General features: G+C 45.0%; 2 protein-coding genes and 2 long non-coding RNA genes across 24 annotated transcripts; 2 read left to right on the top strand and 2 right to left on the bottom strand.

The window, feature by feature from the left end:
* Nucleotides 1-6,274: 6,274 nt before the first annotated feature.
* Nucleotides 6,275-97,376, bottom strand: SEPTIN11 (septin 11). 19 transcript variants are annotated; one of them, XR_014812752.1, is made up of 12 exons: nucleotides 97,201-97,376; nucleotides 48,138-48,252; nucleotides 37,496-37,691; nucleotides 30,101-30,287; nucleotides 25,270-25,431; nucleotides 21,926-22,022; nucleotides 20,737-20,905; nucleotides 16,772-16,904; nucleotides 15,274-15,461; nucleotides 9,393-11,721; nucleotides 6,857-7,358; nucleotides 6,275-6,696 (listed from the first exon to the last, which is right to left on the bottom strand). XR_014812752.1 is itself a non-coding variant. In XM_005666781.4 (11 exons), exons 1-10 carry the CDS (start codon nucleotides 97,225-97,227, stop codon nucleotides 9,437-9,439), a joined length of 1,299 nt encoding a protein of 432 aa, XP_005666838.1. In that variant the 5' UTR covers nucleotides 97,228-97,376; the 3' UTR covers nucleotides 6,275-7,358; nucleotides 9,393-9,436. The 19 variants fall into 19 exon arrangements, 7 of the variants coding, with proteins under 7 accessions (XP_005666838.1, XP_005666839.1, XP_005666842.1 ...); XR_002346719.2 differs by having other exon boundaries at nucleotides 9,393-9,461; XR_014812756.1 differs by having other exon boundaries at nucleotides 6,547-6,696; nucleotides 9,393-12,740.
* Nucleotides 83,715-90,917, top strand: LOC146400885 (uncharacterized). Its single transcript, XR_014812777.1, has 3 exons — nucleotides 83,715-85,342; nucleotides 87,062-89,033; nucleotides 89,099-90,917. It is a non-coding gene; the product is annotated as an uncharacterized LOC146400885 (long non-coding RNA).
* Nucleotides 97,377-97,494: 118 nt separating the features above from the next.
* Nucleotides 97,495-102,458, top strand: LOC146400884 (uncharacterized). Of its 2 annotated transcripts, none has more exons than XM_084972619.1 (2): nucleotides 97,495-100,916; nucleotides 101,936-102,458. In XM_084972619.1, exon 1 carries the CDS (start codon nucleotides 97,499-97,501, stop codon nucleotides 97,913-97,915), a length of 417 nt encoding a protein of 138 aa, XP_084828745.1. In that variant the 5' UTR covers nucleotides 97,495-97,498; the 3' UTR covers nucleotides 97,916-100,916; nucleotides 101,936-102,458. The 2 variants fall into 2 exon arrangements, with proteins under 2 accessions (XP_084828745.1, XP_084828746.1); XM_084972620.1 differs by lacking the exon at nucleotides 101,936-102,458 and having other exon boundaries at nucleotides 97,495-97,841; nucleotides 97,926-99,965.
* On the bottom strand, nucleotides 99,316-103,443 carry LOC146400883 (uncharacterized). Of its 2 annotated transcripts, none has more exons than XR_014812768.1 (2): nucleotides 101,921-103,443; nucleotides 99,316-101,096 (listed from the first exon to the last, which is right to left on the bottom strand). It is a non-coding gene; the product is annotated as an uncharacterized LOC146400883 (long non-coding RNA). The 2 variants fall into 2 exon arrangements; XR_014812770.1 differs by having other exon boundaries at nucleotides 99,316-101,090.
* Between the last annotated feature and the right edge of the window lie 21,322 nt (nucleotides 103,444-124,765).

Raw genomic sequence — 124,765 nt, 5'->3', positions numbered from 1 at the left:
AAAGAATGAATTTGAGGTAAAGAGCACATGAGGCTTTGCAGCTACATGTTAAAAAAAAAAAAAAAAATTCCATTTACCCTAATGTTCATCTGGTTCTGTTAATTCTCCTGCATTGTGGGACCTCCAGTAAGTGACACTGAGCTCTGCTTCCCCTACCCCCACTTAACAAATGAACTTTTTTGTCATATAGAAAGCTAGGGATGAAATTGAATCTAGAGTCGGAGTATTTCATTTGTGGTGAAGTTGCTACAGATTGTATAGAAGTTAGAAATGATATTTTAAGGAGTTCCCATCGTGGCTCATTGGAAACCAACTCAACTAGTATCCTTGATGAAGCGGTTCAATCCCTGGCCTCACTCAGTGAGTTAGGGATCTGGCTGTGGCTGTGGCTGTGGTGTAGGCTGGCAGCTGCAGCTCCAATTCAGCCCCTAGCCTGGGAGCTTCCATATGCTATGGATGTGACCCTAAAAAGACAGTAAAAATAGTAACATTTTAACTTCTTGATCCTGAGGCTAAGCTAAAATTGATGGTAAATAAGTTTGAAAAAAAGTTTTGTTTTCATGGGAAACTGAATTGGAATGGTTGCACTGCTAGGTCCCATGCCTTGAAACATAAACTAGTTCAGTTAAATGCCAGAACCTTGGAGATTAGAACCTCCTGAGCAGGCTTTCAGTTATATCTCTCTGCCACTGTCCCCAAGACCTGAGTTACCATGAGCTCTTGGAGAACTTTGGTTCTCTAGGGCCTGAACTCATGGGACTGAAGCAGAAAAAAGCAAAACATTCTCAATAGCATGAATCTTTTCATGAGTATTCTTACTGTTATAGTAGATCCTATGTTACCTGAAATGATTCTTTCTCATTGGTCTGCCCCAAGATACATGTCTTAAAGCTTCTCATCACATCACAACTATGCTCTTCCAACTTGGAAACTTGAACTGAGAGATCGCAATCGCCTGGTGCCTCTTGGTGGTTAGAAGACCTATCATTCCATGAAGGCTCAGCAAAGGCAAAGGATAAACTTGATGGGATAAGTTAGTTATTCTCTAATCCTCCACTCAACAGAAATGTAAGTGCATGTTCTAGCTTTCCACGATCATACCAAGACTGGCCAAATATTTCATTCTCTTTGAAGAACTATGAAGCTGGTTACCTGTGAGAACCGAGTATCTTTCTACAGACAGTGGCAGCGGTGGGGGGCGGGGAGGCAGGTGTTGCTGGAAAGAAGCATGCTCTCAAATGCCAATTAAAAAGACTGACCTAAATGATGTGCCAGAAATGTTCCTGACATCTGCCTTTGGCTCTGAGGGAAGCTAGAGCATAGCTCCTCACTCAGCTAAACTGATGAGAATCTGAGCCTACATTTCTGCTGGGTTAAGACAAGGATGTCTGTTCCCTAAGAATATTTCTTTTCTCCTGTATTGTTAGAACCAACACATAATGTGTATCCTCTCTATTCTCTTTACATACCTGGATTTTCAAGATTGCTAATTCATTCATTCTGGAGTTCCTGAAACAAGAAAATTGGTTGTCCTTGAGCTTTAGTGCCCAAAGCTTCACAATAGTCTTTCGCTTACAGTGTGATTAAGCCACTGATGCTCAGCTGACATAATGGGGAGTCCTGTTATCTTCATCCTTAAGGTAGTTTGTACATTTTCAACTGGAAAGGGAAGAGAATGAGCCACATGTCCCCACAACCATCCTGGGAGATAGCAGGTTGAGGATTAGAGAATCGTCCAATGCCACATAGGTAAGAATTTTTAGCAAGGTTCAACTTTTAAATATAAAAGATAAAGCTTTGAGAGATCATTAAGTTTTGTCTAACATGTAATTGTTACTCCTAAAGCCTCCAAAATTCGTCTAATTTGTCTTAACCTCTTAACAGAATGTCTCCTGTGCTCATGAATAGGTTTTGAGCTTTGGCCACTAGATGGCGCTTTTAGGAAAATATCTTTTTAAGTTTCTGGGAGAAATTAGGCTTACTGTGTGGGGATGAGCAGCTGAGCACTCACCTCTTGTTGCTAAGCAGTAAATGTGCCAGCATCGTTTGCAGACTCAAGTTCCTACCACTTAAGGCACAGGCGGCCTGCGCCTGTGGACTGAGGGAGAATTAGCAGGATCTGCCATGGTTTGGGACAGATGTGTGGCGAGGTATGTCTCATTCCAAAACAAGTGTCACAGATGAAAAATCCTAATATTTGTGAGTTGTGCAAAATAACCTAGAATTATAATTGAGAAACCTGAAAACAGCCAAGTCCCAAAAGCTTGTGCTTTCATTTTAAGTCGGATTTGACTGATCATTAGGACAGTAGTATGAAGTACAGGCTGGCCTCAAGGAGTTAAAAGGAAAGCTTTCCCTCACCATATCGATGATTTTACAGACCCTCCTCTATTTATGACAGGGTTACATCCCAAAAAACTCAGAAAATATCCTTGAGTTGAAAATGCATTTAATGCACCTCATCTGCTAAACATTGTCAGGCGGCCTATGTTAAACGTGCTCAGGGCATTTACATTAGTTGGACAAAATCATCTAACAGCCTCTTCTATAGTAAAGTGTCAGATATCTTCTAGAATTTATTCAAGTGAAAAACAGAACGGTTCTAAGTGTATCAGCTGTTTACCCTCATGACTGCAGGGCTGACTGGGAGCTGCAGCTCGCTGCCATTGCCCAGCAAAACCAGAGTATCCATACTGCATACTGCTAGCTCAAGAAAGGAGCCAAATTCAGAATTACAGTTTCTACTGAATGTGTGTCACTTTCACATTATAATAAAGTCAAAAAACCCCAAGTCAAACTATCTTACATCAGAGACGATCTGTAGTGACGCTGATGATGGAAGACGTATGTGTAATAGACATAACTCTCCCTGGGCCACCTCTTACTGAAAAGTCGTCATTTGAGGGAAGCAATTACATCTTAGTGATTCGAGAATGGCACACAACTTTGGTTTTTTAAGTTTTCAGGAGCTTCTGAGTTAAGGCTGAACCTCTCCTTTTCTCAACTCGTAAAAAGTACAACCTTGGCAGCAGGTCAGATACCAAAACTGTTGGCCTTATTGAGGGATACAACCAAGCAGGTCAGTGGGAAAGCATAGGCTCAATGAACTGGTTTCTCATTTCTCAGAAGCAGCTGATTTTGTCAGGCAAGAGGACACTCCAAAAGGGTGACCTTAAGAAAGAAATCACTGAAAAGCAATGGGGGCTGGGGGTGGGCTTTGCTCTCCACAATTCAGTAACTCAGCGGGGCTTCCCTTTTCTTTTACTCCACAAATGTGCTGTGCACGAGGCACACAGAGAGATGAGTGCAACTCGTAGTGACTGACTGCATGCCCAGCACCTGCGCCTGGTGCACTATAGAGAAAAAAAAAAAAAAGTATTCGGAGACAGGGCGGGGTGGGGAAGATGGATGGGTTTAAAGAGCAGACAGAGCGAGAACTGCAACTCTTCAGAGGTTTAAAAGCACTGTGCCCAGAAGACAAGGTGAAGCAAGCAGTTCTTTGTAGAACGTTCTCTTGCATCCCCCTTACACATTTTTTGCTGGGACAGGGAACAACCTTGTAATAATAACCTCTGCCTCCTCTGATCCGGGTGCCAGGATTTTGAAAGGAAGTTTCCATGGTGGACTGAAACGCCATTTAACTCCCAACACTACAAATAACTGATTTGAGGAAGATGTGAAATCTGCCCCCTGTACCTCTCACAATGTTCCACTAACGACCAAAAAATCTCATTGATATACAGCTACCTGTCAGGATAGGAAGGTTGGAGAGGGAGGTGAGTGGATACCGAGGCTCACAATTCAACATGTTCAATCTCAACTCCACCCTGAGGGTGCCAGCTGCTCGCTAGAGACTGATCTGAAAGCCAGACGGTATCAGCCACAAGAACTAAATACCATGGTCTTCAGGATTCAAGGACAAGGATGCTCAAAGGGAGCCGCACTGCCAACACTGTCCGTCTCCAGAGCGGAATAAGGACAGTCATCTGCAAAGCAAAAGGTCTTGCATAGAAATGTCATTTAAATACAGCAAAAATTATGTATTTAGTTGTTCAGGTATGCACAACTGTTTACCCAAAAGTTGGGCCAATGATAGGCAGAAAAATAACCAAAATAAGGAAGAATATATGGCCAAGCATATAGGGAAGATGACAATTTTACGTAGCCCAGCTCAGCACATACTAAATCTTTCTTTTTCACATGTGCTCTGCCAGTCTTTGGACACCATCCAGAATACACTTTGAACAGTAAGGCAGAGGCTGTACCTGAAGTCAACTAAGATTTTTTTTTTTTTAAGATTGTATAAAAAATAAAAAGCCTGCTATTAATGGAAATTGCTTTAGATGGCTCTGCTCTCCCTGTTTTTCAACAATCTAGCTTGGGATAAGCAAATAGTTGCTACTGGTGATAGTCAGCCCTGGGATGCTTCCGTACCTCTTAGTGGGTCAGTCAGGAGAACCTGAGAACCTACCGGCTTTATCAACAGGAAGAAAAGGAACCTCCTGAAGTAAAATGCCAAATCAGCAGAGGACAGCAGCGTACTGGACCAGCGGTGTCCGCGGTCCACTTTCCCTGGAGAACTACATGAATGGCCAGCACCCTCACCCGCTCCCATCAGGACGATTATTGTTTTTGTTTTTTCCATTTCTTGGGCCGCTACCACGGCATATGGAGGTTCCCAGACTAGGGGTTGAATCGGAGCTGTAGCCGCCGGCCTACACCACAGCCACAGCAACGTGGGATCCGGGCCGAGTCTGCAACCTACACCACAGCTCACAGCAACGCCGGATCGTTAACCCACTGAGCGAGGCCAGGGATCAAACCCGCAACCTCATGGTTCCTAGTCGGATTCGTTAACCACTGAGCCACGATGGGAACTCCAGGACGATTATTGTTACACCTCCTCCAACCTGAGGACCAAAAAGGGAATAGCAGCAATGAACTACACATTTCTCTACTTAAAAAAAACCTAACATGATCTTTAAATATGCCTTAAAAAATCTTTACAATCTGATGCAGAATTTGTTTTTAAAATGAGTGCTAGGATAAAGGCGATATTAAAAATAAGGAGTTCAAGAATAAACCCAATTACTCTACTTAGTAATTACAGTGGTTTTCACACAATAGGATGTTTCACTTACAAAACTGACAGCATGTCCAGCCTTAGCATCAGTTAAGGACTTGATGTCCATCCATCCACCCCCTAAACCATTGACCACATCCCTAGCTGATTTCTCTCCTTGGAAACCATAGAGTACCAGGGAAGGGAAGGCTCTGACATTTCCATCACTTAATGGCTCAGATGAACCTGACTTTACTGCACTTAACAAGGTGTCTTTCAAAGCCTCTTGCCAGCATGCTCATTCAGTTGCTCTAAATAACCTCTTTCCAAGAATTAAATGATTCAAGAGGCAGGGACTGTTGCTTCATTATTTCACCTTTCAACAGCAGTATACGTTACCATTCTTTTTTTTTTTTTCTTTTTGTCTTTTCTAAGGCTGCTCCTCGGCATATGGAGGTTCCCAGGCTGGGGTCTACTCTGAGCTGTAGCCGCCAGCCTACGCCAGAGGCACAGCAACGCCAGATCTGAGCCTTGTCTGCGACCCACACCACAGCTCACAGCAACGCTGGATCCTCAACCCACTGAGCGAGGCCAGGGATCGACCCCACAAACGCATGGTTCCTAGTCGGATTCGTTAACCACTGCACCCCAACGGGAACTCCAATGTTACCATTCTTAAATAGAAGGGATTAACCAACTGCAACTCAGGCCACCAATATCTCCCTACTCTGGGGCTGAAAAAATGATGGAAGGAAGCAAAGACTACCGACAAGTAATGAAATTAAAAGGTAACTTAGAATGTATGTTCATGCTCTAAAATAGACATGAGTTTGAAAATTGCTTGTTGACTATGAAAACTGCCCCTAAATGGTGACTGCTAATAAAATTATGGAGTCATGAGTCTAGCCCATACCAAATGAGTCAGCATTAGAAGCCACAAACTCAACTGGCAGAAGTGTGTGTGTGTGTGTGTTTGTGTTTGCATGTGGGTGCATTTTAAGTGATCTCCAGCAGATCTTTTTTTGTAGACACAGCGGAGAGAGCCACGTGGTGACTGGCAAATGTGGGTCAGAACCATCATTAATGCTGCTGCTGTCTGGCACAGGATATGGACTTGGGGGTTTGTTTCCCACGGCCCAGGACGCAGGAACCCTGGACATAAGGTAAAGAGGAGCTTCTCAATAAATAAAAAGGCAGGGATGGTCCAGAAACTTATTTTCAATTACCTTTAAGTATAAATTGAGTCCCAGAGGCAGAAAGTCGCCTACCCAACACGGGCACATTTTAAACATGATTGAGTCACTTGTAGGTCAAAATCCTCTGACAGCACAGGGATTTTTGTGTTGTTGCTGTATCTGAGATGCGGACAGCATCGTAAACAGAATTCTATAGCTTGAACTTCACTTAAATTTCCCCTTGAGCTTACAACTGGCATAATTTTGATACCAAAACCAAGTTGGAATAACCAATACATAAAAGAGAACTAAGTAGAAAAAAATTTTTTTTTCAAAATAGAATCCCAAGCTCAGAAAACTTATATGAGGGGTGCAGGTAACAACGAGTCAAATTAAACAACGGTGCCTGAATTTACAGGCAGGAGGCCCACTTCTCTCTCTCAAGAGGCAGACGGTCAGCTGAAAAATAGAAACATTGTATCAATAGAACACTCCAAATTTTAAAATTGCAGTCATCTTTGTTCATGCAGTATCAAATTAAAAAAAAAAAAATCCCAAACTTCGAGATAACCCATAAAACTAACAAAAGGAAGGAAAATTGTTGCCTAGATCTTATGACCTGATTGACGATTGAGGGTCCTGGTGGGGCTGTTGAGAATGTTGCTCATGGGACCGAGAGGCCTGGAGTTAACATGAGATCAAGTTTGTGGACCCTCAGATTAGGGTCCGCGCTGGCTTCAGTCCATGAGGTCTTGGGTCAGCAGCTTCAAGAACATGACAGCCACGCGAGAGGATCCCCACACATGGCTACCTGGGGTTTTGGCCCAAGTTCTCTGTTTCACTCAATCTCCTTTTAAGTGGTATTACTGGTATTACTGGTTTGGGTGGTGATAAGTCTCTTTAGTATTAGCCACCACTATAGGCAGTGGTCTGTAAACAGACATGGACAAACAGCAGTGCCGTATGTGACCCAGACTTTAAAAGAACGGGCGGGAGGCGATGGTGGAAAGGAGGTAACTCTTCCCCAACACGTGTCAACAGACAGCTCCTGCTCTTCTAATGCTCTATGTCCATTAGGAGAGAGTAGGGCTTGTCAACAGGACGCTTACAGAAAGAAGAAGCTACAGAAGAGAAAAAAGAAAGGTTCAGGTTCAAATTTTGATTCTTAAAAGGCTTAAAAAAGATTAAAAAAAAAAAAAAAAAAGGAGCGTCTCTACAACAAACTGTGAAGGAACCGCAGTGTGTCAGTAAAGAGGTGACTCTCAGGAGCCCAGCTCGGGGTGGGGGTGGGGGGCAGTGGCGGTGGCACGGGTACCAGAGGCCGGGGAAGAGGATGCCCCAGCTGGGCCGGGGCCGTGGGGCGCTCATCAGGGTAGGAGGGGAAGGGAACGGGGTGGGGAGGAGGGAGGGTGGCAGAGATGGGATGTGCGGTGCAGACACGACGTGGCAAGCGTTCGGGCGGAACTGGTGCTGCCCAGGTGGTAACGTGTGAAGTCCAGACAAAGGCAGGAAAGCACGAGACTCTTTCATCCCTCTTTCTTTTATCCAACAGAGGAAGCATGTGTACATTTGCATATCAAACGGTGACTAAAAAGAACTCACAAAAGGGCACACAGTGTTTGGGTAAAAATATATTTCCCCCCGGGGGTAACGTCTTGGCACTAGTGCTAAATGCATAGATGGCCTGGCCGCCATGCTCCTGCCTTAACAGACACCACATCACCGGGGACGTCCGTAAGGGATTACTGTCACACTTCCAAACAGGATACGCTTCACATCGATACAATTATTTTAGTTTTTTAAAAAAAAGACACGTGTCTAACATGCAGTTTACATAGATGACAATTCGGCATTAACACTGAAGGTAGATTATACAACAGTTTAAAAAACACATTGGTTATTTTCAAACAGCAAAATGACAATGAGCTACAACTACAGTTTAAGGCATATCAGCATAGTTTCAAATGAACAGAGAGACAAAGTTCTAATGCTGTTCACAGCTTCATCTTCGATTTATTTTAAAAACTCCCTTCATACTGCCATATGCTCTAGACTTTGTATGCCACCACTTCCCCTAAAGAGTCACCATCTAGGTTTCCTGTCCCCAGAACCAAGACTTCTGGAAGCTGAGACTCGACCACCTCAGACACTTGCAAATGGCAAAGCAAAGGGACCTGAACGGATGGCTTTGGGAGGACCACACAGAGACAGTATGACGTGGGCTGGTGACAGCTGAAAAACCCGACTCAACAGTTTGCGTGTGAAACACGTATGGACATGTCCGGAGGGAGGAAACTGAGTCTGCCTGTTGGAGATGCACAAGACAGCAAGAGTGAGTGTTATTGCTGGGGGACCACAAAGCAGAGACGGAAGGAAGGTAACAGAAACCTGCGCCCAGCAGTGTGATAAATGTTCTCCTGGCTGAGGTGGCCTTTCTGGAGGAAACCTTGACCAATGAATACAGGGCCTAAGCTGGGAAAACACAGTCTCTGAGCTGCCAATAAATTTTCAAAAATGCGTCTCCACCACATTCTCACTGCGCTTACACCTGTCACGGGTAGCTAAGGTCCCGAAGCAGCGAAAAGATGGTCTTTATGTGTTTCAACAAAAGATGTGGAGAGAGGCCAGCAAGAGCTATCTGGCAAAAAAAAAAAAAAAAAAAAAAAAAAAAAAAAAAAAAAGAAAGAAAGAAAAGAAGAAGAAAAAGGTGATCCTCAGCAGTACTTAGCACAAAGGAAAGACCATTAAACCAAGGTCACCTAAAGATTTCGCAGTCATAAAGGCAGCCTAGCATAAAAGAAAAAATTTCCTCTTCATTTTTTTTTTTTTTTCCAGTGAAAGGGAGTAGTTTCTTATTCTAGCTTTACCAAGAACCCACTGTGACAGCCAATGAACCCACATCGCTGGGCAGAACACAGACTGGGGTTAGTCATTTCTGATTCCCAGTCTGGAATCAAGGAAGTAAAAGCTATCTGTTTCTTGTGAAAAAGATACAAATGTGGGCCATTTGAAATGCATGTGGGGTTTTGGTGGGGTTTTTTGTTTTTGTAAACGAAGGCTACGCAAACCACTATCTCCCTACCCACCTTTCCCAATGGTTTCCCTAATTTAAAAAAAGTCAAAAATACCTCAAAGGTTTCTTACTTCTTACTTACATGCCAAGGCGGAAAGCATATCCAATTAGATTGGAGGGTATCATTTATTCCGTGCAGAGCCAAGGACTGCTGTGAAAAAAGGCATAGGTACAGAAAGAAAAGAGGCAGCAATAACAAACCAAACAGGCGGAGGAGCAGGGGCAGAAAGAAGTTCAGAAGCAACTCTTTTTTTTTTTTAAGCTTCTATATGTTTCCTTTGACGTTTTATTCCCTGACTCTCCAGATGATTTATTTTTCTGCGAAAAATTGAATGGGGGGAAAAAAATCAATCCAATCAATCAACAATCTTGGAATCAAAAAGTCAGCTGGATGCCTCCTGCGGCTAGGCTCACTTGAAAAGGGCTTTTGTGATGCATGGAAAATGACAACTGCATTTTTAGAATTTAGAAGTTATTTTCTGTTACAAGGCACAAAATGCTCACACAAGCAGTGGTTGGCGCAAGCATACAACACAAGCGTTCAAGCTTCTGTCTGGTGCAGAGCATCCGAGCAAATTCAGCCCATGGTTAGAATCAGCATGCTATCTCATATCTGGCTGCTTCATTGCTAGCTTCAGACTAAAATCATTTAAAAAAAACAAAAACAAAAACAGAAGCAAAAACAAAAGCAATGCTCCAGTAGCTCCTAAGCCCGTCTGTACACCACTATTGTCGCTTCTGGCTTAGTTTCCATCGAAGCTTAGTCTGGGCTTCCACGGAACTGATCTCTTACTTGGCCTAATTAGGCCAAAATCAGTTCATGGAAGACCATGCTTTCTTTCCCCTAAGTGTGGTCAAGGATGAAGAGAAGGGGGAAAAGACTCTCTATGGGAATCAACCAGAGACTCATTCATTTAAAAAAAAAAAAAAAAAAAAAAGTGTGTGTGTGTGTGTGCAGTGTATTCTATCCTATTTACTTGATGTCTGATTAGTGAAAGCCAAAAGGAAAATGCAGAGGTGATGCATTGGATTCATGAGAAATGTTAATTCTTTCGAGTAAGAAACGGGAGGCTACGAAGAGAGGAAGCTCGGGGGGGAAACATCCAGAGGATGGAAGACCAGCCTGACGGAAGGCAGAGCCTGGAGAGGAGAGCAGGTGCGCCTCCCACAGCAGCGCCGAGCGGTCCAGGTCCTGCCTACGGCTCCGTCTCCACCCTCGCCCACAGGCCACGGGTGGAGCACCAGGGGGAGCACGTCTCGGCGAGGAAAAAGGTGAGGGAATTCCTGCAAGACAACTGCGCGTGCAAGAGCAGCGGTCCTATGTCTTCGTCCCTTTGCTGGCAGACATCCAAAGCAAACCGTGCAGGGAAAGGGGACCGGAAGGTCCAGGGCTGCGCTCTTGACTCACGGGCGTGTGTCATGCCCTCCCCGGTTCTACCTCAGCATGACAAGGTCCCCTCTCACTTTCTATGTGAAGTCTCTCTGGACATGTTCTTCCCATACTTATTGAAAAATGTTATTAGAAGCACCAATATCCGGGAATCAGTCATTAGCACCCCCGCCCCGCCCCGCCCCGCCTCAGCCTGTGGCTTTGGGCGCGTTTGCAGAAGACTGGGTACATTGCAAGGAGTGAGCGGGTTGTGGAAAGCCCTCCGAGCCTTGGTAGAGGATGCTTCTCCTAAGCAAGGGAATAACAATCCGGCCTTGCAGATGGCACTCTGGGAGAGGGTCAAAGTGGCCCTGATAAAAGCCAACGGAGTCATCGTTTTCTTTTTACAACCCAACTTGGCCAGGAATTGGGGGGGGGGTTCAGACCCATTTTGAAAGCCATAAGTGGAGACCGTCTGAACAGACCCACAAGCCAATAATGTTATTACAGTAATTAAAAAAAAAAAAATCCAAGGCAAGCTTATTCCCCATTCTGCCTACAGACAAAGCTGCCTTGGTCTGGGCCAGGTGTGGCGAAGAGACAGAGGGGGCCGAGGGCCTTTGCCATCATGGGGATGAATCATCAAGAAAAGCAAGCTGCTGTCATGGCTATTCGGCTGCTGAGGCGGCAACAGGTTTTCCTCCTTCCCGCTTTCCAAAGCAACATACAAGGAACAGAACAGGCATGCTTCCTGCCGCCACTTGGGACAGGCATAACAGGCAAATCATTTGCTTTCCAGAAACAAAGTCCCGCTGCACACAGCTTTTCCTGTTATTCTCTTGTTCTACCATTTTCCACCACCCAAAAACAGTCAGCAACATGAGTTAATAGTTATATGGTGTCTGGGGAAAGGGGGAAAAAAAAAAAAAACTAAGAATAAAACCAAACTAAAAGGACACAGATGGCAGAGATACGATATTACTGCAAAAGCAGGTGAATGCGGACCATCCTTTGGCTTGCCAGGCTTTATGTGAAGCTTGCACTGCAAGTTAAAAAACAAAACAAAAAAGTTAGAAATAATAATAAACTAAAAAGAAAGAAAATTAGGAGCGCCAGCACCAGCATTTGGTGATGGTGAATGCTCATGCAATGATTATGGAACTGACAGAAATTAAAACCAAAAATTTGAGTAAGCTATTCTACACGACAAGCAAAAGCAAAATCTCAATACCGAATTAGAGAACACACAGTTAGTTTCCATTTGCATGTAATTCAGAATTCACGAGTTGACTTCTTGAAACCACTATATGTTCTGGCAGAACGATGTGCTGTTGGGAGTTTCATTCAAAAGACACAAAACCATTATCTATCAGATTTGGGCATCACATCGGTACTGAATAGGAGCTGCGTCTTCCACTTCTGAGCTGCTGGAGTCAGAGAATAAATATGCCAGAAATGTCTTTGAACAATTAACTGGGCAACTGGGATACAGTGGATGGAGGACATGCTATTGATCTACTTGGGAGGGGGAGAAAAAGAAAGGCCAATCATTACAGGGTCACGGCTGCCGCAGGGCCAGGAGACTGCCCCCCGCTCAGGTACCAAGCGGCACCAGATCCCCAGGTCCACAGGTCTCAATTGAGGCAAGTCCAAAACATGCAACTTCATTCCTTAGCAAGAATAAAACTATTTTGTAACAAAGAGCAAAGATGAGTAGATGAATGGGTACACTGTAGTTATCAGATGGCAGGTCCAGTTTTAAAATGATAGGTTTTAAAACTTCCCTTTGGAATGGATGCATCTTAGCCAGCAAAGTGCCTGCTGGCAGCTGTGCAAAGCTCTCAGAGCAGGTGAAGGCCGTCTACGGAGCAACTTACCCTCGGGCAGTCCCACCACTGAGGTGTAGCCGCAAACAAGGAAAGTGACTTGGTGGCCAGAGATGGCAGGAGGTGGGGGTCCAGCTAATGGCAGGGCCAGGGTTAGTTCTACCTTGTCTGTAATCTTAGGAAAGCTTATGTGTTCTCATGCCACTACAGGTCAGGGAGAAGTGCAAAGCCTTACCTACGTTAAAGAGGGAGCGTGTCATTAGCATAGAGAAAACAGAATTGGAAACTGTTAGAAAAACGGAGGTAAGCTCTGAGGTGGAAAAATAGACAGCAGGTGAATACACAAGCATCCCTCTCTTCATTTTCTCCCTTGCCCTTGAACAGAGCCAGCTCCTAAGCGGCGTGTATGGCAACTCCAGCATCTCCTCCAGCTACTCGAGGAGAAAAGAGCTTCCTGTTTACTTTCAAAGTGCTGTGCTGGTTACCCTGGTTACTGTCTGTCTGTGGTCCCCTCTGACCAAAACTCTCCACTGGCAGCAAGAGAAGGGATTTTTTTTTTTTCCTCTTTTTTTTTTTTTCCTTTTTTTTCCTTTTAGACCTCATGCCTCCAGTTGGCACTTGCTTTCGCTATGTGAACGGGCAAGGATGGAAAAGGTTAGGAACCCAGAAGAAGCCACCAAAAAATACATGCTGTCGTCAGGCACGAGATCTGGTGACGCCTGTGTCCCCAATTAAGTCTAGTCCATTAATGACAAAGGAGAATGTATATAAATAAGGCGAAAATAGAATTCACACATACGTCACATGAACTTGAAAAGCATTAGGCGTGGCTAAGGCCCGAGGTGGGGGGGGAGAAAATCATCTAAAATGGTCAAAAGGACAAGAAAAACCTCCCTACGTGGGGAAGTTGGTTATTACATGGACTTTTTAAAATGGAGGCACAATGCTGGTCAGCTCTTGGAATTTTTATTGCTTAAAGGCACATCCAGTATACACGAGAATATCCTTAGAACAGTGCTGGTCTTTTATAAACATTTTTAGTTCTAAAACATGTACCTTTGCACACTTTTGTGCTTCAGGGTGAGAATAACCTGACTTTGGGTTTCCTAAACCGTGAGTCAGCAGTTTTTTCTGTCTCATTCATGCCTATAGATGTACACACACACACACACACACACACACCCTACACCCCTATTTTTATCTTGGGTTAGTTTGGATCAACAAGGGTCTGAGGCCAAATGGCTTTCGTTCTGTCTTCACTGGAAAAATCACTCATCTCTGATCATGCCTGGGGAACGCTCTGCCCACCTGCGGAGCTACAGTGTGCTTTCTTGAGCTGGATTATTCTCTAGGTAGTTACTCTTAGACTTAATCCAGCATGACTAAATGTTTAGCCCCTGGAGTCCTTTGGTCACTTGGTCTGTGCCGACCCCAGTCAAATCCCAGCCCACCGACACCGACTTTCAATGGCTTAGCAAATGGGCTTGCTCCCCTGCTCACTCCTCATATTTTCTGCTGCCTCAGAGCCTGGAGAGTCCAAGTCCGTAAGGCAGAATTTCAGACTCTCTCTGTGTCGCTGACATTTTGGCTTCGACAACAGGCAATGCTGCAAGATTCCTGGGGGCCAGTCTGCATGTTCACGAGATGAAGTCACCCCCACTGTGACGCTCACTCCCCTGCGATAGGACTTGATCGCCCTGACTGCCGTGAAGGCTCCATCCTGCCTGCTATGTGTGTGTAAGAATGTAATTCTTTGCCTACTCGAGTCCCAACATTTTGATTGTTTCCTTAGTTGTCAGCCTCGCTCCTAGAACCTCAGCATCTAAGGAAGAGCAGGAATCCTGAAACACACTCTGCATTGCCTTCTTGCTGCCCTGAGAGGCCACACGCGAAACGAAGGAGGGTGGCACCCACGGGCTGACCACGAGGTCCTGCTAAGGTTTTCCTCCAAGGTCTCTACCTGACCACTGAGCTTACTGTCAAACCCACAGTCTTGTCATAATGCGGCACCCTCTCGTCTTTAAGGGCGTCTGGGTAAAGCTTCAGATCACAGGAGAATTTCAAGGAAGGCCCAGGTCTCCCACTGGATTCTGCCTGCTGCTATTCGAGGATCATAGGAAGCGACAACTCAAGAGCAGACTCTGACCCCTGGGCACCTTAAATCAAGGCCATCTTTGAAAATGCTTTTGTGTGGCTATAGCTGGGTCTGGAGAGTTGGTGAAGGTGTCTTAACTGGATGCACATGTTGATCCCAATGTCACAATAAAATAATTTATCGTGTCACTGAATTTAGAGGAAACCTAGTGGCCACTAGCAGTTCTTGCAAATCTGGCATTCGGGGGACGACACTTTCAATGACTGGCGTCTCAGGCCTTACAACAGAGAATAGAAAAATAATTCTAGCAGTCCTAATCTTAGGATGCTCTTTATCAGGAGCCCATGAGGATTGTCTGCAGAAAGTAGAGAAGAGAAATAAATACACTGTCTTCTCGCGAGTCCTAGGATTGGTGCAGAAGATGCTACTGGAGACGATAGGTCACCCTGGTCCTGATGGCTAGACCGTGTGGGCAAGTTTTATAAATTACTGTTTGTGTACCCTTTAGAAATACTTTAAAAACTCTATCGTCTTCCCTGCACGGAAGAGAAAAATACTTGCTCTCATCTTTCTGGTAACAGACCAGTTTCCAGTCTGTAAAGGGGAAAAGTAGAGACATGCAAGAGGGAGAAACTATTAGAGGGCCCCCTGTGCGGGGGTGGCACCTGCTTACTTTTTCTTGTCCTTGTCTTTCTTGGTCTGCTGGGCCCCAGACTGCTGGGCCTGGGACTGGAGCAACTGAGCTGCCGCCTTCTTCTTCTGGAAACTGTTCACCTCCTCCTCCAGCTCCTTCTTCTTGTCCTCCACCTTCTTCTTCTCTTCTTGGTGTGTCCGCTTGAGGAGGTCGAACTTCTCGTGGAGCTGGAGAGAAGAGGAAGGGACAAGCTTGGCGAAGAGAACCGGACGCTTACTGGTTCTGTTCAGAAACAGAACACGCGTGTGCCCCTGCCGGGCCCCCAGGATGGGAGCGAGGGGCTGGATGGCGCCCAGCCAGGGGATGTGGGGCACCCCGGGAGCCCTACCCTCCTGACACTTGGATCCCTTGGAACTAAGGCGGATCCTTGTGCACTTGGCTCTGCTAATAAAATCCATATTCCTTATAACAAGTATAAAGAAGAAAATAAAAATCACCCATGCTCCTAATAAGAAGCTCACCCTAGGGATAAGTGTAGTTCTTGACTTCTGGTCCTTTTTCGAAACATACATTATACATTTACTTGGAGACAGCCACACCACAGACATCTGCACACAGGCTATTCAAGTAAGAAGAGGATGGGAAGAAAGTTCTGGCCTTTGACAAACTGAACTTAGAAAAGCATCACAATGTGGAAACAAAAACAGGAAGCAAGAAGGGAGGGAGGGAGAAAAAAATTCTTACTAGATAATTCTAAACTTTTACCCAGAGCCCTCTTGATATTTGAAGCCAATAGCGAAGAAGGCTCAACTTCCCTTTCTCTGCAGCAAAACTACATTGAGGGCTTAGCTATTTAAATCACCTCTAAGTTTCAGTAGACTTTACAAAGATAAATTAACAGGGGACGAGGAGGAAACTATTTAGACAAGTGCATTTGGAATGTATGAAGCTCTCGGTCAGGCACTGGAGATGCTCCTTATCTACCATCCAAGGCAAACCTCTCTTTCGGGCTCACTCTCTCGAGGGAGGAGTGTCACAGCAGAAAGGTGGGATACTCTAGGAAGCAGTTACCCTGGTGGGGGTGTGGAGGATGAGGGGGAGTCCGCAGGATGCTGGATACGGAGCAAGCACCCCAGTGGGAAGCCCGCATCCCCCATCAGCACACGGGTGAAAGGCCCCCCGCTGCTTAGCTCACTGAATCGGCAGACAGGCTAAGACAACACACAACAGTCCCACGAGCCCAAATCTTGCGTTTCATCACTTGTAACCTGAGGAAATATGGAGCTTCAGGGGACAGGGTCTGGAGACCTAAGATCTAGCTTTAGTCTTGGCTTTGCTCCTAACAAGGCAGCTGACTGAAGAACACACGTAACCTTTATGACACTCAGTGTTACCATCTGTGAGATGGGGACAAGACTGGCTGTCCTTTCTCTTGCCCAGGTTTGTGGGCCGCTCGTGGGATAGACTGTATGCAGCAAGTGCTTAGCACAGCCCGGGGCCTCTGGGTCTTCCCTTCATCGGAGGACACGTGGCTCACCTCTTTCTCTGCCTCTTTCAGTTCAGCTTCTTTTTCCTTCACTCTCATGACAAACATCTGTCTCATTTCTTCTTCTTTCTTCTGAAGTTCTCCCAGAAATTCATTCCTTTTTGCTTCGTAGGTCTCCTGAAGGCTATTCAAAGCCACAAACCAAGAACAGTGTCGTGAAATTGCACAGTAAGAAATTCCAGTTCAGACCGTGTCTACCCAGCCACTTCCTCAAACTAGGTAAGGCTGCCACTTACCAGGTTCAATCAAGGACACATAAAGTGGTGCCATCTTCTTTTCAATTACGTGGCGATCAGAAGGACAAGCACATCAGGAGCCAGAGATGAGGCAGCCAGCTGGGTGTAGCACTAATGGGTCAAGCTGCACCCACCCCATATTCACAGAGGGGAAGCTTGGGCTGGCCGGTATCTCCCAGATCAGACTAGCACTGGAACTGGTTGGTTTTGGATTCAGAGCAACTTACAGACTGACTGTGGGAAGGGCACAGCCTTGCAGCCTCAGTGTTCCCTACAGAAGATGTGGATACGGTACCTTCCAGGGATGTGCTTAGAGGAGGTAAGGGTGGGCGGAGTGAGTCAAGCATGAGACGAAGCCTCAGGGCTCAATAAATGGTCCTTGCCCTCCAGCCCCTGATTTAGAAGAGAGACTCAGTGAGCCCCCTGAGGGGACAGCAGTATAGCTAAAGACACTATAGACAACGGCTACTCTGTAAATGATATTATCAGTTGTAAACAGAGCTGGGTGGCGTTGTATTTTTCAACCTCGGCCTCCTCCTGACTGCCTACAGAACTTAGAGCCCAATTTTTTTTTTTTTTTTTTTTTTTGTCTTTTCTAGGGCTGCACCCGCAGCATATGGAGGCTCCCAGGCTAGGGGTCCAATTGGAGCCATAGCTGCCACCCACAGCATCGCAGGATCCGAACCACATCTGCAACCTACACCACAGGTCACAGCAACGCTGGATCCTTAACCCACTGAGCGAGGCCAGGGATCGAACCTGCAACCCCATGGTTCCTAGTCAGATTCGTTAACCACTGAGACATGATGGGACCTTCAGGGCCCAATATTTTAAAGCAAATGCCATGACTCAGTTTTACCTCCAAGTCAGAGAAAATATGTTACAGAAAAGGCACCTTTGGTAACACAACTTAGAGACAAAGACACCCACACCCACATTCATACAGAGAAACATTTGCCAGAAAGTACAGTTTCTCTCTCTCTCCCCGCTTGCAATTTCCCTGGAACAAGCATTGTTACAGTTAACACAAGTCTGCAGGGTTGTCCACCTTTGCCCAGGGACCAAATTCATCCGAAGGGCTGCTTCCAACAAGGACAGCCCCTGTGGGCGACCCTAAGCTTGGGGCTCCCCAGCATCCACACTTGTCCACGTAGAAGGAGACAGAGGAGATCCAGGTGGTGGGGAAGTGTGTGCGTGCGGATATATGCTCATAAAGAGCTACACACTTACAAAATGTGCTCGTTAGCATTGTCCATGCTTCTATAGTCAACACTTCCATTGGCTGCTGAAAAATAAGGTTTCCTGAACCAGGAGTGTTACCCATCAGTAGGCAACCCTGAGTTTGGAGTTTCTGGAGATACATTTGGCTTTCACACTATCTTATGAGACCACACCAACTTTGGCTGACATTAATGTTGGCTAATATATATATATATATATAGTACATTTATACATTATATTTATACATAACATTAATTTATAATTAATTTAAACACATGACATATTAATATTAAATATACCACATGTTTATAAATATATACTAAATATTAACTATACTAATTATATAATATACATAAATATGTTTATATGTTTAAATATACATTAATATACATATTTATTAATATAAATATATTTTGTCTTTTTAGGGCCACACCCAAGGCATATAAGGAGGTTCCCCAGGCTAGAGGTCACATTGGAGCTGTAGCCACTGGCCTACACCACAGCTCACAGCAACGCCAGATCCTTAACCCACTGAGCGAGGCCAGGGATCGAACCCACATCCTCATGGACATTAGTCAGATTTGTTTCCGCTGAGCCACTATGGGAGCTCCCTAAGGTTGGTTAATATTAATTGTGATATTTGGACATGAAATATAAGCTACAGCGCCATAGAGACAGAGAAATGCATTGACAACAAAACTATAAAGTAATCCATGAATTTGATTTTGCTTGATAACATCTATAATAAACACTTTATCACTATTATTTGGGTCAGAACTGCCAAAGGCAGAGGATGACTTGGCCTTGCTATGAAATCTGAGGGGGGGGTGTGACCCAGTTTTTGTTGATTTTAAGATAATGAACACACTCCCCCCTTCTTTCTAACCAGAGGGGGACACTCCTGGGTCAAGAAACATAGTCTGCCAACCACTGCTTGTCTTAAACATTCTGAAAAGTCCTTCAACTTAAAAAGATGGTAACAAGGAGTTCCCATTGTGGCTAAGTGGTGACAAATGCAACTAGTATCCATGAGGACTCAGGTCCTTCCCTGACACTCCTCCCAGGTCACCCTGAATTCACAGGGGCGAAAAGATGTCTATGAGCCTCCAGGAGTGATGACTTCAAAGGTGAAGCTCTGGGAAGTCCCTCAAGTCAAGTGTGGCCTTTGCCTTTCCCTAACTGTGCCATCCTGCAAGCAGGTTCCCTCTTGCACCCTCAGGGCCAGGATCTCCCCTGGGGAGGGGCCAGGCCCTTTGCAAAGCAGTGGCTTCCAAGGAAAGGAAAGCCAAGTTCACTGCACCTTGCTATCTGCCAAGGCATGGGGTTTAAAGCCAACTTGCATTTTCCAAATAAGCCCGCCTGCCCAGGAGGGCCGCTGGAGGTGAGCAAGTGGGGTTCTCAGAGGAGAAGCACTACTTTTCTATGTCTGCTCCGAATATACGGGATAAAGAGTAAAGAACCTGTAGCTCCAATGCGAAGGGAGAGGCAGCAGAGGCGCCCAGCTGCAGCTGCAGCAGGAAATCTTGGCCCTCCAGGCTTCCCGGGATCCCAGGCAGCCTGGTGGGTGGAAATGGTGGGGGGTAGCAAAGGGGCCTGATCACAGACTCCAAATTCCAGAGGTGAAAAGAGCACAGCTGTGTCGAACAGTTGGTAGCATTGATGGAGGTCAATGACCTCTGCACTTTCACTTCTGCCCTGCCCTCTAGTCCAGGGGCCAGCAAATTACAGCCTGAGGGCGAAATCTGGCCCCACCTGTTTTTGCAAATCAGGATAGAGCCACGCCCATTCACACCTTGGGGTCTCGGGCTGCCTTCACACCACTGGGTGTGACAAAGACAGCTGGGACACAGATTGCAGGGGTCCACAATGCCTGGAACACCTCCTCTGTGGCATGTTCTGGAACAAGTCCTCTCACTAGATCTAACTGTCCCCCAATCTCCTCCAGTTCCTGGTTTTACAGATGAAGAATCGGAGGCCCAAGAACAGTTCTCCTGGGTTCCCTTACCCTGCAGCTCTCTGCCAGACCGCCCCTTTCCAATAAAGTTTTTCACTTCGTCCAAAAAATAAAGAACCCGAGGCTCAGACAGGTAAAGAGTTGGGTAGCGGCAGGGCGGAGCCTTGAACCCAGCCTGCTGCCCCCTGGCCCAGTGCCTGGGTCTGAATGAGGGGGGGGGCATGTGGGCTCCATTCTCCTGGGGTTCCTTTCGTTCCATCTCTATGTGTGTGTGTGTGGGGGGGAACCTCTATGAAAAGATGAAGACAGAGGCACCCTCTGCCCTGCCTCAGAAAGCACACTTCATGTGGCTGTGGACGGCCAGTCACAGCTCCCAATTTGCATCACTTAGTCCCACACCCGTTACAGAGATGACGCAAGCGGTTGTCGGTCGCCCCCACCCGTCCCCTCTGGCACCCATATCTCAGTCCAGCAAGGGGTTCTGTGATGCACCAGCCCACCCCTGCCCCGCTGCCTGGGGGCCCGGCAGCTGGGTGCCCTCCTACCTGAAGGGTTTGCTGTCAGGATCAGTGTCCTTGAACCCCATCTCTTCGAGCTTGCAGCGCCGATACAGTTCATAATGGCGGGTGTGAGTCTGTTCTCGCAAATCTTCCATGTTCACACGGATCAGCATCTCCCGGAGTTTCACAAAATCGCAATGGTTTTCATTCTCAACTGCAAAGGACGGGGACGAAAGCGGGGAGGGCGCTCAGCAGCCGTGTCACTGAAATCGGAAGTGACGATTCCAAGGTGTTGGGACCATCAACCTCCTGAAATCTGAGGTCTCCGAGCCGCCTGTAGGTCCCTTACCGGACCCTCCCGACGCCCTTACAAGACAGGGCTTCTGACGGCAGTGACGGTGACTGCCGAGGGGGACGGCAACTGCCCTGTGCCCGCTGGGGACAGGGCCCCCTGGAGGAGCTTTAAAAGTACCACCTCGACTTCGTAAGCAATTCTGCCAGGCAGGCCCTGGGACCTGCTTGGCGGACACAGAGGGTGGCTCTGATGAGGGAGGGAGCAGAGCCCACATTCAGACACTGTCTCCAAAGCCAGCTTGATTTCTACTCCTCTGTGCTGTCGAGGCCCGTATAAGGCAGGTTTTATATAACTCCTTTAATTTTATCAATAAGACTATGAAGAAAGTTTTCTTACTGTAGAGAATTTGGGAAGATCCATGAAAAGGGTCACTGTCTTTCTTTTTTGAGGGGCCACACCTGTGGCATATGGAGGTTCCCAGGCTATGGGTCCAATGGGAGCTACAGGTGCCCCGCCCACACGGCAGGCACAGATCAGGCAACGCTGGATCCTTAACCCACTGAGCGAGGCCAGGGATCCAACCCGCAACCTCATGGTTCCCAGTAGGATTCGTTTCTGCTGTGTCATGACGGGAACTTCCTACAGCTTTCTTACACTTTGCTAATGAAGCTGGTTCACACTCCAAGGGCAGATCTCTCTTCTCTCAGGGATTTATCCTAACCTGCCCACTCACCCCGGCAGTCCCCAGAGGCTGCCCCGTTGGCACTCGGGCTCTGGGTCCCCCTCTCTCCAGGCCTTACCTGTCGGGTCACCATCTCTCTCTCACCTTCACAGCTGCCGCCCCCTTCTGCCTGCCCATGTGGAGGATCAGCCCAAACCCGGTGGGGACGTCACCCTGGGGTTCCGGGAGAGGGAGCCCTTTCCGAGACGCGCACATACCCTGCACAACGCCCCAGGGGTACTGCCTGGCCTTTGCCATCTTGTTGCCAATCTTCACCTCTTCGGTGCTGCCCACCACGGCGAACGGGAGGTGGACCTGCCAAGCAAGCAGCGCAGAGAGTGGTCAGCCACCCCGCACTGTGAAGATGGCTTTCTCTGGCCTCCAGGCTCACCCTGCCCGCAGAAATCTGCTGGGTGCAGGGGGCGTGCGGGGGCAGAGGATCGAGGGAACTTGACGGCTCAGTGAGGGTGGGCTTCGTGAACCGGCCCCTTCCACCACCAGGTAGGAATGTCTGATAAGCCAGGCTCAAGGGAAAACTAGGAGTCTGTGGTGACTATACACTAAGCGTGGGACATCCATTGTCCCCGAGTAGCCACTAACATATATGACTATTGAGTGTATGGGGTCAAGAAAATTTTTATTTTATTTACGTTTAATTAATTTAATTTGAATTGATTTATTTAATTATATTTATCAATTATGCCCACACCCCAGCATATGGAAGTTCTCAGGGCAAGGATTTAATCCAAGCTGCAGCTGTGACCTATGCCACAGCTGCAGCAACTCCAGATCCTTTAACTCACTGTCCCGGGCCAGGGATCAAACCCAGGCCTCCACAGCAACCCAGCATGGCAGTTAGATTCTTAACCCACTGTGCCACAGCTGGAACGCCTGTATTTGAATTTTAATGGGAAGCAGTACAAAATATTTTTCTATTAAATATAACTTTATTGCTTTGGCAGGACTGCATTTTGCTTCAAACTCCAGTCTTCTAAAAAATGAACCGTCAGTTCTAAAAAATGAACCATCAGTTCTATCAACATAGATGCAAACAGGCATTCCTGTTGTGGTGCAGCAGAATGAATCTGACTAGTAACCATGAGGTGCTGGGTCTGATACCTGCCCTCACTCAGTGGGTCAGGGATCTGGCATTGCTGTGAACTATGGTGTAGGTTGCAGATATGGCTCGGATTCCATGTTGCTGTGGCTGTGGTGTAGGTTGCAGACGTGGCTTGGATCCCATGTTGCTGTGGCTCTGGTGTAGGCCGGCGGCTACAGCTCTGATTAGACCCCTAGCCTGGGAACCTCCATATGCCATGGGTGTGGCCCTAAAAAGACAAAAAATAAAATAAATTATATTTTAAAAAAAGAAAAAAACATGAATGCAAACATAAAGGGAAATTATTGCTTTGGTACTTATTTCATATTGAAAAACTGTTAAGTATATTAGGAGTAAACTGGGTATGCACCCAAGTTTGGGGTGTGCTGTAATTGTACAATATATTTTGGATTTCAAAGCCCAACTGCAAAAAAATCTCACTAATTTTCATATCACATGTTGAAATGATAACATTTTTGATATGTTGCATTAAATAAGTTCTTAGAACTAGTGTCATGTTTCTTTTCACTTTTTTAAACGTGGCTACTGGAAAATTTTAAATTACTTGTGGCTCATATATCTGTTGAACAGCATTGCTTTTGAAAGTTGAATCATCACACAAAACTCAAATGAGAAATACACCATAGCCCAAGTTATTGGCTCAGGCCTTGCACCAGACGTATCTTGAGCCGAGATAGGTTCAAGACACCTAGCTGTGCCACAATGGTTTAGCTGGTAGCTACGGCTACATTCTGGGGAAAAAACATTCATTCTCTCTTTTTCCTGTTAGCGTGGAAGAATCACATTTGAAACGGCTGCTCTGAGAATTATTACTCGGGGCTCCCTGGTCCAGAGTTCTTGCACCACAGATAAAATGAAAAACATGAGAATGTTTTAAAGCTGAATCCCCTCCTGCAGAGAGCTTGGCCTAACCCTCCAGCGCAGGCTGCCTACAGGCTATTTTGTCTGATGCTCAAGATATTTATATTTGCTCGTTCCTCTCATACTGGTGGAATGAAAGAAAGCATTTTTTTTCCCCAAGTCTGGAAGCAACAGGACCCTTCCAGCCAACATCGTGATGTGACGCCCAAGGAAACTGCTTTCTTCACCCCAACGGAGAGACAAAAGCAGCTGCCAATGACATCTGCTTTCCACACGTCACATGGGCTTTCATCACCAAGAGCTGTCTGCAAGGAAGAGCCTCCAAGAAGACTTCTTGATAAAGAGCAAGATTAATTTGGGAATGTCACTTCCATGAACCTGATAATGAGAGAGAAAGAGCAGAGGTTCATGGGCATTTTCTTTCCAAGAAATTTAACACAAATTTAGCTTCACGGCCAGGCAAGTGATTTAAAAAGATGGGAAGGGATATAGAGAAAAATTGGATGGGACTCATTCTTGCTACTTCCTGGATCCCACACTGACCCCAAATCGCAATTGTGCAGCAGAACAGAACAGCGCCGTCACAGCCTGAGCTCCTGACAACGTGGTCACCTTCTCTGCTCCCCAATGTGTGGCCATCAGGATAAAGGGTTAGAGGTCAGCTAGAGCCAAGCTGCCCAGGTGCACATCCTGCCCCGCCACCCGAAGCTGTGCTCCCCTAGGTCTCCTCCCACGCGAGGTGGGAAGGATACTAGCATCCCCGTGGGGCTGCTCTGAGCATTGAATGTGGAGCCATGAATGGTGCCTGATGCATAGCAAACCCCTGTAGGTGTCAAAACGTCAGGCACTACTGTCATTGTGAAGCTCTTGGTACCTGGAACCGGAGAATTTTAGGACTGGAATCCTGTGTATGAATTCCCTCCCCAGAATCTCTTCTAAGTGACTTGAAACAGAACCTGTTATTGGTCGGCCATTTGTGGTGGTGGCACCGAGCTAAGCAATGACTTCACACTGGGCCCAAACCCCTCAATTCTCTTCTTTTTTTTTTTTGGTCTTTTTGCCTTTTCTAGGGGCGCTCCCTCAGCATATGGAGGTTCCCAGGCTAGGGGTCGAATTGGAGCTGTAGCCGCTGGCCTATACCACAACCACAGCAACGCAGGATCCTAGCTGCATCTGCGACCTACACCACAGCTCACGGCAACACCGGCTCCTTAACCCACTGAGCAAGGCCGGGGATCGAACCCAAAACCTCATGGTTCCTAGTTGGATCCATTAACCACTGCGCCACGACAGGAACTCCCCCCCACAGCTCTTTTGCGTGAAGGCTTTGGTTCTGCTTTTGAATGAGTCTGGCCACTCTCCCTTGTGACAACTTTCCTTTCTTACACCTAACCCTCCCACCTGACGGATGGAAAACTGAGGAGCAGGGTGGTGAAATGACTTGACTCAGCAGTGGCGGAGCTGGGACCACACTGAGGACATCCAACTCCCCATCCAGTGTTCTAGCCACTGCCAAGGCTGCCACTCAGGAAAAGCTTTCAGGAAAATCACTGGTTGGCCTTTTCTTACTTGAGGACTTACACTCATCGTTGCATTAATCTCTGCCACTGTTTCTTCATCGGTGGGGAACTGATATATCTGGACGCCATTGCTGACCAGTTCACTCATGATCTTACTCTTGAACTTGTGCAGTTCGTTCTTGGCGATGGTGTCGGCTTTTGCAATGATTGGAATGATGTTCACCTATAAACCAAACACACCCCCCATTTTTATACAATTCCCACATAAGAAAAACAGACAAATGAATACAATAAACAAACAGATACTGTAAAACTTCACGTGGAAAATAGAGATGATAATTAAAAACTGGACATCCAACCTAGCTGTGAAGTTAAGAAGCAATGGGATAATCTTTTAGTTCCATCTCTGAACACCTTTACTTCCTCCCATCTGGTGCTGAAAGAAATCATCCTCGTAATTTCCTCTTCTGTGCCACCTCATCCTTCTCTACAGTGTGAAAGGAAGTGTTACTCTATGACAAACAGCGATAACAAAGCAGCCTATTCTTTGAGTAACCAACCACTCCTTTTAGACGCCTCCCAGCTACTTTAGGAGCTTGATTTTTGCATGTTCCTAACAGCCTAATACCAAAATTGTCATCGGTCAGAACAGCAGAATAATCAGCTCTACACAGGATAGAACCCTTTCTTTCTTCTGAGGACCTGAAGACGGCCAGGAGCAGAGAAGCTTTTTTTTTTTTTGTCTCTTCTAGGGCCACTCCTGCAGCATATAGAGGTTCCCAGGATAGGGGCCTAATCAGAACTGTAGCCACCAGCCTACACCACAGCTCACGGCAACGCCGGATCCCTAACCTACCGAGCAAGGCCAGGGATCGAACCTGCAATCTCATGGTTCCTAGTCGGATTCGTTAACCACTGAGCCACAACAGGAACTCCTAAGTTTTTTCTTTTTACAGCGGCACCTGTGGCATATAGAAATTCCTGGGCTGGGGGTCAAATGAAGCTGCAGCTGAAGCCTATGCCACAGCCATATAAACACCGGCTCTGAGCCTCATCTGTGGCCTATGTTGCTGCTCTAGGCAATGCAGGATCCTTAACCCAATAATCGAGGCCAGGGATCGAACCAGCATCCCCAGAGAGATAACTCTGGATTATTAACCCACTGAGCCACAAGGGGAACTCTGAGACCTAAGTATTAACCACAACAAAAATGGGTCCACCTACTTTTAAATTTTTCAAAATTACACCAACAAATTCTCTTGAAAATTGGCTTCTAAGACACTGCTTCTTCATGCCAGAATGAGATCTGGGGCCAAAAACAAGGTCCACTTTCAGAGTATCATTTACAAAGAAAGACCAGGAGAAAACTTGGAGCTTGACAATGGCAGAATCATTTTTTTGTCTGTTTTTTGGCTGGGCCCAAGGCATGCAGAAGTTCCCAGGCCAGGAATCAAACCCAATTCAGAGCAGTGACAATGCCGGGGCCTTAAGTGCTATCCACCAGGGAACTCCAAGAATCATTTTTTAAGATTAACTTTCTTCTATTTGCTGGTTGGTACAGAGGTTTCAATAAGATGCTACTGACATCTGACATCTGACACTGGACTAAGCTCTTCACTCAGCTCAGGTGAGGAGGGAATAGGCTCGGTGAGCAAGTGTCCTAGCCAAAGAAGAGGGCATCTTTGGGGGTAGAGGGGGTTCTGGATCATGTCTGCATTTCTTTGCTTCTCCTTTTATTCCAAGAGCCAGATGAAAAATCCCTGATAAACCAGAATCAGATGACAGGCTGATGGTAAAACCTCTTCTTTCCTATTCCTCAACCCACTCCCAACCTTATCACACGTGGGCTGCCTCCAGAAAACTGCAGATGGAGGCAGACCTCACCGATAGTGAGGGAATGTTTGGATCAGGACCTGGGGAATAAACACCTCCCTGCTGTTCTTACTGGCTAACGTTTGCACACATTTAATATGTAGTTAATGTCAACATAGACAAAGTGACAGAGGTGCAGAGTTTCATGGCCAATTTGACCAGAGTAGACAGATGAACCAAGCAATTGAGATTTAAGATCTCTTCCGCCTCAGTGGCAGGTGCCTGGAAATCTTTTCTGAAATTATACATTGGCCTTAACTCTTCACTTTACTTGTATCAATAAACCTTTGCAAATACTGTTTTCAGATACTCCCTAGCATTCCAGCTCTACAATGTCTGTTCTTTGAAAGCAGTTTAACCTTCTACTTTCTTTTCTTTTTTTTTTTTTGGTCTTTTCAGGGCTGCACCCACAGCATATGGAAATTCCCAGGCTAGGGGTTCAATGGGAGCTGCAGCTGCAGGCCTACACCACAGCCACAGCAACGCAGGATCCGAGCTGCATCCGTGACCTACACCACAGCTCATGGCAACACCGGATCCTTAACCCACTGAGTAAGGCCAGGGATTGAACCTGTGTCCTCATGGATATTAGTGGGGTTCGTTACCACTGAGGCACGATGGCAACTCCCCAGTCTAACCTTCCTTGTAGTGACCGTTTTGTTTTTATTAGATGTATTTGTTGTGCCTATTTTCTTCCCCCTTTTTTTTAAATCAACTCTATGAGGCATAATCCTATTGTTGAATATTATTGTTGGTCCAGAAGCCCGGCCTCGGTGAGGAAGCCACCTCCCTCTGCTGCGTCCCAGCCCTTCTTTCAAGGAGTAGGGCTCCCTGCCCAGATCCCTCCACCATCTGTGGCTTCACTGCAGCGAGTCACATGAAACGAGGGTTTCTCTCGATTCTCCCAGGGGTGCCCTAGCTGTGCAGTCTTTCTGGCTGGTGGATAGGATTCTGTAAAGCAGTGCATCTGCACAGGCTGAGGGCACTGGGAGCCTGGCTTGGCAGGGCCCCAAGGGCCCTTTGTGGGCTGGCCCAGGCACAGGCTTTGGGGACAGGCTGATCTTCTCAGCGTTCTCTCACTAATATGGCTCTCTGGAGAGAAAGCAGCTTTTAAACAGTGTTGTTTGGACAGAAAGTAATACTCAACAAAGCTCTCTAAAGATAAGACTTTTTGTCTTCTTTTTCTTTTTATGGCTGCATCCACCACATATGGAAGTTCCTGGGCAGGGATTGAATCCAAACCGCAGCTGTGGCCATGCCAGATCTTTTAACCCACTCACTGGGCCAAGGATTGAATTCACTCCTCCACAGAGACCAGAGTCGCTGCAGTTGGATTTTTAACCCACTATGCCATGGTGGGAACTCCTAAAGATGTTAAGACTTTTTATTGAACTCAAAAGGAGGTTAGACTCGGAGTTCCCGTTGTGGCACAGTGGTTAACGAATCCGACTAGGAACCATGAGGTTGCGGGTTCAATCCCTGGCCTCACTCAATGGGTTAAGGATCCAGCGTTGCCGTGAGCTGTGGTGTAAATCACAGATGCGGCTTGGATCCTGTGTTGCTATGGCTGTGGCGTAGGCCCGTGGCTACAGCTCTGATTCAAGCCCTAGCCTGGGAACCTCCATATGCCCAGGGAGTGGCCCTAGAAAAGACAAAAAAAAAAAAAAAAAAAAAAAGAGGTTAGATTCTAAGAGGAAATTCCATAGCTAAATTTTGTGTTTTTTCTTATTGCCACTGGCTGCTTCTTTATTTCAGAATGTAGTTTTCCATTTATTTCAAAATGGAAAATCAAATTAATCATAAAGCAAATCATCAAATGTTTTAAAACTCATCCGCCCCTTGCTTCAAATGTTGTGAAAGAGGTTATAAAGGTGCAAAGATCAGCGGTCGAATGCAATCTAAGACTCTACTTCTTTTAAACACATGGTGCAGTTTTGTTTTAGAATCTAAGCAGTTATCACATAGATAAAAAATGGACACCTTTTCATTCTAAATCTCACATTAAAGCCAAACCTATGAAAACATTTCAAAGAGAGATTTAAAGAAAGCTTTTAGTGGAGTTCCCATTGTTGCACAGCGGAAATGAATCTGACTGGCATCCATGAGGATGCAGGTTCGATTCCTGGCCTGGCTCAGTGGGTTAAGGATCTGGTATTGCCATGAGCTGTGGTGTAGGTTGCAGATGCGGCTCAGATCTGGCATTGCTGTGGCTGTGGTGTAGGCCAGCAGCTACAGCTCTGATTCCACCCCTATCCTGGTAATCTCCATATGTTGCGAGTGTGGCCCTAAAAAGACAAAAAAAAAAAAAAAGAGAGAGCAAGCAAGCTTTTAAGAAAATAAACAAATTATGAATTATAGTTCAATCTCCCTAAATTTAACCCTTCCCATGACCATTTAGGTGTTTCCGCCATATAACTCCCGATATAACCCCATATAATGCCCTCAGCAGAGCACACACTAGTGCTAATTGAGGAACTAAAAATACTTTGTGATGAGCTACGTGGTTTTGTTGGTTTGTCCCGATATCCAGTACAGTTTTAAACCATTTTTCTCGCACTGTTAAACCTTATGGTTCTGTAAACCAGGGGGTTAGGAAGAGGGGAGGGCCAAAGAGTCAGGACAGAGACGACCTTTAGGGCAGTGCAGCTACCCTGTATGACAGCACAGCGATGAATATGTGTCAGTGTGTCTGAGCCCGCAGAGGGCACGAGAGAGCCCTCATGCAAACCATGGACTTGGGTGACGATGATGTGTCCGTGTAGGTTCTTTAACTGCAACACCAGCACCATGTGGCAGGGACGTTGGTTGGCAATGGGGGAAGCTACGTGGTGGGGGGGGTACAGGGGCACACGGAAAACCTCCATACCTGCCTCCTGACTTGGCTACAAACCTAAAACTCCTCTAAAAAAAACCCCTTAAAACAAAGCACCAAATTATACCGAAAGCAGAGGGTACATCGGGGCCTTGGGATAAAGGTGGCCTTACAGGGAGTGGACAGTACCCAGAGCGGCAGTGTGTACCTTGCTGTCCAGCTTCTTCATGGTGACCAGGTCCAGGGACTTCAGCGAGTGCCCGGTTGGGGCGATAAAGTAGAGACAGGCGTGGATCCTGGTGTCGTGGTAGTTGAAGAGGGAACGTTTGATCTTCAATTCCTCTTGCAAGTAGGCTTCAAACTGGGCATCGATATATTCCACTATGGGCTTGTAGCTAGAATGCAGAAGGTTTTTAAAAACAGTTTTCAAATCAGCATGCTGCTGGTCAAACCCCTGTGGGCAATCCTCCAGGAAAGTTTTCAGAGGCTCCCTCTTTGCTAGGAGCTAAAGCCCCAGTTCCTTTCCTTGGCAGCCCAGACCCTGGGCCATCTGGCCCCTGAACCTCACCCCAGGCCCCTCTCTCCACTGCCTCCCTGGCTCACCCTTGCTGCCCCAACATCAAGCTTGCGCCTGCCTCTGTGCCCTTTGCTCACACCGGCCCCTACCCAGAACAGTCTTCTTCCTATCATTCCCCTGGATAACCTCTGTCCTCTAAAACAGACGTTATAAGTATGGGGGACACACTGTCACTTCCTCCATGGCCCCCAGGACAGTGTTGCTAAGAGACTGTGGCATTCGTTCCTGCTGGGCCACAACTGAGCCTCACGATCAGGCCCAAGAAAGCGGTTTTTGATAGGCTCTACCAACTAATGGGCACCGCTGTGCAAAATGAAACTGCTGGAGTTCCCGTGGTGGCTCAGCAGTAATGAACCCAACTAGCAACCACGAGGATGTGGGTTCGATCCCTGGCCTCGCTCAGTGGGTTAGGATCCAGCAGGGCCGTAAGCTGTGGTGTAGGTCGAAGACATATCCCGGATCCCGTGTTGCTGTGGCTGTGGTGTCGCCAGCAGCTGCATCTCCAATTTGACCCCTTGCTTGGGACCTTCCATTTGCTGCCGGTGCGGCCCTAAAAATAAGGAGAAAAATAAAAAAGGAAAGAAACTGGTCTTCAGTTTCAGGATGTGGCCTCACCTCCTGCTGGCAGCCCCTGTGCTCCTGAGCCCTGTCCCTGCACCGCCACGCACATGCCATGACCTCACCTAGAAACTGAAGTCCCTGGACCATTAGCATCAAGATTCCTTACAACTTTCAAATTTTATAATTTGAAGGTAAACTCTGTAACCCTCTCTTCTCACCAAGTCAGAATTCAAATCTGTTTTGGATAATGACCCATGATTCTATTAAGTGACCACAAACACAACTGTTAATGACATACTAGGACTCTATACCCAATAAACCAGAGGTTCTCCGGGGGTTAAGTAGTACATTAGGTCACTGCGGAAAAGCCTCCAAGGCGACTGGGCAGAAGTCAGCGGCAGCAGCAATGAGATAAGGGACATTCAGAATAAAATGGGTTAATTCTTCCCCCAAACTTAACTACCTTGCTGAGGAATGATTTAAGCTTCAAGAAAAATAAAAACCTTTCAACACTCAACTCTCAGATCCATAAATTAAACTGAAATCCCTGAAAGGGACCTATAAATCTTTTATAATGAGGATGACAGCAGATGTCTTAAAAGAAAAAATAAATAAATAAATAAATAAAAACAAAACAAAAATTTATGACCAAAAGTGAAAGAAGAATGTTTTCATATATTTTCCCTTGGTGATTTATCACAATCCATTGATTCAGTTTAAGCAGACAAAATCTCTAGAAGTTCAAAGAAAACGTAGAACGTGCCTCAATAAAATTCTAAACATTACAACAGAAATCCCACTTTGACTTCAAAAAGAATGAGCAAGTAATAAGATTTTCCTACATTTTAAAATTAGAAAATGTAGGCAGGTATTACATAACAATAGTAATAATTATTATTATGTGAGAATAGTTAAATAAAATGGTGGTTAGAAGCATAGACTCAAGCCAGAACGCCTAAGCCCAAACTCCAATTCCAAAATTTACTAGCTGTGTGACTTTGGACAAGTTACTAAACCTCTCTGTGTCTCAATTTCCTCATAGGTAACATCAAGGACAAAAATAGTACCTATATCAGAGAGCTCATGTGAGAAGCAAGTGAGCTAATATATATAAAGAACTGCCATATAAGCATGAGGTATAACTATTTCACAGTATTATGATAAATAGCAAGAGAAAAACAAGCCTGACTTTTGAAAAGATTGGGGGGGGAGGAACTTCACAGTGACCTGCTTCCATGGTAACTGTTGTGCAATGAGCTCACAGCCTGCAGGGCAGGGGACCAGGCCACTCTGGCGCCACCCATGCCCTGTGAGTGCAGGGCCTGACTTTCCAGGCTCCGACCCTGAGGCTTGTGTCAGGGGGAGTCAGGGTCCCCCCCCTACACACACACACACACACACCCTCTTAGCCCCAAGGAGAGGAACAGCAGCTGACAAGCGGTTGCTCCCTCCTGTCTCCCCAGCATTTCAGCACCTCCCCCAACGGAGGTCCAAGTACTTTCTTCTTTCTGTGAATTTTCTTTTTGCCTTTGGTTTGGATTCCAACCCTCCAAGATTTCAGGATGCATATCATCTGTCCTTTCCTGGTGAGGAAAGCTTCCTGTCCTGCAGTCAGAATAGCCAGACATCTTTTGTTCTCTTACACCTCGGGCTTCCTTCTGCCTTCCCCTGTTAAGGAGTTCTGGCCCCTTTCTTTTTGTTGTTTTGGCCACGCCCACAAAACAAGGAAGTTCCCTGGCTAGGGATAGAACCCACACCGCAGCGGGGACAACGCCAGATCCTTAACCTGCTGAGCCACCAGGGAACTTCTGACCAATCTTTTCAATCGCTTTCTTTTCCCTGTATGTCGTTTCCTTGGAAAAATCACATTTATTCCTACACTGCACTTAAACAGATCTTCCACCCAAGTTTCAGACCAATTCACCCAAATGCTTACCAGATACTAGCATTTGCTCTTCTAACTAAATGTGTGCAAAATCAAACTCTGCCTCTTGTCCCCAAACCTACACTCACCCACACTCCTCAGCTCCGCAAATGGCGCCTCCATCTATACCACTGGCCGGTTCAGAACCCTGGGGTCCACCCGGAGACCCCCTCGCTGCCTCCCACACTTCGAGCAAGAAATCTCATCCACTTTACCCCCTGTGTCACTATAAACAAATCGATGTCTTACAGGAGAACTATTTACCAAAATCATTATTCCCTGTGTTCAAGATTTAATCATGTTGATGAAATAGTTTCTTCGTGATGAATGAGGAGTCAGCCCAGTGGCTCTGTCCTTCCCTTCACATCCTTTAAACACAACTCTCTGCCTTCTCTCCTACTCCTGTCTGCTTGTCAGCTACATTCAAAGTCATAAAGATAAGGGATCGTCATTCCCATTTTGCCCTTTGCTGGTTTCCATTCTTACAGCAAGGATACCTATCTCTATTCTGTTTGCCCAATTCCAACTTCTCTGGATTGTAGCCCCATCAAGCAGAGGAAGGGGGTGGGGGTGGGGTGCCAATCAGATCTAGTCCTTACATTTTCACACAATCTCCTTTTAAGGCATGAGGATATTCCTTTTACCCACCACTTTTTCTTGCCCCCATGAATCTCCCACCATAAAAACTACAAAAAATTGGGAGTTCCCATTGTGGCTCAGTGGTGACAACCTTGATTAGTATCCATGAGGATGAGGGTTCAATCCCTGGCCCCACTCAGTGGGTTAAGGATCTGGCCTTGCCATGAGCTGCGGTGTAAGTTGCAGATGCGGCTTGGATCTGGCATTGCCATGGCTGTGGTGTAGACCGGCAGCTGCAGCACTGATCTGACCCCTAGCCTGGGAACTGCCATACGCTGCAAATGCAGCCCTAAAAAGCAAAAAAAAAAAAAAAAAAAAAAAAAAAAAAAATAGAAAAAAAAAGAATGTGTGTATATACATATACATATATGGATGACTGGGCCACTTTTCTGTACAGCAGAAATAGAACATTGTAAATCAACTATAGCAAAAAATTAAAAAATAAAATAAAAATTGAAAAAAAATAAAGAGCAAACAGTCCACTCCATTACCATTTTACAACTCTGATGAAGACTTGGTGAGTCTGAGGATTCTCTCAGTGGATTTCAATCATCCATGCTTTTCAGGGCTGATTATCTTTATATTTTGTAATAATGCCACTGATGCCCTGTCTCCCAAATGTGGGGCACATGAATTCTCTTTCAAGCACTGGGGCAAAACTTGGTTCCTCTTTTGGCCCAGATCTCTTTCCTTCCTCACAGAAGAGTACAGACATCAAAACAAGGAGGCCCTTAGACCACAAAGAGTTAATGGTGCTCTTAAGCAAAACAGGAGACCTCACCAGATCGCTCTTCCTGCCTCCATCTAGCTAGCCTGGTCCCAGGCAGATAATGATGCAGGAATGCTGACATGTCTGAAGCCTACATAAACAAACTGGGACATTCTTGAAGTCTTGCATCGATGGCAGAAAAGCTTGCCTAATCCCCAAAGTAGTAAAAATAATCATGGGTTTAGAGAAACAGCATCCTTCCCTTATGTTTACATATTGATACAAAAATGCAGATCTCCCTTCCAATTTTTGATGGAAGCAGACCCTGTCTGAGTAATGACTTTTTTTAGCAGTGGTCATGTGGGTTAATAGTCAACCGTGTCACCAGTCCTTCTGGGGCACAGGGTACGAAATGCCACTTACAGAAGTTATGCAACAGCTGTCAAGAAATTTCAGGAGAAAAAAAAAAATTTGGTATCTAGGTTAGGTTAATATCACACTTCCTCTCTTCTAAGTTTCCTTGGAAACTATTATTTGCCCTGAATGAGTCAGATAATTTCTTAAAGAAGCCTCCAGCTGCATATATGTGGCTCCACACCGCACTGGCCACCTGCTGTTCCGGGCTGGCGAGTGAAAACCTACCAGACTGCAGGAAAGTCCCCGTTTAGGGGAGAAGTAAAATTGCTGCGGCAGTGCTGAGGCCACGACTCTGTGCTGGGACAGCTCGTGGGATCTCAGCAGCAAAATGCCAGAGGGCAGTTCTCACTCCTGCAGGAAGGCAGCCTGGGAAGGTCAGGCCGCTGTCTTCCCATCAGGGAGTGCACGACCCCAGGGAGAAACAGGCGCAGGTCAGAGATGCAGACCTGACTGTGCAAGGACCGGGAGCCCTGGCTCCCTCCCTGGCTCCCACAATGCACTGGGGCTCTTCTGCTTGTCACCGGGCTCTGTCTTCATCTGTTTCACTGGGCATTAGAAACAGCCTTCAGGCAGGCATCGGGGTCATAAATTAAGATCAACTGCTCAGCTGCAGGGGCTGAGCTTAGCTGTCCCCCGCTCCAACACAATGTACAGACAGTCCATTTTGACAGATGCAAAATAAAATCCTTCTTACTCTGGCTAACAATTGCTCCTGTTACTACAGGCCAATGTGTATGGAAGAGCACTGAAATTGTTCTATAGATAAAATACAGTTCAGTGCTTAGCTAGAGCATGACTTAAATATTTCTCTGTCATTACTGTGTACCCATATATTTATATCAAAAACAGTTAAAATTTTATCTAGCTAATACACAGCTCTGGATAAAAATACTTCAAATTCCTCTTTACAAAACACACACATACACATGTTTTGAGGAAAATGAAAACAAACAAACAAACCTGTACTAATGAAATTTCTGAGCCCTAAGCAAACATAATGTAACTCAATGATCTGATGTCTTAGTCCCCTTAAGTGGTCACTGAACAAAAATGTCTCTGGAAGCCTCCTTCTGGAATTATCTTTGAGCAAGGGACAATTTCATTGTAACTCTCTCAAACTTCTTTTAAGAATGAATGGAGATACTTAAAATATATTTAAAATAACCATGAGATAGGATGGGTGATCTTGAGATTAACATATGGGTGTGTACCAGGAAGTTTTAAGGATTAGCAGCTTTCCTCAAATAAGGGCATACAGCAACTTCAGAGGAAAAAAGTCAAACTTGCTTGACTTTATACACTGAGTACGTATGTTTTTATACAAATAAAGCCTCACCATATTATCTTATCATAAGATCATCTGTGAGTTTATGTAAGGCAGCTTTAGTGAATGACTACACAAGACTGACTCACAGCTAATGGCTTCTCTCCTCAAACTACTAGACCAGAATTCTGAAAAGATATTTTCTTTCTTAAGCAGGTTAAAGATGTCTTTCTGCCACAGCGACACAGAAGTTTGTTGTACGCATTATCTAATTCGCTTACCAAGCCCTCTCTGGATAGAGAGTGACCTGAATTCCTCAGTAGGCTGCACTCAAACCACCATCATTATTCAGACTCAATGTGGCCATTCTGCGCCCAGCGGGCCACCCAGCTCCAAGCAGCCTACAGGAAGATGGAGACAATCCACAAAGGCCTCACAGTGCTGGCACCACGGCATCAATATTAAGATCCTGCGCTGGCTGGAAATGAATGACGATTTCTTCCAAAAATCTTTATCTTTCATAAAAATGCTTTCTTCGCTCTGGGATTTTAGAAGCCGATACCACTGTTGCCAAAGGCACCAAAACACAGCCAAACTCTCTATTATTACCACACCCTTCCTCCAGGCTTCCTGAGACCTCACCTAAGAAGAGAAGAGACCTAAGAACTAGTGTAATTCCCTTAGGGGCGAGAGGGCCCGCAGCTGGTCATGGGCAGAACCCAGACCGCAACCCAGTCTCCTCAATCCCAGGCTGTGGCTTCTTGGGCAAAATCATGTCCACTTGGAGACTTCATTCAGCTCTGTAGGAATCTGGGGATTAATTCAAATATCCCGATCCGCCGCAGAGACGAGGAGAGCACGGCAAATGCTCATTCCAAACTCCTTTTACTTTTTCATGCCCCCCCCCCCCTTTTAACCCCAGCATTAATAACAACAAAACCCAGAAACCACACTTCCTGGACTCCCTTGCAGCCAGTGTTCTGGATGTGGTCTGCTTTCTGTCAAACAGATGCAGGGAGTGACCCACACAAGGCAGAGACCACAACACAGGGAAAGGGCTTCTTCTTGCAAGCAAGGGTGAAAGCATCTGGTTCATAGTGGGGGGGCAGATTGGTGGAGATTCTAGAGACCTGCCCCAGCATCACAGGCACGGAACTATATAAGTTAGCTGGTGGCAGGAGTTTCGGTAACCATAGGTAATTTCTCTAGATTGCTTTTCCAGGAGGGGAAGCCCTCAAACCTAGCTCTGTAACTCCTGGAAAAATGTCATAAGCTAGCTTATTCCTTCAAACAAATCGCTTTTCTGCTTACAGTAGCTGGAATCAGTCACATGAGCTGATTCTGACCTGAAGAACACTCTAAGAAAATTTCTCAGAGGACAAGAATGTCTTATCTTTTAGGGGACAGGAGACTAAGCCCCATAACTTGCGAACCCTTAGTCTTTGCCTTTACCCAGGATGGGTCCTGTTACCTTCTCATCCATTTATATCCCCTCGAAACCCCTAGATGTACCTGTCATCCTTATTTATCTGGTCTCCGAAGCCCACGGTGTCCACGATGGTTAACTTCAGCCGCACGTTGCTTTCCTGAAGCTCATAACTTCTGGCTTTTAACCGGACACCCGGTTCATTGTGAGTAGCTGGGTCACTTTCAAATTTGGTGTTGAATAAAGTGTCCATTAGCGTGGATTTGCCAATGCCCGTCTCGCCTGCATGACCACAAGAAGAAATCAGAGAATGTGTCGATGCCTCTGAGACATGAGTTCACGTCATTGGCAGTTTTTCACAATCACGCCTGTAACATTTCTTTGCAAAGTCAGGATCCTCAGAAATCCCATTACAAAAGGATGTTCTTTCCATGTGAGATCGCTAGAATAACTCCCTAGAAATGCCTTAGTGAATTTCAAAAACCACTGAGCAGAAAAGATCTTGAGCTTACAGATCAAGATGATCTTCTTTACCCCAGAAGAGACATGCAGAACCTATCAGCTTGCCTGTGGTCAGTCTGTGGTCAACACAAAGACATAAAGCGTAGCTCTTCCTTGTTGGCGTGTAAAACTGTATCACTTTAAAAAAAAAGTCTATATTGCCGAGTTCCTAGGAAAGTTACAAAGACAGATGCAATTTCTAATGAATTATCTGATACCATCTAATGTTGCGAAAAAGAATTCCATTTTTCAAAACAACACTCTTGACAAAGAACAGTGATAGTAACAAACCCAGCTGCAGGTGCTGAGCTTTTCCTCTGTGCCAGGTCCAGAGCAGAGCTTCTCATGCACGGTCTCAATGAAACCCCGGTTCTGGGAGCTCCTGGTGCGGCTCAGAGGGCTAAGAACCCGACTAGAAGTATCCGTGGGGCCACAGGTTCAACCCTTGGTTTCACTCAGTGGGTTAAGGATCTGGCATTGCCACGAGCTGCAGCATAGTTTGCAGAGGAGGCTTGGATCTGGTGTTACTGCAGCTGTGGCATAGGCCAACAGCTGCAGCTTCAATTCAACCCCTGGCCCAGGAACTTTCATATGCTGCAGGTGCAGCCCTAAGAAGAAAGAAACCAATCAACCAAGTACTAACTCTCATGAAGTAAGTACTACTGTATCCTTACTTTTACAGATGGGTCATTAAGGCTTAGACAAAGTGTAAGTAACCTGCCTAACGTCACACTGTTCAGCGGCAGAGCCGGGGTTCTAACCCAAGACTGTGTGGTCCTAACACGTACACCGAACCAACACAACATCCTGACTGTACTGTTACAGAGAAAACCGACCACCTAATGTTTTTCGTGATCGTCATGAAAATCTTTCATATTATCTCCTTTCATAAATATCTCCATATCATTTCATTTTTGCTTCCTTATTCAGCAGGTGTCAAGCATTTGTTAGATTTCCCAGTTTCAGGCTGGGAAATGTTTGTGACAATGAAACTGGATGATGTTCAATGACCTGCCACAATGGCCTCATAAATCGCACTGGTCATTCAAGTCAGTAAGTGCTCACTGAGCCCCTAACACACGCAAAGCAGAGTGGCCCGTACCTAGCACCCCTCTACTGATCACATGGTAAGACCCAACTGTGGAGCCATGGAGAGCTCGAACCTGGCCTTCGAAATAAGACCCAGAAAAAATTTATCTTAATTCCAATTCTTAGGTTGAGTCAAAAACAGCTGGCCATAATAAGAATGAACCCACCCTTGTCGGTGGTAGAGATGGTGGTGGTTGTGTGTGATGGAACAAAGAGGGGGGCAAGAAGCAGAAAACATCAGCCACAGAAAAGCCTTTTCTTAAAAATCTGGAAATTTTCCCAATTAGGTTTTTAGCTCAATGTAAACATGTTGGTATACCGCAGTCCTTTCCGCAAACCCCAATCCCGCGATGTTCCAAAGTATAGGACCTCTGTTCTGAAGAAGTGCCGCCAATGACTTTTAGGATGGTGACAGTTCTCTGGGGGAATAAAGAGCCATGGGATTTGTAGCCTGAGGGCAACTTTCCCACTGTAATGACAAAATCCACTTCTTAATGAGAAGTTCTGTATTACTTCTTGCTGTCCAACACAGTACGAAAATGAAGAAGAACGGAATGCTTCTGCATTTGAGCTTTCTCTAATTAGAAGCCTTATGTGGTTTGCCACTGACTAGCATGATTCACTTACAGGATAAAAGTTGTTCAAGTACATTTGCCTCACTCTTTTCTCACTGGACTCCATATATCTCTGACCAAAGAATTTTCTCCTTCATCGGTCTTCATTCAGCCAGTGTTTTGTCCAGTTCTGTGCCAAGTTCCTGAAGGAGAGCAATGAACTGGCCTGATAAGGTGTTCTCCCAAAGCCTAGCATCTGACCTGGAACATGACTCAATACCAACCAGACTGATTTACTATTACGGGAACGCTGTTCTAGACTTCTGCCATAACCACATGCCTCTTATGAGCAAGACACGGATTATACCCTGGACCTTGCAGCTGGCCACAGGTAACTGGACCAAGGCGAGCTCCCTGTGCAAAGGCACCCATGGGAGACCAACTATGACGCTGTGAGAATGTTCCGTACTGGACAGTGACCTGCCTATCCAAGTGAACTTCTCACTTTGGGAGTTTGAATTTACACACACCACGATGGCATGAAGAAAAGATACACTGAGAGAAGTGATAAGCAGATGCCACAAGGTAGCAAAGGCTGTAAATAAATAAATGATGTGTGGTTGATAGCCCATCAGCTGGGAATATAGGAGAGACAGAGCAGATAGATACAGTGGACATTCCTATCTTAAATTTATTCATTAATACTTGAGTATTCACTATGTGACAAGCATAGGTGCTAGGGATAAAATGGTGAATAAAAACAGCAACAGACACATCTTAAACTTCTGTGATATCCTGAGTATCATTCCAAATATCCATCAAGTCTGGAGTTTCCTATCTTCGTTACCCCCCCCCCCACCTTTGTTTGTCTTTTCTAGGGCCGCATCCGCGGCATGTGGAGGTTCCCAGGCTAGGGGTCTAATTGGAGCTGTTGCTGCCAACCTACGCCACTGGCACAGCAACGCCAGATCCAAGCCATGTCTGCCACCTACACCACAGCTCTAGGCAATGCAGGATCCTTAACCCACTGAGCAAGGCCAGGGATTGAACCCGAAACCTCATGGTTCCTAGTCAGATTCGTTAACCACTGAGTCACGACGGGAACCCTATCTTCCTTACTTTCCTTAATATTGTTACTGAAAAAGAGCTGTCAATAAAAGTAATCTTTTGTGTGTGTGTGTGTGTGTGTGTGTCTTTTTTTCTTTTCTAGGGCTGCACCCATGGCACATGGAGGTTCCCAGGCTAGGGGTCTAATCGGAGCTGTAGCTGCTGGCCTACGCCAGAGCCACAGCAACACGGGATCTGGGGATCCGAGCCTCGTCTGCAACCTACACCACAGCTCACGGCAACGCCGGATCCTTAACGCACTGTAAAATAATCTAAAGTAGTCTCTGTTCCCTAATGCTCAGCAAGTTTATATCCCTGAGTCTTGGCTTAACAAAATAACTTTGGGCAAAACAAAGTTACTGGGTAATGATACAGAAACAAACAAACAAAAAGGGTTCTCACTCATAAGATAGCCAGAACCCTGTAGCCAATTCAATTCTGAAGGTGCTCCAGTCATTTTAAGTACCTGCTACATGTGTATCTTTCTCAATACAGCAAATTTCTCTTCAGTAGTTAACTGTATTCAAAGCAAGGACAAAGGGACAACAGCAAAACTAACTTATAAAGGTTCCCCCATAAGGTAAAGGCTCTGTCAGAGGAAAGTGACCCATTTAACTTTCATCTCTGTCCCTAAGGACAGCAATAAAGTCTTCAATTTACACGGCAAGGATTCTAGGTTACTTGAATAGGACCGAAATGACCACCTCATTTTATCAGGGTAAGAATTAGTTAAGTATATATATGTGAATCAAGAACACCATGCCTTTTTTTTTTGTTTTTTAGAAGACAAGGTAATTTTAATTATTATTTGCATTAAGGTGGAAATCATCAACAATTAGCATTCCAGGCCCGACGTGGAGCACAGGGTTAATCATCAGGTTGGAAAAACCACAGTTTCTCTAAATTTCAGAGTGCTTTGCTTTTCATTTCTAGGCTCTGTGCTTTTAAGAGCCTTAATTAGACATAGCTTCTCTTGCAGCAGTGCACTGCACCAAAAGCAGTTCAGTAAGAAATGATCACTTTTGGAATGAAAGAAATTCTAGAGCTAGGGGAGCTTTCCAATGCGTTGGTTGTTAAGGTCAACCTCTGGCTTCAGAAAAGAAGACATTTTCTATACTTTTGAGGACACACAAGAGCAAAAAGGCTCCCTTTGGATGGAGTAACAGAAAGCCTACTAGGCATAGGTTCCAATTCAAACCTGACAAGCATAACAATATTTTGAGACAATCAATGACTAACAGGAACTCTGAAGCATCTCAGGACCCCTCGCAGAGTACCTGGCACGGAGCAGGCATTTAGTAGAAGTTAACTGAAAAGATAAATGATCACTGAGATTGGCCACTTTGGTAGGTTTTTCAGTTTGTTGTTTATTCTGGTATAAATTCATCTGCCTAAACAGTTGTTAGAATAATTAGAGATTTACTCTTGAAGTGCTATCTGGGGCTTCTGTTTCTCCTGCTCCTGCCAATGAGGGTGAACCTGACACCCACAGCACAGTGGAAAGCAGAGCTGCCTCTTCCGTTCTGCTCTCAGGCTTACTTAAACCACGAGCTCTACTTGGACATTATTTTTTAAAAAAACAAAAAAACCCCACAGAGGATCATATTATTAATTAGAAGATAACTGTAAACTGATCAAATAGTTGATCTATGATTTCAGGTTTTTTTTACTCTGACTGCCAAGACTGGCTACTTGGATAATTATTATTATAATTATTCAAATATCTGTGCATGAAGCTCTGTCTGCCTCCACTAAATATTCTAGATTTTATTCTTGGATGGAGCCAGATAATCAGAGAGCTATGTGATGTTGTTTTCACTCCTTATAGAATCACCTTTGATGAAACATGCTTTGGCTAATACCACCAGCCAGCATGAAGGACTTGAAAGACCAGCATGTGACCCTCGGCATAGCACAGTGCAATGACACTGAGTAGGGGACATCCAGGGACCCATATTCAAATAGAAGGACAGCCACCATATGTCTCTTCTGAAAATCCAGGGGAGACGTCTTTCCAGGTGAACTTTCATCTGAAGCAACTCTTTCGTTTCTACTTTATAGCTACCATGAATCTGTCATCATTAAACTCTTAACTTGTGTTTGGCACATAATATGTGCTCAATACATATCCGTTGAATAAACATGGGTGCCTCCATGCTCTGAGAGGTAAATGTGTTCCTGGGAGAATCAACTGCTATAGGCAAGCCTAATGGCTTCGTGTTCTGACTCTAACCCAGGCTTTGCTGTATTTTCTAGGGTTTATTTTATCTTTATTCACTTATTCATTTCACCTTGTAAACCAGTTCTTAGCCTTTCCTGGAAAGGCGAGATGGGATAAAAACCTTTAAGATCTGATTGTAAAATGCCACAGTTTACACTGCCACTACAGCTTTGGCTAAAATGACCTTAAACATCTCTGCTCCCTATTCCTTTTCTGCCATCCCCTTAAAACAATTATTTTTTAAAATTCTGTTTTCAAAATATGTCATTGATTTCCTCTGCCCCTACTATTGGACTGGTTCTTCTGCAAAAGCAAGGGTGTCACAGTATTTTATCCACTGGGCTAAGTACACAAAGAACCAACCTACAACTGGATCAGTGTTGGAGCTTCTCAGAGCTGGTGCCAAGTGAATGAGAAAGATGTATAAACTTAAAATTGTGGAGAAAGGCTGAATACTAATTCATATCCTCTGGGCATATGCAGTATGAGTAAGAAAGAAAGGCTTGACTTAAACCAAAGTGCAGCTCTGGGGGCGAGTCAGTGTGTTGGAGACCAGATGGAGAGTGAGAGTAGGGGAACTATGAACTCCTGGGTGTCTGGTACCCAACTGAGCATCAAGAATCCTCTTCTTGGTCAAGTGAACACTACTCTCCCGCTCTCTATTACACTTCCTCAGGACTCAACAGAGACAGGTGCTAATACCAGACATGTAATTCAATGCTTCTAAAACTGGACTGAACTTCCACCATGAATTGTTTCTGCCCTGGTTTGTTTCCTCTGTTTGCAATGCATGGGCTCTTGCCCCCAAACAAAATTACAGTTCTTAGACCTTTTTGATAAACATCATTGGTTTCCTTACTAGGATCCTAGCTAGCTTTTAAAAAATCAATTCCTAAAAAAATACATAAATAAAAATAAATAAATAAAAAATCAATTCCTTTCTATACTTTTCACATGAAAAGAATGATGCTATAAACACCAAAGATGTGCATACTGTGCAAAAAATACAAATGGACGGTGGGATGACAAGGAGAAAAGAAAGTACCATGGATACTCTTAAGTTAAATATGACACCCACTCCTCTCCGTGGCTGTCAAAATATTTTATCAACTCGAAAGCTTCTGCATAGACTCTTGCTTCAAAAAGAGACCATTAATTGACAGTGAGAGTTGTTTTCTTATACAGATATTTTGCCGCAAATATCTGTGAAGGGATTTGATGTATCCTACCTCCAAGGATAAGTGTGTTTATGCTGACACCCTCATCTCCCCAAGAGCTAATGCTGGCTGCCATTAAAGGACCCCAAAGTGCTACAGAAAAGAACCTGGACAGCTGGATACACTGGCGTGGAAGGACAGGCAGGACTTAGTATGGAGTGAAAAACAAACATGATCTCATTTGTATAAAACCAAAATCCGAAAGTGCTTATGTCATCATGAGAGACCTGTTTTTTTGTTGTTGGTTTTTTTTTTTAGGGCCGCACCTACAGCATAGGGAAGTTCCCAGGCTAGGGGTCAAATTGGAGCTGAAGCTGCTGGCCACAGCCAGAGATCAAACCTGCATCCTCATGGATACTAGTCTGGTTCATTACCACTGGGACACAATGGGAACTCTGAGAGAGCTTTCTCTATCTGCCCAGTGTGTCTCTCCTCAGCCCCTTCTCCTTTCTGACCATGTCTTCTCTCGTGCGGGAACCTTGTGTGTTTTGGGGTAGACTAATCCCACCACCCACTCTGGGTGGGCATATGTGGATCAGAGACAAACCGTGACTGCTGAGGAAGCTATGTCAGGAATGGCTTATTCTCTCCTCTGGGTTGCTCGACTGGTACCACTACTGGAGGCCATGCAACTTCTGTGAAGAAAAACCCAAACCTGGAGCCCTGCAGGAGCATGCAGCATCAAAACCAAGCAACGGAGCCCTGAAACACCCTGCATCCCAGAGTCAGCTGTTCTTAATTATGCAACTCAATCTTCAGTTTGGGGGCTGAAGAAGAGCCTTAAGTTTAAACTAAATTTCTGTACTTCTCTGTGTATTTCCCCACTACAAGGACAGTCAGACATAAAACATTACTGGCTTTGAAGAAGATGGAGGAAAGCATTCAAGAGTCAAGGAACGTAGGCAGCCTCCAGCAGGTGGACAAGGCAGGGGACGCCTTCTCCCCCTGAGGTTCCAGAAAGGAGCAGAGCCTCATGGTGCTTTGATTTTAGCCCAGTAAGACCCACATGGGACTTGAACAAAACCCTAAGATGATAAACTGGTGTTGTTTTCAGCTTCCAAAAATAATTTCCAAGTACAGAAAAATGCAGAAAGTTTCTAGAAGGATTCCACAGTGTTATCTCTGCGGAATGGAAATGCGGGTAGGAGAAGAAAAAGGGAGGGCTATTTTATAATTTTTTTTAATAAATATGTGCTAATCTTTTTTTGGCTGTCCTTGCAGCATATGGAAATTCCTGGGCCAGGAATTGAACCCACACCACAGCAGTGACAACACTGGATCCTTAACTGGCTAAGCCACCAAGGAACTCCAATATGTACTATTTTAAATAATTTGAAAAACTAATTTTAAACATGGTTAAGAATAGAACCAGAATTAAAAAACAAACAAACAAACAATCACAGGTATTATCACCCACCCAGAAGAGTCAGAATAGCAGTTGCTTTACAAAACCAACAGCACAGCATGGAGGTAGCTTGTAAGGAATTCCAACTAGCAGCGTAATTGTGCTAGTAACACAAAGGTCAGCCAGCAAGGCAGCACGCCCCCTTGCACACCACATACCGAGTCAAAACCAGTTCTTCCAGCCCAATCCCACTAGAAGCCTTTATCCTGCTTCTTGCAGGGGCTGGTTTTTTTCTTTTTCTTTTTTTTTTTTTTAGGGCCACACTCATAGCATAAGGAGATTCCCAAGCTAGGGGTCAAATCGGAGCTGTAGCCACTGGCCTACACCACAGCCACAGCAACAGCAACTCGGGATCCAAGCCACATCTGAGATCCACACCACAGCTCATGGCAACGCCAGATCCTTAACCCACTGAGTAAGGCCAGGGATCGAACCCATGTCCTCATGGATACTAGTCAGAATCGTTGCCGCTGAGCCACGATGGGAACTCCCAACATGCAGGGGTTGGGACACAGCTCTCACAGAGATTCTTGAAGCTGATTTTGAAGGTAGAGCTGGCAGAGATGGAGAAGAGAAGCCAGAACAGTAATTGGCTTATAATTCAGCACTCTTTTCAATAGAAAATCAACAAATTGCCAACAAATTGCTATGCTCATGAAGAATGGCCCTGCTCTGCAATGAGCATTTACCAGAAGAGAAAAGACAATTCATTTATGCCACTCCGTGGAACTAGCTGCCATCCAGGAGGTCCCCTGTTGAATTTTAATTGGCTTCATGTGGGGAGAAGGGGATGTGGGAGAGCTGGTGATGCTTCTCTCCAGTCATCCTCTCTCCAGGGCTGCAGACATAATGCCAGACCGCGAGCCCTGCAACCTGCTTCTCGCCAAGCTTTTCTGAAAGGACCTATCCACCCTCGCCACCCCCACCCCCCAACGACCGCCCAACTGAAAAAAACTGTGGTCCTTACCCTGAACACACACCTTTTCTAAATTCACTTCCTTTTACTAAGTCAGTTACATTCTGCCAAGCTTGGGGCAAGGATACACGCAGAACACACACTGGCCACATACAGAATTCCCTTTAGTTTGTCTTGAAGTCTGTGTCCAGAGGACAACGGCAACAAATGCAGCCAGAGCCACTGAGCCTGGTTATTCATCAGAGTGACAGGGAGGGCAAAGGCAAGGCCACTGTCTATTCCAGGGACACGTCTGTTTCAAGGACATTGCTATTTCTATTTTCCTCTTTTTCTCCACCTTCTTTCCTACCTTCCTCCTCTTAGTTTAGAAAAAATATGGCTAGGAGTTCCTGTTGTGGCTCAGTGGTTAACGAATCCAACTAGGAACCATGAGGTTGTGGGTTCAATCCCTGGCCTCGCTCAGTGGGTTAAGGATCCAGCACTGCCGTGAGCTGTGGTGTAGGTCACAGATGTGGCTCGGATCCCGGGTTGCTGTGGCTGTGTCATAGGCCAGTGGCTACAGCTCCGAGTGGACCCCTGGCCTGGGAACCTCCATATGCTGCAGGTGCAGCCCTAAAAAAAGATTAAAAAAAAAAAAATTTTTTTTAAATGTAAAAAAATTTAAAAAAAGAAAAAGATGTGGCTAGAGAAGAAGAAAAATATCAAAGCCAGAGCCTGGAGCCAATGCTTAACATTTAAAGGATGTGAACAAAACACACTAATGATGGAAATAAGTCAGGAGGTCCCTTTGGCCTTTTCCATTTGTCTACCCAGAATAAACTGAGGTCGGGTTCAGATTCCAATTTAAGGACAAAAGCTTAATTTAGTAATTCAGGCAGAAAATTTACTTCAAATATATCTCCTACCCTAAAAGCATTTTTTTTTTAACAATCTAAGTTTATTAAAGTACTTAGAGTAGTTTCAGATTTTACTTATTGTAGGGAGCGAATCTTTAAAAAGACTTCAATGGAAATTACTCTTGCACCACAGTCAAAAACTCTAGAAACGAATTCTTAAAATGTTTTTGAGGAGTTTCCGTTGTGGTGCAGCGGAAATGAATCTGACTAGTAACCATGAGGTTGCAGGTTCATCCTTGGCCTCGCTCAGTGAGTTAGGGATCCAGCGTTGCCATGGGCTGTGGTGTATGTCGCAGATGTGGCTCAGATCCTGCATTGCTGTGGCTGTGGTGTAGGCCGGCAGCTGTAGCTCCAATTCCACCCCAGCCTGGAACTTCCATATGCTGCGGGTGCAACCCTAAAAAAAAAACAAAACAAAACAAAAAAAAAAAAAAAAATTGCTTTTGAATGATCCTCCTGTGTACACACATCTCCACTCCTTCTTTCAACTTCCTATTGCCTAGTGAGGGTCTAAGTCCCTCCCCCCACCAAAAATTAAAATAAGTGGTTCAATAAGAATAGTACACGCACCACTGCTTGACTACCTGACACAAAATAACAATTTGAGTAACACCACAAAGCTTATAAAGCATTTTACCTGAACACGAGTCCCAATCTTTGTAACTGTGTAATGCCCATCAGGTGGGTATTAGTGCTCTGCTTTACTAAAAATAAAAGAGTAAAAATACCATTCGCCTGATTTCCCAAAACACGCTCCTCTGACAGTCACCTGACACCCAAGAGTCAGACTCCTTGCTCGGCAGCAAGTGATGAGTCTCTTACCGACACACAGGATGTTGAAACAGAACCCTTGAGACGTAGACTTGTTGACCAGCTGGTCGGGGAGACTGTCGAATCCAACATGGCCAGACAGGGACAAGTTTCGAAGCTCTTCATTCTGGAATTGCAGAGGGGAAATGATTGAGAATCCATGACAATACCACCTGGGGACCCACCCTCTCCCCTCCCTTTTTTTTTTTTTTTTTTTTGTCTTTTTGCCATTTCTTGGGCCACTCCCATGGCATATGGAGGTTCCCAGGCTAGGGGTCAAATTGGAGCTGTAGCCGCAGGCCTACGCCAGAGCCACAGCAACGCTGGATCCGAGCCGCATCTGCGACCTACACCACAGCTCACGGCAACACCGGAACCTTGACCCACTGAGTAAGGGCAGGGATCGAACCCGAAACCTCATGGTTCCTAGTTGGATTCGTTAACCACTGCGCCAAGACCAGAACTCCTCCCCTCCCTCTTGACATGCAGGGACAAAGGCGACCCCACTGGGCCCAGGCCCTCCTTGGCTTCTACACGGCTGAAACCGTGAGCCACACTCCTTCCACAAAATCACACTGACTCCCAAAGGACACCATCACCCAAGGCGGCTCTGGTCCTGGCAGGTACGCTGGTCCAGAGGAAATGAGCTTCTAGAGGTGGCTGCTTCAGATATGCCCCAAGTGACATTACAAACCCCAAACCATCGTGACAGCTTCAAGCCCTCAAGAAATGCCTTCGATTTGCTTTCAACCCAAATGAAAAAAAAAAAATAAATGACACCCTTCCAGATACAGGGAGGAGCTCTGAGAAGTTCACAGGGGAGGAAATTCTGTGACCACCACGACAAACATATTGAAAATGATGCAGCACAGGACTTGTCCCTTCTCCTCTGCAAGCTGAACGGGCTTCCTTGGGGCCCTTCGTTGCACTCCCTGTGCCTTCAGAGAGTCTTCTGAAGGAGTTCCTGCTGTGGCTCAGCAGGTTAAGAACCTGACATAGTTGCTCAGTGGGTTAAGGATCCGATGTTGCCGGGAGCTGTGGTGTAGCTCGCAGACAAGGGCTCGGATCCAGAGTTGCTGTGGCTGTGGTGTAGGCTGGTGGCTGTAGCTCCAATTCGACCCCTAGTCTGGGAACTTGCATATACTGAGTGTACAGCCCTAAAAAGGGGGAAAAAAAAAAAAAAAAAAAAAAAAGAGTCTACTGAAGGAGGCTGGGGCTAAGGTAGCTACTCTACATGCAACGAGCTGGGTGGTCTATGCCGTCTTCTAAGGTGATGCCGCCTGCCTTGCAACTGTGCACGCACTGCAAAGGCTGTCAGGGACCAGCTGTGGAACCTTCTTTCCCAGGAAAATGGAGGCCAGTTGTGGCCCTTCAATTAAATGCCACTGTTACGGCACAGGATTCCAGAAACCAGATATGGAGAACCTTCTTGAAAATGAGACACCTGGTGTCTGCACTGCCAGTGAGACTCCTGGTGTTTAAGGGAGCTTTCTCCTGAATTGTGGGGTGAGAAAGTGAGCCTCAAAACTGTGTTATACTTAGAACTCATTCCATCTTTCCATTGTTTAGTAAAATAAGAAAAAGCCTCACCCAGGATCATTTTAGTCAATATTTTTAAAAAGCTGGTTTTCACGATCCTCCTATGTGGATAACGAAATGATCTGAGGCATGTCTTTCAATCGTCAAAGATTGACCCCATTTCCAAATCACCATGGTCACTAGAGGGGCCGAGACACATGATTCCTGAATGGAGTGACTCCTCATGGGATGTTTGAGGAGCAATACAATGTCTAAGGGCCCTGCGAGGGCTACAGTTCTGATTCTGTAGCTCTGATTCTGTGAAATAAGATGAACAACCGCCACGCTGCCTGAACACCACGGTGGCAGCTGCAGGTTTGAGGTCAATGGGACAGCGAACAGATGCCTGGTCTATGAATAGTCTCCTTGAAACCTGCCAACAGCGACTCTGAGACTCGAGAGTGGGCTCTTATCCTTGAGCAGGAAGGGCTGGCCCACAGCACACCCAGCAGCTTCAGCCGCCCCCCATGGGCAGCAGCCTGGTGTCTGGCCAGGCCTCCCAATGCCACCCCGCAGCCCTGCCTCTCCAGATACCTCAAAGGTTCAGACAGCAGGTATTTTTAGGGTGTTTACCACATCCGCCAAGACGGGGGTGGGGGGGAAGGAAGGTTTCAAGCGAGTCTGGGTTATATTTAGAACTCTTTCCATCACAGCTGTGCAGTGGCTGCTGTGTAGACGGCAAGGAGAAGCTGTTGCACCAGCCTCTTTTCCTGATGCATCACGGGCTCAAACAGCCAGCGAGCTGCTCCAGAGGAGACCAGGCGAGGACAAGCCACCACCCTGCATTCCCCTCTGCCACAATAATTCTTCTAATTTTGGTGGCCGGGGGGTGGGGGTGGGGGGGTGGGGGAGGAAAGAGTGGTTTATTGCTCTGGATTCTGGACTGTTAGTGCGTTTTCAGGTTCAGATACCCACCCAGGAGCCAATCCTGGGAAAGAATCAGCGTTAGTAATTATAGCTCTCATCCCAGAACCCAATGCTCAGCATCTCATATTCTCACCATTTCCAAAGCACGAGAAACCACCCCCACACCCCCTGAGTATTTTTATACCCACCGAAAGCCACATACAAAATGAAGGGTTATAAAACAGTTTGGGTCTTGAAATTTTTCTAAAAAAATTTAAATCTATGGCTTCAGAGTGTGTCTCCTAACTTTGCCGTATAAACGACGTAGATTTTGTAACGCCATTTAAAAACTCCCTACTTTCAAGCCTCTTTCTCTGCCCAGCATGAAAGGGATCCTGAGAACTACTGCTCATCAGTATGAAAGTGGGGATGGGAGCTAGGAAGCTCGTGAACAGACTTAAAAACTGAAAACCCTGCAAGGTATAGAGGCGGGGGGGGGCAGCTAACTCACAGGAGCTGAAGTGAATTCCTGCACCCCAGCATTTCATGGTCCATGCTTGTGGCTTTGCATCTCAGTTGCCTCTACCCACAGAATGTGGGGTCTCTTTTCAATCTACAGGCATGAGCTTGGGGGCAATCTCAGATCTCTTTATGTCTTTACTGCCAGCACATACCTAGAAGTGACTCTCAGCATTTTCTCTCTCATGCTGACTTCTGCCTGCATGCCAGTTCTGATTTTCTACCAAAGAACAATTCTCCCGGGTTGTCTTCTCGGGACCTCAAACTAGTCTTCACACAACTTGAAATCCTATTCCTCGAGTGCAAACCCACCCCTCCTCCAGAGTTCCTGTTTCTGTTAAGGGCAAGTCTCTGTGCTTATCAATGCCACATCCTCTTTTTTTTTTTTTTTTTCCCCTTTTTAGGGCCGCACCCTCAGCACATGGAGGTTCCTAGGCTAGGGGTCTAATCAGAGCTGTAACCACCAGCCCACACCACAGCCACAGCCTCGCCAGATCCGAGCCTCATCTGCAACCTACACCACAGCTCACAGCAACGCCAGATCCTTAACCCACTGAGCGAGGCCAGGGATCGAACCTGCAACCTCACGGTTCCTAGTCGGATTTGTTTTTGCTGAGCCAGGACAGGAACTCCCCTTCTCTTTAATAAAAAAAAAAAAAAAAAAAAAAAAAATTTAATTAAAGTATAGTTTAATTTACAAGGTTGTGATCATTTCTGCTGTACAACAAAATGACCCAGTCATACATATACACACATCCATTCGCTCTCAGCTTCTTTTCCAACATAAACTATCACAGAATATTGGGTAGAGTTCATTCAACAAGCCTTCCAACCGGTCTTGTGGCCTGGACCCCACTCCCTCTAATCCCCTCCTCTCCACCTTGCTGCCAAAGGGCTCTTGGTACTCAAAGGCTCTCAATCCACACGCCTTGGCCTGCCATCTCAGGGCCTCCATGGGTTAAACTCAAATCTCTACACCCAGCCAATCTCCCACTGTTCCCAGAGGCATCTTCCTCCACAGTTAAACGGAATTACAGCTCCTGGGGCCACCCCGGCTTCTCCCCATCAGACTCCACTCAGACTGTTTCCTCTGTCTGGAAGGCACCTACAGCTCGTGTATACATACCCAAACCTTCCAGACCCTGCAGAAATGTTATCTCCAGCCTTGTCTTTATTCTGAAATCTCATGGAGAATTTCAGTAAACATTCCCCTTACCAATAAAAGGAAAATAATGCATAAGCATGGCTCAAGATACTTGGCATTTCATGGCCACTGTTGTAACAGCTAACATTTTTTTTTTTTAAAGGGCCATACCCACGGCATATGGAAGTTCTTCCCAGACTAGGGGTCAAATTGGAGATGTAGCAACCATTCTACACCACAGCCACAGCCACATGGGATCCGAGCCTCATCTGCAACCTATACCACAGCCACAGCAATGCCAGATCCTTAACCCACTGACTGAAGCCAGGGATCACACCCGCATCCTCATGGATACTAGTCAGGCTCATTACCACTGAGCCATGATGGGAACCCTCAACAGCTAACACTTATTGATCAAGGATCTGGGAAAGCTGTAAATATGAACGAACTAGTTAGCTGATCTTAACAATGAGGTAGTTACTTGTGACCAAATCTTAACTGATATAAAAACAGAAATTTAGTCATTTGTCCAAGGTCACACAGCCAGTAAGGTGCAAAGCTGAAACACGGACCCTCTGGAAGTCAGGTTCCAGAGTCCTCACACTTAGTCTCTGTTATCTCGAGAAGATCTCAGCTCCCAGGTAGCCCCAGACAATACAAATGACTTCAGCAGCAATTGAAATCCAATAGATTAGACTAGAAAGGAAAAAAATGTTCTCTAAAATCAATTCTTTGGCAACCATGAGAGGTGGAAGTGGAGAAGCAGAATTGGCAAAGTAGCTCTAAGTGTATGTTCACTGATCCTGGCAATGGCACAGACTCTGATTTTTACAACCAGGACACATGAAGCCAATAGTAAAAGGCCTAGTTTGGACCATTTTTGAGATGAAAGTGCCAACTGGAAGCCACCAAGTAAGTAACTATAAGGCCTTCACTGATTTAGGCCTCCATTGGATAATCAACCTGAAGAGGGGCTGGTTTCTACGCCCACTCCAGTGTGAAATGAGTTATTACTAAATTCTATGGTATAAAACAAAATAACCAGTCTTTAACGTGACAATCTCATTTTGCTCTTTCCAGATCATCTTGACATGAACACAATTATGTATTTGTTCCTTCAAAAAAAAAAACTCATTGCTCAAAGCACCAAGAGAGCAAAATAATGTTATTTCTGTTATTTATTGATAAACACTCTTCCTACCCTTCAGAGGTTTGCAATGCAGCAGCAGAGATAGGACACAAGGCAATGTAACACTAGGAAGGATAGACGTGATAAATACCATGCCAAAAGGGAAGCAGGTAGTAGGTTTGGGCTAGAGGAATTTGGGGGAGCATCTTTTAGGAAGGGTGGAGCTCTCCAAATGTACCAGGGAAACACAAGTCCAGCTTGCAGGACCTTCCAGATAAATGCTATCTGTGCCTAGATGGTCACTTTATTACGAATGTGTACCCTGAAGATTATCATCAACAAGCTTTTTAGAAGATGCCCGGCTGATGTCATTACTGAAGTGATTATAAAACAATTATATAAGAATGTATGCCAACACCTACATCCTGAGTGCTGCTTTTAAATATGTTCTGCAATTGCAAATCTTGCTTAACCACAAGCAGGATGGCAAAAGGCTTGGAGTCACACGGCCATGGGCTGGAATCCCTACTTGGTTTAGTCTCTGTTCCCCCATGAGTAAAAATGGAACACTTGGCAGGGTGGCTGGAGAAACTAAGGAAATGGTAGGTATGAGAGTGCCAGCCTGGGTTTCTTCTCCCCAAATCAGGTGAGAGGAAGAGACAGCTGTAATTTTTTTTTTTTTTCTTTTTCGACCACACCCTGGGCAAATGGAAGTTCTCAGCAGGGATCAAATCAGGCTGCAGCTGCAACCTGGGCTGCCGTAGAGACAATGCCGGATCCTCAACCCACTGCCCCACAGCGGGAACTCCAACAGCTGTAATTTTAAAACAAGGCACTCTCCTATGGCTGTGGGGCGACCTAGGAGAAGCTACAGATGAGCAAGGCCCACAGACTAGCCAGGGAAGGAAGGGTGAAGGGAAGGAAAAGAAGGTGGAAGAGAGAATGGGGACTCCAGTGTGAAGAAAATCCACCCTAAATAGGAAGCTCATTGACAAAGCTGGCAGAGGGTGGCACACAGACTCCCATTCCTATTCGCAGGCTCCAACAGGCTCCACGCCGAAAAACATTAAGAATTCCCCATCCTGACAAAGGACTAAGCCAGTGAAGAAGTTACCAAAGCTGCCATTTGGGAAATGGAAACTTGTTGAGGAGGAAAAAATGTTATTGGAGTGAATATGCAGGCAGATCATTCTGTCTTAGAGGTGCTATTTCTTGAAACTGACAAGGAGACCCTTTCTTTTCCACGTAGGAAGTTACAAATATCAGCTTGTCCATCCAAACCACTGGCCGAGGTATTTGGGGAGGGGGCAGAGGGCAGTCTAGGAAGTAGGAGAGTAGAGAAAGACAAGGGCCTGTTTCTTAGAGTGGATAAACTCTTGGAGCCTCTGTTCTTTGAAATTTGATCTCTGAAACCATCGGTGGCAGGGTTCAGTCACCAACAGCACAAGTTCACTGGTCTCAGGAGAAGATTAAATTTTCATACTGGGGCAGCAGTTTACTTTAAAACAAAAGTTTGGTGTGTGTGTGTTTTTTTTTTTTCAATCCTAGCAATTAACCAGTACCCGAAATGCTGTCTTGACTCATGAGATCCATCAGTTCTTGGCATCCTCTAGACCTGCATCTAGAACACCATTGTAAAATCTTTTTAGGCATGTGTTAGGGTTCTGTGACAACTTTGTTTAAATGTAAACTTCATACCAACACTGTTGGTTTTTGGCTTAATAAAATTATAAATTTATTAAAAAAAAAGAATTTCCCATCTTCACTCCTCCTTCTACACAGCCCAGCCCGGAGCTCTTGAAAATGAACTGAATATGCCCAGATGGATTCTATTCACCACACTCGAAGTGACAACCGATCCCTTTCCTTTTAGCAACGAAAAGGCTTCAGTAGGTATGCTTAGTAAGAAGTCCACAGCGGCTGATCCTTATCAGCCAGCGGAAGCAGAAGAGCATGTTACCAAGGCGATATGTCTTCACGTACGTTGAAAACAACTAGACTTCACTTTTCACCATTCAAAACTAGATATGACAATTGTAGTACAGAAAGGTTTTGCCCCTTTAGCATTTAAATTACTATTTTTTTTAAAACAGGTAACCTCTTTTATGTATGAAAGAGCTGGGAATCACATTCATCTCAAAGCCTCATTTTTTGGGTAATGAATTACACTGATCCAAGTCACTTGATCTCCTCACCTGTAAAATGAGATTTAACCAAATGACCTCTAAGCGAAGCCTTCAGTTCTAATGCTAATTCTAAGATTTCTTGAGTCTGGAAATCAGAGGTGCATAAATCTAAATCTGCCATTTTGTTTGAGGAAAGCCAACACAGGGCAAAAACTTCTTGGTAGTATAATTTCCCCTGCCAGATCAAGATGGCTCAACTTCTACATGACAGCTGAAAACGAGTTTCTGTTAGTTACCCTGGTTAATTCCAAACGTAACAGAATTCTGTGTGCTTACCTCAGTGTTTTTCACGTGAACTTTTCATTTCTGCTTGCTTAAGGACAGTAATTTGACACTAAGATTTAAAACAAAAGTTAGTTTTTAAAACTCCCTACTACAACAGTCCTGCTTAAAAACAATCTTGTTCTTCAGCTCTATCTGTAGTCTTCCAGAAACTTTTTGAAAAGTGGGTTTATAGCCTCAAATCAAAATGCAGAAAATAACTCTTCTGTGTAAGTTAATCATCTGTCTTCAAGAAGAAAAGCAAATCTATTCATGCTTTCATGCACTCAACAAATACTGAACACCAACATGTGCTAGATACTGCACTAAATGCTAAGGAGATGATGGTTAAAAAAAAAAAAAAATGCTAACTCATAGGATAGTCCAGTGGGTACAGATGAGACAGATGTACAGCTGATGTGCAGTTTTCTGTATTTGAATGAAAACAAAGAATACTTTTGGAGTTCCCGTCATGGCTCAGTGGTTAAGGAACCGGACAAATATCCATGAGGATGCAGTCTCAATCCCTGGCTTTGCTCAGTAGGTTAAGGATCCGGCCTTGCAGCGAGCTGTGGCAAAGGCTGGGAGCTACAGCTCTGATTTGACCCCTAGCCTGGGAACCTCCATGTGCTGGAGGTACGGCTCTAAAAAGACAAAAACCAAAAGACCAAAAGACCAAAAAAAAAAAAAAAAAAAAAAAGAATCCTTTTGACCAGCACTGCCTGATGGGAGAAGGCAGAAATAACTGAGACTCAGTCTTAAGAAAATGAATGTCCAATTTTTCAAGGAGCTGAGATGGAGCACGGGTTAAGCTCCTGTTACTCTTTTGTCTTTTCCCACAGAGAAGATGTCATCTTAGAGGAGCTACCCTTTCATCATCTTAGAGGCTTTTTTTTTTTTTTTCCAATAGTACAGAGGTCACCCAGCTAAGATGAGGCAAAGAGAAAAATATGCTTTTTCTCACATGGAATCCTTGACTGACCACCAGCCACCTCCAGGTATTTGGGAAAATCCTGGCCTCACAAACTGTCCAAGAAGTAAGTTCTACGCAAGTGCCTGATGCATCGCTTTTGTACACACTTATCCAAATACATTCTAAAGAGTATTGAGCTGGTTTCATATTTTCTTTTAAAGAGAGGAAAGTTGGTGGAAAGATGGGAAACGCCCTTAGTTCTTCTCATACGAGAGGGAAAATGCTGGAATGCAAAGTATCAACCCAAACCACAACTATGAAGCCTGCATCGGGAGGTTTCCAAGGCCAGGCATTGCTAGGGTCACTTCCATAATATAAAACGTCTGAAGCATCTCATTACCAACGAGGATCGCGTTCTTTCAGGATGACTTGGACAACATCTGCTACTCTGCTTGTCATCCATACCATGAAATCCCAAGGTTGGAGCCAAGAAAATCCTGCAAGGAAATTGTCTCACACAAGCAGCAGAAGAGAGAGAGCCAGGAAGGAGAGGGGGATGGTTAGGAGGAAAACCATATGAGGAAAGATCTGGAGTGCAGCCCAGCTGGAGAAAAAAAAAAAAAAAAAAGGCACCCAGAGGCCAGTCCCCACGTCAGAGGCGGGGATGTCAGCTCGAGGACCAAACCCAGGAGCTACCCACAAAACACCACCAAACAACCAGAAAAGGCCTTGCTTAATATCGAGCGACTTCTCCAAAATCAAGTGCCATCTCTAAGCAACGCTCTCCAAAACACTGCCAGCGGAGGAACATATTTTTCTTTTCTAGATCCTTTCAGAAATGTACAGGAGTTTTCTTGGGAGATGCGAGAATTATGGGGAAATTTTACTTTCTGTTATTTTTCTGTAGTAGTTGAATTACAAAAAAAAAAAAAGAAAGAAAAAAAAGAAAAAAATTCCTCACACTTCTATAATAGACATGAGATTTGAAAAATCAGGCAATGTAACAATAATAAACGACAAATAAATAACCAAAATCTTCTCAAAGGAGCTAAGCCTGCAATGTTCACTGCAGTTAATAGGTGGGTGATAAAAAATGAGTACTTATTTCTTCTTTTTTTTTTTTTTTTCCGTCTTTTTGCCTTTTCTAGGGCTGCTCCCGAAGCATATGGAGGTTCCCAAGCTGGGGGTCAAATGAGCTGTAGTCGCCGGCCTACACCACAGCCACAGCAACACCAGATCCAAGCCACATCTGCGACCTACACCACAGCTCACAGCAACGCCAGATCCTTCAACCACTGAGCAAGGCCAGGGATCAAACCCACAACCTCATGGTTCCTAGTCGGACTCATTAACCACTGCACCAGGACGGAAACTCCAAAAATGAATACTTATTTTTTCTGATGACAGAACCAAGTCACACAGAAAGTGACGGGCGTAAGCCAAAAGGCAGAACACAACAGTGGCAGGTACTTGACACATGAAGTCAGGGGACCCTGCCATTGTTTAGTTGTGTGACCTAGGTGAAGTCATTGAATTTCTCAGCCTCACTTCTGTCAGCTTTAAAATACACCAGCTGAGCAAGCTGTTGCAAGAATTAATTAACACAATTCTCTATCTTCCCCGAGTTTGACATACCGTTCTTAGACGACCGCATTTCTGCCCCAGAGGTTAGTGACCAGCCCGGGGGCTAACAGCTCCTTAGACACAACCGGCAGCTCCGCCCCCTTCCTGTGCAAACGGGGCACAGGCCCCTCGGTCAGTGTCTCCCAGGTGGAACGCACCCCCACCCCCATTCAAAGCTGTCCTTCCTCCCATTTTCTCATGTCAAATAGGAAGCTCGACTTCAAGGGATTGAGGCTCCTGGAATGACATCAATTAAGTATGCATGTGGCTACAAACCTGCTCATGTTTATAGGCCTCCACCCTCTTGGAGAAGGAAGAAGTCCACCGTTTAATCATCTGAAACCCTCGGTGAAGCTTTCCTGAGGCCGTCAGTCATGGGTTCGATTTTTTCCTGGGTGCCCAGATGTAATACCCACCCATCACCCCCGTCTGGGCTGAACCTTCCCACCCAGCATTCTGACCCGACACAAGTCCACCCAGTCACCAGCTGATTTCCATTTCTGCGCTTGGGCTCCTAACACCACCCCCGCTAGACCGCTCCCAGCTGTGCTCCAGTAGTTCTGTTATTTCATAGAAATCGTATTTTCCAACCACCGATTGCAGATAAGGGGACAGGCCCAGCAGCTGATGGGTCTTCCCTACAAGGCCCAGGGCCGGGGGAGACGGAGCCCGGGAGCACCCAGCTCACCCTCCTCTACACCTGGGCTGGCCTGGGAGGTAAGAATTCATGTTGTTCCTTCATCTGCTGTTGCTGAGTGAAGCTTCACACTAAGGGCCTGCGGACACAGCCCTGCCCGTGCTCTCCCTCCACCCGGGCCTCGTGTTCCTTTCTGACGACTCCATCCTCCCTCATAGAAAGCAGCCACTGACTGCCCACTTCCTCCAAGATCCTGCTGCTTTGTCTGTGCTTAGAGTCTCATCTTTGTCCCTTTAGATGTCAGAGCGCTCACCTAACTCTTAGGAAAAATCCTATTTGAAAACAGTCCCCAGGAGTTCCTGTTGTGGCTCAGCGGTAACAAATAAGACTAGTATCCATGAGGATATGGGTTCAATCCCTGGCCTTGCTCGGTGGGTTAAGGATCTTGTGTGGATGTGGCTGTGTGCAGCTGCAGCTCCGATTCAACCCCTAGCCTGGGAACCTCATATGCCATGGGTGCGGCCCAAAATAAAATAAAATAGAATAATAAAATAAAAACAGTCCCCAGAATCTGGTCTTTGAGGTGAGAAGAGCCCCCCGCTGCTGCTCACAACCCTGGATCCTTGGGCTGGTGGGGGAAGGGCAGCAGGAGGGGGAGGTATTGGCTTATCAGTAAAACAGACTTGCAGCCAATAATGACCATGTGTGACGGTCCAAAAATTGTAAAAAGAGGCCGCACTTTTTTTCTTACAGACAGAATTTTTTTTTCTTCTAAAAGTCCGTGTAAATTCTGAACAGCTAAATCTAACTGGCCAAGAATTAACAACAGCAACAAAAGCCATTTTCTTAAGTTTCCAAAGACCAATCTTTCTGAGTCCAAGGGACGAATGCCTGGAAGAGCCTCACATTACAAAGTGCTGATCGGCAGAAAGTTTCCTTTGGGTTGGGGAATGACAAGGCCCACATGCGCATTCCAGGGGCTCATACAGATTCTGCAGGGCTCAGAGGAAGATGGGGGTGGCAAAGGAGCAATGCGACAAACAGGCAAGAAGTAGTGAGGAAGGCGCCCTCCAACTGGGAACACCTGCTACAGCTGTTCTCTCCCAGCACGGGACATCACGGAGAGGGAGAGACGCCCTTCACCTTCACCAGCAAGCGCGCGCGGGGGGGGGGGGGGGGGGGTGAAAGAGAAGCTAACAGAAAAGAAAAGACCTGGAGGAGAATCACTCCTCCTTTCAAAACCCTCGGCTTCCCAGGGTTTTGGGATCCCAAGAGCCCCAGTGCATCTCCAATGTCTTGCAGGGGAGAAAACCCGCCCAACTGTCAGAGATACTCATACGGGTCGCTCTTGTCCCTGCTGCCCTGATCTCACAGCGTGACAGGCTTTTCAGACGAGCCTGTTGACAACAGCGATAAACAGGAGGTCAACGCTAATTCGGGGGCCCGCATATCAGTTGGAAGCTTTGTTCTCAACTTCTTATGTACAGTTTTGGTCCTCCTAGTCACACATCAAATCCTCAGAGCTTCCTATCTGAGAAATACTGTGGTTCGGGTTCTTGTCTTTCTCTTCACTGAATGCATTAATCAGCAAAGAATGAAATATGGATGGGACACTTCCTTCCCTTTGCCACCGTTTCTATCACCGGATATAAATTAGCCACTTCCTTTTTGAAAGATACCATTTATTTATGTCCCTTTCTGAAAATGCAAGGGGCTTTCAGTTACTGTAATGACCACGTAATGGCAATCTCTGAGAAAAGAGAAAAATATCCAAGCCACCTGCCCGGCAGTCATGAACAAAAGCACCAGGGGAGTTCCCATTGTGGCTCAGTGGAAATGGACCTGACTGGTATCCATGAGGACACAGGTTCGATTCCTGGCCTCGCTCAGTGGGTTAAGGATCCGGCGTTGCTGTGGTGTAGGCTGGCGGCTACAGCTCTGATTCAACCCCTAGCCTGGGAACCTCCCTATGCCATGGGTGTGGTCCTAAAAATACAAAAAAAAAAAAAAAAAAAAAAAAGCATCTTCAGTTCCTTGGCCAGGCTGATCTAGACCATCTTTGGATGTAGGGTTACATGTCTAAAGTGAACATCGAGGAGCTCTACCAAAAATGACCAGAGACACAGTAAATACATTCTCAGGAAATAAACACATTAACATTTGCTATCACTCTATAAATATTGCTAAACAATTCTGGCCAAAATTCTCAAGCCTTCCTAAGATCAAAGTTGCCCTGCATCTTAACCTCTGCCGTGGATGAAGTGCCATCAGTCTAGACTAGAGGTTGTGTGCATACATTTGGGGTCTGTCTTAGTTTTTCACTGCCAGGGAACAAAGTACCAAAACTTGGTGGCTGGAAACAACATGTATTCATTAGCTCTTGGTTCTATCAGCCAGAAGCCTGGGTATGGCATGGCTGAGTTCTCTGCCCAGGATATCGCAGGGCTGAAATCAGGACTTGCTGCCCAGGCTGAGAAGCTCTGAGCAAAATCCCACTTGCAAGGTCATTCAGGTTGTTGACAGAATTCAATTCCCTGCAGCTGTAGGAGTGAGGGCCTCCTCTCCTTGCTGACCATAAGTGGGGGTCTGCGCTCAGCTCCAAAACGTCACCCACAGTCATTAGCCATATGGCCACCTTATCCTCAGCGGCAGCAACAGAAAATCCCCTCATGTCCCTCTCATGTTTCAGATCTCCTTTTTCAGAAAGAGTTCAGTCCCTTTTAAGTGAAGGATTGGGTCAGATTCCCCCCAAGATCATCTTCGTATCATAGCGTCAACTGTGCCATAAGGTAACCTCATGGTAGGAGGGACTAGCCCATCTGGGGCTGCAAGGGGCATGTGCACCAGGGAGCTGGGGTGCTGAGGTCATCTCAGAATGCTGCCAACCACATACACAGCAGAATATTCCTGTGTTCTCCTGTGTAACTTTAGGATAGAAGCAAACAATGAACAGCAGCATTTCCCTAACGCAAAAACAAAACACAACCAAGTCTCCGAGGGGAAAAGGAGAAGCCAGAAATGAGTAAGACCATGGTAAACTAGAACTCTCTCAATACCAAGGCATTTCCACCCTCTTTTATACCAAAAGTGGTAAGGCGGCTGACAACGAACTAGCTGGAGGGCCACGTTGTCTTCAGAAGAAGTCTTCCAACAATGACGGCAAACTTTGCAAACATTTAGGTAGCTGCTACAAACAAGAATTCTAGGACATGCAAAGCCTTCTTAAGGAACTTAAGCATTACTAGGGGAAAACGTCAAAGAGGAAAAACAAGACAATTGCAAACTGATGATGAAATATCGTATAAAGGTTACCAGGGTGAGAAAACAGAGAGCAGCATGGACCACTACTAGTACAAAAGTAAGGCTTTCTTAGTGGGGGTCAGACCTGATCTAGTGCATGATCAGGTAAAACAGACTTGGAGAAGGAATGGAGGGAAAGAAGTAGAGTCTGTCAAGGGAGGGAGAGGTTCAAGAGGCATGGAATCGGTGAACTGGAAAAAGTGAAGATTTAATTCAGCCTAGAGGATAAGACTTTAAATAAAACTTGTTCACACTTCAGTTTATTGGAAATATCCCTCAAAAGAAAGCATTACCAAGACACATGGAAGCAACGCATAACTAAACACATGCCTATGATCTGTCACTGGGTGTCCTAGTGTTGAGTGGGGGCAAGATCAAGGAGCCATCGTTGGGCGGTCACAGCATCAAAGATGTTGGTTTCCTACCACCCAGTGCACTTAGAAATAGATCTTCCCACCAGGGCAGCGGCCCAAGGGATCTTGGGTGTAGAAGTGCCTGCCAGCCAAGGTTTTAACCCAGATTATCAGCCTGGGCAGCCATCCCAATGGGAAGCTATCTGATGCAAATGTCCTTCAGAGCCTTTTTTAAAGCATATCTTGGAGAGAACCTAATAGATTGATTTCATTAACTATGACTACAACTTCTGCTATTCTAGTCAAACTAAAGCTTTCTTATTTTTTCCTTACTGTCTTCCTTCTCAAAAAAGAGAACGGATTAACCCCGACAGAAAATAAAATATTCCAACTAGGAGAACAGATAAGTTCCTGCCTTATAGAAGGTTAGCTGCACCTCATGCAAGCATCCTCATAGCTGTAAGAGAAAGTTAGTTGAGGGGTTTTCTCACGCTCATTGGTCTGCTTAGAACAGCAGAACCCAGAGGCTTACAGTTTTCCTCTATTCTCAAAAGTCTCCTAATTGTTGGATGACTTCAGATGCTGGCTTTCTTGTCTTGATCAACGAATGCAAAACAAACCTTCTTTTCACTTGCTGTCACAGAAGAATGTTCCCACAGTCCCCTTCACCCCCTCCACTGTCTCTTAAAGAGGAATTTTCATTATCATTCCCATCATGTTATTTCTGAACAATCAAGTAGGACCCAAGTAGGGCACTGGGAAACCTCTACAAATCAACGGGCTGTTACCAAATCCGATCAGCTTTCAAAAATAGATGACAAAATGTATGCAACAGTAGAGGGTACATTTCCAGGCATGCTGTTTCCACAACACATGAAGGCGCTGGGTCAGGAGCCCAGGCTTTTTTTTTTTTTTTCTTTTACTGAGATGGGGTCCAGTCCCAGCTCAATGCTCCTAGATTAACAGATTAAGAGTTATGGGATATGTGAATGGGAATATGTCTCTGACAGTCTTTGACAGCGTGATTACAGGGAAGCCTTAAGCTGAAATTGAAACTTGAAAGATTACAGCTTGGCAAGAGAGCCCTGCTGTTAATTTATACAGGCTGTAGGAAGGAGAAACTGAGAAAGTTAAATGAGACCCAGGGTGAAAGAAAGAACGGAATTAGCAAAAGCCTGAGGCACAGAGCCAAGTCACTGCCATTAACCTCTTCCAGAGCCTGAATGGTTCATTGGAATAATTATTTTCACGTCGTGCAAACGAAAGGCAGGCAGGGAAAGTAAGTGATAATTACCCTGGCAAAAACAAGAAGAGCGACTCTGGCCATTTGGATTTGAGAAAGATCCAAGCCTCCAATCCCTCCCACATAGAGAGGGTCAGACCATATATCTGGCTGTAATCATGGCCACACAGAGTTAAACCCCTCTGGCCACAACTGCACCAATGATACACACTTAGGTTGGTTATTACCAGGAGTGGGTTTTGTGCAATGTGGCAGCTGCAACCACCAGGGTAAGCAAATAAGGCTTGGCAGCTCTCCCCCAGGATTCGTCCTCCATCCAACTTCCTACCCACGCTCTAGCCCAGATATTAATAATTCGGAAGACAGCATGACAGCCACAAGTCATCTGGCTGCTCACATGCCCAAATACTCAAGGAAGAAGCACTGTCAAACCAGTTACATCTGGACAGAGGAATGAGTGGTGCTTTGGTCCTCAGGGAGAGTCGAGCTTTAATAAATATACCTCCTATTTCACCTCATATTCTGGGACCAAGAAAAAAAAAAGTATCCATTCAAAGTTGCCTGAATAATGAAGGTTAAAATATTCAGAGTAGGGAGAGGAGGAAACAGGCTCTAGTCCTTTTTGAGTTGGAGAACTAAAAAGAGGCGGTCTGACATCTCCCTGAACAAACAACCAAAGAGCAATCATTGAACATTTATGTTGAGACCACAAGGCTAAGTATAGTTGAGCAAAAATCAACCAGATAATCCAAGGCCACCCCACGTGGTCTATTCTTGAAGCCTTTCAATACCGGCCTCCTTCCACTTCAACCATCACATAACCAACAGTTTACTGGGCACTTCTGTGCCCCACACCACACCTGGCCCTGTAAAACAGCTTCCCATTTAATCCTCGTAACTCCGTGAAGTAGGTATTTGGGGCTCCATTTTTTTTTTTTTTTTTTTTTTTTGGTCTTTTTGCCATTTCTAGAGCTGCTTCTGCGGCATATGGAGGTTCCCAGGCTAGGGATCGAATTGGAGCTGTAGCCACTGGCCTATGCCACAGCCACAGCAACACAGAATACGAGCTGCATCTGAGACCTACACCACAGCTCACGGCAACGGTGGATCCTTAACCCACTGAGCAGGGCCAGGGATTGAACCCACAACCTCATGGTTCCTAGTCGGATTCGTTATCCACTGAGCCACGACGGGAACTCCTGGGGCTCCATTTTAAAGATGAGGAAACCAAAGCTCAATGAAATGGCAGAGGTGGCATTCAATCCAGATTGGGCTGATTCCCTGTCCACCAACACCTACACTTTAAGCTGGACAGCTGACTCTTTCAAAGCACACCCGCCTCTGCAGAGAGAATGCTTCATCCTCATTCCACCCATCCAATCCTACTCATCCTTAAAATCCCAGGCAAAATGCCACCTTCTGCATTAAGCCTTCCCCGGTTCCTTGAATTAGACACCGCTGCTCTCTGTTTTTACGAATATTCACTGTAACTGGGCCATGCAGCACATCCTGTACCTGTTAGTATATTTAGTTTTCCACTGCTCAGGCCCCCAGAAGAAGATCCGTTTCCTGAGGACAGGAACTCCATCTTAACTCATCTTACTCTGAACTTTACCACGGTGTCACACCTAGCCTGGTCTGTATATTTAGGCTGAAAAAATGCAGAGACTCAGTTCTCAGAGTTTTTAATAGGCTCACCCTGCCTCCCCAAGCAAAACAACGGCTATGGACTGAGGAGCACTCCCTGTGGACCAAGATCCCCAGGGTAAGTTTGATGGAGGAGGTGAGGCTGAAGACGGCCCCGACTTCAGTGTGGTCCCTTCCCCACACCTAGTGGCAACTAACTGCATGGAGTAAGAAGGTAAATAGCGTAGGGCCCTAGATCTCGGGGTGGGGGGGGATGCGTGTACACATGCGTGCCCCAGGCACCATCCTGGGTACTTTACACTGATCTCACTTTGCACCATCACCTCTGATATGATTCCCATTTTATAGTTGATGCAACTGAAGCTCAGAGATTGAGCTGCTCAGGGCCCTGCAGCAAGCGGGTGGTAGTTCAAAGCCAGGCAGGCTCCCTCTGAAGGCTTTGCCATCACATTAGGAAGACCTGAGAAACTAGAGAAGCTACTGCTGGTCAACCTTTTATAAGCCACAGAGTGGTATGTGTGTGTTGGCCATCAAGGGACACACTACACTACCGCCTCCCAAGGTCAGTAAGAGCAGGAGGGGCAGCTCTGCCACACACATGCCCTAAGTCACCTGGTGGAGCACCCAAAGCCCGGAGGCGACTAAGGGGACTGGGGAAAGCCGGAAGCAAGAGAAAGAAGGATCTCAGAAGAGGTGCAGCTCCACCATCACCTGCTGGCATGGATTCTCACGGGTCTCACACAAGGAACACGTCCAACCAAACAAATACAGGTTAAAGTTGAGCAGCCTAGCAATCACTCTCTCACTCACCCAAAAAGCAGAGTATCAAGCCCCCTTTCTTAGCATTCTCTGGTGCAGAGAAACATCAACCCGAGCTCACACAGACGATGCAAAGGAAAATGCACCAGAGAGAAAGACAGGATGCAGTTAGCAGTCCTGATTAAAACCACATGGCTGACACATCGGAAATTCCCATCACTTCCTCCTTAGCTTCTCAGAGACCACTGGGGAGCACACACACATATGGTTGGACGGCTACAAAAAAAAAAACCTCTGAGTAGCGGATAGAGAAGAACAAATATTTTCTCTGCCGCTACCTAGTATATGCAAGGAGCTGGCCAGACATCTTATCAACTGAATTATCCTCAAAGAGATGCACCTTTTGATATGTGGGGATGTCTCCACGTTCACTGCCTCATCCTGTCCAGAGGGGAAGGCTTGTCATCCAGGTATTTAAGATTAAAGAGAAAATGAATCTCTCCTGATTTACTGATGGAACACCACTATCCACTTCCTCTGAGCTCATATATATTAAAAAAAAAAAACCCACAAACTTTTAAAACTAGTAATATTTTTACCCTCTGGGACAGTAACATTCAGTATTCTAAAAGCCTACCCTGAGCTAGGCATTAGACGGCAGTTTCACTCAGGTTGTTTCACTGACTGCAGTATTTACTTAGACTCGCATTCTAAAGGCACTTTCATGGCACCCGCATTCCTGCACATGCACTTGTCAACAGCTCACAAGGAGGAACGTATGTTCAAACCATCAGCCACTGTGGCATCAACATCAAATACCTGTTTGTTGATTTCCTAACAATCCATGAGGTAATCACTAACAGTTTACTCAGACCCATGGAAACCACGGTCAGAGGCCATCTATGTAGGCAATATTTCTGTCAGTGCAACAAACGGCAAAGCATTCTAAAATTAAACTTGAATAAAGTTACTCTCTTTTTTTCTTTTGCTTTTTAGGGCCACATCCATGGCACGTTGAAGTTTCTAGACTAGGGGTTGAATCAGAGCTACAGCTGTCGGCCTGCACCACAGCCACAGCAACGCCAGATCCAAGTGGCATCTGCGACCTACACAGCAGCTCAGGGCAACACTGGATCCTTAACCCACTGAGCGAGGCCAGGGATTGATCTAGCATCCTCATGAATACTAGTCGGGTTCATTTCCGCTGAGCCACGGTGGGAACTCCCTTAAAGCCACATATTATTTAATACCATTTTATCCCCTCCTATAAAAACAGGCAGTTGCTGCTTCCTCCTGAGCTTTTTCCTATGGTCGAAATTTCTCTCCCACCAAATCTGCTTTCTTTGGAATACGACACTCTTCTCTCCACCTCATTCCATATTATATTGTGAAGCTGGACTTACTGACCTTTTAAACAAATAAGCACACACGCATAGAAAGCTACTTTAGCCATTATATTCCATGGCTAAGAATCCTCCAGGGCTTGCAGCCATATGCCACGTAGGGCCTGCTTGAAATGACAGCAACTACCATTTTTCTGGGCTTCAGCTGCCTCTTCTATAACACAGGTGAGGGAGAGGCATTGCTCAGGAAGGGTACATGAACCCTTAAATTACGGGCTTTTATCACTCACAGTGGGGAAGAGAAGTGACGATGCCAGCACCTACATCAGAGCAGCTCTTAGGCTTCAAGTAAAACCTTGCTAGAAGTATCCAGTCATCAAAACAGAAGTATAAAAGAGGAGGCCAAGCAGGAAGACACAGCAGACAGAGGAATGGATCCAAAGGCAAGTCAAACAGTACGTTAGCCTGTCCAAGAGGCACAACTTTAGCTGCTGGGACCACAAAGCCAGCCTATTATCTAGCAGAAGAAAACAACCAACCAGCCCTTGTGGGCCAGGAGCTATGTGACATAGCAGGCTCAGAGTGGTGGTGGCCGCTGTCACCAGGCCATTCCCACCCCAAGGGCTCTGGGGATTCTCTGCCCACACCAGAGCTTGAGAGGCTCCGATTTTCTTTACTCTTTACAACAATAAGGGAATTACAAGCCTCAGATCTGATGTTAACACGTGCACAGGAAGTGAAAAATAACTGTGATGGATGTAGTCGTAACTCATGGAACCAAACAGGTGTTTTTTTAGACGGGAGAGACTCAAGAGCTCCAAGCCAAAGCAGCGGAAACGGCTGGATGAGGCCAAGAACAGATTCGCTGTTTCCGCAAGTGCTAGAAACCAGAGCTCTCCTTAAATGTACGTGTCTACAGCATCCTTATCATATAAAGAGAATAGGATGAACATGCATATACAACACCCAGTTCAAGAAACACAACACCAGCAAGAGCGCTGAGGCCCCGGTGTCCCCCAAATGATGGCACAGCTCTCCCTCCCGCCACCACCAGAGACAAATGCTATCCTGAATTGGCAATGAATCATTTTCTTGCTTTCTTTCTTTTTTTTTTTTTTTAATTTTTAAATGTTCCCTTATACACCACACACCAAGAGTCTTAACTTCAAAATAAAAGCGCCCCCCTCCTTCTCTATCAGGACACCCAGTGCTCATCCCTAGAGGGGCATGAATGAGGATTCAGAGCTGGAAGAGTTACTTGAAAGGAGTCGTTCTCGAATCTGATTAGCATCCATGAGGACATAGGTTCGATCCCCGGCTTCACTCAGGGGCTTAAGGATCCGACATTGCTGTGAGCTGTGGTGCATGTCATAGTCTCGGCTAGGATCTGGCTTTGATGTGGCCGTGGTGTAGGCCGGCAGCTGAGCTCCGACTAGACCCCTAGCCTGGGAACCTCCATATGCTGTGAGTGTGGCCCTAAAAAGACAAAAGAAAGAAAGGAGTCATTCTCAAGTGTGGTCAGAGGTTCCCTGGGGCCTTTCCAGGGAACTTTTGGGGGTATACGAGTTCCTCCTTTTCCAACCCCATTATCTGTGAGGCTGGAACTTCTCATGTACTTCAACCACAATGACATACTGCATGGGAGTAAACAAAAAGCGGCTCTGAAGACCCAGCTGTCAGGAGTTCCCGTCGTGGTACAGCAGAAACGAATCCAACTAGGAACCATGAGGTTGCAGGTTCGATCCCTGGCCTCACTCAGTAGGTTAAGGATTCGGCATTGCTGTGAGCTGTGGTGTAGGTCTAAGACATGACTCGGATTTGACGTTGCTGCAGCAGTAGCCCTAAAAAAAAGCAAAAAAAAAAAAAGACCCAGCTATCCTCTATGAGGTCCCACAGGAACAAGAATTACAAAAACGTAAAACAATGTATCTCATCTCACTCATTTACTGGCTTGAAAAAGTTGCGCTTCCTAAAACTGTTATTTGTGTTAACATATAATACAGTTAGTGTGATTTTAAATGAATAAGTAAATTTTTTTAAACATAAAATAATGACAACAGAAGTGGACTGAAGTTGCCATGAAACCCCACGGGAATGGCTATGGGGAAGTGCTCTGTTGGGACATAAACTACATAACTAGCAAAAAAATGTCCTAAATGGATACTGTCGCAGGAAGCACTTTGTGGTGGCAGAGCTTGTGTTGTCTGCAGGCATTAGTTAGTCTCTAGGCCACAGGCTGGAGGTGCACACAAGCGGCACCCACAGTAACCCGAGCTGCGTTATGTAAGACTTTTACAAGCGCTCACATTTTGTACAAAGGCTGACTCACCATAAACCTCCAACTGTACAGAGGGCCGAAGTTAAACTTGATTCATTCCATCTGTAGCTCCAAAATGGTTAAGATTTTTTTCACCATAAATCAGTCAGTGACCAGGGTCCCAAACAAGAGCTCAGAGATTGGAAAGGAATTACTGACTGGGCAGCGGGCAGCCACTGAAGAATCTACCTGCAAACTACCTATCTAGAACACCTCGGTTCCACTGTCCTTGGGTTTGTATTATAAGCAAACGTCAGAGGATTTGGCTCCAGTTCTGAGTCTGAGGGACTTAAGCAGGTCACTGGCTCTCCTGGGTCTTGGCTCCCTTCTCTGCAAGATGGAAAGAGATGGATGAGACGATTTCTTTAAAAGTCACTCCTGGAGTTCCCGCTGTGGCATGGTGGGTTAAGGATCCGGCACTGCCATAGCTGTGGCTCGAGTTCAATCCCTGGCCCGGGAACTTCCATGTGCCGCAGGTGTGGCTGAGAAAGAAAAAAGTCACGCTTGTCACCTTGGCAGAAGGTAGCAAAGCCTGCATAGCAAAGCAGGGACCCCAGAAGGGAGGGGCTTTGATTATTTTAAAGTTTCCAGTGTCAAGTCCTTCAGAAACTTCGAGAGCAGCTGAACTGCCACCAGTGTGTGATTCTGAAGCACAACAGCCACAGTCATCGACCTCAAGGGCTCAACCATTCAGAATCTTCACAAATTTTATTTTTAAAAAAATGTATAGAGGAGTGGATCAAGAAGATGTGGTACATAAACAGAATGGAATATTACTCAGCCATCAAAAGGAACGAAATACTGGCATTTTTAGCAACATGGATGGACCTAGAAATTACCATTCTAAGTGAAGCCACCCATACCATGAGACACCAACATCAAATGCTTTCACCGACATGTGGAATCTGAAAAAAGGACAGAATGAACTTCTTTGCAGAACAGATGCTGACTCACACTTTGAAAAACTTATGGTTTCCAAAGGAGACAGTTCGGAGGGTGGGGAGAATGCACTGAGGTTGTGGAATGAAAATCCTATGAAATTGGATTTGATGATCATTGTACAACTATAAATGTAATAAATTCATAAAAACAAAACAAGACAAAACAAACAAAAAAAAAAAACAAAAAAAAATGTATAACAATCGCCTTTGGATGGCTCTGAGGTCAGAAAAAAGACTCAATTCAAATCCTGGTACCATTTATCACCAGCTATGTAATTTGGGGCCCAGTATTTAACCTTCTTGAGCCTGTTTTCTCATTTGGAAGATGGCATAATGATGTCATCTGCTCATAAGTTTGACAAAATGAGATAATACATATAAAAGGCTCAGGCAAAGTGCCTGGCCTATAGTGACTATTCAGGATTATTATTCAGCATTATCGATAAAATACTTTGAACTATAAACCTGGAAATAATCCACTTGAAAGCAGTGTGGGAGTTCCCATCGTGGCTCAGTGGTTAACGAATTCAACTAGGAACCATGAAGTTTCGGGTTCGATTCCTGGCCTTGCTCAGTGGGTTAAGGATCCGGCGTTGCTGTGGTATAGGTCACAGACGCAGCTCGGATCCCGTGTTGCTGTGGCTCTGGTGTAGGTGGGCAGCAACAGCTCTGATTGGACCCCTACCCTGAGAACCTCCATAAGCAGCCCTAAAAAGACCAAAAAAAAAAGCAAGCAAGCAAGCAGTGTTGAAATGGGATCTCCCTCTCCCAACAACAGGTTTCTAACTCAGTTTAACTCATTTACTAACTCAAGGGCTCCCTTGCTTGTCCTCCATCTACCTTGGCATGTTCTCAACTGCTAATTACAAGTTAGGTGTTAATGGCTGCATAAAAATCGCTTCACATCACAGAGCATTAAAGGCCTTGTGCCCCTCTAAAAGGGCGGGATCCTTGAGCTCCTTTTCATGTCTTGGGTTCCAAACTCTTCCCTTTCTGTCTCCTTTGTGAGTTGGTCCTAATTTATTAGCTCAGGACATCTCCCACCGAATGAATGGGCTCTCTCTCTTCACAGATGCTACATCATTATGCCCCCTAACTGCTGAGCCAAACACAAGACAGCTGTTAAACATAATTAAATGAACTTTAGTGAAGAGTGAATTAGATTTCTAAAACAAGACACCAAAATACAAGCCAAAAAGAAGATAGTACATTTCAAGGGTCTAGAGAACAAGACACCAGAAACCAAAGTCAAGATACATGGCAGACTGGGAGAAGAGTATTTGCACATGTAAAAGGGATGAATGTCAACAAGACAGAGTGAAATGGCCCCGTTTCGGGTAGTGGAGGGGAAAGGCAAGGACGTGAATAGGTCATTCGCAGAGAAATAAAAACAAATGGCCAACAGCCACAGGAAAAGATGTCCAAGCCGACGACAGTCTTGGTAGCTGGATATCATAACCAGCTAGAGGTTGCTCTTTCTTGGGGATTCGCTGGCCGTCTTAGGAATTATTTGAGAAAAGTAATTCATGGAGCTCCCGTTGTGGCTCAGCAGTAACAAAACCCGACTACTAGTATCCATGAGGACATGGGTTCGATCCCTGGCCCTGCTCAGTGGGTTAAGGATCTAGTGTTGCCATGAGCTGTGGGGTAGGTCTCAGATGCAGCTCGGATCCAGTGTTACTGTGGCCGTGGTGTAGGCCAGCAGCTGCAACTCTGATTCAACCCCTAGCCTGGGAACTTTCTATGCTGCAGGCGCGGCCATGAAAAAAAAAGAAACCAATGTGTCCCCATATTTTAAAGGGCCCATTTTTCACATGACCATGTAAAGCTGCACAGAAAAGAGGCACTGTGATAACCACCTGGCATTTCATACCCAGACCCTCACTGGCTCATTCTGATCTTCTTTTAAGATAAGCAGTGTATCAGAGTTCCCGTCATGGCTCAGTGGTTACAAATCCGATCAAGAACCATGAGGTTGCGGATTCGATCCCTGCCCTTGCTCAGTGGGTTAAGGATCACGAGCTGTGGTGTAGGTCACAGATGCGGCTTGGATCCCATGTTGCTGTGGCTCTGGCGTAGGCCAGTGGCTACAGCTCTGATTTGACCCCTAGCCTGGGAACCTCCATATGCCGCAGGAGCGGCCCAAGAAATGGCAAAAAGACAAAAAAAAAAAAAAAAAAAAGATAAGCAGTGTATCACTGAATAGCCCCCAAATTGTGTCCATTTTTAAATGGGTTTTCTTTTTCCCAAGCGAATACTACCTTTCTAAGAAGTTCTTAAAAGTAGTGACCTATTCATAAGTATTGTGCTGCACTCAGCCAACATTCAAAAATCCTAAGAAGTATTTAGCTGAAACACACACCTCAATATTCTATTCCAGAACAAGGCATAAAATGATTTAAACTTTAAAAGTAGTCAGTGTTACCTTTCACCAGCCTGCATCGGAGGCAGGTCAGCATGAAGTCAATGGGGCCATTTTTAAAATTTAAATATCAATGTCTTTAATACAAAAAATAAAGCCACATGGAATACTGTCACAAGCACTGGCTGCAAGTCAGTTGGGAATAAAAATTTCCAGCTCTGCCACTTTTTTTTCTTTTTTGCTTCTTAGGGCCACACCTATGGCATATGGAGGTTCCCAGGCTAAGGGTCAAATCACAGCTACGGCTGCGGCCTACACCACAGCCACAGCCCACACTGGATCCAAGTCATGTCTGCAACCTACACCACAGCTCATGGCAATGACGGATCCCCAACCCACTGAGCGAGGCCAGGGAATGAACCCACATCCTCACGGATAGCAGTCAGATTCATTTTTGCTGCACCACAAAGGGAACTCCAGCTCTGCCACTTTTGAGTGGAATAACTTTGGGCAAGTGACTTCTAAGACTCTTTTTCTTTCACTGTAAAGTCGGGATAATGTCTGTATCATAGGTTTGTGATCATTTCAACAGAGATAATAGAAAGCACCTTGTACAGTCTTGCCCACTTTTAAGCAATTTCATAGTAAACAATATTTAAAATGTTTTTCCCTAGCCATTCAATGGCAATTCTGCCAGCCACTTAAAGATATTTTTATATAATATGTACATACAGATTTCATATATAAACGTTAGGAAACAAACTTATTCTCCCAATGAATCCTATATCTCCACTTCCACCAGACAAAGACAACTATGACTAATCATTTCTCTGATTCTCTAATCATACTGAAAACAGCCCACATACAGAATAGCTTCAGCAATCATTGCTATACATATAATTTCAATAATTAGGGAAAAATACACTCAGAGGAAGGCCCAGAACACAGCATCAAAGAGGTCCACCCGTCGCATTTCCTGAGGCTGCTTTACCTAGCCACTCCGCAATATTTTCTGGTGGGCAGGAGTAAATTATACGACGCTCTGCCAACTCCAATTTGTATGGCCTGAACAACCCAGGGCCGAGAATAACTGAGCTGAGACAAGAAGCAGGTGAAATGAAAATTCAACTCTTCAGCCCACTGCCTCTGTGCTCACTCCTCAGCCCCTCTGAAGGGCCCTGCCGTCAGATGCTCAACCATTAAGTAATGATAACTGAGACTTCCTGGGCTAAGTTGAGTGGATCATTAAGTTCTTTGTTCCAGACCCTCCTTCTGGGATGTTCTGCCACAGTAATTTTACTGATTAGGTCCTATGTTAGGCAGAAACCTGGGCCTGTCACTGCCGAGTTATTTTTGAGAAGTGTATTGAGGAACTCCTTTGGGCCAGGCTCTAGTCTACACTGCATTTAAGAGACAAAACCAAATCAGGCATGAAAACTGTCATGGTACAGTAAGAAATCTGCTTATTCCAGGAGCCCAAGAAAAATGGGACTTTTCAGAAAATCTACCGGGGCAAGGGGGAAGCGAGGCGGCATGGAGAGTCCTGCCGGATGTGCAGGTGTAGAGGGAGGAAGAGGTCAGAGAAAGACAGGTGTGCAGGGGGGATGCGCACAGGACCTGCAATGGCCCAGGAGGGGTTATGGGAGGAAAGGCACCCAGTCAACGTGGGAGGCGACCCTGCATCTCAAAGAGAACAGTCTGGAAGGGCAGCTCTGCAGAAATAACCTAAGAGATTCAGCCTCTCCAGCACCTTTTTTTCTGTGGAAAATCCTTCATACCAATAAATGGGCCCTTTACCTCTGCAGCTCGTGTGCAACGAGTATGATGAAATACCTTAAGCACTGGAGTTGAACACAAATTGTAAACTAATAGTCAAAAGGGGGCGGGAATATCAGAAGTGAGTTTCTCACTAACCCTCTGTTCAAAGCAGTACAGAAAAAGAGCATTTCCCAGTTGCTGTTTGTGGTGGCTCGTTCCCTGTGTTTATTCAGCTGTGATGCACTCTGATCTTTATGAACCATGAAGTTGGTAGTCTGGCTTTCCCCTGTTGATTGGCTCAAGCAGACTTTTTTTTTTTTTTTCCTTTCCTAATTTAAGAAAAATAAGCATGTCTATGTTATTCATTCTCTTGATACCTAAAGTCAAAAGATGTATTCTATTTGGTCAGGGGTCTGAAATATGATTCAGAGATCTCTACATTAAAATGTTCCCTAACGACAAGAGTGAAGCTCAAATGTCTCCTATTTTATACTTTTTTTTTGTCATCTGCCGAATGCTAAAATGCCATTTCGTTTACAAAAGTGGGTTTGACAAAGCCAACGCTCAGTGGATTTGATTGAGAAAGCTAGCAGAAACAAAGGTCTAAAGATTAGAACACCGCTTTCTGCCAGCCCACTCACCCCCCCCAATCCCTGACCACCACCGCTACCCCTGCCAAATCAGAATTAGGATTCAATTACAAGAACAGGGCAAATGTTTCCAAAAGTCTCAGATCTTCCACACAAAGTGTAACATTTAATAGAACTGCAGAGCAAACTATTGTGCTGTTGACTAAGACTTCCATTCCAACAGGCTTCTATTGGCCTACAACATTAAAAACAACTCCAGCATCTGACTTGAGCTGGGTCCTCTTTTCTTGAAGGCAAAGGAGGCCTTTCAAGCCAAACATAACATGGGGAAGGAAGACTGCCACGTGGGCACATGGAGCTTTCAACTCCACATTTCTCAGCAAAAATGCCCCAGCAGAACAGTGTCTGAGCGGGATAAGTTGAGAAGAGCTGAATGGTCAGTGACCCTGTGAAACTCGAAAGGATGTTTTTAGAGGATTAGGAAGATACCCCAGGACAGCTGACCCTTGAACAAAGCAGGAGTTAATGCTTGTGTAATTTACAGCCCTCCTTATCAGGGGTTTCACTGTATTCTCACACTTAACCAACCACAAACGTGTAGTACTGTGGTATTTCCTATTGAAAAATAGTCATTTCTTTTTTTTTTTACGTTTTCCATTACAGTTGATTTATAGTGTTGTCAATTTCTACTGTACTGCAAAGTGACCCAGTCATACATATATACACCTATACATTCTTTTTCTCTCACTATTCTCCCTCATGCTCCATCACCAAGTGACTAGATATAGTTCCCATGCTATACAGCAGGATCTCATTGCTTATCCATGCCAAAGGCAATAGTTTGCATCTATTAACCCCAGACTCCCAGTCCATCCCACTCCCTCCCCCTCCCCCTTGACAACCACAAGTCTACTCTCCAAGTCCATGAGTTTCTTTCTCTGTGGAAAGGTTCATTTGTGCTGTATATTAGATTCCAGATTTAAGTGATGTCATAGATATTTGTCTTTCTCTTTCTGACTTACTGCACATAGTATGAGAGTCTCTAGTTGCATCCATGTTGCTGCAAATGGCATTATTTCTTTCTTTTTATGGCTGAGTAGTCCTTTGTGTATATATACCACATCTTCTTAATCCATTCATCTGTTGATGGACAGGTAGGTTGTTTCCATGTCTTGGCTATTGTGAATAGCGCTGCAATGAACATAACGGGCGCATGAATCTTTTTCAAGGAAAGTTTTGTCCAGATATATGCCCAAGAGCAGGACTGCTGGGTCGTATGGTAGTTCTATATTTAGTTTTCTGAGCTACTTCCATACTGTTTCCACAGTGGTTGTATCAATTTACATTCTCACCAACAGTGTAGGAGGGTTTCCTTTTCTCCACACCCTCTCCAGCATTTCTTTGTTGTTAATGATGGCCATTCTGACAGGTGTGAGATGGTATCTAATGGTAGTTTTGATTTGCATTTCTCTAATAATCAGTGATGTTGAGCATTTTTTCATGTGCTTGTTGGCCATCTGTGTATCTTCTTTGGAGCAATGTCTATTCAGGGCTTCTGTCCATTTTTCAGCTGGATTGTTTTTTTGCTATTGAGTTGCATAAGTTCTTTGCATATTTTACAGATTTATCCCTTGTCAGTTGCATCGTTTGAAACTGTTTTCTCCAGTTCTGTAGGTTGTCTTTTTTTTTTTTTTTTTTTTTTTTTTTTTTTAGTGGTTTCCTTTGCTATGCAAAAGCTTTTGTTTGATTAGGTCCCATTGGTTTATTTTTGCTTTTATTTCTGTTGCTTTGGGAGACTGACCTAACAAAACATTTGTAAGGTTGATGTCAGAGAATGTTTTGTCTATGTTCTCTTCTAGGAGTTTGATGTTGTCTAGTCTTACGTTTAAGTCCTTAAGCCATTTTGAGTTTATTTTTGTGCGTGAGGGGGTGTTCCAGTTTCACTGATTTACATGCAGCTGTCCAGTTTTCCCGGAACCACTTGCTAAAAAGACGACCTTTTTCCCATTTTATAGTCTTGCCTCCTTTGTCGAAGATTAATTGACCGTAGTGTCTGAGTTTTATTTCTGGGTTCTCTGTTCTGTTCCACTGGTCTGTATGTCTGTTTTGGTACCAGTACCACACTGTCTTGATGACTGTGGCTCTGTAATATTGCCTGAAGTCTGGGAGAGGTATGCCTCCTGCTTGGTTTTTGTTTCTCAGGATTGCTTTGACAATTCTGGGTCCCTCATGGTTCCATACAAATTTTTGGATTGTTTGTTCTGGTTCTGTGAAAAATGTCTTGGGTAATTTGATAAGGATTACATTGAATCTGTAGATTGCTTTGGGGAGTATGGCCAGAAAAATAGCCATTTCTAAGTGGACGTGGGCAGTTCCAACCTTTGTTGTTCAATGGTCAACTGTACTTATTACCCTTTTGAGTTACTCTCTTGAACCACACGAAGCTACCATTTTCCTAGTTCAGAAACAGCTGAAATCAACTCTTTCGTGTGGTTGAGCCCACCACCAGGAAATTCTGCAAAATTACAAGTAATTAACTGCTATGTTTTTCTGTTGATGATCCATCTGGTTTTTAGCTTCCTGCAAACATTATGGAAGAGGAGACTTTTGGAAGAAAGGTATCTAGACTCACACAGAAACAACCAGAGAAACTGTATCCATCAAGATGTCTAACAATCAGAAAGACAAGCTAACGCAATCTCCTGGGAAGATGTTTTTTAAATAATCTATTCCCAAAACATTTGTTTGTTTGTGTTTTTGTCTTTTTTTTTTTTTTTTAGGGCCACACACGCAGCATATGGAGGTTCCTGGGCTAAGGGTCGAATCAGACCTGCAGCTGCCGGCCTACACCACAGCCACAGCCACAGCCACGCCAGATCCAAGCCTCGGTCTGTGACCTACACCACAGCTCATGGTGACGCCAGATTCTTAACCCACTGAGCAAGGCCAGGGATCAAACCGTGTCCTCATGGACACTAGTTGGGTTTGTTACTGCTGAGTCACGATGGGAACTCCCCTAAAGAGCAGTTTAGGCTCTCTGAGGTCACACGGCTCCCAGCAGACACACTGTCCTACAGGCAGGAAGAAGAGGGGAAAGCAGGGAGAGTGCTCAGTCCCCTGGACAGGGAAGGGTTACTGGGAAATTTCGGATCTCCGCAGAACTCCCCAGGCCTCCATTTCCCATCTCAAAGGCAGGCCCTGCCCAGGTGACCTTGAAAGTCCCTTGTGGCTCAGCAGTGACAAGGTACTGGAATTTGGTAACAGACCTGATCCTACCTATATCCACTTGCATTACACATCATCCCACTGCCAAACTCATAAATAATTTCACAGCCTGTACGGAACAGCCATTAACTGTCACTGGACCTCAACCAAAAAGAAAAAGAAAAAGAAAAAAAAATTCCAACCCCATTCACTATATATAGCCCATGTTTTTGAAGAGGGCTCTCTGCTCTGGACTCCAGAATCCCTCCCGCTCCCCTACCCTGGGTCTAATCGCACCACACAGCACCACACAACTTCTGTTCTCCTTCTCCCAATTTCATCAAACCGGTTTGGCGATAATCCTGTTCAGGGAACTCCAAGTTTTGCTGCTGCCCTCAAACCATCCAGACACTTTCATATCAGAGCTCCAGTCACCGCTTGTTTTAAAACCAGCATATCCTCCACATTTAAAAGCGCTTTAATTGCTCAAATATTAAAGCATTCTAAAAGGCATACCAAAACAAAACAAAACAAAAAAAAACTTTAATGATCTGTATTCATATACAAGAAAAAGAAATGAATTCTTTCCAATGGGAGTCAGATTGCAAATTGGCAGGCTCAGCCCCTGAACATGTGTACGTGGCCCACACAGTATTTTAAAAATACTTGGTTTTGTTGCCAACATTTTCAGATGGGGTAATTTCACCTCAAGCTTGAAACGTCTGTCTTCTCTTGAAAAATTGAAAATCGTGGCACCTCTGACACCCTCATTTCAATGCCAGAATCAAGAAGTGGCAGGTGCCTGCCTGTTTATAATAGTTTAACTGAAGAATTTGAACACCCTCCCTTCTTTTGATACCTTTTTTTTCTTTTTTTTTGTCTTTTTTTTAGGGCCACAGCCATGGCATATGGAGGTTCCCAGGTTAGGGGTCTAATTGGAGCTGCAGCTGCCGGCCCACGCCACAGGCATAGCAACACAGGATCCGAGCTGCGTCTGTGACCTACACCACAGCTCACAGCAACACCGGATCCTTAACCCACTGAGTGAGGCCAGGGATCGAACCCACAACCTCATGGTTCCTAGTCGGATTTGTTAACCACTGAGCCACGACAGGAATTACCTTTTGGTACTTTTTTTTCCTCAGATAAGTGAGCCAACTAATAAAGTTTACCCTGGTCAAAGATGGTTTGATGTATTTCTCTCCCTTACTTTCTCACCATGCCATAAACAATTCAAGCTGAGGCCTATCAAAGATCAGCAGATTGCTAATAAACCCTGCTCATTAACTTTTTTTTTCTTTTTCAGCTGCATCCGAAGCACATGCAAGTTCCTGGGCCAGGGGATCAAATCCAAGCCACAGCTGTGTCAATGCCGAATCCTTAACCCCCTATGCCACAGCAGGAACTCACTATTCTAAAGAGGATACATAAGATAACCTTCTATTTATTAGCATTATGGTTACAAGTGTGGCATTTTACTAACTGTAATAAAGCCTAAGATCACTGAATTGAGATGTAGATTGCAGGAAGTTATTGTCTCTTTCAAGACGTGTTACTGCTGGATTTCACTTTAAAAGTTTTTCAATTCTATAACTTAAATAATTTTTTTTTTTAAAAAAAAAACCCTGCCACTCACGCTAATCTTGTGCCCTCTTTACTGAAAATAGTAGCTCTATTCTCCTAATCAGGTCACAGTCAGTTTAGAAGCCTTAATGGTTTCTTGTCTCTACCCTGCAAGAGAAGGACAGAGCAACCGATTTGACAAAACTCTTCCCTAGATCTTCTGGCCCTACCATGGATGGATTCAAATATCTCTTGTCAAGTGGAGATAAGGTGGCTCATTTCATGGGACTAATATTTGTGAAAAGGGCGTAAGTCTTGAGTCATGGTAACATTAGCATGCAGAAGGTTAAGCAGCTCTTCACTGTTTCCGCAAACCAGGGAATAAAAACACAGTGGATTCAGCAGCACTGCAGAGGACGAGATTAGACCAAGCTCTTCCTTCTGTCTTAGGAGCGTGGCTAACAAAAGACCCAGGGAACATAAAGAGCAGACTTTAAGGAACCTGACCACGGAAAAGGAGTCGCCAGCATCCTGTTGCAACTCTAGGCTTGCAGTTGTTCAGAATGTTGTTGGAGTTTTTAACAGCTCGTCTAAAACGTATTCTCTCTACACATCAATAGGACAGCTGAGCCAAGGCCCAGGAGCATTTCTGATGATACAAGATCCTTTTACCATCACAAATTCAGCCCCTTGAAACCCTGAGATCCTAAGTATAGGGTTCCAAATTTAGAATATGCATATTCCATCAGGCTCTGTGGCACAATGGATAGTGCATTGGACTTCTCTAGAATATGCATATTCCGCACTCTATGAAGAAGAAAATCATTATTAGTCCCTAAATTCAAGAACAAAAGCACAGCAACAAAATTGCTTTCTGTTGGGAAAGAAAGATGCACTTTTAAATATCATTGATGCAAGCACTATTTCCTTGAATGTGTCCACAGGACCAGAATGTGCTTGCTTCAAGGGTTTCTTCCATAAACAGAATACACAAAAACAAACAGGCAGGTCCTATAATCATCTCTGCCAGGAACAGGCATCAATTCTCAGCACCAAAGATAAAAGTTCATAAATGATTTCTTTACACCATTAATTACAAAAACATTTCCCTCCAACAGGAGTGTCTGCAAAACCGCAAGTAGTCTAAGAAATAATGTGATCTTCTCTAAGAGAGATCGAAGAATTTGCCATTTTAAAAAGTAGGCGCAGATGACTTAGGGCTGTGAATTTCAGTCGCTCTGACAAGTGTGGTGTGACAGAAAGCGCCAGCCTCAATGTGACTTCGTGTCAAGCTACCACTCTCTGGAACCAAGTGTTGGGAGGAAACTGGGCTTTAAAAAGAAAGAAAAAAAAAATCCTCTGCTTGCTTTCCACCTTTTTACAGACCCTATGACTCTATAGTACTGCTAAGCATTCAATTAAGCTCAATGCTACATACTGCATATGAATAATGTTTACATGATTAAATTATCCATAAAGCAAAGTTCACTATAAGCACAGGTAAGCAAGACCTGGGATGATGACTGTTCTATCTTTGGGCTCAAACCTGGCTTCTTGTGATGATGACGGTGATGAAACATTTCAAGCATACAAAGTGTAACACATCTGTATACTCTTACCTCTTGCTGTCAAACCGTAACTTTTCCCATCCGTGTACTTCGTCATTTTTTCATCACAAATACATTTGAAGATCCTTGAGTATTTGGCCCCTGATGCCATTCTCCTCCTCCCCCCAGTCACCACCTTAGCTTCTAAAACAAAATGAGATTAGACTGTGTCTGGAATGTACTTCCAAATAATTTAGGGAGTTGAGGGGTAGAGGAGAGAAGAGGTTAGAGAAAGGGGGAAAGAGGTGACACAAGCCTGGCTTGGGTGATGAGAGAAGGTTATAACAAGTACTTCCATCACTGCACTTGTGTATATTTGAAATTTTCCTTAAGAAAAAAGTTTTCTAGGAGTTCCTGTCGAGGCGCAGCAGAAACGAGTCCGACTAGGAACCACGAGGTTGCAGGTTCGATCCCTGGCCTCGCTCAGTGGGTTAAGGATATGGCGTTGCCGTGAGCTGCGGTGTAGGTCACAGATGTGGCTTGGATCAGGCATTGCTGCGGCTGTGGTGTAGGCTGGCAACTGTAGCTCCGACTGGACCCCTCGACTGGGAACCTCCTATGCCTTGGGTGTGGCCATTAAAAAAAAAAAAGTTCTCTAAAAAGTGAAAGAGCTATCAGATTATAAATACTTCTGGGCTATACTCCTCAAGCTTTGCTATTCAGTATGATAGCCACTAGCCTTATGCAGCTATTTAAAGTTATATACAAATTAACTGAACAAGATAAAAAAATTATTTCTAGGGAGTTCCCATTGTAGCTCAGTGGTTAATGACTCCAACTAGGAACCATGAGGCTGCAGGTTCGATCCCTGGCCTCGCTCAGTGGGTTAAGGATCCAGCATTGCCGTGAGCTGTGGTGTAGATCAAAGATGTGGCTCGGATCTGGCACTGCTGTGGCTGTGGCGCAGGATGGCAGCTAAAGCTCCAATTGGACCCCTAGCCTGGGAACCTCTATATGCTGCGGGTGCAGCCCTAGGAAAGACAAAAAAAAAAAAAAAGAAAGAAAAAATTAATTCTGCAGTTGCACCAGCCACATTTCAAGTGTTCAACATACGGCTAGCGGACAAATGCTGAACAACAAAGTAGTAGAACATTTTCATTGTCACAGAAAGTTCTACCTGACAACACTGTTTCACAGCCGAGGGTGGCATCTCTATTCAGTAAGAAGAGGTATAACCAATAGTCAGAAGACTTGGCCTTAATTAAGATCATCAAGTCTGAGTCCCAATCCGTTAATTAGGGGCTAAAGGGTCTGACTCAAGGATAAATATCTAATCAGAGTTCCCATAGTGGCTCAGTGGGTTAAGGATCTGGCATTGCTGCAAGCTGCAGTGCAGCTCATAGATGCAGCTGGGATCTAGTGTTGCCGTCAGCAGCTGCAGCTCCAATTCAACCCCTGGCCTAGGAACCTCCATATACCTCGAGTGTGGCCATAAAAAGAAATACTAGTAATACTATCTAATCAAACTACCTCACAAAGTTATTTCAAAAATCAACTTTTACCCACTGAAATCTTATCACAGGAAAAATGCGTGGAATTGCACAACTTCAATTAGGACATCACTGCTGTGTGTGCAATGAGTTTAGTGGCAAAGCCAATGTGCAAATTAGCAGCAACATTTCAAATGCATATTTAAAGACCAAAAAAAGCTGAAAAATGATTCCAGTTTTAGTTTGAGAAATGGAGAAATCACACATTTCGGCTTCCAATTTGTTAAGTTTCTCCTCCCACTACCTTTATTTTGGAATAGAGAAACAATTTTCTACTTTTTTCTTTTTTTTTTCTTTTTAGGGCAACACCTGCAGCTTCTAGAGGTTCCCAGGCTAGGGGGTGAATCAGAGCTGCAGCTGCCGGCCTACACCACAGCTCATGACAACACGGGATCCTTAACTCACGGAGTGGAGGCCAGGGTTGAAACCCGAATCCTCATGGATACCAGTCAGGTTTGTTAACTGCTGAGCCACGATGGAAACTCCATTTTCTACTTTTTTTAAACACAGTTTTCTCATGGTTGGGATTAAATATTAAATCCAATTGCTGATGCAAGATTATCCGAGGAGAGCTGGAAGAACGAATGCACAAGTCCAGGCTGACTTCTAAGACTATGGCTACAGCTTTCATCTACACCTAAGGAGGTGCTTTCTTCTTCCCAGACGGAGTACATCTTTGACTAACTCATACCTCTCGTGGGCTCATGTACCTCAAAGAGAGAATGTAAAAGATCACGAACAAACCTTTCCAAACGGAGATGATTTTGCTCCCCAAAACATCTTCCCCTTTATTGTGGACTAACCTGAGATGGAAGGCTGCAAACAGGTAAATTTTCCAGTGTCTTTTCATCTCTCTCAAATCAGGAAGAAGACAAACACTGATAACCATTTATATTTATATTAGGTGGAAAAGAAGTTAAATAATGTCAAGTGAGTAAATTCTCCAAGAGACATTTGCATCGCACCCAGGAAAAACCAGTAATTCTCGACTGCTTTCCCATCCACCCGGATGTGTTAGAACATGGGAACTGGGCAGCTGAAAAGGATGGTTGCTCTGTACAAGTGCTTTTATCCAAAGCTACTAGGAGCAGGACTGGATAATTTATCTTAAAAAACACTTAAAGACTGGGATTTTATAAATAATAGTTACAGCCTAAACATTTTATTTTACCTTAAAAGTATATAAACATACATTCATTCAGCAATTTTTGGACAAAGGGCCAAGGTTTTTTTTCATCATCGTGAGTTAGAGACATGCCAATCAGAGGTGTCTTTCCAACACAAACCCATCTATGATTTCCAGTCTGTTTCTCTCAAGTGGAGTCAGATTTGTAAACTATTTTCAATGCAATCTGAATTCAGACTCTTGCAGCGTCGTATGATATTTTTTTTCCTCCAACTTTTTACCATGAATTATCATATCAAATTCACAGTAGTTTGATTTCAGCAAAATTCTCACTGCTTCTAAATTTTTCAAATCAGAAGCAACTCTATTTTTGCACTTAGGTTTCATCGATTTACATAACATTAGATTAAATTGTGCAATGATGATGATGACAACAACGGGCATTAAGCAGGACTAGAGACAAAGACTGACCCAGTAAGCCTGGTACTGGCAGACTAATCCAGTAGGCCCAGCGGGTACAGAGATGCCCGAGAACAGAACGCTATGGTCAGAGCACTCAGCATGCTGTGGCAGTCAGTGTGTTTCAAGGAGGGAATGGAGCATTCAAATCAATTGGGCAGAGACTTTGAAAATACCCCCTCCAGCTTCTGATACAACCTTTCAATTCCCTGTGTTGTGCCTTTTTCATCCTTGCCTTTTACCAAAAGAATACATTTCTTTTTTTTTTTTTTTTCCTTTAGGGCCACACCCGCAGCCTATGAAGGTTCCCAGGCCAGGGGTCGAATCGGAGCTACAGCTGCCGGCCCACGCCACAACAACACAGGATCCGAGCCGCATCTGCAACCTACACCACAGCTCACAGCAACACCGGATCCTTAACCCACTGAGCGAGGCCAGGGATCGAACCTGCAACCTCATGGTTCCTAGTCAGGTTCGTTTCCGCTGCACCACGACGGGAACACCCAAAAGAATAAATTTCTAATGGTAGCCTAGGAAGTAAGAAAGTTGAGGTTATCTTTCTAGCACTCCTCAAATTACATTAGGGAAGGGAAGGGAAATAAAATGGGCCCTACTCCTCTGAATTCTAAACCAAGTTCCTGTGCTCATTACCCCAGAGAAAGGTGGGGGGCTCACCTGTAGTTAGAAGAGCCTGACAAGACCCCCCGTCCCCCAATCATGGAAGCTGCATTTTATCTGAGTCTCCGGCTTTTCCCTAAAGTAAACTGCAGACTTCTTAAGGGCATGAGCTAAACCTTAGGTATTTCCAAAGAAATTGGATCACAAAGCTACAAATATATTAGACCCTCAAATACCCGGTGGGTTGATGACACACCATCAGGAATGAGGCTGCAAGTGGTTGAGACGCAAGGGAGAAATGACAAACATAACTTGGTGATTCACCCAGGAATCCAAGCCATATTCCAAGATTTTTGAACCTTAATGACAGGAAGTTCCATCTGACAAAAACAGTAACAACAATAAAACAAGAGTTTTGGTTCTGGCATGGCTGGGTGAGACAGTGAGAAGGCATAAGCTTTTGACATCTTCACTCATGAGTGGTGCTGGCCAGGGTTCAATGGTTGTGGACTTAATGAAATAGGGAAACAGGAAAAGCCTTTGAGGAGTAAGAATACGAGTTCTTCGAGAAAGGAGATTTGTAATATTTAGCGGTATCCCTAACTCCCCAATATCCCATATAAATGTGTGTTACAGAAAGTCCTTTGGCTCTGACTGGGTTATAAAATCCAATAAAAGCCAGCTTTGGAATGGCAGCTGGTAACACCAAATTAATTATCAGTCATTTCGATGGCTGAAACCTTATCTTAATTAATATGATGTTCAGCCTTAAGTTCATAAACTACCTTAGAATTCTGGTGTCTGAACGGGGCAAATTTGATTACCAGCAACTGAAAGACTTCTTTAGAGGGCTCAGAGATAAAACTGTGCTTCAGGACCATCCAACATTTCCTGGGGGAAATTAAGAGGTTGATTAAGGATCGGAAAAGGCTTTGAAAACAGAGGTATGTAACAGGTAAACAATCAAATCATTCCTACACGTGAGGTATAGTCTTAGCCTGCCCCCTCACACAAAAAAGTCAAACTTCATCTCAGCACAGGCGCAAAGGTGACCAATCGGGGGAGAACTGGAGAATGGATCAGCTTGGCTTCTGTGGTTTCTAGGCATCTCTACTACCGCACCAGAGACTGCCTCTGGACGAGGCTCAGACAAAGAGGGGACTCGAACAAGAACTCTCAGGCAGATGCGTAAATTAATCTGGGCCCTTGAAACTACTCCATATTAGTTAACTAAAAGTGGTTGCAAGAATTGGTACCTCGCAGTTCCCACTGTGGCTCAGCGGTAACAAACCTGACTAGTATCCATGAGGACGCGGGTTCCATCCCTGATCTTGCTCAGCGGGTGGCTGCGGCTGTGTGTGTAGGGCAGCCGTGGTGGCTCCGATTCGACCCCTAACCTGGGAACTTCCATATGCTGCAGGGGTGGCCCTAAAAAAAAAGACAAAAAAAAAATTGGTACCTCATTTTCCCAATCTATGTGGACAGGGTAAGCCCCCACATTGCTCTTTTTCAAAGAGTTTTAAGCTTGCCCAAGTCACGAGCACACGCCTTCCCTCATATGCTCTTTAACGAGCTTCTGGATGATATAACATGTACTTAACTTGAAACTGGTATGTTAAACAAGTCACAGAACAAACCAGGCCCCACACACTCAAATACAGGCACTTGCATACTGAGAGTGTGAGAATTCGATGGATCCAGCTTTTGGTTGTTGTTGTTTTCTGAGTCTCGTTTTTACAGCAGTATGAAGTCTGTCCTCCAGTAAATAGTAAAAACCTTATAAAAGACCAGTTTGTTCTGAACATATTTTTTGGATGTCCAGAGTAATTTGGCATCTTAGGAAAGTAACATTCATGGTCCCTCATCGGCATACAGCAAAAGAAGAGCCCCAAACGAGGAAACAGGGTGTTGTCACCTAGGTTTCCCCAGCATGCAGGGGCCTGAGACAAAGGCTACGAGCATGCAGCTATTTTGAAAAGTGACCAGAAGGCCAGAGGTGGGGACTAGCCTAGTTTAACAGGGAAATAGGAAAGCCATCCTAAAGGATATACATATGGAGCCAAAGACAGGTGGACCCTCTGAAGAGCCAGATCAATGGTGCCTCAGAATTATCCAACATGAAGTTCCCATCATGGCTCAGCAGAAATGAATCTGACTGGCATCCATAAGGATTCAGGTTCAATCCCTGGCTTCAAACAATGGGTTAAGGATCTGGTGTTGCCTGAGCTGTGGTGTAGGTCACAGATGTGGCTCAGATCTGGCATTACTGTGGCTGTGGTATAGGCCAGCAGCTACAGCTCTGATTCAATCCTTGGCCTGGGAACCTTGAAATGCCTCAGGTTCGGCCCTAAAGCAAACAAACAAAAAAGAACTGTCCAACTTAGCGACAAAAGGGAGAAGTACTTCTCCATCGGTGTCTACGCCCCAGCAGGGTGGGCCCGGGGAATGGTGCTCCCCTGCACACCCAGACTCGGAGAGGGTCAGAATGGCTAAGCAGAACTCAAGTGGCTACGGCAGAGAAGCTGGGGCAGAACACTATAGAGATGAGGTCTATGCCTGCTAGAGGTCCGCCCCGCACAGCTGGAATAAAACGGTGGCCTGAGAGGAGATGGGCAAGCACCTGTTCCATCCAACTGACCCAAAGGGCCACTCTGCACTCTTCAATCTCTTACTAGGGGCTGTGGGCGTGCCCGGCTCAGTTCCGTCCCTTGCGCGTGGCAGGGTGGGCTAGGAGGGCATGGACGCGGTCAAGGCTGTCAGAACATATTGCCCTCAGGAATGAGGTTTTTTCAAACACTCACAACTCCAATTGATCATTCATTCCTCTTTATTAAAAAAAAAAAAAAAAAAAAAAAAAACTACCTTAAAGGTGGAGGGAGGGGTGGAACACTAAGGGGGTGGGACTCCCAGGTGTGGTGAGCATTGCTGCTGAGACTCAAAACTGAAAAGTCACCCTAACCTGCTTTGCTGAATGGATGCTTCAAGGAGGGGGTGTGTTTGGTTAGAAAAGGTGTGCCCTGACTAGAAAAAGGGAAGAGGTAGGGGGGAGCATTAGCCTCTGACACCAAAGGGGGTGGGGGGGGTGGCCATGCTGCTTTGAGCCCCGTCTTTGGTATACAGTAGTTATTATTTCAGTATTTGTTTCCCTTTTATGGAGGATGAGTGTTTCATGCATCACTATAAGCACCTAACTCATTTAATCCTGGAAACCTCTGAGGAAGAAACTGTAATTACGTTACAGATGAGGAATGGGAGCTGCACAGGGTAACTTGCCTAAGGTCACAAAGGCGGTCAGATGGCAGAGCTGATACCCTGGAACCCCAGCAGTCAGGCTCTGGCACCCACTTTCTCAACCAAACGTTGAGTCCCCAGACAGTCCTCGGTCCCTATCTGTGGGACCCCATCCGTATCTGCGGGACTCCATCCCTATCTGAAGGGACCCCACCCCTATCTGCAGGGACCCCATCCCTATCTGCGGGACCCCATGCCTGTGGGGACCCTATGTCTATCTGCGGGACCCCATCTGTATATGCGGGACCCCATCCCTATCTGCAGGGACCCCACCCCTATCTGCAGGGACCACATCAGCAGGTGATTGAATCCAGATGCAGAGCGGCAACTATCCAGAGTCATTTTATATAAGGGACGTGAGCGTCCGCAGATTTTGGCATCCACGGGGGTCGGAGAACCAACTCCCGTGAATACCGAGGGACGACTGTCCTACTACCTCTCGGTACAGAGAAAAAGCACAGAAAAGCATGGTGTCATAGATGCAGCTGCATTTCGGAACAGACGGGCTGGGAAAGGACTGATTTGGAAACATCCTAAGGGAAAACATTCTATCAAGCAGCTGGAAGTCCTAATGGCCTCAAAACCATGTCCCAGAGAGTAGTCCCAGAGCCGGGGCCACCAGAGAGCAGCACAGAAGGTCTTTGAGAAGGTCACCACCCATCCCTTATTTGGTGCTATGGGAAGCTCATCATGCTAGAATAGGACTAATCACACTTCACCTTCAATTCATGCAGACTCCTTAACACACACAGATACTCTTTCTCCCACTCTCATCATGCTACCATGTCCAGCTGGAATCAGAGTAGGATAAACAGACTGAGAAAAATCACTACGGACGGGGAGACAACATCGCACAATAATAAAGACTCATGGCTCTACAGCAGATGCCCTGACTAGGAAGGCCTGGGGAACTCCTAGTATTCAACACAATGACGGGCCCTCTCCAGGGGAGCATTTACGTCCCCAGACCCTCAAGATCGGCCAAGAGACTGGCAGAGCCACTCTCTGCAGAAGGATCAGCCATCTCCAGCCTGCTGAATTTAACAGCGACCATTTGTTTTAGCCAACGAAGTTCACATGGAAGTGACCCATCCAAGTGCTTGAAGAGTCAACTCAGACTTGGGCAAGACTTTTTTTTCTGTGCCCTTGGCATGTGAAAGCTCCCGAGCCAGGGATCAAATCCATGCCACTACAGCGACAATGCCGGAAATTTAATCCACTGTGCCACAAGAGAACACCACAGCATGACTTTTTCCTCTGCCACCATAGTGGCAATGCCCAAAGAAAGGAGAGGGCCCTCCCTCAGCCTGGGTCCCAGGGCCAGTTTGGCATGGAGCAGATCTCAGGGGATGAAGCAGACAAGGACCCTACGTGAGAAGGACACCTTTGCTGGGTAAGCCACCACATCTTGAGACCCACTGGGATCTGGTCTCTTCCCACCCTGGATGCTGATGACCCGGCCGCACTAGGTTTCCTTACGAGACTATGCTCACCTCAGAGCTTTGCACATGCTGTTCCCTTGGCTTGAAACACTTTTCTCCCGCCAGAGTCCCACCTTGCATTCCATACTAAGCCCCAGTGCTGACTCATCCTTCAGAGAAATTTGATGAGAGCAGCAGGGATGGCATCTCAAGGACATCATAACCTCAGCACCTGTGCAAAGAAAGTGTGCCCAGAGTATCTGATAAAGTGGACGGAATAAGAAGTCAAGAATGGCCACTGGTGTGTCAGGGTGTTGAGAGTTGTTGTTGTTGTTTTTTTTTTTCCCACATTTCTAACCTATCTTATATTATTGCAATTCTACTCCTCCAAGAAGAAGAATTAGAAAGCAAGAAAATCATAAATACTTCCCAAAAGAATGTTACTTAAGCTTAATGTTACTTAATGTTTCAAAAGCAGGACTACCGGCTGTGGCCCAGCAGTAACAAACTTGACTAGTAGTATCCATGAGGAAGCAGTTTAATCCTCGGCCTTGCTCAGTGGGTTAAGTATCCATTCTTGCTGGGGTGTAGGTTGCAGCCGTGGCTTGGATCCCACGTTGCTGTGGCAGCTGCAGCTCCTAGTCAACCCCTGGCCTGGGAACTTCCATATACTGCAAGTGCGGCTCTAAAAAGCAAAAAGAAAAAAAAATTATCAAAAGCAGGTACATTTTATGTTATGTATATTTTTAGAATAATTTTTTAAAGTGAAAAAGGGGGAGGGCAGGAACCTTGCTGGGTACCAAAGATGTTCTTTTAGAGCATGAAGCCTCCCCCACCTCTGCCTGGTCCCTCGGTCCACACACACACTCCACTGCCCCCAACTAGTGTGGCAGGTGGACAGAATTTGTCCACACAAGTTGACTTTCTGCATCCTTGGGCTTGAGTGCCACAGGCCCACTCACTGGCACAGATCCTGAAAAGGTGGCTCCAAAGCCTCAGCTCTGGTCGTATCAGGCAGCAGACTCCTGATCTCTACCTCAGCCAGGCCTGAGACAAAGCAAACTTGATTTTAGATCACCAGCAAATTATTTTACCTATTATGTCATTTATTTATTTTGCTTTTTAGGGCCACACCCTTGGCATATGTAAGTTCCCAGGCTAGGAGTCTAATCGGAGCTACAGCTGCCGGCCCACACCACAGCCACAGCCACACCAGATCCAAGCCACATCTGTGACCTACACCACAGCTCACGGCAACACCGGATCCTTAACCCACCAAGCAAGGCCAGGGATTGAACCCATGTCCTCACAGATACTAGTCGGGCTCGTTACCATTGAACCACAACAGGAACTTGCCCAATTCTTTTTAAAAGCCCATCTATTTCACCTTAGCCCAAGTCTGGTTTTTTGGGGGGGTTTTTGTTTAGTTTTTTTTGTTCAACAGCAGAGCATTGATGGGCTGCCAGCAGGCCAGAGTGGGCAGGAGAGGTACTGTTTAGCTGGAAGGGGGTTTTCTGTCAATCTGGATTAAAACAAACAAACTAAAAAAACCAAAACAAAGGGTATCAATTATATTGTAAAGTAGTTCTCCTTGGGAAAAGGATAGAAGCTTTAGATCTATGGGGTCTTTGTTTAAATAAATAATGGTTCAGCTTGGCTGACCCTGGTTCAGAGTGTCTAGCCAAGGCTAGGAAAGACAGTCCCCAATAAACAATAAAATCCAAGAGCAGCCTCTACCTCCCCTACCCCCACCCCCACCCAAGTTTAAAGTCCTATAAAGACAAAGACAAACACAGACACGGAAAACTGGTGATTGTGGTGCTCGGCAGGGAGTCTAAACCCAAAGATCATTATCAGCTGTGGTGACCCTGGGGCTAAACACTGGAGCTTTTGGTAATCAAAGCAGGCAGTCCAGATCCTTCATTCCTTTGTCTGGACCCAGACAGAGCCTGGCCCCTGTGAAGTCACTAAGCATCCCTTCCCTCCAGTATATGAAAGTCCCAATAGACAGAGTCCACCCAGGCACACAATTTGGTTTATTAGTAGCAGTGTATATGGTATGGGTTATGCTTGCCGGTATAGACCTCAGAAAGTTGATGCAAATAACTAACAGTCTAAGAGCTCTTCTGTCGGGAGGAAAGGGTATGAGCGGGTTTGGTCTTTTAATCAATTACTTGGGTTGATTTTTCACTGTGATGTAAACACATCATTTTTAAAGAATGTATTTTAACAGACAAAAAAATAATCTACAGCTTTCAAAAGACCTAAAATGCAGGCATTACTAGCCCTCAAACACTTCTTGCCTTCCTTAATACTTGCTTATAGGGCCTTCACGTGTATAATTTATATCACTGACAACTAAAGAGTTCATTTTTAAAAACCTCCCCCTAGACGCCAGGACTTGATCACTGAAATGGCCATGCTTGGGACATTTTTTCAGATCCAGCCATCTTTCTCCAGGTCCAAGGGCCAGAGCCCTCCATGTGGGGGCCACATCCTCAAGGTGTAGAAATGGCCATTTTACAACAAGGCAAAGTAGCTTTTAATGTCAACCCCCCGGCCCCGGCCCCCGGCCAAAGGCAGACCATATCCTTAAGAAGGGCCTACAATGATCCTCAGATTTAACATCCTTTACCTTCAGTCTAACTGCCGACTCAGCAACAAACACATCATTTCCTTTCTCCCTAAATGGCTTACACACGCCACTGAATCTGTTACTGCAATACACACACGGACACTAGCTTTCTCAGAGAATAAAGCTCCTGCTAAGAAGGAATTTCTCTATTGTCCCCTGCTGGATCTCTGGCGCCTAGAACAGTACCTGGCACATAGGAGGAGCTTAATAAACAGTGTTAAATGTTTTTTGCTTGGGTTTTTTTTTTCCGGGCAGGAAATAGATTTATTAACATAGGACGCTTGTGAGAGACACAAGCAGGCAGGCAAGGAGGCTCTCTAAATGGGTTAATGAATCCATTGGTTTTTAATAAACGGTGTTAAGTGGGTTAATGAACCCATTGGTTTTCCATTCCTTTGGGTACAAAGGATAAAAAGAACACAACTCGTTTCTTAATATTATAGGGGATTCTCTGCCATGGGAAAAGGTAAAACACTTCTGTTAGGGAGGAAGCAGAAAATAATTCTGCACTGGGGAGGAGGCTGAACCAGATGACCTCTCAAGAGTCCCTTTAAACTCCTGGCCCCTATAACTTGAGGAACACCACTCCTTAAGAGAGAGGAGCAGGTACTTAAAGCCTGTTCCCAGGTAGAGTAAATTACCATGCTCTGATTAAAATAAAGATAATAGCTGCCCTGGGACTTGGATGCCAAAGCACTAACTCATCCAAAATGTGGACACATCCCTAGGGGAGAAATGCTCTAGCTAATCATCAGTCTCGCTCTGGAAAGAGCAGACGTGCTTCAGGGTCTTCTCATGGCCAAGTCCAAAAGCCACTCCTGGGAAAATGGAGAAGCGAGGGGTCAAGACTAAGAGGGAAATAAACTGTATCACACCAAACTGAAGCGTCTGGTTCCCAGCCAACAACAAATCCACTTAAGAAATTAGCCTTGAGCCGTTCCCGTTGTGGCCCAGCAGAAACAAATCTGACTAGTAGCCGCGAAGACAGAGGTTCGATCCCCGGCCTCACTCAGTGGGTTAAGGATCCGGCATTGCTGTGAGCTGTGGTGTAGGTCACAGACACGGCTAGCCTTGAATCAACTATACTTTCATTTAAAAACAAAAATAAAAAATTTAAAAATGAAATTAGCCTTGAAGTTAAAATGGGGATACTACATATAACCACTTCATAAAACAGAAAATATATATATAAGGATTTCTGCCCAGTAAAACTTCATATCCCTACCTGGGATATCACACTAATATGTTCAAGTCCAAGAATGTCCATCTAAAATTGGGGGCAAGTTATTCTGATTGAACTTTTCTTCAATCTGAACAGGAGAGGCAGTTTGAGAGTTCTCTTACGGTGCAGTAGTTAAGGATCAGCAACTTGGGTCACTGCCATGGAGTAGTGTTTGATCCCCGGCCGGGGAACTTCTGACTGCTGGCCAGAAAACAAACAAACCAAAAAGAGAGAGAGAGAGAGAGAGAGGCATAGTTTGTAGGGAGAGGAGATGTGTTCCTGTTTTCCTAAATAACTTTTTTTTTTTTTTCCTTTTAGGGCTGTGTCTGTGGCATACCCAAGTTCCCAGGCTAGAGGAAGCCACAGCTGCTGGCCTATCCAAAGCCACAGCAATACAGGATGTGAGCCACCTCTGCGACCTACACCACAGCTCACAGCAACGCTAGATCCTTAACCCACCGAGAGAGGCCAGGGATTGAACCCACAACCTCATGGATACTCTTCGGGTTCCCCAACCTGCTGAGCCACAAGAGGAACTCCCCTAAACGGCTTTTTTTAAAAATCTAATTCTAAAGGAGTAACTAGGGAAACTCCATTCACAAAACAGCTGTGTGATGAGTCTTTTCTCTCAACATTCCCTCCCTTTCTTTTGTTCAAATCACAGAATAGATAAGGGAAAAGGAGGAGCAGTGAATTCTAAAACTGAAGGATTCAGTGTAGAGGCCTTGGGGCAGGGTTTGGAGAATCTTCTGCATTCACTGGAGTTGCTTTGAAGACCTAATTGCAAACACTAAGCTTAACACAGTAACCAAATGAACCAAAGTGAAATTCCTTGGAAACTGCATGAAAAGACTTTTTAACTTTGTAGTCAATGCCTGATCACCCCCCCACCACAACTCAGTCCAAAAAAAAAAGTCTTCTGCTTTCAATCTGTAAGTAATTTAATCTTAATTCTAGTGACAATAGGGAATGTGCAGAGACAGCAGTTACCTCCTCTGAAGACAAACGCTCTGTAAAATCGCCTCTAGTTTTTGAATGAGAGAGGTCTTACACAAAAATTCTGTGGGATTAAGCTCACATCTGGTTGGCAGACCTGGTGTTGGATATGATTATGGCCACACAACTAAATCTTAAATCCACATGCTGTTCCTATTTAAGTGACATACATGAACTAACGAATTTATAGAAAATGTGCAGCAAATTATTTCGTCCAACTCCCCCATGCCTCAAGAATGCACCAGCAATAGGTGTTATTGAAAGACACCCCCTACACATTCACAAAGAGGGAACATTTGCATTCCTAGCCACTGTCCACTCGTCTAAAGCAGACATTGCTGTTTTAGTTACCTGAATCCATGCTCTGGAAGTGTGTGTGTTGGGGAAGGGGGGTGGGTAATTTAACCAGAATAACTTGACTTCTCGGGGCTTCAATTTTCTCACCAGAAAAATAAAGGGATCACCCCAGAGACTATGCAAATTCCCTCAGTAATAACAATCTATGACCACTAATTATCAAGAGGAGACCTGAATTCTTACGAGTATGTCATTAAATATTAGCGCTGGAAATGCCTAAAGATCCTCGGTTACACTTCCATGTGCCCGATGCACATTTTACTGACGGTGGAGAATGTCTCTGAAAACATCGCGGCAGCTCAACCACCAAACCGGGTTGGAACACGCAGAGGGACCCGCGAAATGACGAGGGGGAGAGGGGGAACAAAAAGCGAGTCTATCTAGGGGAGGAGTTGGAAGAACAGCCGGGAGTCTGAAAGCACAGTCTTGCATTTTTGCCTTTCTGGGCTTTCAGAGCTTCCAGTATCTCCGCGAGACTTTGGTCTGCACCTACAAAATCTCTCAAAGCCACCACCTGCAGCTACGCAGCGGAGGGAAGGGGAAGAGGAGGAAAGGGAGCCCACAACGCCCGTGGGGCGAAAGTGGACTCTGAACTGTGACCAAGAAAGGGGGAAAAAGAAAGAAAGAGGACTCCGCCTTTCCCACCCGGCTCTGCTCCTTTCAGTTAAAAAAGGATCAGTGAAAATGGAAAGGCCGCCGCCGCCCCTTCCCTCGGCCTTTCACCCGGGGATGCGGAGCCGGGACTGAAACCGCACCCTCCAAGTCCCGCCGCCCTCGAGCCGGGTCCCGAGTCGCCAAAGGAGCCTCGCACCCCAGGAGATGCGGCCCTTGCCCCGCCAGCAAACTTGGGGGCTAAGCATTCCCCTCCCTCGTCCGCTCCCTCGCCCCGGGCCGGGGGACCCGATTCTCCACGCACTCGCCCTCCCTTCCTCTTCCTCGCGTGCCCGCCTCCCCGGCCCGCCGCCCCCGGCCTTCCAACCGCAGAGCATTTTTCAGACTTCCACCCACCCCGACAAGGGGGCCCTTTGAAAACTTTGTGTTTGTATCTAGGGCTTTTGTCCACATCCTGGGCAGGGCCCGGTCACCCGGGTGGGTGCCCGAGGGTGTCCGGGATCTCACAATGCACTGGGGAAGCCACCACCGAAATCCCACCCCTTCATTTCTGACTCGCTTCTACAACCGTGTGAAACGGCGCTTGGGCTAACAGTTCCCACGCCCAGGTCGCCCCTCGGCGTGGGGGAGCCAGGAGGAAACCCCCGCAACCGGCCCCTTTCTCGGCTGTCACGAGGGAAAAGATGTGCGCAGGGAGAGGGAGGCGGCTGAGAAGCACTGTTGCTAAAAGGATCCTTTTAAAGGGAAAAATGGGAAGAGGGGTCCTTTTTCCCCCACGTCTCCGGAATCGGGGCGCGACGAGGTGATACACTGTTGCATCACATAGTAGCCAAGCCTCTAGGCTCCTCGTCCTTCCTTCAGCCCCAGACGCGCGCCCAAATTCATGCACACACCCACAGCCACCGCCGCCGCCGTCCCGAGCCCCCGCCCTGGTCCCCGGTAGTCCCCGCCAGCACCCGCCCTCAAGAGCACTCCCCAACGCCGGAGAAGCGGCGGGCATGGGAAGCGAGGGCCCCAGCACTCACAGACGGTCTCCCCACGGCCACGGCCATCGCGGCTGCGGCTCCGGCTGCGCCCGGGTGCTCTCCGCCAACACAGGCTGCTGCTTGGACTCCGGCTCTGGCTCTCCTCCTCCGCGCCTCCCTCGCGGCTGCGCTCTACTAGCGCCCGGCTCCCGCGCGCAGCCAGTTGCATCTGCTCCCCCCACGCCGCCGCCCCTCCTGCTTTATTAGAGCAACATGGCCACCCGCCTGGAAGGGACCATTTGCTTCCCCAGGAAGGGGTGTGAGCCTAAGCGCCCGGGCTGAGGCGGTGGGAGGGAGAATGGTGGGCGGGCCTCTAGCCTTGGTCAGTCGGCTCAGGCCGCAGGGCTCGCACTACCCGAATGTAGCGGTCGGCCCCGAAATGACCCTCTCCGGTGCCACCGAGAGCTCTCAGCCTTGCGCCTGCCGCAGCCACCCCCCCGTTGCACCACGTGCTAGAGTCCGAGTAAAAAACCTGGGCGAGGAGGTCCCGGCCCCGGGTCTCGCCACGCGCTTCGCGGAGCCGGCTGCTGGAGCGGCTGCGGAGAGGGGGACCGAACACTGGCGCGAGGCAGGTCTCCCGGGACAGTGGAAAGTTAGCCCCGGGCATGCACGCCCCACCCGGAGGAACCGGCTTGGAAAGGGTGCGGGCCACTGGGGAGAGCGGCGGGCGGCCAAGGTGGGGCTGGGCGTAGAGGTGCCCTCTCAACAATTCTAGTCTTCCTTAGGGAGACAGTAAAAGGCAGGCAGCTGGAAGCTGTCACTGTGGCATGCGGCCGGGTAGGTGACTGCGGGCGGCGAGGAAGAGGCCGTAGTAGTTGCTGCTGAGGACGACTAACCACCGCCAGCTGGAGAGGAAGAAAAGGACGCCCCCGCTGGAGAATTGGAGCAGCTGTTGACTGCCCTAGAGCGTGGGGGCCGAGGCCTCCCCGGGGTGTAATGAGAGAGATGGGCACACGGGAGAGCTCAGCCGACCTTTTTTTGATCACTGGAGACTGACCCGACCTCCTGGAGGCAGGCGCGCTGGGCAGCTGCTGGGGGGGCGCTGCGACGGCGCCAGGCGGGTGACCCTAGAGTCTAGGGGTGCGACTCTAAGCGCGTGGGACTGGGAAGCTGCTCCTCGGTGGGGTAGGATATTTTTTTAGCCGCTGTTGGGGCGTCGCTGCTTGTCTATGTTGCGGGCAGAATGGCAGGGTAGGGTCCTGGTGCCTGCGGGGTGGAGATTCCTGGGGCCCGGGAGCAGGGATGGCGGGCAAGACAACAAGGGGATTGAGGATAGCGACCGGTCGGGGGCAGGGAACCAGTCGGATCCAAAGAGTGGTGAGGCAAAGACGGGCTGTTATCAGGCCACCGGATTGCGCCCTTGGGGAAAACCCAGGCCTATTGAATTAGGTGAAAGACAAACCACCTTTTTAGACTGGGGCGCCGCAGAGTCTGACTTGAGAGCGCTCAGGTTGCTCGGGGCCTTGTGTCTGCCGCTGCTGCTCTCTCTGCCCGCGATGGGCCAGAGGATTCAAACGCGCTGCGCCGCCTTTGGCTAAGGGTGAGTGGGCTCTGGGAGTGCATTCCGCTGCTGCGAGGTAGACGCAGGGTTGCCCCGGAAGGGGTCGAGGGTTCAAAGCCACCCAGACTGAACTCCACCCACAGGACGCTGGTGAGACCGCCAGGAATGAGAATACGGTGAAAGCACTCACAGTGAAAGAGAGATGAGGGGCTCTGTATAGGGACCACTCCAGTGTGAGGGCGAGCCCTGACTTGCAGAGCACTAACCTCCAGTCTTGACCAATTTCTACCCCTAAACTTCCAATCTTTTGAAGACAGGGACCACCATTTTATGTCAAGCTTAGCTTCAGCACCCGGCTCTCGTCGAGCTAGTATTACCACATGCACGGGTGCTATGCAAAGGGATGGGGAAGAAATACTTGGATCTGAGCTGTCTGTATATGGCCATTTTGTTCCTTCCCCCAGACCGAGGACTAGGCAGCAGCACTGCCCATGGACAAGAGGTCTTAAGTAAACCTCATGAAAAGACAGCTCCACTGTCTGCCAACCAGATGTAAGGGCAATTGTAAACCAGCTCCCCATTTGGTGTTATATTGAACAAACCAGACTGCAGGATTCAATGAATTGCTTTTAATTTTATTTACTTTCTTTGTTTGCAAGTGCTGATGTGGAAAAGAGCTGATTCGTTTATAAGAATGTGAACTCCCTTGTTGGTAGGTTAGTTTATTCTCATCACCGAAGCTTCAAGTCACTTATTCCACCATCTCATCTGTTTGAGGAAACCCTTTTAGGATGATATCATCAGTTTATCCAGCTTCTGCCTAAATGTTTTCATTGACTAGGAGCAATATCTTAAATCCCCCCCCCCTGTTTTTTTGGGGCAGATAGGCATTAACTTTCAATGAAGAAAGGCCATTTCAGAATATCAGTTCTCATTCTGAAGTTATTCAAATATCATTCTACAACCCCACTGCCTAGATTCAGACTCCTGGCTTCACCTCTTCATATCTGCGCGACCTTGGGCAAATTACTTAACCTTTCAGTGCTTCACTTTTCTCAAGACCTGTTTAGTAATAGTTCCTCCCTAATAGAGGAGCTAAGGGATTAGATTACCTTTTAAATCATGTCCAACAGTGTGCTAGGAGTTAAAATATGTTTAAATAAGGATGCCTCTCTGACTCGTAACCAGTACAGTCTGCTGGAAGACAGATGTGAAAACAACTCTGATAAGTCAAATCCTAGAAAAGCTCTATGAATTAGGGGATTTGAAAGTACAGTAGAAGGAGCTCTTCACTTTGCCTGAAAGAACAGGAAAGGCTTCATCAAAGAGGTGGAGGAGGCAGGGAGAGCAAGGAAGACATTCCAAACCAGGGAACAGAAGGAGCCAGGACTGCATGGTTTCAAGGGTGATGATGCTATGGGAAGGATTGGTACCTGGGCATCGCTAGTATGTAGGAGCCTTAGAGGGAGCCTAGTAGAGTGGGGAGAACGCAGCACTTCGCTCCAGATGATCACTTATCAGCTTTGCAACATCAAGCATGTTCGCCTTTCTTCATCTCATTTTTTCCTGTTGCAAAATAGGGTAGAAACAGTGAGTCCTGGTGAAAGATATCCATGTTCCTGCCTCCAGGAGAGCCTGAAATGAAAGGGCTCTCTTCCCCTTAGGTTCAGTCCATTGGATTCAGGCAATGGGGAGCAACCGCACCACACCAAAGGAGTCTGGGAATTTATTTCCTCAGGCCCCTTGCCATGACATGACTACATCTGAAGGTCACAGCTCCTGAGGTTATTCTACAGTAACCTAGGGTAAACCCCTTGGGGTTTCTCTTCATTTTGCCCATACCTTCGCCAATTGTCTTTTTATTAAACTCTGCTCAAATTACCCAATAGGAATGTACCATCTCAACCTTAACAGATTCAGTCCTTCAGAGAATTTCTTCAGTTAACTGAGACAACAGAGGTAGGCTATTATTAGAGTGACCTATACTTACTGTCCAAACTGAGAAGCTTTTGAGACTGAAAAAGACCACTGGTGCTATATTAATAACTACTCTAGGACAATAGGCAAAAACCAGGACTTACAGTCACCCTGGCTATTATTACAAGTTACTGAGAGGTGATCATACTAATACACATCTTTTACTAGACTCTGAGTGTCTCAAGGCAAGAGTGCTTATCAGTGTTTCACAAAGTCTGATATATTCAGTAAATATTGGGCAGCATTGGAATGGAGATGAGGCTAGGGGCTAGGCTTCAAAAACCCTTTATTGCCACGCTAAGGATTTTGAACTTGATCCTGTGGGCAATGAAGAGCCAAGGAGATTAAGCATAGAAGTGGCATCATGTTTGCATTTTATTTATTTATTTATTTATTTATTTTTGTCTTTTTGCTATTTCTTGGGCCGCTCCCGTGGCATATGGAGGTTCCCAGGCTAGGGGTCTAATCGGAGCTGTAGCCACAGGCCTACGCCAGAGCCACAGCAACGCGGGATCCGAGCCGCGTCTGCAACCTACACCACAGCTCACGGCAATGCCGGATCATTAACCCACTGAGCAAGGGCAGGGACCGAACCCGCAACCTCATGGTTCCTAGTCAGATTCGTTAACCACTGCGCCACAAAGGGAACTCCTATGTTTGCATTTTAGAAAAGATTTTTACTGCATATTTGACTTTATTAGTCATGCCAGGTCTATTCCCTTTTTAATGGAACCCCAATTTGTTTGGGGAGATTTTCCAATGTATGTTCCACCTTGATGGAAAGTAAATGCCTCTACAAAAGAGGTTCCTCAAGTTGCTTTCCATCAAATCCTTCTTTTACCATGAAAGTACATCCAAGAGAGCCTGTGCTCTAAGCTTGGCCAATCAGACACTGAAGTTTGAATCTTAAGTCAAGTGACTCAAACCAACAGAACAAATGGTTAGGGTTTATGCATTCCATCATCTATTTTTATTTTGTAATTTATCTAAAGCTTGTCTCTGTGACTTGGAATCAAAAACTCTAACACAACGGAATTCCCATCATGGTGCAGTGGTTAACGAATCCAACTAGGAACCATGAGCTTGCGGGTTTGATCCCTGCCCTTGCTCAGTGGGTTAAGGATCCGGCGTTGCCGTGAGTGAGCTGTGGTGTAGGTCAAAGATGCAGCTCAGATCCCACGTTGCTGTAGCTCCGACATAGGCCGGTGGCTATAGCTCCGATTGGACCCCTAGCCTGGGAACCTCCATGTGCCACAGGAGCAGCCCTAGAAAAGGTAAAAAGATTAAAAAAAAAAAAAAGTTAGAAGCTATTGCCACTTTCATTTCAGACACTTAACCCACAACAGATCCCGAACCCCTCCTGGAACCCAATGTATAAAGATGTTCTAATATTTTAAAACACAACCAGATTGGAGAGGAGAAAGTAAAATCATCTCTATTCACATGAACTTACATATGGGAAGTCCTAAGGAATCCACTAAAGAATCATTAGAACTAATAAATGAGTTCAACAAGATTGTATTGATACAAAGTCAGTACAGAAAAGCCAGTTCTTTTTCTACACACTGGCAATGAACAATCCAAAAATGAAATTAAGAAAAAACAACTTCAGGACTTCCCTTGTGACTCAGTGGGTTAAGGATCTGGCACTGTCACTGCTGTGGCTCTGGTTAGAGCTGTGGCATGGGTTTGATCCCTGGGCCAGGAACTTCTGCATGCCATGGGTGGTGGTGGGGGACCCAAACAAGAAAACAATTTCATTTATAATAACAAAAAGAAATAGGAGTTCCCGCTGTGGCAGAACAGATTAATGATCCAACTTGTCTTTGTGGAGGCACCAGTTCGATCCCTGGTCTGGTACAGTGGGTTAAGGATCCAGAGTTGCTACAGCTGTGGCATAGGTCATGGCTCTGGCTTGGATTCAGCCCTTGGCTTGAGACCCTCCATATGCTGCTAGTGCAGCCAAAAAAGGAGAAAAAAAAAAAATCAAAAAGTTACTTAGGAATAAACTTTAAAAAAAAAAGTATAAAATGCTAAAAAACATCACTGGAAGAAATTGTTTTAGTCTGAGTAAATGGAAAAGCATCTTATGTTCATGGATTAGAAGACTTATTCATTGATGCCATCCCCAAATTGATCAACGGATTCATCACAATCCCTATCAGAATCCTAGCTGGCTTATTTATAGAATACAATCTGATTCTAAAATTTATGTAAAAATTGGGACCCAGAATAGCCAAAACGTGGACTCTCAGTTCCATGTTTCAAATTTTCCTACAAAGCAACAGTAATTAAGACTGTGGTACTGCCATAAGGATAGACATAAAGATCAATGGAATTGAATTGGCCGGAAATAAACCCAAATGTCTGTGGGCAACTGGACAAGGATATTCAATGGGAAAAGAATAATCTTTTTAACGAATGGTAGACAACTACCTGGGCAGATGCAATAGAATAAATTCAGACCTACCACACACAAAAATTATTTCAAGGAGTTCCCGTCATGACTCAGTGGTTAACGAATCCAACTAGGAACCATGAGGTTGCGGGTTTGATCCCTGCCCTTGCTCAGTGGGTTAAGGATCCGGCGTTGCCGTGAGTGAGCTGTGGTGTAGGTCGCAGACGCAGCTCGGATCCCGCATTGCTGTGGCTCTGGCGTAGGCCAGTGGCTCCAGCTCCCATTAGACCCTTAGCCTGGGAATCTCCATATGCCGCAGGAATGGCCCTAGAAAAGGCAAAAAGACAAAAAAAATAAATAAATAAAATTTATTATAGTGACATAGGGGTTCCAGCTCTTCTGTTCTCTGCCAACTGTAAGTGTATTCAATATATTTTTAAATTTTTAGTCATTCTAGTAGTTTGTGATTTTAATTTGCATTTCTCCAGTATCTAATGGCTTTGAGAATTTTTCATTTGCTTATTTGCCATCCGTATACCGCCTTTGGTCATGTGAGCTTTTTGCCTGATTTTTAAACTGGGTCATTTTATTATTATTTATTCTTATAGACACTCAACATGTTTTACACATATTTCTCTCTGTCTAGAGTTGATCTTTCATCTTCCTAATTACAGAATTTTTTTTTAAGAGCAGAGATTTTTATTTGATGGAGTATAACATTGATTTTTTTTAATGGAGTGTGCTTTTGGTGTCTAAGCAATTTGTGTCAAACCTTTGTTTTCCTTCTTTTCTTTCTTTCTTTCTTTTTATTTTTTTGGCCCCACACCACACCAGCAACATACGGAAGTTCATGGGCCAGGGGCCAGGGATCGAATCCAAGCCACAGCTTCACCTCACCACAGCTGCAACAATGCCAGATCCTTAACCCAGTGCACCACAATGGAACTCCTGTTTTTCTTTCAGAAGTCTATAGTTTTAGTTTTTACAGTTAGGTCTGTGATCTAGTTTGAGGTAATTTTTGTCTCCAGTGTGAGATAAGGGTGAAAGTTCATTCTTTCACATATGCAATTTTTCCAGCTTCACATATTAGAAAGATTATCCTTTCTCCACTGAATTGCCTTTGTACCCTAGTCAAAAATTGGTTACACATATACGTGCTTGTCTAGATACTCTGTTAATTGTGTCTACCCTTTTGCCAATACCACACAGCCTTAGTTACTATCGCTTTGTAATAAGCCTTGAAATGAGGGAAAATAAACTCTCCAACTCTATTCTCTTTCGAAATTATTTTGGCTAATCTAGATCCTTTGTCTCTCCATGTGCAATTATAATAAGCTTGTAAAATTATACCAAAAGAGCGTGGTTGGATTTATTTTGGATGGCATTAAACCTATAGATCATGGGGAGAATTAACATCTTAAAACTATGGAATCTGCTAGTCCAAGAACATGGTATAGCACTCCAGTTAATTCCATTGCTTGCTTGCTTTAATATTTTGGAGACTTCGGCATACAGACTTTGCATGTATTTTTTGGTTTTGTTTTCTTATTTTTAAACAGTTTTATTGGAAGAGCATTCACATATCCATACAATTTACCCATTTAAAGTGTACAATTTAATGGTTTTGAATACATTTACCAGAGTTCCCATCATGCGCAGTGGAAACGAATCCGACTAGGAACCATGAGGTTGCGGATTCGATCCCTGACCTTGCTCAGTGGGTTAAGGATCTGGCATTGCCGTGAGCTGTGGTGTAGGTCACAGATACAGCTCAGATCTGGCGCTGCTGTGGCCGTGGTGTAAGCCGGCAGCCGTAGCTCCGATTAGACCCCTAGCCTGGGAATTTCCGTATGCCTCAGGTGCGGCCCTAAAAAAAAAAAGCAAAAATTTTTTTAAAATTAAAAAAAAAAAACCCTGAATATATTTACCACTTCCAGTTTCACATTTTCCTCCCTTTGCTCCTTCAGCCTTAGGAGTGGTAATGACTTCTTAATGTTATTAGCTTTGGGGTAACTTACCATCCCTTATTTGTTCTATTTCAGTGCTTCTCAAATTTTAGTATATATGAATCCCTTGGGGATCCTGTTAAAATGCAGTTTTTACAATAAGCAGATCTGGGATGGGGCCCGATAGTGTTTAGTTCCATTAGCCTCTCAAGTGATACTTACACTGCTTGTCTGGTGATCATACTGGACTAGCAGGTGTTTACTTTTCTAAAGTAGTCCCTTTAAGTTTTTTTCTTTTTTTTTTCAGGCCTGCACCCACAGCATATGGACGTTCCCAGGCTAGGGGTGGAATCGGAGCTACAACTGCCGGCCTACGTCACAGTCACAGCCAGAGGAACACCAGATCCAAGGCACGTCTGTAACCTATACCACAACTCCCGGCAACACCAGATCCTGAACCCACTGAGCGAGGCCAGGGATCGAACCCGAAACCTCATGGATGCTAGTCAGGCTCGTTTCCGCTGAGCCCATGACAGGAACTCCCAAGTTTTGGGTTTTTTTTATTTGAAATGTCGGCAGTAATTTTTTTCCACTGAGACTTTGATGGACACACAAGGAAAGAAAAAAATTTGAAATTGGTATTTATAAGCTCAGTCTCTTCCTCTGTTGTTAAAATAATTTTTAAAAAATTCATTCTGGACAATATTAAATTTACCAATGTTTCAAATTCTGCCCCGCTCCTGCTGCTTTTTATTCTGTTTGAAAATGAGGACAATATTTGCCCTTCTTCAGTCTTTGGCATTTATTTTTCTCTGGTTTCCTCAAGGCTGACTAATATTGATCTAAAATCACTTACGCAAAGTCTTTCTTTCTTTTTTTTTTTTTTTTTGTATCTTTGCCATTTCTAGGGCCGCACCCACGGCATATGGAGGTTCCCAGGCTAGGGGTCTAATCGGAGCTGTAGCCGCCAGCCTACACCAGAGCCACAGAAATGTGTGATCCAAGCCACATCTGCAACCTACACCACAGCTCATGGCAATGCTGGATCCTTAACCCACTGAGCAAGGCCAGGGATTGAACCCGCAACCTCATGATTCCTAGTCGGATTCGTTAACCACTGAGCCACAATGGGAACCCCATTATGCAAAGTCTTTCATGGATAATTCATTTAGGCCTAGAAAGTTTAACTCACTTAAAACTACTGGTTGCTTTTACCAGACTTAATCTTGTTTATGCTACTTTTTATTTCCATGAAAAGAATTACTCTCTTTGAGAAAGGAGACAAAACAAGAGTTGGGTAGTTTTGACTTTTGTCATCTGATAGCACTATATCATCAGCATCAAGTGAGACTTTTTCTTTTCACTCTCTTATGGCAAGTATTACTTGAAAAGCAAAACACAAATTTTGAAAAATCATACTATTATTTTTTAAAGTAAAAAATGATCTAGCCTACAAGAAAGTATCAGTCGTCTTAGGCTTGTGCTACTCTTTAATACATGCTCTTTTAAAAATCTGATCTTGGAGTTCCCACTGTGATGCAACAGGTTCACCAAGTCTTGGAAGCTTTGGGAGGCGGGTTTGATCCCCTGCCCGGCACAAGTGGGTTAAAGATCCAGTGTTGCCACACATGTGGCTGAGGTCATGACTGCAGATCAGATGTGATCCCTGGCCTGGGAACTCCACATGCCGAGAATTTCACATGCCTCGAGGCAGCCAAAAATGAAAAAAATTAATAAATAAAATAGAAATCTGCTCTCATTAAGAAGCATCTTGTGAAATGACATGCTCCCTGGAGAAAGATGACTTGGCCTGCAGGTCACTTTCCTTAGCAGCCAGCCCTGGAGCTGGGTCAGTTCTCATAGTTGTAGCATCTCTAATTCTCAGAGAATCCCTTTCTCCCTGCAGCCACTTATTGTGATATCCGTTATTATTCCTTTTTGTAAGCCTAGAAAATGTATGTAGTTGAAGTCCCTTCAGTCACTAGATATTACCACTGAATTTGAACAGTAACATACATACATGCCTGTGTATTCTAATAGCAATATCACTTCTATATTTTCGCCTTTGGTCTCAACCTATTTGCTATCCATCATGCTACTGCCATTGATTGCCACCAGCTGGCTAACTCTCTAGTGCCTGGGGCTACTCTGCACCCTCATCTCCCTTCTCGGAGACTGTCCCTTTTGAATGAGGTAAAGCTTCCTTATTTCAGTCGTAAGTCCCTCACCTATCAGTATCTATTATTTTGCATTCATCTCCCTTTGTTGATTTTTTTCAGTTAAATTTGGTTTGCCTTTAATTCCCTCTTTCTAACCCAAGATTTTAAAAGTCACCAGCACTGTATTTCTTTCTTCTGTTTCATTTAATCCCAGTTGGATTAACAGAAGTGGCTATTGTTTGGTTGGTATGCTAAATTTTGGCCGGTTATGCTCCATGCCTCATTACTATAGTCTGTTATAACATACATATAATATTGCTATATTCTGCTATATTTTCTTAGAACAGAATTGGCCATTGCAAAGCTGCATCCTTGTTCACTGACTCCCTAACTCATGCGTTTGGGAGTTAGGACAATTGGATTCATGTTCCTTCACTATCCATTTACATTCCCAACGCTGTAATTTTTTTTTCTTTTGGCCACGCCCATGGCACGCAGAAGTTCCAAGAGCCAGGGTTCAAACCCATGCCACAGCAGCAACCCAAGCCCCAGCAGTGACCACACACCAAATCCTTAGCCCTCTGTACCACCAGTGAACTCCCTTACTTTTTTTTTTTTTTTCTTTTGTCTTTTTGCCATTTCTTGGGCTGCTTCTGTGGCATAAGGAGGTTCCCAGGCTAGGGGTCGAATCGGAGCTGTAGCCCCCAGCCTATGCCACAACCACAGCAATTTAGGATCCAAGCTGCATCTGCGACCTATACCACAGCTCATGGCAACGCCGGATCCTTAACCCACTGAGCAAGGCCAGGGATTGAACCCACAACCTCATGGTTCCTGGTCGGATTCGTTAACCACTGAGCCACTACGGGAACTCCCCTTACCATTTGTTAATGAAATGTTTACCCATCATGTATTATGGAAAAAAGCAAAGTAAAAGATGATGTGTGTACTACACTATCATTTCTGTAAAAAGAGGATGGAGAGAGAAAGCCTTCTAAGTGAACACGCAAAGAGCATCTTCAAAAGGATGCACAGGAAACGCCTAACAGTGTTTGCCTCTGTGAAAGGGCCTGTGGGGCAGGTGTGGGTCGAGGTAATAAACACTGTGGGTGCCTTAATCAGATCCATTTTACCCAAATGCATTTGGAAAACTTTTTCTCCTGGGATGTCTCTGATTGGTATAAATATAGTTCCATTCCCTTGACAGTGACCTGTGTTATGAGACCCAGGTCTGTCTGGTGAAATGAGAGGATTGCTGGAAGCTTCTGGGATTATGCTTTCTCACTCTGAGGAAATTCACAGGAGTCAGCTTTTCTCTCTCCTGCTGAACATAAAGGAAGCATGAAGCCCGACTGTTTCCATTTTACAGCTATGAAAGAAATCAGTATCAGGCTGAAGTACATGCACTAGAGAAAAGAGTAGGAAGAAAAAAATCTGGTCCCTGATAATGTTGATTTGAGCTTCTAAATCAACTAACTCTTGAACTCGACCTCACATGTCTTTGATAAGTGAACGAATACATTTCCCTTTCATTTAAGCCAGTTTTAATCAAATGTCAGGTTTCTGCAACTTACAGCTGAAAACCATGAATGCAGATGGAGACTGACTTTTTTCCTTTTACATACGTTCTACCTTTTTCTTTTTAAATCATGTGCATGTATATCTATTTTAAAAGATTTTGAGAGTTTACTGTGTTCCAGGCTTTGGGAAACAGAGAGTAGTTGAGAAAAGTCCCCTTTAATCTTATGGGGTTTATTTTATTTTATTTTTGTTTTTGTTTTGTTTTGTTTTGTTTTGTCTTTTTGCCATTTCTAGGGCTGCTCCCCCGGCATATGGAGGTTCCCAGGCCAGGGGTCCAATCAGAGCTGTAGCCGCCAGCCTACGCCAGAGCCACAGCAATGCAGGATCCGAGCCGCGTCTGCAACCTACACCACAGCTCATGGCAACGCCGAATCCTTAACCCACTGAGTGAGGCCAGGGATCGAACCCGCAACCTCATGGTTCCTAGTCGGATTCGGTAACCACTGTGCCATGATGGGAACTCCTTGTTTGTTTTTTTGTTTTTTGTTTTTTAAGAGACTTGCTTCTTTCTCCTCAATGAGGTCAACTATTCCAACTCCTCTACATGGAAGACATATCTTCCATAGATTTACCCTTTACCAAGTTAATATAGGTTGACTATATGAAATTGACATTTTTGTAGGTCAAAGTGGTCAAATAGTGGCAGTTTCACAGTGTAAATCACTGCACATAGTGTTCACATAAAAGAAATTATACACATTGCTACTCGGAGCATCAATCTCCCTTGCTAATGCCCTGAATATTCTTGGCCATTCCTGAACTTCCCCATTGCTGGCTGTTTTCATCATTTCCACCTCTAGAACACAGAGAATTGATGGAGAAAGACCAGAGCTCCAGAGATCACTTCAGTATACATTCATACTGTCTATCCCCCCTCCCCTTTTTTATATTATCTGTTGCCTGCCATTCCCTCTAGCAGCTTTTCCATATTTTCCACTTACAGAGAAAAAGCAACCTTCCCATCAGGAGTGCCCACTTCCTTCTAATGTACAAATTGGCCCCTATGCCGGTAGCTCTCTGCATCACTCTACCTTTCCAAAGAGGCTGGCTCTCAGACCCTGTGTTCTCAATTGTCTGATGTCGGACCAGAAGGCAAAGAAAACAAAAAGACACTGATATGTCATGACATAGAGTATTGGTTAGCTCTTACTGCATAGCAGATTACCCTCAAATGCAGTGACCTAAAGCAATCAACAGTAATTATATCACAGCCTCTATGGGTCAGGAAGTCAGAAGCAGCCTATCTGGGTGGTTCTGTCTCTAATGATGCTGCAGTCATCTGGAGCCTTGGCAAGGACTGAAAGATCTGCTTCCAAGATGCCAGACTCAGAGGCCCGGCAAGTTGGCACTACTTGTTGATTAACGGATACAGTTCTTCCCTGTGGAGACTTCAACATAAGGCTGAATGTCAATATGACACGGCAGCTGACTTTCCCTAATAAGTGATCCAAACAGAGGAAAGGGCAAGGTGGAACTCACAAGGTCTTTTACAACCTAGCATTAGAGAAATCACAGTACCATCTCGGCAACATCCTATTGGTTATCAAAATAGCTCTTTTCAGTATAGGAGGTGACTACACAGGGGCTGTAAAGCAAGAATCACTAGGGACTACCTCTGCAGCTGACAGAGGTACTTGCAGCATGTGGTATGCACGTACATACCACATGCAGCTACATGTGGTAACATGTAGGCTAGTATTTTCTCCACTTTCCAGATGAGAAAATTGATATTTGTAGGGTCTATCGATGTGTCAAGTCACACATTCCATAAGAAAGTGGTAGAGGCTGATGGGAGGCCACCGTAGTCTGATGCCCTTGCTACTCTGTCATCCTGCCTCTGATGTGGTGCCATCCTATCCTGGAAAGACTTTGAACTGTTTTGTCAATGTTAAATTATTGTTTCTTTTCTTTTCTTTTTTTTTTTTTGGACAAACCATATTTTATAATTTTTCTTTTACCTCATGAGGCTATCTATACATGTGGTAGACCTCCCACACGATGGGAGCTCCATTTTTGCTTTTTTTTTTTCAGCAGCAACTGGAGCCACTGCAGAGACAATGCCAGATCCTTAACCTGCTGCACCAGAGCAAGAACCCCTTTGTAGATGTCTTTAAATGATAACAGAGAAGGCATTAAGTATGTTTCAACATTTAAGCATAAATTGGGGGCCAAGGTAAGGCTCAGAGAGAGATGATCCTGCATATTAAGTAAAATCCTTCTGTTAAGAGAGGAGGCCCTTGGAGTTCCCGTCGTGGCACAGTGGTTAACGAATCCGACTAGGAACAATGAGGTTTTGGGTTCGACCCCTGGCCTTGCTCAGTGGGTTAAGGATCCAGCGTTGCCATGGTGTAGGTTGCAGATGAGGCTCGGATCCCGTGTTGCTGTGGCTCTGTCATAGGCCAGTGGCTACAGATCCTACTAGACCCCTAGCCTGGGAACCTCCATATGCCATGGGAGTGGCCCTAAAAAAGACAAAAAAAAAAAGAGAGAGAGAGAGAGGAGGCCCATGATGAGCAGATAGACCTGCCAGCGAATGCTAAAGTGGAGTTTGGGGCACAAGATGTTTATTAGAGATGCGGAAAGAAATGGGATGAAGCCAGATTGGGCCCAGGGAGAACTGGAACCAGAAGGTGGACCTAGCACAGCCTCAACCAACACAGTGGGAAGTTCTGAAGCATCAGAGCTGTTGGTCTTTGAGCAGAGGTGGTGGCGCCCTTCTGCCCACCTTGCTCAGTCATTAGGTGAGCTGCTCCCAGATACTGTGAGTGAGGAGGGGCCTCTCTCTACAGCTAAGGAAGACCGAAAAGAGCTGATAGTTGAGACCGTTTGCTACCCACACTCTCAGTGGCTGGGAAGCAAATCCTTCCTTGAAAGGGATTTGTGTTGTGCATTTGTTGACCACAAGCCACAGGTCCTTTTTATTTTTTCTGCTTTCAAAGCTATGTCTGTCATTTCATTTCATTTTTATGGCTGCATCTGCAGTCTATGGAAGTTCCCAGGCTAGGGGTCCAATCAGAGCTGCAGCTGCTGGCCTATGCCACAGCCACAGCCATGCCACATCTGAGCTGTGTCTGTGACCTATAGTGTGGGGGCAACACCAGATCCTTAACTCACTGAGTGAGGCCAGGGATCGAACCCACATCACATATACTATGTCAGGTTCTTGAGCCACAACAGGAACTCCTTGGCAGTCACTTTAAAATAAATCTTCTTCTTCTTCTTTTTTTTTTTTTTTTGGTCTTTTTAGGGCCACACCTGTGGCATATGAAAGTTCCCAGGCCAGGTGTTGAATGGGAGCTGTAACCGACGGCCTACACCACAGCCACAGCAATGCGGGATCCAAGCTGTGTCTGCGACCTACACCCACAGCAACGCCAGATCCTTAACCACTGAGTGAGGCCAGAGATCAAACCCACATCCTCATGGATACTTGTCGGGTTTGTTTCCACAGATCCACGATGAGAACTCCTAAATCTTCTATTTAAAATGCTTCTACATTTGTAGAAAAGTTATGACGACGGTAATTAAAGTTCTCATATAACCCATACCCGGTTTCCTCTACCATTAACATAATAGAGTGATGCATTTGTTACAATGAATGAACCAAGATTGATACATTATTATTAGTTTAAATCCATAATTTATTCCTATTTCCTTAGTCTCTACCTGATGTCCTTTTCCTATTCCAGGGGAATCTTGTATAGGTCACCCCCTTATTTTTGTTGTCACATCTTTTGGGGCTCCTTTTGGCTGTGATAGTTTCTCAAACCTTCCTTACTTTTTTTTTTTTTTTTTTGGCCATTTCTAGGGCTGCTCCAGCGACATATGGAGGTTCCCAGGTTAGGGGTCAAATTGGAGCTGTAGCCACCGGCCTACACCAGAGCCACAGCAATGTGGGATCCGAGTTGCGTCTTCGACCTACACCACAGCTCACAGCAATGCCGGATCCTTAACCCACTGAGCGAGGCCAGGGATTGAACCCATACCCTCATGGTTCCTAGTCGGATTCGTTAACCACTGAGCCACCATGGGAACGCCAAACCTTCCTTGCTTTTGAGGATCTTGACAGTTTTGAGGAGTCCGTGGTCAGGAATTTTGTAGAATGGCTTTCAATTTGGATTCACCTGACATTTTCTCCATGATGAGACTGAGGTTATGAGTCTGCAGCAGGAAGGTCAAAGCGGTAACACGCCATTCTCTGTACATCATAAGTGGAGAAACTGGGCAAACGCGACTCAGCCGGATGATTAAGAGAATCAACAATGAGGAGTCATGTTGATTGTCTAGAGCCCTTGAGGTGATGTCATGAGAGGAGCCTTGGGAACTTGTTCAGCTACTGTGTCCCTTAAACACACGCCCATCGTTGGTTGTGTTTGCTCTTTGTTTTGAGTACTTCCTTACTTGCTGGCACTACAAAATGCTCCAGGCTTATCTGGTCTATTTCCTGCCCCAGTCCTGGAGCCTGCCATTTCTCTAATGGGCTCTGAGTCCTATCATTAGAGTTTTATATTAGAAATCAATCCAATCTACAGACTCCATTCATTCTCATAGTTACTTAGATCAGCACCTTTCCCCTTTAGTGAGGCTATTTCATTCCTTTGTGTGTGTGTATATATATCTCAATATACTACATATATATTCATTTGTGTATATATATTACAATAACTATTACATATACATAAATATATTTCGGCCATGCCTGCAGCATATGGAAGTTCTCAGGCCAGGGGTCAAACCTGAACCACAGCAGCAACCCAAGCCTCTGCAGTGATGATGCTGGATCCTTAACCCACTATGCCAAAGAGAACCCCTGTAATACACTTAGACTCTCTTGTCATACTTGGTATACCATCCTGGGATCCTCACCCTCCTAAGATTTTTTAAAATATGTATACATTAAAGTTTACTGGGCTATAAAGTTTTACAGGTTTCACAAATGCAGAGTGCCATGAGCTTATTACATCTGAGATCCATTTACAGTATTACACAGAATACTTTAAATATCTTAAAACATCTTTTGTATTACACCTATTCAACCCTTCCCAAGCCCCTTGCAACCATGATCTATTTACAGGTTTTATAATTTTGTCTTTTCCAGAATGTCATAGAAATGCAATTATACATTATGTAACATTCAAGACTGCCTTCTTTCAGATAGCAATATGTGTGCCATGCTTCCTTTTTTTTTTTTTTTTCCATTCAATATCTAACTAACTTTGGGTAGAAACAAGGCAGTTTTTTTGGTTTATTTTTTTAGGGCCACATCCACAGCATATGGAAGTTGTCAAGCTAGGGGCTGAATTGGAGCTGCAGCAGCCGGCTTACGCTACAGCCATGCCAGATCCCAGCGGCATGTGAGCTATACCGCAGCTTGCAGCAATGCTGTATCCTTAACCCACTGAGTGACACCAGGGATCAAACCCTCATCCTCTCAGACACTGTGTTGGGTTCATAACCCACTGAGCCACAGTGGGAACTCAGCACATTTTAATTTAACTATACGTTAATTTTAAAAAATCTTTGCCATTTTTATAGTAAAGAATGATAGATAGCTTGTGGTTTTTTAATTTAAATTTATATAACAGTGATCGAATTTTTAAAATATTTTTACTAGCCATTTTTTAATTTCTTTATAAATTTCCTACTTACATCATTTGTCTATTATTTTCATAGAGTGTTTAACTTTTTTTTTCTTGAGCTAGTTTAATATTTTTTTCTAGATTTTATGCATAAAATAAGCAGAGAAACAAAATTCTCTTTGGCTGCAAATAGTCTACCATGTGAGCACATCAGAATTTATGTAATCAACCTGGTTATTGAATATTACGTTTTCAATTTCTCCTTCTCTTTTCATCTCCACCTTCCCTTCCTTTCTTTTCTTCCTTCTTTCCTCCTCTCTTTTCATTCTTCCTTTCTACTATTATAAAAAGCACAATAAACATCTTTGCACACATGTGCCTAAATTTCTAATTTTTTCCCTAAGAAATGTTCCTAAAAGTGAAATTATTGAATCTATAAGTGTGACTATTTTAAAACTCTTGATACATAGAATTGTGTTATTTTTCAGAAAGAACCAAACGATTTATATTCCCATTACCAACATAGTGGTGTCCTCAGGTCACCATACCTTCAGAAAGAAAAATAAGAGTTCCCGTCGTGGCTCAGTGGTTAATGAATCCGACTAGGAACCATGAGGTTGCGGGTTCAATCCCTGCCCTTGCTCAGTGGGTTAAGGAACCAGCGTTGCCGTGAGCTATGGTGTAGGTCGCAGACATGGCTCGGATCCTGCGTTGCTGTGGCTCTGGCATAGGCCAGCGGCTATAGCTCCGATTAGACCCCTAGCCTGGGAATCTCCATATGCCGCGGGAGCGGCCCAATAAATGGCAAAAAGCCAAAAAAAAAAAAAAAAAAAGACTTAAAAATAGAATTATTGGAGTTCCCACTATGGCAAGATGGGATCAGAGGTGCCTCTGCAGTGCCAGGACGCAGGTTCAATCCCTGGCTGGCACTGTGAATTAAAGGATCTTGTGTTGCTGCAGCTGCAGTGTAGATCACAATTGCAGACAGGATCTGATCCCTGCCCTGGGAACTCCATATGTTGTGGGGCAGCCAAGAAAGGAAAAAAAAAAATAGAACTACCACATGGTCCAGCAATTCCACTCCTGAGTAAGTATCCAAAGGAAATGAAAACAGAATATCAACGATATATCTGCATTCCACATTTATTGCACTATTCACGAAAGTCAATATATGGAACAACCCAGGTATCCATCAATAGATGAATGGAATATTATTCAGCAATGAGAAAGAAGGAAGTCCTGCCATTTGCAACCACATGGATGGACTTAAGGGCATGATGCTAAGTAAGAGAATTCAGAAAGAAAAAGACAAATACTATACAATATCATTTATATGTAGAACAAAAAATAAACCGAACTTGTAAAAACAGAGTAGAGTGGTAGTTATCAGGGGCTGGAGGTAGAGTAATTAGGGAGATGCTTAAGGATACAAACTTGCAACCAGTAGACAAATAAGACTGGAGATCTAATGCACAGCCTATGGAGTTCCCGTCGTGGCTCAGTGGTTAATGAATCTGACTAGGAACCATGAGGTTGCAGGTTGGATTCCTGGCCTTGTTCAGTGGGTTAAGGATCTGGCGTTGCCGTGAGCTGTGGTATAGGTCAAAGATGCCGCTCGGATCCCACATTGCTGTGGCTCTGGCGTAGGCCAGTGGCTGCAGCTCCGATTTGACTCCTAGCCTGGGAACCTCCATATGCCCCAGGAGCGGCCCAAGAAAAGGCAAAAAGACAAAATAAATAAATAAATACATACACACATAAATAAATAATGCACAGCCTAGTGACTACAGACAACAGTACTGCATCATAAAAACCAAAGTTGCTGAGGGACTAGATCTTAAGCCATCCCACTGATAGGAACTGATAATTATGTAACATGATAGAGGTCATAGCTAAAGCTATCCTGGTAATCATACTGCAATGTCTAGACAATGTACCCCTTAAACTTACACAGTGTTATGTGCCAATTACATCTCAATACAAATATCTTTTAAAAAGAAAAGAAGAATTATTCCCTTTGCATGTACCTGGCACTGTCCAGGGGATGTCTTTCTGCTTGGAGTGAGCCCACAGGGATCAAACTTCTGCCAATAAATATAGAAGTCCTAGGGAGTTCACCTTGTGGCACAGTGGAAACAAATCTGGCTAGTATCCATGAGGACCCAGGTTTGATCCCTGGCCTCGCTCGGTGGGTCTGGGATCCGGGGTTGCTGTGAGCTGAGGTGTAGGTCACAGATGAGCCTCGGATCCCGAGTCGCTGCGGCTGTGGTGTAGGACAACAGCTGTAGCTCTGATTGGACCCCTAGTCTGGGAATTTCTATATGCCCCAGGTGTGGCCCTCAAATATATATATATATCCTAGAGAGCTCTTTTCAGTTAGTATGTATGACTAAGAACTTGACCTACCTACAGCTGCTTGCTTCAAGATTTATTCTACTCCACTTCATCATTTTTTAGAATTTCTACATAAGCTATACACTTGTTCACAACCTTTTTTATGAGCTGAAAATGCATTTTTTTGGCCTTTTTTTGTCTTTTTAGGGCTGCACCCGCAGCATATGGAGGTTCCCAGGCTAGGGGTCGAATGGGAGCGAGCTGTAGCCACCAGCCTATGCCACAGCCACAGCAATGTGGGATCCAAGCCGTGTCTGTGACCCACACCACAGCTCATGGCAATGCCAGATCCTTAGCCCACTGAGCAAGGCCAGGGCTCGAAACTGTGTCCCCATGGGTGCTAGTTGGGTTCGCTAACCACTGAACCACAATGGGAACTCACAAAAATGCATTTTAAATTGGACAGAGACGTACTACCAGGAAACCACGACATCCATGTTAAATACAATTGCCAAGGAAAGACTAGACCAAGAAATGATTAAAGGATTCAATAGTCAAACATATATAGATTTTCCCCAGCCAGGATCAAACCTGTGCCAGAACAACGACCTGAGCCACAGCAGTGACAATGTAGGATCCTTAAATGCTAGGCCACCAGGGAACTCCTATACTTTTTTTTTTTTTTTTGGTCTTTTTGCCTTTTCTAGGGCTGCTCCTGCAACATATGGAGGTTCCCAGGCTAGGGGTCTAATCGGAGCTACAGCCACCAGCCTACGCCAGAGCCACAGCAACATGGGATCCAAGCCACATCTGCGACCTACACCACAGCTCATGGCAACACCGGATCCTTAACCCACTGAGCAAGGCGAGGGATTGAACCTGCAACCTCATGGTTCCTACTTGGATTCGTTAACCGCTGCACCACAATGGGAACTCCTCCTATACATTTTTTTAAAAATTTATTTTATTGATTTACAATGTTGTTTTAATTCTTGCTATACAGCAAAGTGATTTGTGTGTGTGTGTGCATACATGTATATATATTTTTTTTCGTATTCTTTTCCATTATGGTTTATTACAGGATATTGAATATAGTTCCCAGTAGGATCCTGTTGTTTATCCATTCTATATGTAATATTTTGCATCTGCTAATCTGAAACTCCCAATCCATCCCTCCCTACCCCCCAAAGATTTATATTTATATACTGGCTGTTTCTTACATTATTAATGCTCTTCTAGTTATTTCTTCAATGAAATAGTGCTCAATTTATGACATCTCACATACAGAAGTAGAATTTTGACCTTAGTACAGAAACAATGAAAAGGAAAAATGAAAAATGGAAGAGGAGTTCCCACTGTGGCACAGTGAGATCAGTGGCATCTCTGCAGCACCAGGACGCAAGTTCAATCCCTGGCCTAGCACAGTAGGTTAAAGGATTTAGCATCCAGGCAGCATAGGTCACAACTGCAGCTCAGATCTGATCCCTGGCTGGGGAACTCTGTATGCTTTGGAGCCACCAAAAAAGAAAAAAAAGAAAAGTGGAACAGAAAAAGCAAAAAGTCCTTAGCAGACATTATTTTTCTATACCCAATTTTTAAACATATCTAAAGTTTCTCCACTTCCAAAATTTTCTATACATTTTATATCCTTCATAAAATTATGTAAATATACATTAACAGGCTCTTAACATCTCTTAACTATAGGAACACAATCTAAACATTGCCTAGAACCCAAAAAAAAAAAAATAAATAAAAAAAAATAAAAATAAAAAGGAGTTCCCGTCGTGGCGCAGTGGTTAACGAATCCGACTAGGAACCATGAGGTTGCGGGTTCAGTCCCTGCCCTTGCTCAGTGGGTTAACGATCCGGCGTTGCCGTGAGCTGTGGTGTAGGTTGCAGATGCGGCTCGGAGCCTGCGTTGCTGTGGCTCCGGCGTAGGCCGGTGGCTACAGCTCCGATTCATCCCCTGGCCTGGGAACCTCCATATGCTGCGGGAGCGGCCCAAGAAATAACAACGACAAAAAGACAAAAAAAAAAAAATAAATAAATAAATAAATAAATAAACATTGCCTAGAACCATGAAATTCTATCTCAGTTGTCAGATATAAAATCATTACTATGTTAGGGTCTTACTCTTGGATCTAGTGGGTGATTTCCACATGCTCTTAATTGCATAGCAACTGTGAAATGTGATTTACCAAAAGCAAAACCTGAGACAAGAAATTGTGTGCAAGTATATTGTTTGGGAGGTGAGCCCAGGAGGCATAAGGAGATAGTGGGAAAATGAGACAGTGGGAGAGAGAAGACTTACAGAGTTTGTCAATGAGCTGGGTACCACTGCGCGGAACAGGAACTCCAGCCAGCTGGGCATCCACTGAGAAACCGGATTAATATGCCCCAAAAGACAGGAAAACTGTCTCTCAGTGGTGGAAGGTCACACTTGGGGATTATTCGAGCCCTGTATGTCTGGGTTGTGCGAGAGCCACCCAGGGACACGGAAGGCTGTGGAGGCACCAGCAGTGTCTGCTGTACTATTACCAATCTGGTTTTATTTATTTATTTATTTTATTTTACCTCTTTATTTTCCTTTTTAGGGCCACACTCTCAACACATGGAGGTTCCCAGACTAGAGGTCTAATCAGAGCCATAGCTACTGGCCTACGCCACAGCCACCTTAACACAGGATCTGAGCTGCCTCTGGGACATATACCACAGCAATAAATGTCATTATACCATTTTTATTATCATGATTTAATGAACCTCCTTCACAGTAAATATTCTCACTTAAAATTGTGCTAAAACGAAACACATTGCTTGTGTCTAGGGGGAAACAAATCTTGTAATAAAATTCTAACCACTCACGGCAATGCGGGATCCTTAATCCACTGAGCAAGGCCAGGGATCAAACCAAAACCTCATGATTCCTAGTCAGATTCATTTCTGCTGCGCTGCAACAGGAACTCCCAATCTGGTTTTAAATGTGAATAAACTTGGAGTTCCCATCGTGGTGCACTGGTTAAGGAATCCAACAAGGAACCATGAGGTTGCAGGTTCGATCCCTGGTCTTGCTCAGTGGGTTAAGGATCCAGCGTTGCCCTGAGCTGTGGTGTCGGCCAGCAGCAAAAACTCTGATTAGACCCCTAGCCTGGGAACCTCCATATGTTGCGGGAGCAGCCCTAGAAAAGGCAAAAAGACAAAAAAAAAAAAAAAAAAAAAGTGATAAACTGGAACTCAGCAAGGTTAGTTGCCCAAAGTTTCACTACAAGTGAGTTGCAGAACTGGGGCTCCAGGCTCTTCCTAAAGCATGTTAATGCTGTAGGTACACATTGATGATGATGGACTTAATCATGGAAATTTGGAGCTAGGAAGTACATTTGAAATTTCTTCTTCCTCTTTTTCTTCTTCTTTTATTTATTTATTTATTTATTTGTCTTTTTAGGGCTGCACCCACAGCATATGGAGGTTCCCAGGCTAGGTGTCGAATGGGAGCTGTAGCCTGTGGCTGCCAGCCTACATTGCAGCCACAGCAATGTGGGATCTGAGTTGTGTCTGCAACCCACACCACCACTCACGGCAACGCCAGATCCTTAACCCACTGAGCAAGGCCAGGGGTCGAACCTACATCCTATGGATGCTAGCCAGATTTGTTTCTGATGAGCCACGAAGGGAACTCCATTCACGATTTCTGAGTCTGCTCCCCAGGCTGAGGAGTCAGGAGTCAGGAAAGCTATATTCACCTGTAAGTCTGTGACCACAGAGCTGCCTGGTCTCACAGCAGGACCCAGAACCAGCCCCACAGATGGTCCCATGGTGTCCCTTCCATGACAATGTGCAGCCTGTTTTGGAAACATACTTAACATGTTAAGAAAATTAAAAGATATATACGGATTTTCATTACAATGTAATATATATTACATTTGAATGGGAAAATTACAGAACAGCCTCATTTCTTCTAAATAGTATCGTGAGCCCTGTTTCTAGTGGAATGTCAACGATTACTCCACAGTTTATTATTGCTTTTCTTGCTCATACTTTCTCCCAGGAAGTCATTTCCTAAATAAAAGCATTACTGCTGAAATTAAATTAGCAATTAAAAAGAAATGAACGACACATTATCATCTCCAGGCACCACTTGGGATGAACTAAAGTATTATTCATTTAGCAAACTAAGAATTGCCAACATCGTTTTCTTCATGCTCACCATTTCCTCAGGTGCTATGAACAAGGACTCCTGCAGTTTTAAAATATGAGGAAAGTCACATAAGACATTTTCGTTAGTGCAAAAGGCAATCCACAAAAACCCATCATACGACTGCTAATGGCAATCGTTTACAATGAGAAAAAAATGTCAGTGTACCATTTTATTATCATGATTTGATGAACTCATTCACAGTAAATATTCTCACTTAAAATTGCACTAAAACTAGACACATTGCTTTTGTCTAGGGGAAAACAAATATTGTATTAAAATTCTAACTTGTGGAGTTCCCATCATGGCTCAGTGGTTAATGAACCTAACTAGTATCCATGAGGATGCAGGTTCGATCCCTGGCCTCACTCAGTGGGTTAAGGATCTGGCATTGCCATGAGCTGTGGTGTAGGTTGGCAGCCACAGCTCCAATTTGACCCCTAGCCTGGGAATCTCCATATGCCGCAGGTGTGCCCCTAAAAAGACAAAAAAAAAAAAAAAAAAAAAAAAAAAAAGACTAACGAAATGAAATTCTAACTTGTAAATTAATGCCATAAGTTGGGATTCTGATTTAGTAAGATCAAAGTCACAGATTTGACAGTGATAAGGTTCCTCACAAGGAGAACCCTACATCCACACACACTGACTAGTTATTTCCTTAATTATTTTTGCAGATTTTTTGGGGGGGGGGATGTGTGTTTTTGTTTTTGTTTTTTTTTCTTTGTTTAGGGCTGTAACTGAGGAAGTTTCCAGGCTAGAGGTCAAATCAAAGCTGCAGCTGCCAGTCTATTCCACAGTCACAACAATGCCAAATCCAAGCTGTATCTTCGACCTACACCACAGCTCACAGCAACACTGGACCCTTAACTCACTGAGCAAAGCCAGGGATCAAACCTGTGTCCTCATGGTTACTAGTCGGGTTTGTAACTTGCTGAGCCATGATGGCAACTCTTGTAGTTTTTTTTTTTGTTTTTTTTTTGTCTTTTTTAGGGCTGAACTCGAAGCATCTAGAGGTTCCCAGGCAAGGGGTCTAATTGGAGCTGTAGCTGCCGGCCTACACCACAGCCACAGCAATGCTGGATCCTTAACCCACTGAGCAAGGCCAGGGATCAAACCCACAACCTCCTGGTTCCTAGTTGGATTCATTAACCACCGAGCCACGATGGGAACTCCCTGTTTTTTTTTTTTTTTTTTTTTTAATCCTCATGTTCTTTCTATTCATTTCATATTTATTTAGTTTATATTATGCCACATGAATTGTTTTGAAGCTTTGTCCTTGACCAAATCTGAAAGTATGGTCCCTTCTTTCCCCCTACTCCCTGCCATGAAGACCAGGGTGTAACATCTTTCATTCCCATCTTATTGAAGTGATGTAACTTTGTTCATCATGGACGGTGTCTTGCCCCTGTGGTCTTGAGTATTTCTGCCACTGTATATGTGAATTTCTAAGAATGTCCTTCCTCGGATCTGGGAGGATCAGGAACCAAAGAAGGAGACCAAAGAGGAGAGGAGGATACAGAGCAAGTATGGAAATAAGCAACATTTCCAAAAGAAACAATGTAATAAAAAGTATCTATTGAAAGGAATAGAGCATGTTGCATTCAGTACATATTTGGATAGCAGCAGTTGTTTTGTTTCAAGATCCAGGAAGATTTTTTTCCTGATGGAAATACATAATCACAGGGCTAAAAGAGAACCTCTAATTTCATCTGTGCACCTTCAGACAGACCCACCCCTATGTATTGGGGTAGACGGGTTTCATTATCTTTGAAAATTTTGATAAGAGAAGTTCCCTTGTAGTCTAGTGGTTAGGATTTGGTGCTTTCAGCACTGCAGCCTGGGTTCAATCCCTGATCTGGGGAACTGAGGTTCCAAATAAAGCCACCACAGGCTGAGGCAAAAAAAAAAAAAAAAAAAAAAAAAAAAAATTGATAAGAGAAAGTGTCTTTTGAAAAGTACCTTTAGTAAACATTTGTATTGTATTGTAAAGTTCAGTTTAACTCTAAGAATGTCAACAATTTTATCTGTCACTTTAAGAAGTGCCTCCAAGGAACACAGTTGCTCCTTCTGTCTGTATTTAAGATTTTGGACTAAATACTGATCTGTAGTGTTCTCAGACTTCTTAGGTAATAGCCCGCTTAGCCAATGACCCACTTACCTTCCCCAGTGCTCTCCAGCAAATCTCCAATACCAGATGGGTGCCCAAAAGTTCCACTCAAACCTGACACTAGTCAGATCCCCCTACTTCCCCCGATGATGGGTTTAGTCCAAAAGGTTACCTCTACTCCAGACTCCAGCTACAAATCCAGGGGGCCATTCACACTTCTGAATGGACCAGCTTGACTACAAATTTGAGGGTTCCTATGATCTATGTTCAGGCTTGATAATTCAACGGAATGGCTTACAGAACTCAGGAAAATGCTACACTTGCAATTGCTATTTTATTATAAAGGATGCAACCCAGAAAGAGCCAAATGGACCAGACACATAAGGCAAGGTCTGGAGTGGATGAGGCCTGGGGGTTGTGACCCTCCAGGTACCTCGATAAATATACCAACCAGGAAATTCTCTGAACCTCCTTAGACTTTTTATCAAGGTTTCATTATACAGGCATGATTGATGAATCATTGGCCATGTGACTGGACTCAATCTCCCCATATTATTAGCAGTCACTCCCCACCTTACCTCCCCCAGCCACCAGTAATCTACTTTCTGTGTCTATGGCTTTGCCCATCATGCTCATTTCATATAAATTGAATCATACAATACATGGTATGTGTGATTGGCCTCTTTCACCTAGCACAATATCCTCCCTTTCACCCATGTTCCAGCATATATCAGTAAGTCATTTCTTTTTATTGCCAAATAATATTCCATTGCATAGATAGACTACATTTTGTTTATCCATTCCGCAGTTGGTGGACACTTGGGCTGTTTCCACTTTTGGCTGCTGTGACCGTTCACGTACAAACATTTATGTGACATATGTTTTCATTTCTCCTGGATCTATACCTAGGAGTAGACTTGCTTTGGCAGATGATATCTCTATATCCAGTCTCTCAAAGACTTGCCCGATTGTTTTCTAAAGCAGCAGCAGCAGCACCATTTTACAGTCTCACCAGTCATGTATGAAACACCCTGAATCTTGCATCTCCACCCATGAAGAAATTAAAATTCTTGCCCTAAGTCCAATTTTTGAAAACCTGGGAAAAGATCTTATGTGGCCTGGCCTGGGTCAGATGCTGACCCATTTTCTCACCTCTGTTGTTATAAAAAGGATCATATAAGAGTTCCCATTGTGGCTCAGTAGTAATGAAACTGACTGTATCCACGAGGACGTGGGTTCAATCCCTGGCCTTGCTCAGTGGGTTAAGGATCTGGCATTGCCGTGAGCTGTGGTGTAGGTCACAGACGTGGCTCGGATCCCACGTTGCTGAGTCTGTAGTGTAGGCCAGCAGCTATAGATCTGATTTGACCCCTAGCCTGGGAACTTCCACATGCCGTGGGTGCGGCCCTAAAAAGACAAAACAAATAAACAAACAAACTCACTCTTTCTTTTTCAGTTGGGAACATGCCACTTAAAATAGAGATTCTGTTTGCCAGTCTGACTTTGGAGCTGGGCGTGACATGTGATCAAGTTCTAGGCAATGGGATAGAAGCAGAAGTGGTGTGTGTGACTTCTGAGAAGTGTCCTTGAAGAAAGGGGCTGTGCCCTCTCTTTGCTGCTCTTCCTTCCTGTTAGCTGGGATGGATGCAGATATGATGGCCAGCCCTGGAACAGCTAGCCAGGCCCTGGAGTGCAAATCCCATTCTGAGAAACGGTGGAACAAGATGGGAGGAATATGGTCAGCAGAGACTGTCACACCCACTCTGGGCTGCCCTTGGCACTATGGGAAGAAAT

Source organism: Sus scrofa, chromosome 8, assembly GCF_054392235.1.
Source record: "Sus scrofa isolate SSC_HxYL_T2T_F1_AM1 chromosome 8, Sscrofa_HxYL_maternal_Yorkshire_Landrace_v2.0, whole genome shotgun sequence".
Lineage (NCBI taxonomy): Eukaryota > Metazoa > Chordata > Mammalia > Artiodactyla > Suidae > Sus > Sus scrofa.
Note: the sequence above shows the minus strand (reverse complement) of the source record. Positions and strands in the feature narration are given on the sequence as shown.

Bases quoted from the DNA above. Each gene is read 5' to 3' on its own strand.
- LOC146400884 (XM_084972619.1), top strand. From the start codon at position 97,499: ATGGTGGGCGGGCCTCTAGCCTTGGTCAGTCGGCTCAGGCCGCAGGGC.
- SEPTIN11 (XM_005666781.4), bottom strand. From the start codon at position 97,227: ATGGCCGTGGCCGTGGGGAGACCGTCT. The intron at 30,288-37,495 runs GTACATCTAGGG...TCTGCATTCTAG, and splicing joins CAGATAAATAAGGATGACAG to CTACAAGCCCATAGTGGAAT. The intron at 9,462-15,273 runs GTAAGCAGGTGC...CTTTTTTCACAG, and splicing joins AAAGACAAGGACAAGAAAAA to CAGTCCTTGGCTCTGCACGG.